The sequence below is a fragment of the Myotis nattereri genome, assembly GCF_964212035.1.
Source record: "Myotis nattereri genome assembly, chromosome: 21".
NCBI lineage: Eukaryota > Metazoa > Chordata > Mammalia > Chiroptera > Vespertilionidae > Myotis > Myotis nattereri.
Genome location: NC_138097.1, coordinates 13038734 through 13182912, shown reverse-complemented (window position 1 = coordinate 13182912; position 144179 = coordinate 13038734).

Below are 144179 nucleotides of genomic sequence, written 5' to 3'. Positions count from 1 at the left end.
GGGAGAGATGCTGGCAGACTCGTCTTGTTTCTGTCAGTTTAGCTTTTTAAGATGCCATGGAAATCGATCTTAGCCAAAACATCTTTCCACGGAGTCATGACAAGCACATTGCGACGCGGCGACTTCCCGCCCCATCTCCGCGTGGTGTTTTTCTAAGGGGCTCCCGACGCGCCAATCAGAACCATTGCACGTGCACCGTCTTGTCTCTCTCTAGGAACCAGTTTATCTCAGGATTAGGAGGGAGGAAAAGCTATTTTCCCAGACGCTGTCTGTCTGATGTCGTTACTCGAAGACCATCCAAGTCCACTGGTCCCACGGCTTCCCGGGCAGTTTCTCATCAGGGCGGGGGGGCCGTCCAGCTTGCTGGTCTACCTCCATCCTCCATCAGCCACTCGCTTCTCCCCGATGCCGCTCTGCGGGCGGCGGATTTCTGATTCCCGGGCACGGGGCAGCATATGTTCTGCAACTCCAGATCCTCCTGTCCGCTGTGGCCACCCCTGCCAGGAATGCGTGATGGGCCTGCTTCAAAGTTCGCCCTCAGTTCAGCCAACCTGGATGGAGAAGAACCCGTTTACAGCGCACGAAAGCGCAGCCCTACGCTGCTATCCACCCTTGGCCTGTTTGACCTCGAGGAAAAAGAAATAAAAGGTCACCATAGAATTTTTTTTACCCCCTGTAGATTGTGACTTGACGTAGATGACTGGAAAAGACAAAGAGACGAGAGAGAGAGAGAGAGAGAGAGAGAGAGAGAGAGAGAGAGAGAATATACATCTCTATTTGTACCATTTAGCTCCACAGAAGGCAATGCACAGACCAGACCACCTCTTGAGTCAGGAGAATACTCCCAGCAGCCAGGGTGTTATAAATTACAGCCTGTCAGTATTACAATGTATATTAATAGTCACACCTCTTTTTAATGAGTTTGGCATTGGCAGCGGAGAGGAAATACAAGTCATCATGGCTCTGCTCATGCAAACCCCGACAAAGGAATCCGCAATAAATCTTCCTCGAACAGCACTCACCATAAATATGTATCACATACGGCATCTGTTTTACATTCTGCATATAAATCAGCCTCACGCTGAATAGCAATGAATCAGCTCCTCAATGCCTGATTTGATAACAAATCGACTCGGATCTGAGGAGAGAGAATTTACAGCCCTCACTCTTCAGACAGAGAGTCAATACTTACGCTGAGCGCCAAGTTCACTTTCCCTCAACAAGACGATTGCCAGAATGAGCGTGGGGGGGGGATGCTCAGGGTGGGGGGACAGGGCGGGGCAGCTGGGGGGGGGATGCTGTCTCCCTGCGGGGGGGTAGCCATTTGTAGGATGCTCAGTTCTGGGTCTGAAGGCCTCTCTGTCATATTTCTCTGCAGGTGAGCCGCTTCCTCTTGGCTCTGTAGGGACCCTTTCTGCATGCACCAAGGACACCGCGACACCTTGGTCATGCAATGCAATGGTGGGAGGAGCCCAGTGCCCCCGCCCCCCCCCCACCCCCCCAGGCTGGGTAGGGCTTCCTCCAGCGTCCCCCTCACCTGTCCCAGCCCAGCCTGGGGGCCTCCCATGGCTGGGGGGGGGGGGCGGGGAGGAAAGAAGGCACTGACCCCTTTCTTGACAGACCGCTGATAATAACTTCCTGGAAAGACCTTTGGGTCCATGGCATGTATGGCGTCTTTCTAGTATCGGTGTGTTGATGGGATTGGGTCACAGGGTGGTGGGGGGTGGGGGTGGGGACTGGAATGGCTCTTTATTGTCTGGGCCCTGCCTGATAGGGACAGGTCCAGCCACACGGAAATGTGACATGTGGAAAGACCACACGGGCGGGGCAGGCAGGCCTGTGTCTTTGCCAAGATAAAGGTGGGTGTTCTGGCTGATGTGAGTCGCCAAAGCGGAGAGCAGGTACCAGAGGTGCTATTGGGTATGACCTGGGGAGGATGCGTGCTTTTTGCAAAGCCCTGAAGACCATGGTTTATTTGTTCCTTTTTTCTTTTCTTTTTTTCAAATATGTTTTTATTGATTGAAGAGAGAGAGGGAGGGAGAGAGAGAAACATTAATGATGAGAATCACTGATCAGCTGCTTCCCGCACGCCCTCAACTGGGGATCCGGCCTGCAACCTGGCCTTGTGCCCCGACCGGGAATGGAACCAGGACTTCCCAGTTCATGGGGTGATGCTCAACCACTGAGCCACACCAGCCAGGCGAGTCAGCTCGCTTTACGTGAACACCTGGTTCATAGAAATCAACCCTACACATTTGAATATGAGCTCGGATTGTCTGGAACTAGAGAGGCTTCCACTGTTCAGTGTGGTTTGGAAAGCGAGGAAGTGGCCGGGACCACATATTACCAGACGGCTCTGTGACAAATTGAATTTTCCGATGGTGGCTGTAACCATCTCTCATCCCGGACCACACATTGAGGAACTCTGCAAATTAACTCAAGGTATTTTATTGGGATCCAACTTTGATATGCTCATTTGTTTCAGATTGTAAATGCAATGCATGCTCATTACAGGACATTTGAAGAAAAATAAAAAAGGTTTTTTAAATGGACATAAGACCAAATAAGACCAAGTTAGCAGTCCTGTTGCATATTTCTGTTTCCAAATGTATTTAGCTTCAGAGTTCACATGCAAAATTGTAAGTGACCAATGATGCTAAGGCTATGTCTTCCCGTGAAATCATAATGCAAATTAAGGTAATTATTGCAAAAAATGTAGGCCCCAAACCTGCTTACCTAGACAATCCCTATAATGAAGGAAAGGTGTTTGGGTAATTGCCCCAGTTTACCCCTTCAGTTGTTTGAGGGAACGAGGGATCAGAAATTGAGCGGTGTAAGTTTCCTTTACTGGCTGTATACAATGCTTCCTCAGATGGTGTTTCCCAACGTATTTTTTTGCTCAGTGAAAAGCCATCACCAGCTCAAAGTAAAAGAATCTTCCTTTTGTCCGTGTGCCCAAATAACAGGTTAACAATCAATTCTATCCATTCGGTTTTCTAAAATAATTAAAAAGCAACCAATCCATTGAACAAATTGCAAAATCGCATCTCAAGGCATAGCACGTTCCCTGGAATATTTCTCAGGAATACAATGGAGTCTGCCCTGCATATTGTGCTGACCCCTCCCCGGTCAGACGTACAAGGTCACGGGCACGAGCCAGTCTTGGACACTTTCCGTTTGTCTCCATAGTCAGTGCGTATTGTTGGGTGGGAGGCAAGCGGTGGTGTGAGGAAGGGATAAAGAGAAGCTGCAGTCCGACAATTTAGAGGAGATGGCAAACACTTTTCCAAACTTAACGGAGATGCAGCCCTTTACAAGGTTTGGGGTGCTTCTAATTTTACCCTCTGCGACTTATATTAAAAGACGTTGAATACATTCTCCAGTAGAGCTCATTATTATTTTTTAAATATATTTGTATTGATTTCAGAGGGGAAGGGAGAGGGAGAGAGAGAGAGAGAGAGAAACATCAATGATGAGAGAGAATCTTTGATCGGCTGCCTTCTGCACACCCCACACTGGGGATACAGCCTGCAACCCAGGCATGTGCCTGACTAGGAATGGAACCGTGACCTCCTGGTTCATAGGTCAATGCTCAACCACTAAGCCATGTCGGTAGGTCAGGCTAGAATTTATTATTAAGAACCATGAGGGCCGTATCTGGTTTGGCTCAGTGGATAAAGCATCAGCCCGTGGACTGAAAGATCCTGGGTTCGATTCCGGTAAGGGGCACATGCCTGGGTTGCAGGCCAGTTGGGGGGCGTGTAGGAGGCAGCTGATCAATAATTCTCTGTCATCATTGATGTGTCTATCTCTCTCTCCCTCTCCTTTTCTCTCTGAAATCAATAAAAATGTATTTAAATAAAAAAGAACCACAAGGAAAATTTGTATAGTATGAAATATTAGAGGAGTCAGCAAAAATTTCCTTTGGCCTCTGGTTTAATGGAATGGAATCTTGAATGGAGTCTCGATTAGGAAAAGCAAAGTCGGGCCCCAGAATGGCTCAGGCAGGCTGGCCCTGGGCACACGCCCTGGAAAAGCCAGGAGGCATATGGGTGGACAGGAGGAATGCGCAGAAGTAGGTACGGGAATCGGGGACGTGTGAGGGAGGCGGGTGAGGCTGTTCCATCCCAGAGAGGAAGGATGGGCCTGTGGAGGAAGGTGGAGCAGGACCTGCATGTTTGTAGCTCCTTCTGGTTGACTCTCCACTTTGCGGAACCTACACGGCCAGTGTCTAATGGCTCGCTTTTTATGCGCTTGTTTCTTACATGCGAGAATGGGCTGCCACTCTGGGCGTCCTGTGATGCAACAAGGAAGACTATATTGTTAGCACGGGGAGCTCTACCTTGCAAAAGGATGCCTTCTATTAACCCTTTGAGTGCCAACCAACATCCTAGGAACCCTGCTAAAATCGCCAAGGCATTTTTGCTGATTTTACAGCCATTTAGGGAAAAAAATTATGAATCGCAAGTAAATGAAGGTACATATTCAAAAAGTTAAGGAAACCTTTACTACCTTGACATATTTAGCAATAGCGTCTTCACTGATAAAAGCAGACTTAGAACTGGATGCCATTTCGAAGCTTTGATAGCGCTCCAGGCACTTTTGGCGAAAGACAGGAGGAGCTCGATCGTGCTCCCCGGCACTCGAGGGGTTAACATAGAACTGGATAGTTTCTCCGAGTTTTTCTCTCTGGGATGCCAAGCAGTTTACTTTCTATCCGTCCTCTTTTGACGTGGGCTTGTTTGTGAAATCATGATTTCCTAATGAGCAGTTGTTTGTTGGGTAGAACACATACATTCAGGGACCTGGAAAACCCTCCAGCTTTGTTTCAAAGACGCATCCTGCCTGAAGTTGTAGCATTGGGTACTGGACAAAGCGCCACAAAGTCTAATAATCCAGACAAATACTTTTTTTAAAAAAAAAGCTTTGAGTGTTCAACTGAAGTTTCAGAAATAAATGTGGTCTGGCCCTAGCCGGTTTGGCTCAGTGGGTAGAGCGTTGGCCTGCAGACTGAAGGGTCCCAGGTTCGATTCTGGTCAAGGGCGTATACCTTGGTTGTGGACACATCCCCAGGAGGGGGTGTGTAGGAGGCAGCTGATTGATGTTTCTCTCTCATCGATGTTCCTAACTCTCTATTCCTCTCCCTTCCTCTCTGTAAACAAATCAATAAAATATATTTTTAAAAAAACAAACAGAAATAAATGTGGTCTGGCTCTGGCCAGTTTGGCTCAGTGGATAGATAGAGCGTCAGACGGTGGACTTAAGGTTCCTGGGTTCAATTCCAGTCAAGGGCATGTACCTGGGCTGCAGGCTCGATCCCCAGCCCTGGTCGGGGCCCATGCAGGAGACAGCCAATCGATGTGTCTCTCTCACATCGATGTTTCTCTCTCTCTCTGTCTCTCCCCATCTCTTCCACTTTCTCTAAAAATCAATGGAAAAATATCCTTGGGTGAGGATTAGCGACAACAACAGCAAAGACTCCTCTGGCTCTTCTCGGAGGGAGTGTGTGTCCTGGGGAGGTGAGCGTGGAATGCAAAGTAGTCAGTGTCCACTGGGAGTCCAGCTTCCCTCAGATCCTCTCCCTCTCACTCCTGTTGCTGTCACAGCGGTAACTGCGGGTGATCACAAAACAGCGGGGGGTGTACTTCCTGGTCTCAGCCAACTAATGAGCACCTAGGAGATACTTAGAGCTTCTGCCTGCTGACTCAGACCGCGGAATTCCCCTCTCCACATGGGTGGCTCCTCTTCTCCTTAAATCAACCCAAACCATTTCCCTAAGCGTTTCCATCCTTCAGTGAAACAAACCAATTATTAAACTTGGGATTGTACTCAGTAACTTAGGGTACCTGATAATTTTATTTTTACTTTTTTTTAAATATATTTTTATTGATTTCAGAGAGGAAGGGAGAGGGGAAGAGAGAAACATCAGTGATGAGAGAGAATCATGGATCGGCTGCCTCCTGCACGCCCCCTACTGGGGATCGAGCCTGCAACCCGGGCATGTGCCCTGACCAGGAATTGAATCTGGGACCCTTCTATCCATGCTCTATCCACTCCAGCGGTTGCCAACCGGTGGTCAGCAGACCACTGGTGGTCCGTGAGTTCCCAAAGGCTGGCAACCACTGTAACTAAGCCATACTGGCTAGGGCCATGGTCGGCAAACTGCGGCTCCTTGAGTGTGGCTCTTCCACAAAATACCACGTGCGGGCGCACACGTACAGTGCGATTGAAACTTCGTGGCCACACTCAAGGGGCCAAAGAGCCGCATGTGGCTCGCGAGCCGCAGCTTGCCGACCACGGGTCTAGGGCAATAATTTTATTATGTAGCTTTAGGACAGTGGTTCTCAACCTTCGCTGCACATTAGAATCACCTGGGAATCTTTTTAAAATCCTGATTTCTGGGCCCCATCCTCCGGAAATTCTGTCTTGGTTATGGGGCGGGGCCACAACATGAGTAACAAAGAAACAGAATTTCCCGAGGATGAGGCCCAGAAATCAGGATTTTAAAAAGATCCCGAGGTGATTCTCATGTGCAGCCAAGGTTGAGAGCCACCGCTTTAGGAGAAGTCACAACTCTGAAATGGCCTGACTTGTTTATGGAGCGAAGAGAAACACTCTCCCACAACCTTACCAAGGGTAATTGTTTAACTAGGTAGCATGGGAAGGGAAAGAAAAAAAAAAAATCTCACCAAGAATAGGTATCACATATGAAAATCAGTAAAAAAATAGGAAATCATCTCAGGAGAAGAAATCACGGTACTAATCATCATCACGGCAGGTCAGACGCCTAGAGCTGTCCATTCCCCTCCCTTTGCACCACCTTGCAGGATATCCCGCCTCGCTGCACAAACAAAACGTGGAAATGAATCAGTCGATAAAGGATTTTCTCCCATTAAAACGTGGCTGACTGTGTCCCTTGTCGGGGAAGTTCAGCAGTAAGATGGGTGGCTCATCATATGCAGGGAACTCAGTGGCTGCCCTCGCCCAACTAAAGGTGCAACTTTAGTTGGACAGTCCATGTTTCTAACTCTTCTATCCCTCTCCCTTCCTCTCTGTAAAAAAATCAATAAAATATATTTAAAATAAATAAATAGCCCTGACTGGTTTGGCTCAGTGGATAGAGCGTCGGCCTGCGGACTCAAGGCTCCCGGGTTCGATTCCGGCCAAGGGCATGTACCTTGGTTGCGGGCACATCCCCAGTCGGGGGCGTGCAGGAGGCAGCTGATCGATGTTTCTCTCTCATCGATGTTTCTAACTCTCTATCCCTCTCCCTTCCTCTCTGTAAAAAATCAATAAAATATATTTAAAAAATAAAATAAAATAAATAAAATAAAATGCACCATATCGGCCATCCGAGGCATCCTGCTCAGGCCCCCACCGTGGGTGCAACAGGCCACCCAAACGGCTGACCTCCTCCCTTGACCCTCGCAGAGCAGTCGGGAGCCTGATGACTCTGTTTTTTTCGGGTTTGGGAACCGCACTGGCCAGGGATCGGGTCCAATCCTGGGCGGTGCCAGAACGCTCCCCAGTTCTGCCCCGAATCTGGCTGAGACCACCAGGCGCGTCTCATGTGAGGGCGGCCCGTTCCCACCCTCCGACCCGAATCGTTCGAGGTGAACATTCTGGGGAACAAGAAAGCAGATCCCAGAGACTGCGAGACGGGGCCGTGCCCCGCTGGGCGAGGAGACCATACAGCCCTGCTCTCTCCCCTCGGAGCATTTGTAGTTTTAAACACCACAACCACCGCTCTCCTGCTGGGAAGGGGCGGGCGTGGAAAGAGCCAGAAGGTTCCCCATTCCATCCTCCAGGCCAGAGAGCCTCCCTCTTGGGAAAAAAAAAAAAAAAAAGCTCAAAAATAAATAAATAAAGGGGGGAGGGGGTGGTGGCGCGGGGAGGGAACTCCAAATGGAACTGCTCTTCAAACACACAAATGATGGTGTGTGAACAGTTGGACTTAAACAGCTGTCTCGTGGTTATGTGATCATAACAGATGCTGTGTGCACACGTCTCCGGCGAGCTTTGCTCTCCTTACTGCTGTTTGTGCAGCTCAGTGGGCTGGATTCAGCTCCGGGGATCCAGGTTTTTATGATCCGTCTGGGCGGCCCAGGGAGCTTCATCATCTCTTGAAGAGGAAAGGCACGAGGGAGAGATGGAGGGGAGGCGGAGGGCGGGCGCCCTCTCTCTCTCTCTCCCGTGGCTAAACCGGGATGATGTCCTATTGATGAAATTCCAACACACGGGGGTTTACGACCACGTTGCCATTACAGTGGTCCCCGGTTCTATTCTGGTTCTGTTTTTTTCTTTCCTTTTTTTTTTTTTTTTTTTTTTCGGTCGTGCAGGCTGCCGTGCCTCTAAAGCAGTGATGCAGCTGGAATAGAAAGGATAAGACATATAGAAAGGTTTTTTGATGACTTACAGATTGCAATGTAGTCGTGATCTCTATTTTGTCTTTCTTTTTTTAAAAGATATATTTTTATTGCCGAAACCGGTGTAGCTCAGTGGATAGAGCGTCGGCCTGCGGACTGAAGGGTCCCAGGTTCGATTCCGGTCAAGGGCATGTACCTTGGTTGCGGGCACATCCCCAGTAGGGGGTGTGTAGGAGGCAGCTGGTCGATGTTTCTCTCTCATTGATGTTTCTAACTATCTCTCTCCCTTCCTCTCTGTAAAAAATCAATAAAATATATTTTTTAAAAAATAAAATAAAATATATTTTTATTGATTTCAGAGAGGAAGGGAGAGGGAGACAGCGAGAGAAACATCAGTGATGAGAATCATCATTCAGCTGCCTCCTGAATGCCTCCTACTGGGGATTGAGCCCGCAACCCAGGCCTGTGCCCTTGACCGGAGTCGAACCTGGGACCCTTCAGTCCCGCAGGCCGACGCTCTATCCACTGAGCCACACCAGCTAGGGGTCTATTTTGTCTTTCTTCCTCCCTTGCCCGTCAGAGGTAAAATGTGCTGGCTGGCTGATCTTGATTTTTCCTAGAAATTTTATTTCCTCCTCGAAGTGGGAATCACCCTATCTGTCAGCTGAGTGATATGGGGAACTGTGTCTGTTTTCTTTGGAAGTCCAAATCTGGAAGCCATTTTGGCCTGAATTGTGTGACTTGTTCAAAACCAAAATATCCTCTTGGCTCAGATCCTTCACAGCATTGCCTCGATCCATAACACACTTGGCCTACCAACAGATTTCATGTCTCTGACTTACATTTTCCAAACTTCAAAAAAAAAAGGGGAGGGGGGATGTACATGGCAAAAAGAATGTAGAATGTTTCTGGCCCTGGCCAGTGTGGCTCAGTGGATAGAGCATTGGCCTGCAGACTGAAGGGTCCCAGGTTCACATGCCCAGGTTGTAGGTTCGATCCCCAGTAGGGGGCATGCAGGAGGCAGCTGAGCAATGATTCTCTCTCATCATTGATGTTTCTATCTCTCCCTCTCCCTTCCTCCCTGAAATCAATATAAATGTACTCTCTCTTCCCTCTCCCTTCCTCTCAGAAATCAACACACACACACATATATATATATATTTTTTAAAAAGCCTTCTTCTTTTAGACAGTATAGAGTTGGGCAAAAGTAGGCTTACAGTGTTCCTATGGAAACTAATACAAGAATAATACAAGAATAAACTGCTTTATATGCTCACAGCCATAAACCTACTTTTGCCCCTCTCTCCCTCTGCATGTAGGATGTCTGCTATCTTGGCAGTCTTCATCATGGCAAAGAAAAAAAGAAAGAAAAGAAAATTTAAGCTCAGCACAACCATGCCATGATCACGTAATCGTATAACACAGCCCCTCCAAAGTGAAAAAAGGGAGTCATAGCAGATGACTCAGCCGAAACTCCATGAAGAATCGCTGAGTCACGGTGCAGGGAACATCACCCTTTTTGGAAAAGCGAGTGAACACACACACAGGCGCCCGCTCTGTGCACCCCCAGGACCACAGGGGTCTGTCTGTGTGAGCACATGTGTGCTTGGAGACACAGGGGAGGATTATTCCGATTATAAATCCATACCCTTCCCCTGTGCAGAAGCAGATGTGAGCAGAGAGAGAAGAGAAAGCAGTGACTCGACACGCTGGAAAGGAAAGGAAAAACCAACGAGAACGGCCCCGCACCAGCCCTGTGTCTTGGCCTCGCTTTTGTCCTGTAGTGAGAGCGGAGGAGAGACGCCGCTCTCCTGGGACGCACTGATCCGTGCACCTGCTCCTTAGATATTTTTTCTCTCTGGTTCTGGCAGCCGAGCACACGCCACGCGTGGCCCTGGCAGGAGAATGTTCTGGGGCCTCCAAGTCACCGCGGCTGTCGTTTCCTCCTCTTCCTCGGCGCCTCCCGGAGCCGCTGTGAAGTGGGCACTTGGAGCCCCACTCAGGGGCCACTTGGGCGCCCGCTGAAAACCTGTCCTGAGCGCTTTCGCAGGGATCAGTTTCCGGATTCCCAGTTATTTTGTGCCAGTGACTCCACCGGGCAAAACGCGGATCTTATCCAAGGCCTGTGGCCTGGCGTGCGATACAGAAAATCTATGTAAAAACACACCCCTCCTCTGAAGGCTCTTCATGGAGGCGCTCACCTCCCACAAGAAAGTGCCTAAGGCCGCCCGGGCCGGTGTGGCTCAGTGGATAGAGCGTCAGCCTGCAGACAGAAGGGTCCCGGGTTCCATTCCGATCAAGGGCATGTACCTTGCTTGCAGGCTCCTCCCTATCCCAGGTCCTAGCCAGGGCATGTACAGGAGGCAACCCGTCGATGTGTTTCTCTCACATTGGTATTTCTCTCTGTCTTGCCCTCTCTCTTCTGCTCTCTCTAAAAAAATCAATGGAAAAATATCCTCGGGTGAGGATTAAAAAATAATACATAAATAAGTAAATAAATGCATCTAAGGCCGTTCCCCACAGCTCTCCCACCCTCCGTACTCAATACTTGGTGTCTCCTTATCTTTTTCTGAGAGCCTCCGAAAAAAATCTCTAGCCACATATCATGTTTCTAAGGAGCCCAAATGGGGATTCTCAGGGGAGGGGCGGGCTTGGGGAGTCAGGTGGGAGGCAGGGGAGGGCAACGAAAGGGCCTTTCAACTTGCACTCTGATGGCATCGCAGGGTGAGAGATGGATTTCTCCTTTCGTGGCTCATCGGCCAGTTTGTGGAAATTGTTCTCGATTTCACTAAAGCTGGTCTGTCAATGGGAGTGTTAATTTTCATCTTTTCCCATGACTTTTCATGGGCGTGACGACGACTGTGCAGATGACATTTTAAACCAAAGCCCTGCCAGGTCTGTGTGGCTCCAGTGGTTGAGCGTCCACCTATGGTCACAGTTCGATTCCCGGTCAGGGCACACGCCCAGGTTGCAGGCTTGATCCCCAGTAGGGGGCGTGCAGTAGCAGTTGATCAATGATTGTTTCAACCATCATTGATGTTTCTATCTCTGTCTCCCTCTCCCTTCCTCTCTTGACATCAATAAAAAATATATTAAAAAAATAAAGAGCCCTAGCTGGTTTGGCTCAGCGGATAGAGCTTCGGACTTCAGACCGAAGGGTCCTGGGTTCGATTCACGCCAAGGGCACGTACCTTGGTTTCAGGCTCCTCCCTGGCTGGGCCCTGGTGGGGGCACATGCGGTAGGCAACCAATCAATGTGTCTCTCTCACATCGATATTTCTCTCTGTCTCTCCCTCTCTCTTCCACTCTCCCTAAAAATCAATGAAAAAAAAAAATCCTCAGGTGAGGATTAACAACAACAACAATAATCATAATAAAGAAATAAAAGGGCTGACCTTTGAAAGCAGAAGGCACCTTTGTCATCCATTGCGATTTTGAAGGAAAAAGATGACCCAGGGCAGATGTAGATGAGTTCTTAATATTTAACATTAAGTGAAAGAGGAGAGATTCCCAACAGATGGCCTCTATTTTCCAGGTGACATTCGAAGCAAAGGCAGCGTAGAGTAAACTGGAAGTTTCAGGAGACTCGAGGCATGGACTTTGTAAATTTTCTCGAAGATCCAACTTAGTGGGGCAACTCAGTTGAGTTGCAGGGCAGGGGTAAGAGTCTATTGGAGGCTTGGCATTTTATTCTTAAAGCAAATCCAAGGTTAGCCAGGCTCGGACCACACAGGCCAAGTGCAGGGGCTGGCACAGGTATGGAGAAGGCAGATGGTTGCGTTAGTCCAAGGTTGGGGTTTGCAAGGTAAGTCCCAAGAGGCACTGGAGAGTGTGAACCTGCTACAGAAACGTGGAGGGAAGTAACTTTAATGGTCACCGTTATCATCATCAATGTGCTCCAATCACAGCAGTTCATTTAATGCCTCGTTTGCATAGGGCTCTTTTATGTACAAGGATTGATATGTGTGTAGATTGTCTTTGTTGTTTGTCGAAACTGTTTTAACTTTCATGGTTCATAGGATGTGATTCTGTACATATAACATTGTTCCTCATTTAAGTCCATTTCCCAAATTTGTATTATTCTTTTTTTCTCTGAAGAAAACTAGTCCTATTTTTTGCTTGTAGATCATTTCATCATCTCGAATGTCCCCAGCTTGGTGCGTGTGGGGTGGCCCTTAACAAACTGCGTGAGGGTTAATTCGTATTTCCTGTGGCTCCTCTGCTCTTGAGGGCATTTTCCCAGGAGGCTATATCCCAGGCCCATCTGCCTACATGGAAACAAATGCCATTATTGGTACCCAAATGCACTCAATACTGCACCATTCAATTTTATATTTACATGAAGAGCCAATTTTTGCAGTAAGCTTGGGCGAGAACCTAACAGTTCCTTTTAGCATTGGTCTGTGGGAAAAACTATCCAAGTTTCAAACTGTGATTTACACCCACATTGCCATATAGAGGCAGGAGGTAAACTGAAAGGATGAGGCATAATTCCTGGCCCTTGATTGTCTGATTCCTGGCCCTTCACTGTGTTATTCCAAAAGGGCTCTTCCATGGGATCATGGATATCTTTACATATATATATATATATATATATATATATATATATACACACACACTAGAGGCCCGGTGAAGAAAATTTGTGCACGGGGGAGGGGGTGTCCCTCAGCCTGGCCTGCACCGTTTCCAATCCAGGACCACTTGGGGGACCGGGCCTAAACCAGCAGTTGGACCTCCCCCTCGCAATCCGGGACCACTGGCTCCTAACCGCTCACCTGTCTGCTGGCCTGATCCCACTAACTTCTCTCCCTTGCTGTCCTGATTCCCCCTAACTGCTCCCTCCTGCCGGCCTGATTGCCCTAACCACCTCTGCCTTGGCCCTACCACCATGGCTTTGTCTGGAAGGTCATCCAGAAGATGTCTGATCTAATTTGCATATTGCCCTTTTATTAGTATAGATACATTGATTTCAGAGAGGAAAAGAGAGGGAAGAGAGATAGAAACATCAATGATGAGAGAGAATTATGGATTGGCTGCCCCCTGCATGCCCCACATTAGGGACCAAGCCTACAATCTGGGCATGTGCCCTGACCAGGAATATAACTGTGACCTCCTGGTTCATAGGTCAATGCTCAACCAGTGAGCCACTGTGATCAGGCACATCTTTACTTTTTAACTACCCCTGCGCCACCCCTCATTCATTCCTGGGAACTGCAAGAACGGCCAAGGTCTCTTCCTGGTTTGTTTGGTTATGGATTCTGTCAATGGGTTATGATTATGTTCCAAACTATTTCTGTAAGGACTTGGATTTCCAATGTTATTTTGATTTTGAATTTCCTGACTATGTGCTTAATTGATGGTCATTTGAAAACTTTCACAACGAAGTCTTGGTTTCAAGCTCAGCTGACTTGTCACCACACTGTCAGAGCAGAGGGTAGGACATGGTCCCGTGACCTAGCTCCAAAGCCTCCAGACAGAGGTGCAGCCACTTCAAGGTGGGGCCGACCCAAGCCACAGATTGCCCTTTTCTTAAGCCCATAAAAAAGTAAGTGAGTTCGGCCAGCATGGCTCAGTGATTGAGTCTCAACTTATGAGCCAGGAGGTCACGGTTCAATTCGCCAATTCCCTGTCATAGCACATGCCCCTGTTGCAGCTCAATTCCCACTGTGGGGTCTGCAGCAGGCAGCCAATCTATGGTTCTCTCTCATCATTGATGTTTCCCTCTTCCTTCCTCTCTGAAATCAATAAAATATATTTTACCATAAAAAGTAAAGGAAATACATATGTGTATATGTGTGTGTGTGTTTATGAAGACACGCACATAATGTGTATAAATATATTTCTATATGTATCTATACATATATATAAATTATACACACATTTAAAATGCCTCCTGATTTACCACTTGATTAAAATCCAGGGCCACTTCTATCTCCACATCTGCAGTTCTTGTCCCCAAAGCCAATGAGAAGTAGCAGCAATAATAACCATTTCTTTAAAGGAAATACAATGCCTTTTGCTATTCATTCGAAAATGCTTCATTAGGTGGCCATGAGGTACAGCTGCAAACTCATGAACGTCTTTTCCTACTGTATTTTCCAACAGATGGGTCCTCGCACGTTGGAGAGATGTCGCTGATTCCCGCCGGTGCCCCAGAGGATCAGGGGACTTGTGGTCCCTGCTACTTGGCTCCCAGACCAGGCTCCCTGGACCCCATGGCGTGTGGGAAGCGAAGGATTTCTCTATTTGCCTTTGTCTTTAAGAAAGTGAGTGATTGCCTTGCTCCTCACCTACTCCCTCCATGGAGAATTTACTGGCCCAAATTTTTAAAAAAAGCTCCTGCCACACTCCCATTTGCTGTAAGTGCAATTAGTTGCAGGTACCAAATTTGGAGCAAAGAGGCCTCTGGTGGCCTGTTGTGCCTGCAGTTATCCAACTGTGGCTCCAGTTTTTCAGTGCACAACTGATTGCACCCACGAAAAGAAAGGCGAGACTCTGGAAATGGGTCCCTTTAAGACAGTTGGGGGACTGCCTGCCTCCGGTCGGCAAATTGCAATCTTTTATGGAGGCACCGCCATCGCGCTGGCTCGTGTGCAAGCCTGGAATCCGGGTTAGGCATCTTGGGTGAGGGAGAGGCCCCTGGAGGGCAGGTGCGGAGCCCCCGCGCCCTCTGCTTGAGCCACCGCTGGCCGGTGCATTCGTATCCAGCATCCTTGACTCCACCTCCTGCTTAGTTCGCCAGTCACTCTCCGAAAGGGTTGGAAGAGAGACGCTCGCTCGGTCACACTGTCCATATAACACATTGAACCAACTCTAAATTTGCTTTAAAGAGACAGCTGCAAAGATTGACTTTCACAAAGTGATGCAGCCAAAGACATCCGTTTGCTCCTGACTATTATTAACTGTGTCACGGAGCCCGTAGGAAAGGGGTTTTGAAGGAAATTCCAGGGTGAATCCACTAATTCAATAACCCGATAACATAAATCCAAGTCACGGCTACGCACACGAGGCCCGAAAACACGCCCCCTACTTTTCACCCCTCCTCTCTTTCGCAAACAGACAGAGCGTGCGTGGGGAAGAGGCTCCTGATGAAATAATAAAACCCAATTCTCATCAAGAAGAAGAAAAAAAAAAAGGCATCATTCTAGGAAGGTGCTAATTTACTTTATATGACCTCCCATTGATTATTCCGGGGCTGCTACACAAATATCACAGGAGCTATTGATCGTCAAACCTACCCAGTAGGTCTCTAATAGCTTTTACTGGGCAAAAATAATGGTGCTGGAACTGTGGTCAAACACACATAAACCAAGGCGGAAGTATTCATATGTGGCGTTATCCCCCATCTGTCTGCAAGGTATGGAAAGGACCCCGCATGGGGAAGGCACTATGGCCAGCCCACGAAAGCTCAGTAATCCAAGCCAACAATGCCAGCCAGTTACGCTGAAAAAAAAAATTGATTACTGTAACTAAAAGCTACAGCGGGAAAGCGGGGCTGCCGCTGGCTTAATCCAAATGCAATGATCACGAGAGAAAGCCTCACGGAAGAGGGTTCCCGCTGCCCTGGCTGCGTGGCCGCACAAATTGGATTTCCCCGTGGTGCCGGCAGCCCAGGAACTTCTCCGAGTCCAGAGCATTCTCTCCAGCCCAGATGGAGATCAGTGATCAGCACCCGTGAAAGGGCAGGGTGTGTAATCACAGAACAGATCCTCTATCTCACCAGGAAAAGTGTACAACACCACCCAGCATGGCGGCAAGAAAAGCCCAGGAAAGAGAAACTCCGGTTCCGCTTTGGTGAGCAGGGAGAAATCTCTGCTCACACAGAACGTGTGGCCAGACTGCGGTGGGCGAGCCGTAGAGGCTCAGCTAGGCCCCGCGCAGGGAGCCCAAGCCAAACTGCCCCAAGTTCTGAGAACAATATTGTAGATTTCAAAAGTCCTCAGCTAACCCATTCCTTGCTCTCCATCTTCCCTGACCAAGCCAGTCTTTTATTTTATTTTATTTTATTTTATTTTATTTTATTTTATTTTATTTTATTTTAAAAATATATTTTTATTGATTTCAGAGAGGAAGGAAGAGGGGGAGAGAGATAGAAACATCAATGATGAGAGAGAATCATGGATCGGCTGCCTCCTGCACGCCCCACACTGGGGATCGAGCCTGCAACACAGGCATGTGCCCTGACCAGGATTCAAACCTCTTTGCTCCTAGGTCTATACTCCCTGTATAGACTGGGCAAATCAATAAAAATACATTTGAAAAAATAAAATAAAATAAGACTGGCTTGGTCAGGGAGGATGGAGCGCAAGGAATGGGCTTGCTGAGGACTTTTGAAATCTACAATGTTTTTCTCAGAACTTGGGGCAAGTTGCTCCTTCAGATGTGGCTCGGGCTCCCCTGTCTTTTAAATAACAATGAACACATCACCGCATCAATAGCAAGAGATAAAAACTGCTCGCAAGGTATTCAGAAGGGGTGGGTGATACATTTTTAGCACCTGGGTTAAATAGACCAGAATGCCAATAAGAGTGAGTTATGAATCCAAAAAGAGAGAGAGAGAAAGAGACTCTGATTACCCCATGTTGGCTGTGTGTGTGTGTGTGTGTTTGGGGGTTCGGGGTGAAGAGTGAGGGAGAGGTGACCATTGTATCCCAGGAAACACGTAACTGGCATGCGAGCTGGAGGGCTGTGCTGGCCAATGGCTGGAACAAGTCCTAATGTCCCTACCGCACCCAGACCCAAGAGAGAGAATGTTGCTTAGCCGCCAGGCCAGCCCTTTCTGTAAATCAACATGAACAAAGACAGAGCCGGGGGAGTCTCCTGTGAAGCCAGGCTTGAGAACCCCTATCTTAGGGGAGAGACCTCAGCCGTGGAGGTCTCTATCCGATAGGGACCTGCTGCTTCCCAAGGCCGCCCCTCCCCCTGTGGCCACAGGCTCACATGTTTGCTTCCCTTCCTTTCTGGCATTATCAGCGGCCGCTGTTAGAGGCAGGAAAGCTGGAGTCATGCTCTCCCCGCTTCGTGATTTATGATTCGGAAGCAAGACAGGGGTAGAAGGTTGGGCTTGATGCTGGTTGCTGGATTTTTTTTTTTTTATGAGAAATATGCTTTTCTAAGAAACCTTGAAGGCTTGAAGCCACCGGCAAGGCTGTCTGTTTTTTTGTGTGTGTTTGTCTGTCTGTCTGTTTGTTTGTTTGTTTCCCAAGGCCTTGCCTGGACAGACTGACATCTACTTAGACACATTCTTGGACCGTATAAATGGAAGGGAGGTGATTCTGCTTCCTAAAAATTACACGCAAAAGCTGGTGTTTGGGGGTGATGGGACCCAGTTATAAAATGCATACCTGTTAGCAGGACTTACAAAGTGGCCAGGGCAGCACACCACCTCCAGGCCAGGGGAGCTTGGCTCTCTGGGAAATGAAGGCTTCCCTGTGGTTTGAGATTCGGCTCTTTTTTTTTTTTTTTTTTTAATTGTTACAATGAGCGTTAAGGCCCTTGAGATCCAGGTTAGGTTTCTATTTGGGGCCGTTTTTTGGCATCCTATAGAGCAGCGGTTCTCAACCTGTGGGTTGCGGCCCCTTTGGGGGTCGAACGACCCTTTCACAGGGGTCACCTAAGACCAGGGGTCCTCAAACTATGGCCCGCGGGCCACATGCAAATACAAATATTGTATTTGTTCCCGTTTTGTTTTTTGACTTCAAAATAAGATATGTGCAGTGTGCATAGGAATTTGTTCATAGTTTCTTTTTAAACTATAGTCCGGCCCTCCAACGGTCTGAGGGACAGTGAACTGGCCCCCTGTTTACAAAGTTTGAGGATCCCTGCCTAAGACCATCGGAAAACACATATATAATTACATACTGTTTTTGTGATGAATCACTGTGCTTTCATTATGTTCAGTTTGTAACCATGAAAATACATCCTGCCTATCAGATATTTGCATGACGATTCATGACAGTAGCAACATGACAGTGATGAAGTAGCCACGAAAATAATGTTATGGTTGGGGGTCACCACAACGTGAGGAGCTGTATGAAAGGGTCGCGGCATTAGGAAGGTTGCGAACCGCTGCTCTAGAGACCAGCGATTAGCCTTGTCTTCATATTGTCCCCTTAGGTCGAGGGATGCTGCCAGAGTGCGAGCCTGGGCCAGGCCGAATTCTCCCGAGGTAGCCTGCAAACGCCACCCTGGCTGCTGGCTGCGCCCTGCCAGAGCCTTGGAGCCAGAGGCAAAGGAATTCCCGTCACTAACACGTGTCCTCCCTCCCGCTTCCCTGCCCCAGGTAAGCAGCGCCCTCATTCTTTCACTTTTTGGAGAGAAGACGCCACACACACACACACACACACACACACACACACACACGCACACTCACACACACACACACACACACACGCACACAGGCAGGCCAATCGGCAGCAGGCGTGTGCAATGTGGGGACAGTGCCCTCCCCTCCCAGGCTCCTGCGCCCCCCTGCCCACCAGCTGCAGGGGGGCTCAGCGCGCGCGCGCACTGCCCTGGGCACCCGGGGCACCCGCGTACCTGTCCGGCGCTGGCCTTGGGGAGCGCAGGGGTTTGCAAGGGCACAGGGCACCTCTGGCCAGGCGGGTGCGGCGAGGAGGGAGGAGGAGAGTGGAGGGAAGCCACGGGCTGCCCTGCAGGTGCGGCCCCACCTACCCCCGGGTTGGCGGTGGCGCTGGGCGCGGCGGGAGGCGGATGATGGATGCGCTGTCCGCGGGCTGTGGTCGGAGCAGCGGGAGCCCCGCGCATCTGAATGGGAGCGCGCTCCACCTCGCCCCGCACTGAGCGAGGCGCCCGCACAAAAGGACCGGCTTGGGGTGCTCAGGTTTTGAAGATGTGGTTTCTAGGATATCGCCTTGGGAGAAAGGAGTAGGCACCATGGGGAAGTGGAGGGCGAAGGGCCCCCGCATCGTCCAAGGGGCTGGTGTTTGGCGACTCATTTCAGCATCAGCACAGCCTTCCCGAGCCTTCCCGGCCCAAATCACAAACAGTTCATGTTAGTCACGGGTGTGAATATTGTCCATCAGACCCGAACAGGCAATGTTATCATTGAAAACAGGTGTTTTTTTTTTTTTAAAAAAAAAAAATGGGGTGAGGGTGGCAATACCCTGTATTTAGATGGTATGTGGGACATCAATACAAGAGGATTCATATGAAATGCTGTAAAAGTTTTGTTGTGTTTTTTTTCCAAGAGAATAACATAGAAAGATGTGTTCTAAATATCTGTTCTGCACATGTGAATGTGTAACCTTTCCATAAGGTATCTATCTACCTTTTCCGTGCTTGAAACACATGAGCCATCTGACGAAGCCAAAGTTTATTCTTGCAACAAGCCCGCAGCGCCTGCTTTTAGGCGATGGGCTTTAAAGAAGTGTCCTTTTTAGAACTCATGAGGCTGAGACGAGAGATGGAAGCAGACAGACAGATAAAAAAAGGAAAAATTATGCCGTGAGCCGCGATGGCCCGGGCTGGCTGAGGGCTAGTGTATCATCCGGGCTCCGCGTTGGCAACTGAAGGACATGGTTGCCTGCCTGTGCCGCTTCCTGCACAAGCCGCTGAGCTGAGCTCAGGGTCACGCATTTCCCGTCAGGGGATCCGTCCGTCCTGCCTGGACGCTGATTCATTGGCCTCTGCGAGCAAAATAGTTTGGAGAAAATAGCGGGGTGGTTTGCTTCATGTGGGAAAACTGCTGTTCTACCTGATTGTGCTGTAGAAGGGGGTGCCCTCCTGTCCTGGCCGCTACGGTCCCTCAGAAAACGAAAGTGGGTTTAAAATAGCAAGAGGTGAGGCTGAGGCATGTCACGAAGGTGTATTTTATGTCCTTGCGGGTGAACAGGGAGCAAGTGAGGGGAGAAAGGATGTGGCTGGATGCCTTTCCCTTTTAAACAGCGTCTTGTAGCAGCATAGCAGTAAGTGTAGGAAAATGTAAAAGTAAATGAGAGAAGCTTAATAATCCCAGCAGGGTAACAATGATTTAAGAAAATACACCCATCAATTAAATGCATGCATTTTTCGCTCTAGAATTGCTTTCATGCATGCTTAAATACTTATAAACGTACCTTTGAATCCCGTGGTGTGTTTTTTTTTTTCCATGTAGTATGTCAAAATAACTTTTTAATATCAGTAGAGGATAGCAATCCATAGGAATCCATTTTAATAAATGCGTAATTTTCATTGAGTGTATATATAATTTGCTTTAACATTTCCCCACTGGTTGGATACTTAATTTTAGTGAAGTAAATAATACAGGAAGAGACATCTTAAGGCAAAAGTCCCATGTATTAAATTATTGATTTAAAAAAATTTTTAATGGCATACACAGTTGTGCTTTATGAACATTTGATATTTTTATAATAGTTTCCAAGCTGCTTTACAAAGAAAATCCTAGCCTCCATCCTACCAATAAGAAAACATGGGATTGCATGTTTTACAGTATTCCGAGTGTTGTTGAGAATACCGACAGACAAAAAAAACCTATTTGGCAATGTAGCAGGTGGCAATTGTTTCTTTGATTTTCATTTCCTTTGATTTTTAAGGAAGTTGTCCCTTTTCTTTCTTTTTTAAACTTGGTTTACTTTCTCCTCTCTTGTCAGTTCCCCTTTTACTTAATTATTGAAGTAGTCTGGAGTCATCATAGCCGGATTTAGCAGTTTTTACAAATGCACCTCTCACCGAGTTAATTTTGCACAAGGCGGTCACTCTGGGTTAAGACACTTGTAGCAAGAAATTGCCGACAACCTCGGGCTATGTTGTAGTTTGTGCTGATCTATTGACCAGAGGTTTGTAGTTTTAGCTCCCCCTTCCTCTTGGTCCATGAAATAATATCATCGTGTGTGAAACACCCCGGAAACTTCAAGGACTTCCTAGCAAATCGTCTCTCTCTCTCTCTCTCTCTCTCTCTCTCTCTCTCTCTCTCTCTCTCTCTCTCATTAGGAGACTCTGAGTCGCTGATCCTTGCACCAGCTTCCTCTCTGGCCTGAAACGTGTGCTGTTCCCTTGGGCTGTGATGGGCTCCTTTCAAACTGCCTTGGTGCCTCCCGGCCCCTCCCGCAAAGCGCCTGGGTGCCCAGTAAATAAAGTAGCAGCCCGTGTCCCTTTTAGCCAAAGCCATATATCTGTGCAGACTTGCAATTTGCTCCGTTTAGATCCTCTGCCCTTGAACTCTGGTTATTAACGCAATGTTTCTCCAAATGATGCCATCTAGCTCTGCTCCCAGCACATTCACGGTGACACCGCGCACACATTCCCGGGGCCATGGCCGCGAGGCCAGGGAGAAAGGGCCGCCGAGCTGGGGGAGTCACGGTGCATTGCTCACGCGGAAGGGCTGTAAAACTCTGACTGTTAATATTCAAATTGCCACAGAGCCGGGGCCAGGCTCTGCTAATATCCTGAGGTCCGGTCGGAAGGCAATTCAGCAGAGTAGCTCGGATTAAAAAAAAAGAAACAGCCAGAAAGAGTGCTTCTCCCAAGAAATGAACCAAAAAAAAACCATCAAAGGGTTTGAGGCAGGTGTTGTCCTGATGATACATCTTTAAAAAAATGCTTGATAGTGAGTTGTTGTTGTTGTTGTTGTTGTTGTTGTTGTTTTGGGGGGAGGGGTTGTTCAGTGATTAAAATGCAGATTATGCCCTGACTGGTTTGGCTCAGTGGATAGAGCGTGGCCTGCGGACACAAGGGCCCCAGGTTCGATTCCGGTCAAGGGCATGTACCTTGGTTGTGGGCACATCCCCAGTAGGGGGTGTGCAGGAGGCAGCTGATCGATGTTTCTCTCTCATGGATGTTTCTAACTCTCTATCCCTCTCCCTTCCTCTCTGTAAAAAATCAATAACATATATATTTAAAAAAATGCAGATTATATGTAGGGGCGCTATACACCACATTTTTATGGGCAAACTGTCATGAAATGGACCCCTTTGGGGTTGCAAGTCGTTTGCATCACGTACAGAAGACAGTCGAGCATGGGCTGTGCTTAACACTGTTTTCATGTTAAACATAAGCATTTCCTAATTCATATTGGGTGGGGTTTTGGAGAGGGAGGGGGACTCATACTGAAGGGAATCACTGATTAACCAAATGAATCGAGATCGCAGAGGCTGTGGGAAATCTACTTTGCAGCGGAAATTGTCCTCCCATGTTCTCCAAAGAGGCACTTACAAAAAGGCACCTTTCTTTTGCAACGAGAAAGTCGTCCATATGGACTCACCTACCTGGTTACAGGCCCCATTCAGCCTACTGCAAAAGGTATTTCTTTCAAAATAGTGTTTCAACAAGTTTACCTTCTCCAAGCCCTTCATTTGAATAGATTTCAATCGATTCCTAGCAAAATGACTTGCCTGCGAAAGTAACTTTGGGGGCATTTTACCTTGAAGCAAATTGTTCACAGTAATGAGATTCAATGGGGACACCACCTCCCCCAAATCCTAGGCTATGTATAATGCAGCTCCTGCAATCAAAACAAAACAAAACAAAACATGGGTGAGAATGAGAAAATAATATGCCATGAAATATCGAATTTCATGCTGAAATATCAGCCACCGTGAAACCTCTGAGCACACATCTGTATCCTGAGTATTCTGAGTGTGTGTCTTTAAAAAGAATTACAGGGCCACCTTATTATTTTGTAATACATAGAACTCGATCTGAGTACATCTGCATGTCCAAACACACACACGTGACTATTGTCAATAGAAGATAAATAAGCCATAGTTTCCAAGATCGCCAAACACCCTTGTCAAATGTTAGCTGCTCTCCTTTTGTTATTATTCCAGAGGGAAATGGGTTCTAGGTGCCAAGTAAGATGTACTAAGGATACTCTGCTAAGCAAGGCATAGAGCTGTCCATTTTCTTTCTTTTTTCTCTAATCCACTGAACCTAAATTAAAGGAGGTTCTTCAACCTTAAAGAGACTAATGATCTTTTTAAAAAATATATTTATTGATTTCAGAGAGGAAAGGAGAGGGAGAGAGAGACAGAAACATCAATGATGAGAGAGAATCATGGATCCGCTGCCTCCTGCACGCCCCACACTGGGGATGGAGCCAGCCACCCGGGCAAGTGCCCCAACCAGGAATCGAACCATGACCTCCTGGTTCATAGGTCGCTGCTCAACCACTGAGCCACACTGGCTGGGCATGTTCTACTGATCCTAACTTGAGAACATGGTCTGCCTAAGAACGATCAAAATATCGATAAGTGAATTTTTAAAACTTTGCAAGAACTTGAGAATCTCATGAGCAGACTCATGAGACAGATGGCTGGGTTAGTCATTCGTCTCTGAATCCCCACCCAATTGGAGTAGCTGCTGAGGGTCCCCAATCTAGTTACTCAATTAAACACATCCATGAATGTAGTTGATGGTTTGTTTTGTAAATCCTTTGCTTGAAACATAATGCACATAGGGTGCTTTATAATATTAAGTGCTTTTGATTAAACTGGATCTTGTGTTATGATTTCCTTTCCCTAAAACCTGAAAATGTTTCTTTCTACATATTTCATTCAGACAATTACGATTCCATAGTGTTGTTGCATCTGAGTTTGAAGAATCTGGCTCGTATGCTCTGTTTATTTTTAAGGCTGTCTGATTGCTACAAGGCACGAAACCCAAGACTGTGTCCAGTGTGAGATGGGAATTTCATACAACTGCTAAGGGAAGCTCACTGTTTGATAAAGAGCATATGTTTTGTTCTTGATAGAATGAGAACAAAGCTTACTAAAAATCCTGAATACCTGGAAATGTGACGATTCTCCACAGACTAAACTTTAAGTTTTCTACCTGCTCTTCTGAATAAAATAGATTAATATGCAATGCAGAGAAGAAGTATAGTTATGCCAATCATTTACATAAAGGCTTAAATGCTAAACATTTAATTCCCAAATGCCAAGAAGTCTGCTATATCCCTGGTTCTGTCTTGCAGCCCATTCCCCTTTTTCGAACGGCAACTACAACTTCCAACATTTCTATTGTCTTCCTTCAGAATTCATTTCCCCACCTGTAAGTAACATGCTGGGTTGCCACTTCTGACAACATCTTTCTCCTCTCCTTCTCCTTCTTAGTATTAGCATTGTTTAGGTTTGGGGAATTCTCTACTAACTTTCCCCAAAAGGAGATAAGAGCTTGTCTCTCTTTATCATCCCTGACCCATGTCCTTATTTTCTTACCACAGATATATTGTAATTTTAAAATATTAATTTTCAGCTTGGCCTGTGTGGCTCAGTGGTTGAGCGTCAACCTATGAACCAGGAGGTCACGGTTGATTCCTAGTCAGGGCACTTGCCTGGGTTTCGGGCTCGATCCCCAGTAGGGGGCATGTAGGAGGCGGCCGATCAATGATTTTCTCTCATCATTGATGTCTCTCTCTCTCTCTCTCTCCCTCTCCTTTCCTCTCTGAAATCAATAAAAATATATTAAAAAGTTAAATCTCAGTGTGATTAGTCCCAACATTGATGGAGAATGACCCACTATGAAATATGAAGAATGTGATGCAGAACTCAGTTCTGTTTTGGCAACAAAGCCAAGAGACCACACAGCAAAGCAGATTAATTTCTATTATGAGATTATTGAAGGGTGCAAATAACAATTAAAAAAAATAGATTATAGGAGAGTTATATTCAACAGTGTAAGGTTTCATTAAATTATTCCAAGTTCTATTTACATATGCAAATTCTAATAAACTGAGTGCTGGGTCTCAACACTCTTTAAAAAAAAAAAACACACCTTAAAATAAAATCTACTCAGTATCGAAATGTGGAGGGAAGGATTCTTCTGAATATGTTACTCCTCACTGCACTTGAATAAATATTCTACCTCTATGAGGATTTATTGAATTCTCCTCAACAAGTTCTAATTAACAGGAAAACTGGTAGCTCTCAAAGAAATCTCCCTAATAGCATTGCTTTCAAGAACTCTAGACAGGGAAGTAAAAATCAGAGCGGAAAGAAAATAAGATTAAAAAATATGACCAACTTTAATACCATTCTCATAAGCTTCCCAAGTCCAGTAGGATGTATTTCAGGCCCGTGAAGGTCAATACCGAATGACAGATGGAAATACTGCACGTGACTGGCAAAAGTCATTTTTGGGCACGCCGTTTTCCAAGACGTAAATTAAATTAAAGCAGACCTCCCATCGGACACTTTTATTTCGACTGGATTGTGGCCTCGTTTCCCAAGAATATCACTTTTATCCCTGCTTGTCAAATAGATAGAACCATTACGAAGACGAGCTCGATCGCATGTGGAAAATGGTGATGATGAGCTGGCCCCATTCCTTGAAGAAATCATTTTTTTATTATTATTTTTTTATCATTGGCCATAAACTGCAAGGATTTTCCTGATAATTTGCAACTTCTTCCTGAGGTTGCGGTTGGTGGAGGGGGCCTGGCCCAGGGTTTGTGAACATATGACACAGCTGTGTGCAGATCCCACGGCGGCCGCATCCGCTATTCGCAGTAACTGCTTATTTCATGTGTGAAGTGGGCGTAAGAACTGGTATCGGTCACAGGTCAGCAAGGCATGGAGCAGGGTGCCCGGCTTGGGGGGAGCACACACCCAAGCTAGGAGTCATTCATTGTCACTATGGGTGACTTCATCATTGGCCTCACATCTGTATTGCTATTATTATTTTTTACTAGAGGTTTGGTGCACAAATTCGTGCACAGGTGGCGTCCAGTTGGCAGTTTGGCCCGGCCCCCCATCAGGGTAGGGGGGTGGTCAGGGGCGGGGCTGGCCATGGGGAGGGGCCGCAGGCGGTTGGCCGGCCCCACCCCTGGTAGAACTCCTGGTTGAAGTCCCTGTTGAACTCCCCATCGAGGGGACAATTTGCATATGAGCCTTTTATTATATCGGATTATACAGGGTGAGGCAGAAGTAGATCTACAGTTGTGAGTATGCAAAACAGTTTATTCTTGTGTGATTATTTATCAATTATTTGTATGGTTTTCCATGTGAGCCACTGTAAACCTCCCTTTTCCCCATCCTGTACTTTTTATTCACTTTTCCTCCAACGGGCATTAGAAATTTAGTGCTCTCGCTTTCCTATGCTGATGATACTAGAGATGATGATCCTGAAATGACATTTTTAAAAAATATGTTTTTATTAACTTGAGAGAGAGAGGAAGGGAGAGGGAGAGAGAGAGATGGAAACACTGATGAGAGAAGAACATCATCAATTGGCTGCCTCCTGCACGCCCCACACTGGGGGTCAAGCCCACAACCCAGGGATGTGCCCTGACCAGGAATTGAACCAGTGGTCTCTTGGTTCCTGGGTCAATACTCAACCATTGAGCCACACCAACCAGACAAATGACATATTTTTAAAACCATATCAGAGTTTTCATTATTATAAGTTTTTGACTTAATTGATTAAGGTCCCATTAATATTCTTGTCTTCTAAATTTTCTTGACTATCTTTGTATATGTTTTCTTTCTTGTCAAGTGCCGTTAAATATTGTACTGCAATCTGGGTTTGAATTATATTTAATCCCTAAGCATATTTAGGAAAATTTATATCTTTATACTAAGAATTTTTCTATCTGACTTCTCCATTTTTAAAAAATACATATACATTTTTTATCGATTTTAGAGAGGAAAGGAGAGGGAGAGAGAGACAGAAACATCTATGATGAGAGAAAATCATGGATCGGCTGCCCCCTGCATGCCCTCTACTGGGGATGGAGCCTGCAACCAGGCATGTGCCCTGACCAGGAATCGAACCGTGACCTCCTGGTTCATAGGTAGATGCTCAACCACTGAGCCATACCAGCCGGCTCCACTCTCCATGTAATTAAGTATTCTCTTATGTTTTCTGGGAAAAGTCTATCTTGTTTTGCTCACATAGGTTCCGCAGGACATTACATATGCTTTCTGTATGCTTGTCTGGACTGGAGTAGTTGGTTCCTTATAACCTGTTACTTGGAAACGCTTGAGGAACACTGGGACCCCATGTGCATGTAGGAGAGGTTCCTGCTTAGCCCCGCCCCAGAGGGAGTGAGCCACTGTACCGCTCCGAGCACCTTCCAGCCCTATATCTCCTACCACATCATCACAGCGTATTTGAAAGGCAGAAATCTGTGAAGCTCCTGGTCTCCTCCAGGCCCAGCCCTCTCCCGCGTTCCTTGAGTTTGTCAACTCCTGGCTCGTAAAGAATTGAGATCTTTGCAACTCACACTTATGTAATCCACAAACATGTGTCACGGGATCGCACAGTGACTCACAAAACACTCCCCGGTGCAGAGTTCATCTATTCTCTTTATTTTCCTGGTACGGTATTTGGTGTTTCTCACGGGCCCTGGCTCCCTCTCCCTCGCGGAGGGGAAAAGGGGACACCGAGAACAATCTGGTAATCTCAGCTGTAACCTTGGAACAGGTCCTACAGAGACAGTGTGACCTCATCTAGATGAAACCTCCAGTCCTTCGGAGACACCCCATCCGCCTTTCCCCTCTCGGAGTTGGGATCTGGACAGCTATTCTGTTTTCGAGGCTCAAGGGCAGCTGATGTCCCTGTGTCCTCAGGGTGTCCCTGGACTCCCCCACCGATTTACTGCTGTGGACTGCTCCCTGCGTAGGAAACACCAGTGGGAAGGCTGTGTCCCTTGGCCGTGCTTGCTGTCTGCTCTGACTTAAAGTCTGCTTCGCCGGCCGTGGTGGCTCAGTGGTTGTTTGTCGACCTATGAACCAGGAAGTCAGGGTTCAATTCCTCATCAGGGTACATTCTTAGTTGCAAGCTCAATCCCCAGTGTGGGGAGTGAAGGAGGCAGCCGATTAATGATTCTCTCTCATCATTGATGTTTCTATCTCTTTCCCTCTTCCTTCCTCTTTGAAATCAATTTAAAAAATATATTTTTTAAAAAAGTTGTTTCTTGCCCTAGCCCCGTGGTCAGCAAAGTGCGGCTCGTGAGCCACATGCGGCTCTTTGGCCCCTTGAGTGTGGCTCTTCCTAAGCCTTGGGAGTACCCTAATTAAGTTAATAACAATGTACCTACCTATATAGTTTACGTTTAAAAAATTTGGCTCTCAAAAGAAATTTCAATCGTTGTACTGTTGATATTTGGCTCTGCTGACTAATGAATTTGCCCACCATTCCTTAGCTGGTTTTGCTCAGTGGATAGAGCGTCAGCCTGCGGACTAAAGGGTCCTGGGTTCGATTCCGGTCAAGGGCATGTATCATGGTTGCAGGCTCCTCCCAGGCTCAGACCCTGGTTGAGGTGCGTGCAGGAGGCAACCAATGGTTGTGTTTCTCTCACATTGATGTTTCTCTCTATCTTTCCCTCTCTCTCACTCTCTCTAAAAAAAAAAATCAATGGAAAAATATTCTTGGGTGAGGACTTAAAAAAAAGTTTCACTAGCTAGGCATTTACTGGCGATGTTTGTTTTGAACTCACAGAAGAAATGGCGTTCAATTTCCTACACACGGCGTTAGGAGAAGATAGTGATCCTTCTTTGTGTAAACACCATTACACAAACCACTTAGCATCGTTACCCATGCTCTCTCGCTTTGCCGACGCATGGCCACCGTGCTAGTCATGTGATGACAAGATCACCACCACAGGGTAACTCAAGCATCTTGCCCCTCTGAGTGTGAAGGCTCTGAAGGGTGTGCTCATTTTCATCTTGACTCAGAGTCCCAAGAACTAGTCAGGGGTATGGGAAGTTGGTTCTCCTGGGAAAATGGTTTCTCAAATGTCATCCACACATGGAAGGGGACAGAAAATTCATCAAGACAGTGACATTTTTTAAGAGGGCTGCACAGGAAGTGGGGAATGAAAACGCAGTGATCCTATATAATAAAACCCTAATATGCAAATGGACCAGACAGCAGAACAAGCGGTTGCTATGATGCGCACGAACCACCAGGGGGCAGACGCTCAATGCAGGAACTGCCCCCGGTGGTCAGTACACTCCCGCAGGGGGAGCGCCGCTCAGCCAGAAGCTGGGCTCACGGCTGGCGAGCGCAGCGGCAGTGGTGGGCCTAAGCCAGCAGGTGGACATCCCCTGAGGGGTCCTGAACTGTGAGAGGGCACAGGCTGGGCTGAGAGACCCACCCCAGTGCACAAATGTCATGCACCAGGCTTCTGATGTTTTAATGAACATGTTGGGAAGCATGTTGGAGACTACAGAACTGCGGTCAAACATGCATCAAATATTCAATGACATAGGGACAAAATAATAAGCAGGAAGATAGCTAAGCAACAGTGCAATTCATATGCTCTGTTGTCTGCTGTGCAGAAGTCCTGTAGGCATACTGTTGGTGACTTGCAGGGCATAGGATCTGCAGCTCAGAAGGCAAAACAAAAGCTCACAGGTCTACCTTGGAGTGCAGACATTGAAGAGATGTGGAAATCGCAACCTATTCTCTTCTCTCTCAAGTTCATTTTCCTTCTCCCCATTTTCTCTATTTGGGGATACTCTCTATGACAGCAATTTGATTTTAGTCACAATAATGATATCTAGAGATTCGGGTGTTTTTTTAAATTTCGTTTGATCGTTGCACGTGACCATGTTTGAAGACCCTTTCGGCTTCTCCAGCTCAGCTGCTGCCAGGGCTCTGTCTCCCACGTGACTGCCCAGGAGTCTGAAGTAACAGCAAACTTGAACTCCGCGCCATAGTCCTCATTCCGTGCAAGTCAGGCTGCGCTCGATGCAGTTGACTTTCTCAGCGCAGGGCCAAGGCCGTTTGCTGGAGATGCCCTGAGTGGCAAAGTCTCTCCCTGACAGTTCTGCTGATGGCGTGCCCGTGGGTGACTTCCTTGCAGTGCGTTATGGAGTCTGCAAAGCCTGGCCTGAAACATGCAAGGCAGAGCCAGAATCCCAGCTCGCAGACATGGGGGCGGGGCGGAGACAGCGGAGGGCTTGGAAAGATGGATCCGGAACTGCACCCCGACTCTGCCCGCTGTGTGACCTTGAGCAAGTCACTCACGGCTTGGGCACCTCAGGTCCCTCGTGTGGGACATGGGAAGAATACCCTCCTATTGTCAGGCTTACACAGGGTAATACATGTCAATCTTATAGTTGGTGATTCCTTTTTTTTTTTTTTAATATGTTTTATTGTGTTTTTACAGAGGGGAAGGGAGAGGGGTAGAGAGTTAGAAACATCGGTGAGAGAGGAACATCGATCAGCTGCCTCCTGCACACCTCCTATTGGGGATGTGCCCGCAACCCAGGTACATGCCCTTGACCGGAATCGAACCTGGGACCCTTCAGTCCGCAGGCCGACTCTCTATCCACTGAGCCAAACCGGTTAGGGCTGGTGATTCCTTTTTAAAAAATATATATTTTTATTGATTTCAGAGAGGAAAGAAGAGGGAGAGAGAGAGATAGAAACATCAATGATGAGAGAGAATCATCGATCGGCTGCCTCCTGCACACCCCACACTGGGGATCGAGCCCACAACCCGGGCATGTGCCCTGACTGGGAATCACACCATGACCTCCTGGTTCATAGGTCAACCCTCATCCACTGAGCCACGCTGGCCAGGCTAGTTGGTGATTCTTATAATACCTAATAGCAACCCTGCATCTATTGATTGTATAAACTGGCAAATTCTTTTTTGAGCCTCAGTTTGAGGTTTATTTATTTAGCAAATAAAAATCCAAAGTGTCACATTAAACGTGAATTTCAGATAAATAACACATAATTTTGAGGGTGAAAAACGTGCCATGAAATATTTAGGACATAACTTATTACTAACAAAGTAGTCGTTGTTTATTGGAAATTGAAATTCAACCGGGCATCTTGGGTTTTATCTCGACACCCCTACCTCAACCCCCTTGTCTGATAAATGAGTATATTTATGTTTCCATTAACTTATATGAGAACTTATATTCGAGGGCGCTGGAGAGATGACGTAGAAAAGATACACGTGAAATGTTTGTCAGTTACAGTGTGAGATGCGGACGGGAGGGAACGCTATCATTATTGTAGTCATCACATAATGTAGTCATCACAAGTTCACAGCAGGTTGCAGGATGCGATGAGAGGAGATGCCGTACGTTACAGACCAGTTAACCTGGCCACCTCTTCTGAGAGGCCGAGAACCTCTGCATTTCGCACACAGACTGATCTTTCTCATGAATATGCGCGTGTGGCTTTCACTGATGAGTCCTTTTTGTGCTTGGAGAGGGGAGGGAAGGGGAGGAGTTTAAGAAGGGCCAGGAAGGGGACTGCCAACCTTTATACAGGGAGGGCTAGTTCCTTTTTAATTAAATTTCTAGACATGCAATTTGCCTTTTCCGATGTACAAGGTTTTTCTTTCTTTTCTTTCTTTTTTTCTTTTCTCTGGGCTCACGCGTGCCAAAGCCGCATTTTAAACATAAGTATGCCTTCAACGGAGAATTACAAGGCACAAGTCAAGACGCTGAGAAGTCTCCCGGAGATTTGAGCTCTCACAGGTCAAGGGCATTCAGGAAAACGAAAGCTCTCACTTTCATTTTCAAGGAAAAGAACAGAAGGCATTTTCCACCCCTTCTCCCGGGCCGGAACTTGATCCCGGAACAAAATGGGTTCCCTGCATAACGCAGCCAGTTTCTCACCATGTGATAAAAAAAGAGAGAATGTGATGTAGGAGCCTACAGTGCCCCCATTGACGTGCTTATTCTGACTCTTTAGCAAATGCATAACTTATTAAGTCAAAGACTTAGGGCAGATATTTGGTAGGATGTCATTAAAGGGAGTCTTAGTCACATGACCAAAATTGCATTTTAAATCAGTCTTGCTGCCCAGCTGGTGTGGCTCAGTGGTTGTGTGTCGACCTTTGAACCAGGAGGTCATGGCTTGACCGATGAGCCAGGAGGTCACGGTTTGATTCCCGGTCAGGGCACATGCCCGGGTTGCAGGCTCGATCCCCAGTGTGGGGCGTGCAGGAGGCAGCCGATCAGTGATTCTCTCTCATCATTGATGTTCCTATCTCCCTCTTCCTCTTCCTTCCTCTTTGAAATCAATAAAACTATGTATATTTTTTAAAAGCTGTTTCTTGCCTTAGCCAGTTTGGCTCAGTAGATAGAGCATCAGCCTGCAGACTCAAGGGTTCCAGGTTCGATTCCGGTCAAGGGCATGTCACATGGTTGCAGGCTCCTCCCCGGCCCTGGGCCCTGGTTAGGGCGCGTGCAGGAGGCAACCAATTAATGTGTTTCTCTCACATTGATGTTTCTCTCTGTCTTTCCCTCTCTCACCCACTCTCCCTAAAAATCAATAGAAAAATATCCTCTGGGGAGGTTAACACCAACAAGAAAACAAAGCTGTTTCTTTAAACCAGACTTGCTGGCTTCCTTTAGACAGAGCCTCCCAGATAGAAGATACATGGACTGAGAAACGGGAGCGACTCACTGGCCATTCCCTACTAGATAGAGAGAAATAAATCTCCAGAGACCCTTGGCCGTGGACTTGGGTGCAAAAGCCTTGGGTGAAGAGAAACGCACGCTGAGCCGCTGCTACGGTGCCAGCCAACACCAGCAAGTCCGCCCCCAGGTGAAATTGGCAGCGTTCCCACTGGGGAACCTGATTCTCAGCTGGGAGCTGGGCAGACAGGATAGAGCTCTCCGGGCGAGACCCTCAGGCAGCCGCGCTTCATGGTCACAGACTGAGGAGTGACCTGGTGATGGGGTCTGGGGCCACGGTGTGGAACCAGCCCATCGATGTCAGTTCCCTGAGCACCTGACGTGGCCACTCCGCAGTGGCCCTGGTGGGGTCAGCGTTTCAGACTCTCCTTTGCCATCAATGAAGACGATGGGAAGTGAGCTGTGAGGTTTCCAGGCTAATCTACACTAATAAAAGAGAAAGTTGCATATTGACCGTACCTTCACAACGCCCACCAGCCAATCAGGAGTGAGTATGCAAATTAACCCAACAAAGATGGCGGGTCTATTTGCATATGCAACTGCTGAGCGGCCGGGGGTGGGGTGTTCCACAATGCCCCCAGCACTCCAGGCCTCTGGGCAGCGTGGAAAGGCAGAAAGGCAGCTCTGGCTAGAGCGAAGGTGGTGCCGGCAGCCAGGAGAAGGAAAGCCCATTCTTGCATGAATCTTCGTACATCGGCCTCTAGTATTGGGATAATTGCGATTGATCTCATCTTAAGGATCCCGCTAATTGGCCTGAGCTGGTTTGGGAGTGAGAGATGTGTTTACCAGGCCTCCTGCCTCAAGTTAGATGCTTAAAGAGGAAGAAGAAAAGCGAGAGCTGGGGTTTCCGGCTGACCTGGGGACCCAGAATGACCAATCCCGATGACAAGAATAGCGAGAACACGCAATCACGGCTATTGCCACCGCGCCCCCTCCAGTGCCCGGGAAGATTAAGTTGCTATTTGCATCCCATTCACAGATATTCCCTTAATGATGCATTGACCCCCACAGACTCCGTTACAAACCTGAAGCGTGCGCGCTACCTGGGCCCAAGGCATGAGTCTTGCATTTAATCGGTTGCTGTAATAAACATATAAAATGTGTGTGTGTGAGTGTGTGTGTATGTGTGTGTGTGTGTGTGTTTTCGCGAGAGGACAGAGCAGTGGCTACATAAAAGGACATCAAATGACACATCCTCCATCTCCTAGCAAATAAAAAAGCCATCAGCTCATAACAAGTCGGTGATAAAAGGTGCTGAGGCCAGTAAGATTAAGACTTTGTAATAAGGTCCGGGCGCCAAAACTGACAGCCATTTTCTTTTATATTTATCATGTCCTCACACTGGGGTGAGAAGCCGTGCTCTGTCCCATTGCCGGCGAGAATTTATAGCAGCTCCATTATTAGGGGATGGCAGTGAAATGGGGTAGAGGTATGGTTTTCTGAGAACGTTCCGATAGCCTCCTACATTACCCACTTGACAGGTTTGTCAGCTCTTCGTAACAAGCCTTGTAAAGTACTTTAATATCATTAGCACTATTTTCTTAATGTGTCTGTGCTCCTCGCCGCCTGCAAATACCATATATCACCGGCCGGAGGGGAGGCGGGAACCGCTACCTCCCCTTTCTCTGGCTTCCTGCAATGCGATTTCACGGCAGCACGCCACATTGCTATTTTAATCAAAATAATGCAACCGTTTTCCCTTATTGATTATCAACTAAATATGTATAAATACGTCGTTAGGGGTGGGCAACCCTTTTAGAGGAGATTGCAAGAACATAACGAATGGCTTTCTGGGGCGCTCTAGCGGCTGCTTGCTACAGCGATGCTACTGTATGCCAAGGGGTTTTCCATTCTGCCCGCCTCGCCCAAAGACCTGCGGGTTCCCTGTGCGGGGGGAAAGGGGCACGGGCCAGAACTGAAACTCTGGGAGACTGTCCCGGACAGGCAAAGCCTAGGTCAAATGCCTTTGGCGTTTTCACTCATGCATAGCTCCCAGTTTGTAAATGGGCGTGAACGACTGTGTATTCTCTAGCACACGGTGCCTTCCAAGGGACCCTCATTTGATTTGAAATCCAGAAATTCTACCAAGCTCCTCTCCCCCTTGGGGTGATGAGAATAATGGCTCACGCGCGCCCATCTGCACTGCTAATGTAAACGCGGGCACCCAAGAGTGCGAGGGTTTCATAAGTGTTTTAAATTTCAAAAATAAACATGCATTGCTCTGTGAGTGTCATAAAATTATAAACTTGGCTTAGATCTCATGCTTAAAGAGGATGTACGTCTTAATAGGGGGTCATGTTTATGCTTCACGTTGTAAATACTCTCGTATATGACCTTGATCATAAAATTTTAATTATTGTCAACAATAGCATGAAATCTATACCAAAAATGAGAATGGACACACACACACACACACACACACACACACACACACACACATACAAATGCGTGCGCACGCACACACACCCTCTCGGCAGTTCTATGGCCGCCAATAAAATCTCAGTGAAATTCTTCTATGACTTAAAAGAAGGTTAAAGTTGAACACACAGTTCAGTTCTGTGCTGTGGGGCTCAGAACAAAATGTCAGCCTCATATAGGGCAGTATCAATAGCATGGCATTCCCTGAACACTTCCCCAAACGTGCATTTAACTATTTCCTGGACGTACACCCTAACACCTACCCCCACCATCTCGAATGAGAAATTAAGGGGTCTGTGGAGTGATGCTTCTTCTTTCATTCAGAACCATTGCACCTTGCTCACGACCTAGCACATAGGTCATTAATAAATATTGGTTGGCTCAGCCAGCGTGGCTCAGTGGTTGAGCATTGATCTATGAATGAGGAGGTCGCAGATGGATTCCCGGTCAGGGAGCATGCCTGGGTTGTGGGCTGGATCCCCAGTGTGGGCATGCAGGAGGCAGCTGATCCATGATTCTCATTCATCGTTGATGTTTCTCTCTCTCTCTCCCTCTCCCTTCCTCTCTGAAATCGATGAAAATATATTTTAAATAAATAGACATCGGTTGGAGCAGGACATAATTTAATCTGTAATTTACCCCAGCTTACCTTGGGATTTCTGTTCTATCTGCCCATGGCCATCCCAAAGGGTTACTTTGCAAGAACAAAGTATGCACCGTGTCTCTTGATCTGAGATGAATTCAGTGCCTGCTTTCCTTCCTTAACTTAGGTGTATGCTCCTGCATTTACAGAGAGACCGTATGCAGATGATCTCAAGGCAGTAAGAGCTAAATACAGACAGAGACATCACTCAAAAATGCAAAATGCTTGCTAACAAACTATTGAAATGTAGCCAAACTATCATTAACCATTCAAAAATATTATTTTGAGCCCTAGCCAGTTTGGCTCAGTGGGTAGAGTGTTGGTTTGTGGACCAAAGGGTCCTGGGTTCGATTCCGGTCAAGGGCACGTACCTCGGTTGCAGGCTCTCCACCACCCAGGCCCTGGTCAGGGCTCATGCAGGAGGCAACCAATCGATGTGTTTCTCTCACATAGATGTTTCTCTCTGCCTCTCCCTCTCTCTTCCACTCTCTCTAAAAATCAATGGAAATATATCCTCCAGTGAGGATTAACCAAAACAAAACCAAAATATTATTTTGAGAATAACCTAAGAAGAACTAGAACCATTGTTTCCGTCTCCACATATGGTCTTTCTGTTCCCTGTGAGTACAATTATTCCAAGAAACATTTCACAAAGTGGAGCTGTCAGCTTACATTTTGTCCACTAAATAGCCTTGCCTTTGATTCTTCAGAAATCCCTTCCTAAATTCTCAGTTCCATTTGCCTTTGCCTCGTTGCAGTGAGAAGAAGACAGTTCATATCCGCCTGAACAAGAAGGCAGGGGAGGGTCAAATCCACACTTTGTCAACTTTTATAGTCAATACAGTAATTGGTGCTGATGGATTAATTATATCGTAACTACAGCTGATTCTTCTCAGGATGGGAATGATTCCATCGTGTATTTTTCAGTGGGGTCTGGTCACCACATGAGGACCTAACCTAACCTTTGAAAAGTATTTTATGCCTCCTCGTCCGAGGGGAAAACCATTAATTTGATGTGCTGAGAAATCGTCCTATGAAAATGCTACCGTTCACACAGTCTAGTTACCATGAATACATTTTAAATATCTGTCGATGTGTGACTTGTCCCCATCAGTCACATGGCTGGTCATAAAATCATTTAGTCTACGTATTGCTAGAAATCATTAAGAATTAGACGTGTTTAAGTCTGTAAATTTCCCCAGCTTAAGACGTCTGATCCTATCTGAGGAAATATCCCTTGATTGAGTCTCTACGTGTAAAACACGAGAATAATTAGTTAAAATTGTTGACGGAGGATTTATGGACAGTCATTCGCGTGTCGGAACAGCTCTGTAGGGTTTCTGTCTGCTTGCATTGGCATCAGACACTACTACAAACTCAGAGCTGAAAGGAAAATTTGACGTCAGCTGGATGTTCTTATTCCTTAATTCCTAGAATAAGAACAAGTAGAATTTAACCATTTGAGCTCTCCCTTCCTTGACATGACTGTTGGGCTAGAGTTGTCCCGTTTCTCCTTGTCCATCCCCAAATGCAACATACAAGGAGAAGGGGGGGCTCCCTATTGTCTGTGTGTCTCATGGTATAATGTATCTCCTCACCACAAACTATTTTTTTAAAAAATATATGTTTTTATTGATTTTTAGAGAGAGAGGAAGGGAGAGGGATAGAGAAACAGAAACATCAATAAAAGAGAAACGCCCTAACCGGTTTGGCTCAGTGGATAGAGCATTGGCCTGCGGACTGAAGGGTCCCAGGTTCGATTCCGGTCAAGGGCATGTACCTTGCTTGCGGGCACATCCCCAGTAGGAGGTGTGCAGGAGGCAGCTGATCGATGTTTCTCTCTCATCGATGTTTCTGACTCTCTATCCCTCTCCCTTCCTCTCTGTAAAAAATCAATAAAATATATTTAAAAGAGAGAGAGAGAGAGAGAGAGAGAGAGAGAGAGAGAGAGAGAAACATCATCGATCATCTGCCTCCTGCATGCCCCCTTCTGGGGTTCAAGCCCGCAATCCGGGCATGTGCCCAGATCAGGAATCGAACCGTGACCTCCAGCTTCATAGGTTGATGCTCAACTACTGAGCCACACCAGCCTGGCTGATGATTATAATTTTAAGTCAGTTACTCAGATGTTGAAATTACCCAAATGTAGTCCATTCAAATGCCCGTTGTTTTATGCTCCTACCTCCTTTTAAAACAATTTTCAAAGACTAAACCAGACACGTATGGCACCATCATCCCACTTCCCCCAGATGTGTCCATGATGCGACTTTGCAGTCACCACTGTCGTATACTTTCAGGAGATTTAGATAAATCATGTTCTTGCATTTCAAAAGAGTAGATACTATTGGAATCTTTTTTTACCTTTGTCATCATTTCCAAAACGAAATAGAAGAAGGTGGCAGGCTCTCAGTAACGTGCACTGAAGCCCTCAACGAGAACCATGAAAGACACACAAAGGGTAGTATCTCACTTTGTCCCCTCCCAACAACCCTAGAAGGTTCGTACACCATCAGCTGTTCCCTTCTTACAGAGGACAAAACAGATCTACAGGGAATATCAGGACTTACCCAGATCAGTGGTTATGCTCAGGTATGACCCGGGATGGCTTGGCCTCCCTCCCACTCTGATAAATGGCCCTCCCTCATCTACAAATGGACAAAGAGGGCATGGCTGTAATCATGTGTATGTAAATTGTGGTGATACATATGCATACAGGAAAAAGGCTTTGCTCACAGTGCTTCCTGTAGCTCACGCACATTGGTACGTAGTTTTTGCAACTTCACGATGGATAACACTTACTGTAGGTGAATTGCGTCCACATCAGGCAAATAATATCTCCATCACTTTATTTTTTTTTAAAATATATTTTATTGATTTTTTACAGAGAGGAAGGGAGAGAGATAGAGAGTTAGAAACATCGATGAGAGAGAAACATCGATCAGCTGCTTCCTGCACACCCCCTACTGGGGATATGCCCGCAACCCAGGTACATGCCCTTGACCGGAATCGAACCTGGGACCCTTCCGTCCGCAGGCCAACGCTCTATCCACTGAGCCAAACCGGTTTCGGCTATCTCCATCACTTTAAGTTAAAGAAATAAAAGGGGCCCAGCCGGTGTGGCTCAGTGGTTGAGCGTCAACCTATGAACCAGGAGGTCACGGTTCGATTTCCAGTCAGGGCACATGCCCGGGTTGCAGGCTCAATCCCTAGTGGGGGGCGTGCAGGAGACAGCTGATCCATGATTCTCTCTCATCATGGATGTTTCTCTCTCTCTCTCTCTCTTCCTCTCCCTTCCTCCCTGAAATCAATAAAAACATATTTTTTTAAAAAAATCAAAGGGTGTTCAATAGGAACTGTAAAATGCTGCCTTCAGAGCAGTGTTTCCAGCTCCCACTCTTGGAGCGAGACTGACCTTCCCAGGAGATGACTGGCATGCGCTGATTTCCATTTTCCAGCGTCCATCATGGTCACGCCAGCCTGGTGATCCGTGCAGATAAACACCGCTATTGGATAGCGCACCATCTGAACGGCCATCCTCCCGGGCTGGGGCGGGAGCCGCCCCGTGGAACCGGAGCCCAGCGGTGCCGCTGTATTGACTTTTATGTCATGTTTGTTTCGGCTTACTAGTCAAAACAAGTTTCCCGGCCCAGAAGGTTCCCTGCACTGTATGAAAATGAAGCTGTCTTGTTTTCTGGTTCATAAATCATTGTCAAGCGGAGCTAGATAACAGGAACAAGTTCAGATTCCAGAATGATTATCCTGAGAGATGATGTATTAAATATACAGAGTACAGCCTGATTTCCATGAGGCGTGTTGACTTTGCAGAACGCAGGCTGCAGGGGGAGTTGTCCCGTGAGAGGAGGTGTGAGCAGCTTGCACAGCCTCACTGGGTGGGAGTAACGGGAGGGAGCATCTCCTGTTTTCCCTCCGTTATTTACCTGCTGTCATTCTCTCAGGCAAGTGCGCATCTTTCATCAACAATATAGGAGACCTGGCCGGTGTGGCTCAGTGGATAGAGCCTCAGCCTGCGGACCAAAGGGTCCCAGGTTGGATTCTGGTCAAGGGCACGTACCTTGGTTACAGACTCCGGTTCGATTAATTGCAATAATCATTTTTTTTTAAGTACCGATTGCTCTCACTTGACAAGATGGCAGGTCCATGAACGTGATGTGTATGTTTGTGCACCTGTGGTAGCCAGGGGCACACCACACAGTAGGTCTGCATTAAGTCTTAGGAGGCAGAGCATGAAGCAGAAGAGGCATGCACCCGAAGCCATTCCAAATTTCCAGTAAAACTTCTAACAGGACATTCAGGTGGAGGTTTAGGTGTTGTTAGATGTCAAGATTGTATTCTACTTCAATTGCGTTTTCTTGCTCAGAATGGAAGGCAACGTTCTCCAAAGAGCAAATCAACAGGAAATGTACATACGCAGCCATATAGTTCCTTTTCTTGCTAAAGAAACTTTCTCTGCCTCCAGGAAAAGTCTTTGATATTCTTTAGTAAGACACTGCTGGGAAGGTAACGTTTTACAGCTAAAACCATAAAGACCACAAGCCTCCGCTTTGGGATTCCGAAAGCCAGGGCCTCCGCGGGTTATAATCTCGCGTTACCTCAGGTTATAATCTCCAGTTACCTGGTTTATTTGACTGATGCATTATTTCTTTACATACCTCATCTTCTTACTCATTCATTTAGCAGGAAGGGAAAGTGAGGGATTGGAAAGTAGCTCCAAAACTTTGATAAATATTGCCTGACCAGTTTGGCTCAGTGGGTAGAGCGTCAGCCTGTGGATTCAAAGGTCCTGGGTTCGATTCCGGTCAAGGGCATGTACCTTAGTTACGGGCACATCCCCAGTGGGGAGTGTGCAGGAGGCAGCTGATCGATGTTTTTCTCTCATCGATGTTTCTAACTCTCTATCCCCCTCCCTCCCTCTCTGTAAAAAAATCAATAAAATATATTTTAAAAAAACCAAAAACTTTGATAAATGCATATGATAGTTGAGGTCTCCACCTCCATGTGTATTCTCCACCATATGATTGAAATCCTACATTTTCTGGACAATGGCCTCAACTCATCCTGTCACCATAGTTGCCAAAAACATTTTTAAAAAAATCCAACAACTTTGAGTTTGTCTTTTATAAATATTTGGACATGTGTGAATACACTCGTGCTGTAGATACTGCCGTTGTACACCACTGGCGTTTGGCTCTCTGGGAAGAGTGAGTTCCCACAGAACAATCAATAGACAAGCCCTGCATGGCTTGCTTTCCATTATGTGTACCTTAGAGGTCACTGAGTCAAGGACTATGGCAGGATTTCTGAAAGACGGGCGAGTTTTAGGAAAGATCATCAATAACATCTGTAGCCGAGCAAGCTAAAATAATTACAATCGAATTTCATGCTTCAGGACGTAAACTGATTTCCCGCAAGGGTCAGGCAGGAATTAGGCTGCCCTCACCGATGCACACCATGTCGGGAAAATGACCCACCGATTTTTGTTTGGTTTTGCCCTTTTTTTTCTGGAACGAATATGCTGATCAGTTGGATTAAGAATGTAGATCAGGCCCAGCTGGCAGTGGCTCAGTGGTTGAGCATCGATCTATGAACCAGGAGGTCACGGTTTGATTTCCGGTCAGGCCACATGCCCGGGTTGGGGGCTTGATCCCCAATAGGGGGCGTGCAGGAGGCAGCCGATCCATGATTCTTCTCATATCTCTTTCTCTCTCTCTCTCTCTCTCTCTCTCTCTCTCTCTCTCTCTCTCTCTCTCCCTTCCTCTCTGAAATCAATAAAAATATTTTTACAAAATGAAATATAAAATATAAAAAAGAATGCAGGTCAGGTGACATCATACCATGCTTGCTTTCTCCATGATACTCAGAAAGTTTTCTCTGGGACAAGACACAGGATGGAGCGCCAGTTGGGAAATGTTGCCTCAAAAAAATGTAAATGCCTCCTCTTGGATCTGTTTCTAAAACTGGAAGGTCGAAGAGGTAAAAAATGGATTGCGAGAAAGCCAAAATTATTGAATTTTGCATTTCCAACATGTAGTCTTTTTTTAATATATTTTATTGAGAGAAACATTGATCAGCTGCCTCCTGCACACCTCTTACTGGGGATGTACCCACAACCAAGGTACGTGCCCTTGACTGGAATCGAACCTGGGACCCTTCAGTCCGCAAGCCGATGCTCTATCCACTGAGCCAAACCAGTTAGGGCTGCAAACCTCACTGAGGCTTCCATTTCTCCGGGAGGCCCTCTAATCCCGCCTACTTCCAGTCTGAGGTTTTATTAATCTTGCCTCTTTCCCCAGCTAGCTTTTGCAACAGGCTCTCTTTCATTCAAAAATCTCAATCCAGTCCTGGCCGGTTTGGCTCAGTGGATAGAGCGTCGGCCTGCGGACCAAAGGGTCCCGGGTTCGATTCCAGTCAAGGACATGTACCTGGCTTGCAGGCTCCACCCCGCCCAGGGCCCTGGTAGGAGCACGTGTAGGAGACAACCAATCGATGTGTTTCTCTCGCATCTGTGTTTCTCTCTGTCTCTCCTTCTCCTTTCCACTCTCCCTAAAAATCAATGGAATAATATCTTCGGGCAAGGGCTAACAAAAAATTTAAAAAATATATCTCAACCCAAACATGCATTTGCTCTTCGGAGAACAGCTTCGGCACCATGAACCATAGATTTTTAATGTTGTCACCATTCTGGGGGTGGGGGTGGGGGGTGGGGTGCAGAGTAGGAGGGCAGAGGGGCAACTGGCTGTGCCCAGGGCTCCTTCCAGGACACGCTTAGCACAGAGGCTGCGGAGCTGATTACATTCTGTGTCTCTGAGCCAACTAGCCCGGCTTCCCGCGGACAGTGGGAGACATCTGGGCCTGATAACAATGGCAAATACTCCAGGAGCTTATGTTACCATGCGAAACAGCGTGTTTTACAGTCCTCGGAGCAGTCAGATAAATAAAGCAGCTCCAATGCTCTGAGCCTGTTGGGCGGGAAACTATATATTGTAACATTTCATTGAGAGCAGAAAAATGGCCCCGCCGATGGGACATTGGACGCTAAGACAATGTGAAGCTCCGCCCACAGGAAATGGGCACCAGAAGACGGGGCTGCCTCTGGGGAGGTGGCCGCGAGATGACAGTCACTGCCCATGGAGGGGGATGGCTTTCCAGACTTGGGTTTGATTTGAGAACAGAGCAGAGAACTTATAAAAGCGACTTCTGCACGTACCTCCCAAGGACACAGGGCAGGAGGGAAGAGGTGCCCATTTTAGGCTGCCCGTCCACATGCTGAAAGAATAACCTGAGCGGCCCCTCAACTTGTGGCTCCGTGGTGGAGCATCGACTTATGAACCAGGAGGTCACAGTTCAATTCCAGGTCAGGGCACATGCCCGGGGTTGTGGGCTCCATCCCCAGTCGGGGGCATGCAGGAGGCAGCCGAGCCATGATTCTCTCTCATCATGGATGTTTCTCTCTCTCATTCCCTCTCCCTCTCTGAAATCAATAAAAATGATACATATTTTAAAACAAAGATAACTTGAATTAATTCGGGAGATGTCTTTGGGGCAGGTTCAGTTGGGGCTACACAGCTGGGTGACTTTCCAAAATGATCACTGATGTTTTGGGGTGAAGTTGCACACAGGGAGCGGAAAAGGAAAGCCAGTGTCAAAGCCAGAGTTTTGTGTAAGACAATAGCATAGTCAGTCTCCACCTGGCCAGGAGCTCCCACGCCCTGGCACTTCTGCTAGCACAGTGGTTCTCAACCTGTGGGTCGCGACCCCTTTGGGGGTCAAACAACCCTTTCACAGGGGTCGCCTAAGACCATCGGAAAACACATAGAATTACATATTGTTTTTGTGATGAATCACTATGTTTTAATTATGTTCAATTTGTAACAATGAAAATACATCCTGCGTATCAGATATTGACATGACGATTCATAACAGTAGCAACATGACAGGTATGCAGTAGCCACGAAAATAATTTTATGGTTGGGGGTCACCACAACATGAGGAACTATATGAAAGGGTCGCGGCATTAGGAAGGTTGAGAACCACTGTGCTAGCACATGCAGTCGTCTGTCCTTCTCCAGCGGAGAATTGCGATGTCGCAAAATAGTGGGCATCGCCGACCGTAACCTGGCAAATTTCCCTGTGTTTTGAGTTTCTGTATTTTTTAAGTGTAGTTCTGACACACAAATATTCCTGACCTTCCATTCAGTGATTTTGGGGTACAAACACACGTGCCCACCATATTCACTTGATTCATCTCAAGCCCCTACTCTTCCACAGTATTTTTTTAAAATATGTTTTTATTGATATCAGAGAGGAAGGGAGAAGGAGAGAGAGAAACATCGATGATGAGAGAGATTCATGGACCAGCTGGCTGCCTCCTGCACGCCCCACACTGAGGATCGAGCCTGCAACCCAGGCATGTGCCCTGACCAGGAATGAAACCGTGACCTCCTGGTTCATGGGTCGATGCTCAACCACTGAGCCACACTAGCCAGGCCAGAGTATTTTTATTTAAATACTAGAGGCCCAGTGCACAAAATTTGTACACTCAGGGGATCCCTCAGCCCAGCCTGCACCCTCTTGCAGTCTGGGAGACCTCGGGTTCCCATGTCCGACTGCTGTGGAGGTGGGAGAAGCTCTCGCCACTGCGTCTGTGCTCATCAGCCGTGAGCCTGGCTTCTGGCTGAGCAGCGCTCCCCCTGTGGGAGCACACTGACCACCAGAGGCAGCTCCTACTTTGAGCATCTGCCCCCTGGTGGTCAGTGCACATCATAGTGACCAGTTGTTCCATTGTTTGGTCGATTTGCGTATTAGCCTTTTATTATATAGGATTGCCTATAACAACTTTGTTGCAGAGAATAAAAAATAACGCGACATCTTCCATGTGTAGAGCACGTTGGGTTTTACTCATTTGTGCATTATTTGATTCTCATGATACCATGAGAGAGATGTGAAGTCCCCCATTAGACAGATGTGTCCACATACATGAAGCAGAGGCTCACATACATGTAGCATGTTGTCCCACATTCCACAGCAGAGCCTAGCTCAAGCCCATAACTCCTGGCATCTAGAACGAAATAAAAGTGCCTTTCTTCATTAAACCACCTTTCCATTGCATAGTGATTTCAATTTTCAAAAGCACCTTCCATTCTTTCCTACATCATCTGCTCTAATCACTAAACTCAGTAGAGCCCACCCATTGTAAAATCACTCTCAACTCCCAGGCACAGGGGATAATTAAATTTATTACGGAAGATAAAGTAACCAATGCAATGTGAATGCGGATATGTAAAATATAGACTCTTATATACACGGAGAGTCACTATACCTACGGGCATGTGTTATTTTAATATATTTTTTATTCTTTTCAGAGAGAGGAAGGGAGAGGAAGAGGGAGATAGACACATCAATGATGAGAAAGAATCATTGATCAGCTGCCTCCTGCACACCCTCTACCAGGGATAGAGACCCCAACCTGGCATGTGCCCTGACCGGGAATTGAACCATGACCTCCTGCCTGGTTCATGGGACGATGCTCAACCACTGAGCCACACTGGCCAGGCGAACATGTCTAATTTTAATGATTATATGCCCTACCTCCCAATGTCTTTTCTTAGGGAAGAAAAAAAACCCAGATTTGTCTTAAATATAATTAATGGGTTTAGAGACCACACTTCAAGTTTTACTGAATCTTCGACTTGCTCAGTCTTAAGGCCGTCCCTTCTAAAGACAAACCCCCCTCTTTGGCCAGTTGTACGGAGGTTTTGTTTGTTTATTTGGGGGAGGGGGGGAGATCCGTTTCTCTGGAAAGCTGGCTCCTGTGTTCTCAGGGGTTATAAAAATGGGAATCATTTTTATTGGCAGTCCCCTGGACTAGTGCTGAGCCAAATGGAAACTTGAAGATAAGGATCCTCCGAGGTGAGAACATACAGCTGTTGGGAATGGCGAGGGAATGTGCCCAATAAAGGAAGTGACTATTTTTCCAGGCCCGGAGTGAGTTCCAGGGCGAGACGGGGGGTGTATATTTATGTAAGGCAGCGGCAGGGAGCCGAAGCGGGCCGTCTATTGCTGAAAGAGCATCGTTCACATTCAGGCCGAGACAAAAGGTGGAAATGAAGCAACATCCTGGAGCAGAGGGCCTCAGGATGGAATAATAACATCGCAGAGAGGGGGCCATGTGCGAGGCCGCAGGTCGGCCTCACAATGAGGAAATGATCAAGATGCCTTGTCAGGCCTTCAGAAACCGGCGACACACACACACACACACACACACACACACACACACACACACAGGCACAGGAGTAAGGCCTGGCCAGCGTCCTTGGGAGGGAAGGTCATTTATCTCTCGCAGGGAACGCGGACACAATTACTCGCAACCTTCATCAGTATCGTCAGCGCGATAGGTTTGCCAACAGTACTAGGAAAAACATATGTCAGTGCACACAGGACAGCGGGGACCCCATTGGGTGTCCCTTGTTATCAGGCGCTCCGGCCGCCCCCCATCGGCTTGGGGACTCACCCAGGACAGCTGGGGAAGGACAGCCTGGTGCCGGGCTGCGAGGCAGGCCAGGGCAGGGGGTGGGCTGGGCGGGGACATGGCCTTATCGGCCGTGTTTATTTATCGTGTCCTTTTGTTTAGGGGAAATTGCAAGCAGGAGGAAAGGGTCATGAAATTACACTCCTCTGATGACACATGGGGGGAGGGAAGGAGAGGCCATCCGTTTCAGGAAAGACGATCAAACGAGGAGGAAAAGGGAGTTTGTGAACATTGAAAAAATACCCAGGCTCGGCCGGGGGACTCTTTGCAGATGCTGTGCTTCTGCGGAGTGGAAATAGCTCAGGGTGCACGCAGATGCTCACTGAGACGTCAACATTTTAATGGTGGAGCGTGCTAAGCATCTCAGAAACTTGGGTCATTTTAGCCAAAACAAACAAAGAAACACACACACACAAAAAAACACAAGGTAAAGTATTTAAAATAAGCATCTTCAGTCACAAAAGAGAGCTTTAAATGAAAACGAAATTAGAAGGTTATTCAATATAGAATCACTCACACAGAGCTGGATGAAAATAGTGTAGCTTAGCTCATCTTTGAGGTGTGTTTATTTTTGCAACGGATGTGACAATAATGAAGAACTTCAGTAAAACCAAGAGGCTTCGTGCGAGACGGCTCCGTGGTGGGCCAGGGACGGGACCTGAGAATTTCCCTCGTGAGGACGAACTGCAGTGAGACGCCGAAATGATCGGATGCAAGGGGAACCTCACTGGAAACACAACGCCCATATTTGCAGCTTCCAGAATATTCTGGTGAAGTTTGATGAGAAGAGTGGGATCGCAGAATGAATGAATCGGCTCACTTTCTAGTCTCATTTACTTTTACCCGCTGCCTTTTTACAACTGAATATCAAGCTGTCATTTCAAAAAAAAAGAAAAAAAGAAAGAAAGATGGAGGGAAATGATTTAATTTCCTCCATGGATCCTTTTTCCGAGGTGTGACCCTCCCTGTGGCAGGCATGCCCCACCAGGTGGCACGTTTCAACCTGAGATGATCAGGACTCGGTTAGTTAGCAACCTTCTCCCTAAGAATAAAAATAATATATTAAAACACACACACACCACAAAAACAGCGGAGAACATACCTGAGTTACATTTCCCACATCACAGTGTCCAGCTCGCCCAGGTTATAACTTCGTGTGTGAGCTGGACGCGTGGACTGCACACTTTGACAATGTCTGTTCCCACACACAAAGGCTAAGGGCCCTCGGTGTGCAAGCAATCACGTGTGTGTGTGTGTGTGTGTGTGTGTGTCCTATGCACACGTGAACATGTGCAAGTTCATTCGTATTTCCAGAAATCCCTCCTTTTTTCTCTTTCAATTTCAACTGTGGGTGTAATGCTCTCTCTTAAAAGTTCCTTATCTTTTTTTTTTAAACTCATTTCCTGTTTTGTTTTTTTTTCCCTTACTCTCTCCTTTCCTCCACTTTCGATTATATTTCACATTTAGGGGCTTGTCTCCCTATAAAAACCAGGAGTTGGCAGATGGGGACATGTCATGGAGCATTCGCCAGCCGACTTCGTAGGCAGCGAGCTGAAGATTCCCAAGACCCACAGCTTAGCGCATCCCTGAAATCACCCCCTTCCCAAGCTGCTATCGCCCACAGGGGCCCTGCCAAGGGCTGGGGTCATGCGGACTCATGCCTGGCTTCTGCAGCCTCCGGATGGCCAGTGCCAAAGGCAGGGTCCCATCAGCCCACTGCCTGACCCTCTGTGGGAAAACCTCCTATTCCGACCACACACCCCGGCTCACGGCGTGCCTGCCTGGTACTGAAAATGCATGGGTGGAGGACATGCTGACATGGGTGCTCACGGAAACATATCCAAGAAGTACTTTAAGGGAAAAAAAAAAAGTCATTTCCACAGTGTGCGTGAGCTCCATTGAGAAAAATAATATCTTAAAAACATTGTTCCATCTCCATGCCTATATTTACAATATTCTTATAATCTCCTATCTGGATGAATTTCTTGAACTGAGAATTATTGATCACAGCCCGGCCGGCGTGGCTCAGGGTTTGAGCGTCCACCTATGAACCCAGAGGTCACGGTTCGATTCCTGGTCAAGGGCACATGCCCGGGTTGCAGACTCCATCCCCAGTAGGGGGCGTGCAGAAGGCAGTTGATTCGTGATTCTCTCTCATCATTGATGTTTCTCTCTCTCTCTCCCTCTCTGAAGTCAATAAAAATATATATATTTTTAAAGAATTATTGGTCACACCTGAAGCAGTTCATACAAAAAAAAAAAAAGCAGTGCTGGTCAGAAAATTCTTCCCTTCTGGTCTCTCCCCTAACTATTCGAGAAAGAAACCCTGGGCACAGCTGCCGGCGTCCATGTGTTGTGCTGCGGTGAGGAACCCTCCATTTAAACATGGTTTTTAACCTTTCCACCTCAGCCTCTTCCATTTTCTTTCCTTCCACTCCAGGCATTTAGGGAAATGAGGATGAGGTCCCACCATAAAAATGCGAGGGGATCCGTTAAACTTTCATCTCTAATTTATTCATGAAGGAGCAGGGGCCCGCCTGGCCAGGCTGTGCATCATGCTGTCAGGATGACTTTGTCTCTCGTGGAGCAGGAAGGAGGAAGGGCAGGAAATCAGGGCTCGGCGCGGCTGGTAATTGCCGTGAGGCTGAAATGCCGGCGTCTTCCTGCTTGGCTACGTGGACGTGCGCAAAAGTTTCAAAAGCCAGCGCCAGGCCTGAATTAGCACCTGTGCGTGTGTGAGTGTGTGAATGAAAATATGTATCCTAAATGTAAATATTCAGATATCAGGAATATGAAAATATGTATCCTAAATGTAAATATTCAGATATCAGGAATACAATCTGTAATCATAAAAGGGAAATATGCTAATTAGACCGGACGTCCTTCCAGACAAAGCCTGGGCCGGAGGGAAGCCTGGGTTCCTGGGTGCCTGCGGGCGGCTGGTGCCGGCAGCCCAGGGGAAGGAAGACCTACTCTTGCATGAATGTCATGCATCGGGCCTCTAGTATATATATAACAGATTTTAAAGACTGCGTGTTTAAGGCAAATATGTATTCCATAGATCCACACTTGTTTATTTATCATTATTGTCTCGATGCACCATCATTTCAGTGGACACAGAGGATTTACAGCAATGGAAAACAGCCCTAGCTCAGTGATGGCGAACCTTTTGAGCTCGGCGTGTCAGCATTTTGAAAAACCCTAACTTAATTCTGGTGCCGTGTCACATATAGAAATTTTTTGATCTTTGCAACCATAGTAAAACAAAGACTTATATTTTTGATATTGATTTTATATATTTAAATGCCATTTAACAAAGAAAAATCAACCAAAAAAATGAGTTCGCGTGTCACCTCTGACATGCGTGTCATAGGTTCGCCATCGCTGCTCTAGCTGGTTTGGCTCAGTGGATAGAGCGTTGATCTGCAGACTGAAGAGTCCCCGGTTCGATTCAGGCCTGGGTTGCAGGCTCCATCCCCAGTAGGGGGCGTGCAGGAGGCAGCCTGATCAGTGATTCTCTCTCAGCATTGATGTTTCTATCTCTCTCTCCCTCTCCCTTCCTCTCTGAAATCAATAAAAATATATTTAAAATTAAACACACACAAACAACGGGAAATATACCTGAGTTACATGTCCCACATCACACTCTGTCCAGCTCTCCCAGGTTGTAACTTCGTGTGTGAGCTGGACACTGTGGACTTTGCACGTTGACAGTGTCTGTTCCCACGCACAAAAGGCTAAGCTCCCCATGGCCCTGGGTGTGCAAGCAGTCACGTGTGTGCGTCTCCCATGCACCCGTGAACACGTGCAAGTTCATTCATCTTTTCAGAAATCCCTCCTTTTCTCTTTCAGTATCAACCCTGGGTGTAATGCTCTCTCTTAAAAGTTCCTTTTTTTCCCTTTTTAACTCATTTCCTGGTGTGTTTTTTCCCCCTTACTCTCTCCTTCCCTCCACTTTCGATTACATTTCACATTTAGGGGCTTGTGGGAAAAAGAGAAGCGAGTCCTATCGTGTGAAAGACCTTATTCCGGTTGATGAATAGGTTCCTCGTTTTTGCCGTTCCCACCCCAGCATTCAAAAATTATCATCTTTTATACATGCGGCCCCGGGAGGGGGGTGGGCCCGGGCACCCGTTCTTTTAAGGCGTCAGGAAATTACAAAACGTATACTTGCGAGGTAAGCAATTTTTGCCGCCCGCCTGCTCATCCATCTTTTTAATGAGCCTTGTTTATAACCCGACGCCACGCTTCTCGTCACCTCCCCTGTTTACGTCGTTGGCCCCTTTAATTAAGAAAGGAACCAGTTAAAAGAAAGTGAGAAGAAATATTAATATGATCTGATTAATTCAGCTCGCAGGAGGTGATGGGGGCCCAAGGTTATTATAACCTATAAAGGCGAGGCGAAGAAAGCTGTGTTCATTTGTAATTTTATTAGGCGAAGCAAATTAGCGAGGCTGCGGGGCTGTGACAAAAGACCCTGGTTCTCCCTCTTTCTTACCCCCTACTGCAGGGGCCAGGTGCCCAAAGTTGGGCCCCATATTAGGCAAATGAGGGCTGATCAATCTCCCCTCCACATCTAATGAGATCTCGCCTCCAGACCGGGGCCTGTGCTCATTTGGAAAGATTAGCTGGGATGTGTGTGTCCGGCTGCTTCAGGTCCAAGGAACTCAAAAGCGAAACCCGGGGTAGAGGGAACGAAACCCAGAAAAGGGTTCAAGACACATCGATGGGCCCTAACCGGTTTGGCTCAGTGGATAGAGCGTTGCCCTGTGGACTGATGGGTCCCAGGTTCGATTCCGGTCAAGGGCGTGTACCTTGGTTGCGGGCACATCCGCAGTAGGGAGTGTGCAGGAGACTGCTGATCGATGATTCTCTCTCATCGATGTTTCTAGCTCTCTATCCCTCTCCCTTCCTCTCTGTAAAAAAATCAATAAAATATGTTGGGGGGAAAAAAGACACATCGATGGGCAAACTGTTAGCAACAAACTATCCAGGGCCAGTTGGAAGGGGGCGAACTGAAAATTCCATTTGCAAAGAAATGTCAGCGCTAGCGGGTCCCTTCGGACGGACAAGAAGCAAGAAGTTCTACCTGGGTGGCCCTCCCCTCCCCTGGCATCTCCCCGCTCTGGCCTCCCCTGACATCAGAAACCACGCTTTTGCCCACTTTCACGCAGTCGAAGGAAACGGCAGGGTTTGTGTCCGACCATGTGGTGAGCCCCGGCAAGGTAAGAATGAAAGGAGGAGAAACAAGACATGGCAGGCAGTTTTTAATACAAAGATTTCAATTCCCATCAAGGAAGGGGTCCTTCATCCCAGCCTGGGCTGGGGGTGGTGAGAAAAGGCTTTCATTATTCCCAAATCCTGTCTAGACAAATTTGCTTGGCCTCCGCTGTACAAATTATAGTTTCCCGTGTCTTGCTTCATCTCATCAACGCGCTCCTAAACTCTCCTCTCAGACCTGCCACTAATCTGGTGCTTGTTCGGGCTCGACTCGGCGTCTTCCGCCAGCGACACGGATCCTCACCGGCTTGTGCCTGACTTTGCTATTATGAGAACTCCCGGGGACTCCCACGCCACTTTGGTCTAAAACTAGGATTTTATCCCGTCTATTTTCATACTGGAACTACACTGTGATAGTTCTCAGTGTGATGTATATCCTGAACAGAGAGCCCTCAAGGGCCCATCTGAGCTTTTAACCAAATCCAAGTTTGAAAAGTAGTCTTGCCCGGCTGGTGTGGCTCAGTGGTTGAGTGTCGACCCATGAATCAGGGAGGTCATGGTTTGATTCCCAGTCAGGGCACATGCCCGGGTTGCAGGCTCGATCCCCCCAGTCCCCAGTAGGGGGCATGCAGGAGGCAGCCGATCAATGATTCTCTCTCATCATTGATGTTTCTATCTCTCTCTCCCTCTCTCTTCCTCTCTGAAATCGATAAAATATATTTTTCAAAAATATATGACACTATATTAAGTAATGAGATGCTTTGAGAACCGTCATGAAATAGGAAAGGCCTTCCCCCTTGCACCATTTGTGCTCGGTGAAAAGATTAAACTTCGGACAAGTACGCAGATGGCGGGATACTGAAAGCAACCTACACCTCAAAGCTTTGTGACATTGACCCTTATTCTTAGATAAATGTGATCATTCATGCTCCTAGATATGAAACAATCCTTCCCACTGTTAGATGAAAAGCCTGGAGTGTATATATAGCTGAGCATATCAAAACCCTTTGGGATGGGCTGATGTGTATCTGTAAAAAGGAAAACACAATTAGATTAGGAATCCATTGTACAGACAGGATACAGGTCTAAATGGGTAGTTTGGGTATTTGCAAATGTTCTGCAGATATATTGGCTCCCCATGGAAGTACCCTGTCCCAGTGAATAGTGCTAAAATAAAACCGTATCCATTGCCTTCATATCTTAGCGCTTACAGACAAAGGGCTCAGGATGGGAGTCCACTAACCTTGACCTTCCGTAAGCAGACAGACACCGTGTGGCTCTCCATTGCTAGTTTATATTTGCAGTACTAAAAAGATTAATTGATTGTTCAATAAATTATCACTTTACAGATCGGGCTCGTCTCTTAAACAAATCGCCAATCACCTTGTTAACACGTAGGCATAAATTAACTGTTTTCAATAAGATGAACATTATCCCCCATGTAGGTGTGGCAATTAGATTATTGATTTTAGGTAAATGACTAGTTAATTATGCAATAGGCTTCATTTCTTCTGTTAATTAAGCGACTGCTCTTTTAAGTCAATAAACTATAGCCTCGGGAGAAATGAGAAGTTTCCCATTAGAAGGGTCCAACTACTTCCTCCCACACGGGGCAGCATATGACCCGTCTCCTTCTGTCAAAACGAAGAGTCACTCTCAAGAAGAAGAACTCTTGAGAGCGAATTGTATTTCCAGCTCGTTCATCGTTCATCTCTAGAATCCGAAAGGAAATCTAAATAGAAATACTTACTTGAAGGGAAACTACTTATTTCTCTTTGGTGGAACTCTGCCTAAAAGAAATCCAGCTCTCTCCGTCTCATTGGGTGTCACAGTGACCAGCTTTAACTTACCTTTCACTCATCTCCACCCAGCACCCAAGGGCTCCCACCCTGGTGTCACTCCATGTGGGTGATAGGCATGGACCTGATCCAGCCGGGAGGAAGGACTGGGAACAGAGCCTCAATGCAGCTCACAATGTCCTCACCCACTTGCCCTGCCCCTCTCCTTTAGTTTTGACCAAAGATGGATCCATAAATGTTGACTCTTGTCCTGCTCTCATTGAAAAGTTTCTTTATATTTGTTATATATTTTTATTGGGGGGGGGGGGTCTAGTTGCTTTGCCTGGACACCTGGAATATAAATGTGGCGATGCCCCTCACTCCTATTTCATAACTGGGAGAGGCTTCTGACTCATTGATTGATTCCAGACTTTTCTTTGTATATTATGGCTTCAGGGCCAAAGTCTGCAAATCTGATTGTGGTTTGCACATACAGAGGCACAATATCTGTATATATAAAAGCCTAAGCGACCAGCCGACCGGTAGCTATGACGTACACTGACCACTAGGGGGCAGACACTCAGTGCAGGAGCGGAAACCACAGATATGGAAGCCTGGAACAGACTGATGAATCTCAGAAGGAAGTGGGGAGAGGGAAGATGGGAAGAGATTAACCAAAGATCTTATATGCATACTAGAGGCCTGGTGCATGGATTTGTGCACCGGTGGTGAGCCTCGGCATGGCCTGTAGGGATCGGGCTGAAACTGGCTCTCTGACATCCCCCGAGGGGTCCCAGATTGCGAGAGGGTGCAGGCAAGGCCAAGGGACCCCACCACTGCACAAATCTGTGCACTGGGCCTCTAGTTAATTAAATAAATGAGTGGAAAGATGGGAGCCATGTAGTGTATTTGGAGAAATCCCTGGGACAATTCTATGCAGGGATGTCACTAGCTCCCCAATAATAACAAGTGGGTTATTTTTAATTTTAGGCATTGTCCTAAGGGTGGCCCACAAAGGTAACAACTACAGTGGTCATCATTATTTATTGAGTGCTTACTATGTTTCAGACATCATTCTCAGATAAACGGCTTGCATTATCTTATTTAGTCTTCACAATAACACTTTTCAACACATTTTATTAGCCTCGTTTTATAGGTGGGGAAACTGAGTCATAAGACCCAATGTCACAGAGAAGCTAAGCAGTAAAATTAGGATTCAACCCCAGGAAATATGACTATAAAAGCTGTGCTTTCAACTACTATCCAAGCACCAGAGTTCAGACAAAATGACCAGAGCAAAAGGACCAACTGGCTTAGCTGACCTGAAATCTCTTCGGTAAAAATAACAGCCAATATTTAATAAGAACGTATTTTATTCGCTCAGTTCCAAAGTGAATATGCAGCCTGCCATTTTATCAGTCACAGCTCAACCATTTAAGAATGGGTTAGTGGCCCTTAACCGGTTTGGCTCAGTGGATAGAGCGTCGGCCTGAGGACTGAAAGGTCCCAGGTTCGATTCCGGTCAAGGGCATGTACCTTGGTTGTGGGCACATCCCCAGTAGGGGGTGTGCAGGAGGCAGCTGATCAATGTTTCTCTCTCATTGATGTTTCTAACTCTCTAACCCTCTCCCTTTCTCTCTGTAAAAAAAAAAAAAAAAAAAAATCAATAAAAAATATATTTTTAAAAAATGGGTTGGTGTTCTATGCAGCAGAATAGATGCTGGATGTAAAAACACTTGTGAGCCCAGCCAGTGAGGCTCAGTGGTTGAATGTTGGCCCATGGACCAGAAGGTCAGGGTTCAATTCCCAGTCAGGAAACATGCCCGGGTTGTAGCTCAAACCCCAGTAGGGGGCGTGCAGGAGGCAGCCAATCAATGATTCTTTCTCATCATTGTTGTTTCTCTCTCTCTCTCTCTCTCTCTCTCTCTCTCTCTCTCTCTCTCTCTCTCTTCCTTCCTCTCTATGAAATCAATAAAAAAATCCTTAAAAAAAAGAATGCTTGTGAGTCCAACATCAGCATCCCTCTTCTTGCTAATGATTTTAGTACTAGACATGAATAATGCATAAAAAAAAAATCCCTTTCCCGGGACCGAATTACTTGCTCAGAGCACAGAAGTAGCTGCACACTCAGACACATTATGATTGTGTTTTTTTTTAATATTCCCTAATTAGTTTACAATAGTTGGATGTGGTCCCACTGACCACAGAAAGACTTTGGCTGCTTCTTTCAGAACCAGGATGTTCCCTTTTATGGTAAAAGTTATAATTAGCTGAAGAAACTGTACTCGTTCAAAAGCATCCCCGTCCATGAAACCCGGTAAAAGTTGAGCTGGGGTTTTGCAGGAAGCCTGTTACACATGATTTTTCGAAAGCTGTTTTCAATCATGCAAATGATTTTCTTCCTTTGCAATATGCTAATGCAATCTGATTTATTTCAGTTGTAAAAGTTAATTACAATGTGTTTGTGAGTCCCTAAAGATGATGTATTAAATGTTTATAACCAGGATTATTAAAATGTCCTGTCTCGATTACAGAGCTTCTCTTTCAAACACTAGAACTAATTGTAGCCTTAAATCACAGCAACCTCACCGTTAAAATTAACACCAGGGCAACATTGCATAATTTTAATTAATTTTAATTTGGCCAAAGCAAATTAATTTTTGTTTTCTGGAAGGACAAGCTCAACTCTTCTGTAGCCTCTCCCGCTGAACCTGGAGTTCATAAACTTCGTTTCTTTCCAGGGATTCCGTTCCTCTGAGGATTGCACCCTGGGATGGAATCCATGTTTATTTTTATTTTTGTTCCAATTTGCATAGTTGGTCCTTTTGGCCCCTCTTTGCCCTTCGGTGAGGAAGTGAAACCAAAGTGGAATGCGGGTCGTTCTAGAGTCAGGGAGACACATTTTTCACTGCGTTTCACAATCTTCTTATCTCAGGTCGTTGCAAATAGTGATGCTCAGAGGTCAAGAGACTTGTTCTCAGAGATTCCCATCTTTAGCACCCATTAAAAAGCTGCCTCCACGTCTTTCCAAGTTTGCAAAAGAATTTTTTTTGTTAATCCTCACTGGCGGATATCTCCCCCATTGATTTTTTAGTGAAAGAGGAAGAGAGAAGGGTGAGAGAGAGAGAGAGAGAGACATGGATGTGAGAGAGACACATCAATTGGTGACTTCTCTCATGCGCCCTGGCCAGGGCCAGGGATCTAACCTTGCAACCCAAGTACATGCCCTTGACCTGGAATTGAACCCACGACCCTTCAGCGCACAGGCTACAGTCTAACCACTGAACCACACCAGCCAGGGCATAATTTCACATGAATAAGCTAACACTCAATCTTCCGTTGTTCTATCAGGCCGTGCAGAACTTGAAGAATAGTAACAGACAGGCTAAAATGCATTTATTCCTAAAACTGACACGTCCTTCCCTGGAGAGTTTCATCTCCAGTTCCCATTTCTCTGGAGAGCATGTCTGTTCTCTTTATTCAAAGGAGAGTTGTTTAAAAATTAGGGAGAGCCCTAACCAGTTTGGCTCAGTGGATAGAGCATCAGCCTGCAGACTGAAGGGTCCCAGGTTCGATTCCGGTCAAGGGCATGTACCTTGGTCGTGGGCACATCCCCAGTAGGGGGTGTACAGGAGGCAGCTGATCGATGTTTCTCTCTTATCGATGTTTCTAACTCTCTATCCCTTCCTCTCTGTAAAAAAAATCAATAAAATATATATTTTTTTAAAAATAGGGAGAGCCTTGATAAAGAACCCTGAACATATATCGTAGAAGGTCAGCATGGCCCCCTGTAATCTAGAAAATCAGTGATACTATATAGAATTCCAGTGCCCTATCTTATTGATTACTAGAGGCCCGGTGCACGAATTCATGCATGGGTGGGATCCCTCGGCCTGGCCAGTGATCAGGGCCAAGTGGGGCTGGCCAGCCTGGGGGAAGGACTGTGGGAGATTGGCCAGCCATGGGAGGTTGGCTGTGGGAGCACACTGACCACCAGGGGGCAGACGTTCAACGCAGGAGCGTCATAGTGACAGGTGTTCAGTCATCCAACCGTTCAGCGCTTAGGCTTTTATATACATAGATAAGTTCTAGGTGTTTTGAAGAACTGGATAAGTCATTTTTTAATCTCAATTTACATGTAGATATTTGGCAGTGATATGAATATATATGTATATTTGCTGATCTTTTAAAACTTGACCTGCCTACTCATACTTCCAGGCATTCCTTATGCACTTGATAAACTAAAATCTTAGTCTTATTTTGTGTAGCAAAAGTAATCATCATAGCCAAAATAAGCCATAAGGTTAGTATTAAAATGTTAATTTATTCCATACAATTAAAGCTTAAACATATCAAATAATCCTTTGTCATAACCAACACAGCGTTTTTAAGAGTGAAAGAGGAACCTGTTAATAATTACATGAAAACAATAGGCATGAAGCTGGAATCCCCTGGGCAAACCAGAAAATTTGCTCACCCAGAACAGAAATGATGGAGGAGGCTAGAAACAAAATTAGAGCCATAATGTTCACACTCTCCCTGTTAAAATAAGCAAATAAACAAAAATAAGACAAATCTTAGAGCCTTAACCAAGTCCCTAGGAACCCTTGGCTTGTCATTGGGGAAGTTTCTCTTAGATGAGCGGCAATTCAGCCGGGGAGAATTGGTATGAGCAAGAGAAATAGAAGATGCTCAGGCTCATAATAAAAACTCAGAGGGAAGAAAAAAAAACCTTTATTATTTTTCCTGTTATTGACTCTGAACATTGTGTTCAGAAATTATTTGCATAATTTGAATTTTAAATTTTATGTTGAGGCTTGTTTTATAATGTACTGAATGAACAAATTTTGTCCAATTTTTTTCAAAATTTCGAGTAATTTAACTCAAACTCTTTATATTATTCCTGATCTTTTCTTGTTGTTGTTGCCTGCTTTTGTTGTCAGTTATTGAGAAAAAAATTATTAAACTCAGTTATTTTCAGTTGGCAGGCTGACGCTCTATTCACTGAGCCAAACCGGTTAGGACTAAACTCAGTTATTTTGATTCTGGATTTTACATGTGATTCTTATAGGTGTGCTTTTGATGACTATATCATTCTCTTTGACACTTTCCTAATTATGAATTGTCCTTCTTTATATCTATGCATACTTTTCTGTAAAACCTACTTTGTATACTATTAATATAGCATTATAGTTTTATTTTAGTGTTGGCATAGTGCATCTTTTTCCAAATCTTTGTTTTAGATTCTTTAGATGTCTCTTATTCTTTAGATGTCTCCTGTACACAGCACAAATACTGCTTTTGAGTTTTTTGGGGTGGTCCAACAATCTTTGTATTTTAGTTAAATAATTTGGTCAATTTATATTTAATGTAATTTCTGATACTCACTAATTCCATTGTCCTTTTCCTCTACTCCTGTGTCTCATTTTTTATTAATCATCTTTTGTCAATCCAGCTTTTCCCTCAATTAGTTTGAAAATTATAACTTTTATCATTTTTTTCATAGTTGCCATAAATATCACATTATGACTGCTTGATTTTTCAAAGTAAAATATTAATTCTGTTATGCTCTTACAGGGCAATGCAAGAAACTTAAAACATTTTATTTTTCCTACCTTTAAATCTGTATATGTATTTTTGTGTATTTGAATAGCTTATATTTTTAAACATAAGATATTGTTGCTTAATATATTATAACTAGAGGCCTGGTGCATGAAATTTGTGCACTCGGCGGGCGGGGCGGCGGGGGGTGTCCCTCAGCCCAGCCTGCACCCTCTTGCAGTCCGGGAGCCCGTGGGGGATGTCCGACTCTTGGCTTAGGCCTGCTTCCCGCAGGGAGTGGGCCTAACCTGGCAGTTGGACATCCTTAGCACTGCTACAGAGGTGGGACAGGATCCCGCCATTCTGTGTGCAACACAACGTCAATACTTGGAACATCGGGAATATTGTTTGTGTGCTGAGTTGTTTTTGCTGTCCTTTTTCTCATATTGTCTTGTTCCTTCATTTGCCTATTCACTTTTTATTGTGTACTAGCCATCTGAGAGAGTCCTGGGTTCTTTACCCGGATTTCGAAAGTGAGTCTCCTGACTCTTCACATGGCACTTCATTATTCCAGAATGGAACGTAACCCAAGCAGGAGTAACCATAATTTTTCCCAAGTGTTTTTTCCTCGGCATATTAGGGAAGACCTCTGATTTTCTGAATGGAGTAGTTTGTTAGAGTGGAATTTTGTGCCCAGGTCCTTGAAGCTAGCTGTCTTGTCACTACATCCAGAGATTCTGAGAAATAAGGCAAGAGTAATTAATCAAGGTCAAGAAATGAGGAGAGTGTAATTCAGTCCCGATCTTATCCTCTTAAATGGTAGCTTGAAAGCCATAGCTGTATGAACCATTCACATTCCCCATTTGCATGGCTCAATAAATTCCCTTTATTAGTTTAGATACTTTTAAATTGGATTTTTGTAACTTTTAATTAAAAAATTTTCTCACTAATTTGTTGAGTTAATTCAGGCACAGGAAGAGGTTTAATGGTTATAAAAAGATCTTGGAAGATTTGACTAAAAGCGGGGAGACAGAGAAAAGAGGTAGCAATAAATGGTAAAATTTGCCAGATTGGTGTGGCTCAGTGGTTGAGGGTCGACCTATGAACCAGGAGGTCACGGTTCAATTCCCGGTCAGGGCATATGACCAGGTTGAAAGCTCAATACCCAGTGTGGGGTTTGCAAGAGGCAGCCAATCCATGATTCTCTGTCATCATTGACTTTTCTAGCTCTCTCTTCCTCTCCCTTCCTCTCTGAAATCAATAAAAATATATTTTAAAATATAATTTTTAAAAATGGTAAAATTCTACACCCTTGGAATGGAAATGGAGGAAGAAATGGGGTATGGGTTGGAGACATATAGTACCAGTAAGAATAGAAAGATCACATGTTAGGTATGAAAAACTTTCTTATCGTGTTTTATCCACGACAGCATCTTCTATAAATTAAGGACAGCACATTCTTAGGACGTACTTGAACTTGCTTGAAATCAAACTGTGTACAAATGCTAGTATCTTAATTCAGAGTATTCAACCTCTGGATAGATTACTTGCCTTAGCAACTTTCGTTTTAGCTTTTCCACATCGCTTTATCTGGGTGATGAAATCATGTGAATTGCCCACCAAAGAAACTTTCAATTCCAATCCCAGTGGATGAAACAATTCCATTTATCTTCGTCTTTGTGGGCAACGACATAAATACAATTTGCATTGTTCTACGGAATCTATTTTGGTTAAAAAATGCAATCAGTTGCCTTCCTCTGTAGCTTAAGGTACGTGTGACCACGGAGACCTTTCCAGAAGAAGGTTGTAAAAGTACTTAGATAATAGAGAAGGGCTATTCTACCCAAGCACATGTGCCAGGACGAGATGGCAGACGTCTCACTGGAGCCTAATGTTTCTAGATAAACATTTCTGGTCATGGATGATTTTGAAAACACGTATCTGCTTTCCTGTGTTTCTTCTATTCACTCTTATTGTTGAACCCAGCTCTAAAATTGGAATTGGTGGCAGAGTTGTTCCTTGTTCTCCGTGGAGGGTTATCAAGGCCAAAATAGGCCTTTTTCCTCTTTCCAGAGTCTTAATTGTACAAGTAATCTCAACATTGACTTTGAATTGTGAGAAATCGAGGGGGCAGGGGGGAGCCCCAAGAAGAGCGAGTTGGGTTGTGAAACATGGAATTGTTATGTCATAACCGCAGCGTTTCTCATCGGAAAAAATCTCTTTCCCAGCTCTGGAGGGGAAAAAAAAACTAAAGCTCGCTTAGAAAAATCCGAAGGAATGAGACACTTCTCCCCTCATTCTGTCACATTTGTGCAGAATAGAAGCAGCAGAGAACTCCCATGTCCGGATGACTCACCCGATTGGAATTCACACATCGCATAGGACAGGGGGCTCCAAGCCGCAAAATGCCAGATGCAAAGGTTCCCGTCCTAGCACATTTCCTTAAAGACATCTTAGAGTCAGCCCCGTCCCCCTCACTCCTCCCAAACCCTGCTTTGTGTCTTGTCACCCACCCTGGAAGCACAGCAGTGGCCATCCTAGAGATAAACAGGGAGATACAGGGACAAAGCCGGGGAACTGGGTGGGAAAAGAGCAGGCAGAGCGAGCCCGTGTGAAGCCAGGAGTGGAAAACTTCAAGCGATGCACGCTGAGATGTGGGAAGATGCCTCACAGCTTGTTAACGTGAGTTAAGTTCAAACAGTGCTGTCAACAGCGATGCTGAGCGCGTCCCAGAGTCATACGGCGGCTTGTGCTGTGTCTCCCCAGCGGTGGGGCTGTCTAGGCCGGAGGGAAAATCGCAGCGTTACATCTGGTGAGCATCTAGCAGCTCCCCAGGAGGTCCCCAGAAAGGTACCCATTTAACTAGCAGGTGTCCCTGCATTCGCAGTCAGTCACTCTTAACTCTGAAGTGTTTTATGCCAACAGAACATGCATGTAGGTTCCATTACACATTACACGTCGTTGACGGCCTGGTAATTGTTCCATTTGGCACATGTTTTTCTTATTACACATGTGATTTAAAAAAAAAAAAATGCCCTAACCCAGTGCTCGGCAAACGGCAGCTCGCGAGCCACATGCGGCTCTTTGGCCCCTTGAGTGTGGCTCTTCCTAAGCCTTAGGAGTACCCTAATTAAGTGAATAACAATGTACCTACCTATATAGTTTAAGTTTAAAAAATTTGGCTCTCAAAAGGAATTTCAGTCGTCATACTGTTGATATTGGGCTCTGTTGACTAATGAGTTTGCCGACCACTGGCCTAACTGGTTTGGCTCGGTGGATAGAGCATCAGCCTGCAGACTGAAGGGTCCCAGGTTCGACTCCGGTCAAGGGCATGTACCTTGGTTGCGGGCACATCCCCAGTAGGGGGTGTGCAGGAGGCAGCTGAATTGATGTTTCTCTCTCATCGATGCTTCTAACTCTCTATCCCTCTCCCTTCCTCTCTGTAAAATATCAATAAAATACATATTTTTTAAAAAAGTAGAAAATGCAAATGCATATACATACATGGGGGGGGGGGGATGAAGGTTCCCCAATAGTATAATTCATTTTTTAAAGATCAATCTGTTTGTGATTTCTAAAAGTAAAATTGGGCCCCAGCCGGTTTGGCTCAATGGATAGAGTGTCTGCCTGTGGACTGAAGAGTCCCAGGTTTGATTCTGGTCAAGATCAAGTACTTTGGTTGTAGGCTCAATCCCCGGCCCTGGTCTGGGAGCCTAAGGGACGCAACCAATGGATGTGTCTCTCTCACATCAATGTTTCTCTCTCTGTGTCTCTCCCCCTCCCTTCGACACTCTCTAAAAATCAATGGGAAAATATCCTCGGGTGAGGATTAACAAAAATAAAAATAAAATTGGATGCATTATTGCAGTATCCAAGCTGAAATTATTTTAAAATAGCTTTGGGAGAGGGGTTGCCAAATAGAGTAATAATGTGAATTAACCTCTAAAAAGAGGGGAAAATAGAGGATGTATTTTCAAAAGAAGTTATCTATTAAATGGGGGGAAATTAGTGAAAAGATTACAGCACACTAGAAAGATGTTGGGCTCTCTGTAATTATGTTATTTAGCTTCTCATGAGAGTTTTAATAAAGCTAGTTTTCTTTTCTTTTATCTGAATTTATTTTTATCTGACATATTAAAACTTTTTAATTTGAGCTCTGAACTTAAAAGCCTCCAATTAGCCCGAGGTGCTTGAGCTCAGCGAATAGAATGCTGGCCCACAGACTGAAGGGTCTCAGGTTCCATTCCGGTCAAGGGCACATGCCTGGGTTGCAAGTTCCCTGGCCCTGGTCGGGGTGCGTGCAGGAGGCAGACAGTCGGTGTGTTTCTCTCACCTCAATGTTTCTCTCTGTCTCTCCCTCTCCCTTCCATTCTTTCTAAAATTCAATGGAAAAATATCCACGGGTGAGGATTAACAAAAAAATAATAATAATTAAATAAAATAAATGAGTAAGAATGTACTTTTTAAAAATATATATATTTTATTGATTTTTTTACAGAGAGGAAGGGAGAGGGATAGAGAGTTAGAAACATCGATGAGAGAGAAACATCAATCAGCTGCCTCCTGCACACTCCCCACCGGGGATGTGCCCGCAACCAAGGTACATGCCCTTGACCAGAATCGAACCTGGGACGCTTTGGTCCACAGGCCGATGCTCTATCCACTGAGCCACACCAGTCAGGGCTGTACTTTTTTTTTTTTTTAAGCCTCCACTTAGAGCCTACATTGTAGGTGGGAAAGAAGTTTGAAAGAACATGCATCATCAAATGCACGTCCTTGAACTTGACTGAGCTGGGGGACGCTTTGGTGAATGGGTAGGAGTTTAAGCTAGTGAAATAGAGAATAGTGTTTAAATCGAGGGGGGCCTTGTAAACTGGGCTGAAAGTTTGGGCATCACTTGAAGCTGATGAGGAGCATTAAAGGGGTTCAAGCAAAGGAGTGACATGAATGTGTTTGATTTTTAGAAGCTCACCCCAAGTGTCGAGTGAATAGTGTACTAGAAAGTGCACCCAGTCAAAGGAGATAAGCTGTAATGACCAGGTCCCCATTCCTCCAACATCTACAATACTCACATCAAAGCTGTGGATGGACCGCCCTACCCGGTTTGGCTCAGTGGATAGAGCGGCAGCCTGTGGACTGAAGGGTCCCGGGTTCGATTCCGGTCAAGGGCACATGTTCGGGTTGCAGGCTCGATCCTCAGTGGGCGGTGTGCAGGAGGCAGCCAATCAATCAATGATTCTTTCTCATCATTGATGTTTCTATCTCTCTCTCCCTTCCTCTCTCTCTCTCTATATATATGTATATTCTATGGATGGCCCTGCATTACCACAGTGGGGAGGAGATGAGGGAAGAGACAGGCAGGGGGCAGATTTGATCATGGAAGTAGCAGGACTTGGTAACTGTTGGGAGATGGAGAGGAAGGAGGGGGAAGGTGTCAGCCAACAACCAGATTCTGGCTTCTGATCTGGAAACAGTGATATAAATTTTCCGGAGAAAGCAGGCAAGGGGGGTGGGGGGCAGATTTTTGTGGTAAGAAGAAGAATTCAGCTTTGGATAAGATTTTGGGGCACCCATGGGACATCTGGGGACAGTAGTTGGTTTTAAATATAGAAATGAATTTCTGGACAGTTACTGAATAATAGCTGCAATTCGCTCAATGTGAGTTATGTTCTGGACATTTCTAAGTACTTTACATATTTTAAGCCTCAAAATAACCAAATTAAATTTATTTTAAGATGATTAAAAAGTCAAATAGCACGGTTAAGTGGCTTCACCATGGTTGCACGGGGAGAGGATAATAAATTAGACATTAGTAGAGGAAAAGAAAAATAAAAGGAAGAAAAACAAAAACCAAAGGAATATCAACGGATTTTTAAAAATGAGAATGAAGCCCAGCCAGTGTGGCTCAGTGGTTGAGCATCGACCTATAAACCAGGAGGTCGAGGTTCGATTCCCGGTCAGGGCACATGCCCGGGTTGCAGGCACCGTCCCCAATAGGGGGCGTGCAAGAGGCAGCGATCAATGATTCTCTCCCATCATTGATGTTTCAATCTCTCTCTCTCTCTCTCTCTCTCTCTCCCTCCTCTCTTCTCTGAAATCAATAAAGAAAATATAGTAAAATAAGGGATTAAGCCACTTCAAGTCTTTCTCAGCACAAACGAACTGGGAATCATTATTACTGAGTTGACCTGAATTACCAATACAGACGAATACATGTATTTACAAGTAACAGGATTACAAGTGCAATACAAATGCATACATATAAAATTGTGATTGCATGGAAACCATTATCATACCTTTGCATACGGGATGCTGTGTAATGAGTACATACGTATAGATCACACTAAGCAAGGCCTCCAGCTCTCCAGTGCAGCGGTTCTCAACCTTCTGGCCCTTTAAATACAGTTCCTCATGTTGTGACCCAACCATAACATTATTTCCGTGGCTACTTCATCACCGTCATGTTGCTACTGTGATGAATCGTCATGTAAATATCTGATATGCAGGATGGTCTTAGGCGACCCCTGTGAAAGGGCCGTTCGACCGCCCAAGGGGTCGCGACCCACAGGTTGAGAACCGCTGCTCTAGTGGGTACACAGAGAAGACCGGTTCCTTCGACTGCCTTCCCCTTTAAGGACACAACTGAAAACCCGAAGCAGATGTACCCCAAAGCTACATTTTTCTCTCCTAATCTCTCAGAGGAAAGGAAATTCCCTTTTTTTAAAAAATATTTATGCCTTTCCAAGTGCAAGTTGGCAAAATCATATTCTCAAGACATAAAAATCTGCATTTTTTGGGCACTTTAAAAGGCAAAAGATCCACCAGGGACTTCTCCCCTCTGGGGAGAGGAATGGGATGGGATCCGTCCTTATTTGTCAGAAACCACAGGGACAGGCCTGGGGCGCAGGAAACAGGCCCAGGGGAAGGCAGGATTGCTAGGGCAGTGACTTCTGGCCGCCTTTGAACTGGGGCATCCTAATGGCCATGGGTTGATTGACTTTTCGACATTCTCCTTTGAAGTTACCATAGCAGGGCCTGTCTATTGTTTTTAAGCAAGTGACTAGAAATTAGCAGTATTTTGTGAAAGTTCTTAACCATTAGTCAATGACCATTTCCCTCTCTTTCTTTTTTTTAATATATGTTTATTGATTTCAGAGAGGAAGGGAGAGGGAGAGAGAGAGAAACATCAATGATGAGAATCATGGATCCGCTGCCTCCTGCACGCCCCACACTGGAGATCGAGCCCCCCAACCGGGGCCTGGGAATCGAACTGTGACCTCCTGGTTCATAGGACGACACTCAACCACTGAGCCACACCGGCTGGGCCATTTCTAATTTTTTTTTTTTTAGCCATAACTGTGGATCTTCAGTTATAAGAAAATCAAATAAGGACAAAGCTGTTTTACCAAATACGTCTCCTGTTTGGGGCACACATATCTATTGTACAGCTTGCTCATCTCTTGATGGGAGATGTAGCATTTGAAGAGGGGAAGCGGGTACATGCCTGAACACACTCACTCGGTAGGTGGGCAGGGGACGAAAGCCAGGAGTGAGTCCTGTCTCCCCCTGGCCACGCCGTGACTGGCACAGGGAAGGCGCTCCATACGTGCTGATGAAACACGTGGCAAAATGCAGCAAAGTGGATCTGCATGGAGAGAGCAATAGTGCGCTCATCTTATGTCAGACTGTCATCTGTGGAATGTCAGTTTTTTCTTAGTCGCAAGGGGCAGGCTTAATTTTCACCTTGACTTGGAGAATGAGTTGCTTTCATGTAAGGAAAGACCCAGCACAGCTCCTGGCATGCAGGAGACAGGTCAGAAGAATGGTGATGACGATGGGGACAATGACAATGATGATGATGGACTTAACTACAGCCCTCGCTGGTTTGGCTCAGTGAGTAGAGCATTGGCCTGCAGGCTGAAGGGTCCCGGGTTCGATTCCCATCAACATGCCCAGGTTGCGGGCTCAATCCCCAGTAGGGGGTTGTGCAGAAGGTAGCCGATCCATGATTTTCTCTCCTCATTGATGTTTCTCTCTCTCTCTCCCTCTCCCTTCCTTTCTGAAATCAATTAAAATATATTTTTTAAAAATACGTGTTTACATAGAAGAGGCTTCCATAATTCCGATTTGGGATCACACTCAAATTTTGACAGCCTTTGCACAGCGAATTGATAAATTAAGACTGGGTGGCGGAGAAGGCAAGCTTCCCTGATTTCTTGTTGCATCGCTCCCATCACTAATTCTGTTCTCCACTTCCCATGCTCCATGTGCATTATGGCCCATGCTGCCTCGACCAGCTACCTCCCCAGCAGATGGAGAAACTCAGCTAATTGCGTCTACCAGCTCTCAAATCACTGGCACCAGCTGGGTTGCCCATAGCGGGACCGGCCTATTGTTGTTAAGCAAGTGAATAGAAGTTGGCCTCAGGGCTGGGAAGCTGGATGCTAAGGTAACCTGGGTCTCTTATGAGTTCACAAAGCCCTGGTTTCAGGTGTCACCTGGCTATTTAAAACATTTCTCTGAATAAAATGTCTACCGGCCCTCCACACATGCATGCCCCAATTTATTTTATGCATGTATATTTTTTTTAAAGAAAAGAGGGAAAGCAGATGGCTTGAATCATATTTTATAGCCCTTTTATTTGAATGTGGAAATCTACACATGTTCATACAGTAGTATCTCAACAACTGAAAAATGCACATTAAGCATGATTACATGGAAACTTACTCCGCTCAAATGAATCATTGTGTTTGAAGGCTGGCTGGAACTAGCCTAGGCTGTTATTCTGCTACCTAGCATCAAATACGCTCTAAAACTTACATTTTAGGGCTTTTCTAGTTGAAAAAAAAATGAGTGGTATTTTTTTTTCAGAAATTAAATAAATATTTTATTTCTTTTTGTGACAGTGAACTTAGATGCCATCTTTTCATAACTCCAGACCCGTGGTCGGCAAACTGCGGCTCTTTGGCCCCTAGAGTGTGGCTCTTCCTAAGCCTTAGGAGTACCCTAATTAAGTTAATAACAATGGACCTACCTATATAGTTTAAGTTTAAAAAATTTGGCTCTCAAAAGAAATTTCAGTCGTTGTACTGTTGATATTTGGCTCTGTTGACTAATGAGTTTGCTGACCACTGCTCCAGACGAAGTCTGTCACCCATACTATGAAAGCTGTCATTGTCCCTATACCAAAGGTGACTTTTAAGACCAAGAATAGAGTCCCAGAGCTCCACATGGGCCTGCCCACTTGCAGTATTAAGTGGAGGCTGATGGGTATCAATATTAATATGAACCCAGCTGGTGTGACTCGGTTGTTGAACGTCGATCTATGAACCAGGAGGTCAAGGTTCCATTGCTGGTCAGGGCACAGGCCTGGGTTTCGGGCTGATTCCCAGTAGAGGGCATGAAGGGGGCAGCTGATCCATGATTCTCTCTCATCATTGATGTTTCTCTCCTTCTCTCTTCCTCTCCCTCTCTCTCCCTGGACCCTGGGGGGAGAATTCAGAAGATGCTTGAACCCATCACTTCAATCCAGCAGAGCTATATCAGGGTTGACAACTGATTGTTTTTCTCTCTGGGAAAAAAAAAATGGTCCAATGCTTTTTCAAGTTCTCAGAGGAATCTGCATACCTCAGAATGTGTCGACCCCCTTAACTAAACGTCTTCACAATTTTTTCTCCCAGTAATTGCATTTGATGATTCCGTGAGCGCAAAGTAGTAAGAACCTCAGGAATGGCATTTAAAGGTTGCCACCATTAATTTCCCTATCAAATATTTTTAAGGTAAACTAATGATTGTTTTAGAACTTCTTAATCAATCTCTGCAGACCTGAAGAAACTATGGAAAGAGCATCATGGGAAGTGTGGTTCCGAAGAAAAGATGCAAAGTTATGTGTGTATGTGGGTTGCCTAGGAGAATCAATAGCTTTCATCATATTCTCAATCACCAAAAGGTCAAGAAGCACTGATTTAGTGATTGGAATTTGCCCCAAATATTTTTACTAAAAATGGGTGGTCAGGTAAATTAAGACAGATCATCTTGACTATGCGACTTGATTGGCTATTTTAACTGTGGGCAGTTATGCGTGCCTCAGGATGAGAGCCATTCATTGTAAAGGGAGATGATGAATGTGAGTGCTTAAGATGTGAATTTAAATACTTCCAGCTTCTTTCTTTCTTTTTAATCCCCCACTTCCCCTTCCTTCATTAGTCGAAGCTCTGGAGAGCAGGGCCATTGATTAAAATATTTTGAATATTTTGTATACAGTCTTTCTCCCAGAAACACTTATTCGTACACCTGAGGTTACTTTGTTTTTGTTGACAGCAATTTAGAATTATTAATCAACAGCCTTAAAATCTTCATACTCTTTGGCCAAATAATTCTATTCCTAGGGGTTTATCCTAAGGAAAAATCTAAAATATAAATAGCAGAAATATTATTAAAAATTTTTTCCTTGTAGCATAATTTATGAAATCAAATAACAAACACAAACTATAAGGTATTGATTAAATAAATTATGGTGGCCCGGCCAGTGTGGCTCCGTGGTTGAGCATCGGCCTATGAACCAGGAGGTCACGGTTCAATTCCCAGTCAGGGCACATGCACGGGAGTTGTCCCATCTGGGAAACAATGATAGAAAGTAAAAGCGATTCAGCAAAACAATAGGCTGCGCGTTCCAACTGTGTGAAGAGGCTGCAGGAAGCAAAACCATTCAGAATTAGTAATTCAACAAGTACACGAGGTTACATAAGTAGCAGCTACGAATCATGACTTGTGTAAGTTAAAGCACGCCCTTCACCGCTATCGGGAATGAACTTGAAAGCCTGGCTGGTGAGGCTCAGTGGTTGGGCATCGACCTATGAACCAAGAGGTCACCGGTTCGATTCCTGGTCAGGGCACATGCCTGGGTTTCAGGCTCAATGACCCCAGTAGGGTGGGGTGGGGGGTGAGCAAGAGGCAGCCATTGATGATGCTGTTTCTCATCCATATTTCTTTCTCTCTATCCTTCTTCCTTCCTCTCTCTCTAAAAATCAATTTAAAAGAAAAGAATGAACTTGAAAACTGGAAACAATCATATAAGAGCTACCTCAAGAAATACCTTTGGCCCAATGGACACATTTTTGTTGTTGTTTTTTGTCAACTCTCACCAGAGGATATTTTTCCATTAATGTCTAGAGCAGTGGTTCTTCATCTTCCTCATGCCGCGACCCTTTAATACAGTTCCTGATGTTGTGGTGACCCCCAATTTCATTGTTACAGATTGAACATAATGAAAGCATAGTGATTCATCACAAAAGCAATATATAATTATATATGTGTTTTCCGATGGTCTTAGGCGACCCCTGGGAAAGGGTCGTTCGACCCCCAAAGGCGTCGCGACCCACAGGTTGAGAACCGCTGATCTAGGATTTTATTCCTTTGCAGCGGGTACCTCAGATAATAGGACCTTCCCTTGTGTTGTCTCAGGAGCGTTTTCATTTCTCACAGGCTCCTCCCTGCCGTCCTGAGCATTTAGCCTCACACCAGCACCAGCCGGATGTCAGAGGACGCATGTCTTCCTACCGCGGAAGTTAACTATTTGAGATTAGTTAGTGCTGCGGCCAGGAGTGGACAGCTGGGAGGCATTCTGGTCAAGGAGAAAAATGACACATCTCTGAGCTGGAAGGACAGATGGGACAGTCCACCGATCGTTGTTCATAGCTCCTCTCTGGGAGGAAATAAAACAAATACCAGCCAATTGCTGCAACCAACTAACAGTGACGCCCATGGGCTGCTCCCCCAGGCGATAGTCAAGAGGAGAAAGTTAAGATATTGCAGGCGACATGCCATAACCTCTTAGGAAGTGGTGGGTGTCACAGCGACAAGTCCAACATCCTCTTCCCTGACCCCTCTGCTCTCTTGAAATGAGCAATGTTCACAGAGACTTCCCATTAAGATGCTCAAGTGGGATGTTCTAAAGCTGACGCTGGGAACTGCAGTGTTGGAGCATGGTCTGTAGGAGCCAACCAGAATGCATTAAGGAAGGTTCTGGAAGTCCCCACCAGAACCTTCTGGAAGTGTCGCTCTATCTCCTATATATATATATATATATATATATATATATATATATATATATATATATTTATTATTATTATTATTGCTTAAAGTATTACAAAGGATATTACATATGTGTCCTCCCCCCCCCTTACTCTATCTCTTTGAGGAAGCTCTAAGACCACAGTCTCTAAGATGTCTGCTAAGATTTTGGGGGTTCAGTCTGGAGGATAATTTGGTAATTTAGTGATATAATCTAATTAACTCATTCAGTCATGCAAAGGATATTTATTCAATGCCTACTAGGTGATAAACATTCTTTAAAATGTGTTTTTATTAATTTCAAAGAGGAAGAGGGAAAGAGAAAGAGAGAAAGAGAAAAACATTAATTATTAGATGCCCTAACCAGTTTGGCTCAGTGGATAGAGTGTCGGCCTGCGGACTGAAGGGTCCCAGGTTCAATTCCGGTCAAGGCCATGTACCTTGGTTGCAGGCACATCCCCAGTAGGGGGTGTGCAGGAGGCGGCTGAGCGATATTTCTAACTCTCTATCTCTCTCCCTTCCTCTCTGTAAAAAAATCAATAAAATATATTTTTTAAAAATCATTCGAGAGAATCATTCATCGGCTGCCTCCTGCACGCCCCCCACTGGGGATCGAGCCTGCCACCAGGGCATGTATCCTTGGCTGGAATCGAACACGGGACCCTTACAGTCTGCAGGCTGACCCTCTATCCACTGAGCCACACCAGCCAGGGCATCCGTGCACCTGTCTGGTTTGTAAGCACCACAGGCAGCCACAAGCCACTGCCTGGCTGCATGCTACCCTTTACCAGCCTCTTTCCAGGCTTCTGAGTAAAGGTTTCCCTTATTAATTTTACCAGCCGGCATTCACTTAGCATTTGCTTTGAGGCATAATTGACAGGCAGGGTGACACCCGCTTGAGAGGGAGCCATACATCAGAAATCATTTTCAAAATTGGCTGAGGGGCTGAAGTGTTGAATAGGCAAACACAGGTAAAAGGCTCTTTATTAGGGCTGACAGGGACAGCAAATGCCAGCGAAGTGTTTCCTAATGTACTGGGGGAGATTAATTTGGGGGGCCCTGAGCCAGTGGCATGTTGCATGCTCTCGAACAAGTGTACCCCAAGGGGCTCCATCGGAGGGGCGTCGCTGGCTGTCAATGCAGAAGGAGCCGGCTCCTCAAAGGCCGGGAGTTCCATTTCCCTGACTTCCCCCTGCTCCTGGCCAATCACTCTTCTGCCTTCGACTCTATTTGCATTTTTCGTCTTTCTTGGAAAGAGCCGTAAGTCGTGATGCAAAGAACTTGACATTGTAATGAAGCCAGACACGGTGTTCGCTAGGAAGACAGGCGTGCAGTACATGACAACTAAAGAAACTTTCGTGGAATACGGGGACCTGGGAAGTGGACTGAACGTGTGTGTAATATCCTCCTTTAAAATAATAATAGCCCTCGCCGGTTTGGTTCAGTGGATAGAGCGTTGGCCTGCGGACCAAAGGGTCCTGGGTTCGATTCCGGTCAAGGGCACATACCGTGATTGCAGGCTCCTCCCCAGCCTGGGCCCTGATTGGGGTGCACGTAGGAGGTGACCAGTCAATGTGTTTCTCTCACATCGATATTTCTCTCTGTCTTCCACTCTCTCTAAAAATCAATGGAAAAATATCCTCGGGAGAGGATTAAAAACAACAACAAAATAATAATAATAATACTTAAGTTCACATTTTTTGGGCGGTGAAGAATACTCCATTTTCCCTTCTATTTCATTTTCATGGAGATTCGGACATAGGCCTCTCCAACTCAGCTTTTTGGACTTCTATTAAAAGGCGAACATTTGGTCATTTTGGTAACTGTGTTCACAGATGCTTGTGCTATAAATTTTCTAAAACTGCAGTGTTCCCCCGGACCCCAATATATATTTAACGATGTTTTCTAAGATATAGCTGAAAGTAGCATGATGAAAAAATAGAAAATAGGGTAAAAATTATGCGCTGGGAAAAATTGTACATTAGTACATTCTGACAACTCTACACAGTAGCAAAATATGAATCGCAATCCTGGAAACTTGTTCTTTTAACAGTTCATAAAAGAGATCAGGCCAGAGACTTTAATATGTAGATGTCATTAAGAAGGCTCATTTTTAGATAATTAAGGAATGAAGATATTTACTAGCTAGCATCAGGAATATAAATAATAGTTTTGAGAGCTACCTCATTAGGCAAGCAAAAAATATCCAGGTAAGAAATGCTGATCCCAGCTAGCATGGCTCAGTGATTGAGTGTCGACCTATGAACCAGGAGGTCATGGCTCAATTCCCAGTCAGGGCACATGCCTGGGTTGCGGGCTTAATTCCCAGTGTGGGACGTGCAAGAGGCAGCTGATCAATGGTTCTCTCTCATCATTGATGTTTCTATCTCTCTCTCCCTCTCCCTTACTCTCTGAAATCAATAAAAATATATTTTAAAAAAGGAGAAATTGCAGAGTGGCTGCTAATGTCAGGCATCAATTCTATGCCAAACCCTGGACTAGGCATTACCTTGTATATTTGATCTTTAGAAATCCTGCAAGATAATCATTTGAATTAAACTCAGTGCGAGCAATAGTAACTCAAAATACTTATCCTATATAATAAAACTCTAATATGCAAATTGACCGAACTGTGGAATGACCGGTGGCTATGACACGCACTGACCACCAGGGGGCAGACGCTCAATGCAGGAGCCCAGAAGCCAGGCTCAGCCAGAAGCCAGGCTCATGACTGGTGAGCGCAGCAGCCTCTCCCACCTCCCCTGCAGGTGGGCGGTAAGGAGCAAGGGGTCCCGAACTGTGAGAGCCCTGGACTGCAAGAGGGATTTCTGACTACCAACATAGGCCCGACCCCTGGGGAATCGGGCCTAAGCCAGCAGATGGACATCCCCCAAGGGGTCCTGAACTTTGAGAGGGCGTAGGCTGGGCTGTGGGACCCCCCCCCCCAGTGCACGAATGTGATGCACTGGGCCTCTAGTTATTTAAATAAGACAGATTGTATATTTTTGAAGCAAAAATATGTTAAGGTGAGCAGCCCAGAACTGAGACTGGGACTGCTCCTCAAGGTCCCACCACATGGGACGAGCCTTTCAGCCCACCTCAGAGGTGAGGCTGTGGTCCTTCTCTCTCTTGTGGTCCAGGACCTCTAGCATCTTTCTAGACTGCACATCAAGACGAGGAAGAGACAGGGAAGGAAGGCAAGGACATGCGTAATCAGAAAGATTCTGGGAAGTAGTTATGTGACATTCACATCTCATTTGTCTGCCAGGGAGCATGGGAATTACAGCTTTTATTCTCAGTAGCCATGTGACCAGCTAACACCAGGGCCTGTCTTACTATACAAATAGGCAGGAATGAATATTGGGAGGCAAGTGATAGTCCCTGGCATAATATTATTTCTCCCGTTGTGCAGGTTAGAAAACAGAGTCTAAGAGAGGTAATATGGCTTTCCCTAGATTAAAAAAAAAATCTGGTAAGCAACTCCAAAGCCTGAATTCTTCTCATTTTGCTCTATGGCATGCAAAGAATAAGAACCACCCCCTGACAGTTTTTACACTGCCAGTTAAATTCAGTCCAATCCAACTAACTCCAAAAGCTCACATCTTGTGCTTATCATAAGTAAAAAAACAACAACAATTTTAGGTCAAGGGTACTGCTTTTCTGGCTAGAGAGGATTTATGGAACCTAAATACGGGATGAAAATATACCTATGTTGTATCATGTCAGTCTATCGATGACAGTGTTGATGAAAACATAGATACCGGCAAAATCAGAGGCTGATTCATGGGGAAGCTTAGGAACCTCAAGCTTCAGGACCTCTCCCTTCCTTCAGCCATCAAATGTGAGGGGACATTGTTGGGTTGCATCTGAGTTTGTAAAATTTGCAGAAGAGATTTTTCATGTAATGGGTTAAGATTTCTGTCTCTTTCCCCCTGTGACTTTGCCTTTTTCATATCTTCCTTCCTTTCTTCCTTTGTTTTCTATAACAGCGTTCTTTCCCATTCCATATTTCTACAATTCAAGGATGGTTTAAGATCCCCACCCCCCTGTGAAATTCTTTCCCAAGTATATACACACATGTCCACCTCCGACAACCATCTCCCTCTCGGACACAATCTTATTCACCAGCTCTATCCTACATTTTGTTTTTACATAGACTGCTTTGTGTAGTTACACTTACCTACACTAATAAAAGAGAAACATGCAAATTGGTGTCACTCCACTACACCCACCAGCCAATCAGGATGAGTATGCAAATTGACCCAACAAAGACAGCAGTTAATTTGCATATGCAGGCTTGGAGTGAAGACCGAAGACTGAAGATGACTGAAGACTAAAGAGGCTTGGCTTCTCGGCTGCGGCCGGACCGAAGCCCTGGGTCCCAGGTGCCGGAGGAAAACCGATGCCGGCAACCAGGGGGAGGAAGGCCTATTGCACGAATCTCTTTGTGCAACGGGCCTCTAGTATTTAATATCCATAGTACACGAACGTTAAGAGTTTCTGTCCAAACAGTGTTCTGTGTCCTTGAATGTTGGAACTATGTTTTTTGTTTGTTGGTTGGTTGTTATTGTGTGATTTTTTTTTTCTTTTTAATTCATGGCTGTTCGAGTGCTAGCAGAGTGACCATGAATGAATTGGTTTGACGATAACAGTGAACATAAGAATGACAACAATTCTCTTGTTGGAAATGGTAAGAAATAAGAGATAGGCTGTTGTCTTTTCCACATAATAAATCTTCTTTGGTACAATAAGAGACGTAACGAAGCACTCTCCAAATATACATATACTTACTGTGTATATTATGTTATGATACATTATTAGAACATAAACTTGAGTATCTATAAACACAGAGTCAGGGTGTCTGACTCTGCCGAACATAAATATACTCACATGTATTGATAACCTTCTGTGTCGCGACCATTTATTTTATTCTGTGTTGGGGACAAGTGTTTAATATAAGCTTTGGGCATTTACACACTATGATACGCAAAAACAGAGAATCATGAAACAACTGAATTCAATTCAGGGGATTTAATCACCACCATAAGACACACTAAGGACAGTTTCAGTGACGGAAACTTTTTTTCAAATAATACAAAATGCAATTCAATACGTCTTCCTCTGATAGCAAATCTCCACTTCTCAGATGCCCTCTTTAGTATCCATTATACTTGCACTGATGCTTCTTCCAGGTCAGAAGTGCTGTAAGAATGTTGTTTATGAGAATGGATGTTCATGAACATTGGCCACAAATCAGGACATCGTTTACATTTCTGAGACATAGCTTTGTATAGGCGTTAATTGAGAAGTAGAAAGTATAATTTGGGTGGAGGGATAGTATTTTCTAGATAAAAGTCATCTTCAAATGCTATGTAAAACTCATTCAGCACAACAGGGGCGGGGGGGGGGGTGGCGTGCAGAATTTAGAGAAAATGGCTTGAGTGGACCCATGGGCAAGGGTCATGGCCTAGGGTTTGTACCCTGGCAAAGGTTTGGACAGCCAGGGTTTATAGCACAGGCTTTGGGTAATCACCTACTATGCCAGGAATAAAGCTTTGAATGAAACCATCTTAAGGTTTATATATACTTGGGAGTAGCTGTATGGCTACTCTTACCTCCAAGATCCGCCAGCCCTCTCTGCTCATTTTCCTTGTACTTCACTGTTTTTCTGGATCTGTTTGGGCCCCTGTGGGGATGTATCATTCACCATTTTCCCTGCCCCACCTCTCCCTCTAGCTCTCTAAGGCCAAAAAGAACAGAAATGAGACTGATAAAGAAATTAAAGAAGCCTTTTGTTGTTGTTAAATCTTGGGTTTAAAGAGTTTGTTTCTTAAAAAAAAATGTCAAATAACTGCAATCAGGGTTTTGAAAACAAACCCAAGAAATTTCCTCAGTGCACTGACAATAAGTAAAATTAATATTTTTAATGTTCGCCTTCCCCATCATGTAGTGTGATATTACATAAGGGCCTGAGGAATATCTTACACATAACTGTGTCTCCAGCACCTCACAAAAGTCATGGTTAAATACTGGCTTAATTAATTGGTGGAGGGGGGATGGTGTGTGTATGGAGGGTGGCAATTTTTTAAAAAATTCAATGATAGCTCAGTTGGTATGGCAAAGTGATTGAGCATCGACCTCTGAACTGGGAGGTCACGGTTGCATTCCCAGTCAGGGCACATGCCTGCGTTGTGGGCTTGATCCCCAGTGTGGGGCGTGCAAGAGGCAGCCAATCAATTATTCTCTCTCATCATGGATGTTTTTCTCTCTCTCTCCCCTACTCCCTTCCTCTCTGAAATAAATAAAATATATTTTTTTAAAATTCAGTGATAAATTAAACAACTTGGACTTGAACTTCCTGCTAATCTAAATCCTAGAGCACAAATCATATTTTTAAATTCAAAGAGTTTCACATATATTTTTACAGCCCGTCACTCATCCTCTAGTAAACCCTTTTAGGTCTTGGTGGGAATCTCTCGCTAGTAGGACTTGACTTCTATGTGAATTATCTTGTGCTCCTAGACACACACCTGCAGACATTGTAGAGATGGAATCCTGACTGGCATTTTGGTACAACGTTATCTCTAGAAATTTACCGTTTAAAAGCTTTCTCCCCACGTATTCCCTCCTTATAGGGAATCCATCATCATCCCTAGAACCTCCCAGAGGAGTGGTCCAGCTCAACCAAGAAGCAGAAACCCTATTCGGGCTGGTTAAGTGCTAATAGAAATGTCCACAAACTAGAGGAGGCTTTAAAAAGCCAGGTAGAGCCCTGTTTGGCTCAGTGGATAGGGCATCAGCCTGGGGACTAAAGGGTCCCAGGTTCAATTCCAGTCAAGGGCATGTACCTTGGTTGCAGGCACATCCCCAGTAGGGGGTGTGCTGGAGGCAGCTGATTGGTGTTTCTCTCTCATCAATGTTTCTAACTCTCTATCCCACTCCCTTCCTCTCTGTAAAAATCAAATTATATTTTTTAAAAATAATAAATAAATAAAAAGTTAGGTAGAATTCTCTGCGATGTCACCCAGGACTGCTTTCTCTATCCTGATTGACAGAATCAGCTTCACCCATGACTTCAGAATGGCAGTCAACAAATCCAGGATCAACACGCTTCCTCTCCTACAATGCGAGAGAGAAACCTGGATTTGAGTCCATTAACAAACCAGAGAAAGGTTAGGAAGTGGAAACAGTGACCGTGGACAAATTGTTTGCTGTTTTGTTCTGTTTTGTTTTCTGTAAGGGAAGCAGAGAAAGGGAGTGGTAATTGGAGGGAGCTGTGGAATCCAGAGGAAATAAAGGAATGAGTTGTATATTATAATTATGATGATGATGAAGGTTTTTCCCAGAGAGTTGGGCCAAAGATAACTTGTTCGAGCATGTTTTCCAGTGTTGCTGCGCCATTTGTATTTTTTCCTGTGAACTACCTGTTCTCTGCCTGTCTTATTGGGTTATTTATCTTCACATAGTTGCAACACAATTTTTTTTCCTGTGCATATTGCAGATATTTTCCGCAAACTGTTACTTATTTTTAAATTGGTATTTTACTGTAGAAAACGCTGAAGGATGAAATCAAATGGCTATGCTCAGGGAGAATTCAAAGCTTGTCTAGAATCAATAACCTTTTTTTTCCTAAAACACCGGTACGAAAACTCAGGAGTACAACATGTACTAGAGGTACAAGAAGCTATTCTGCTGGTATCTATGTCTTGGGACACTAATTGAATAGCTACTATCTGTTAAAGGTACAGCTAGAGCTAGGCACCGTGTCTAAAAGCTGCAGACAGCCCCAGCCCGTGTGGCTCAGTGGATAGAGCATTGGCCTGTGGACTGAAGGGTCCTGGGTTTGCTTCTGGTCAAGGTCATGTACCTCGGTTGCAAGCTGGATCCCCTGCCCTGGTCGGGCGTGAGCAGGAGGCAACCCATGGATGTGCTCATTGAAGAATTTCATGGACCTCAGAGTCATCGCGGGGAGTGTGAATTCCCTGACACAGGGAAGCCGAGACTGGCAGGCTCTCTCCTGGGGCTCAGCCTTCTGTAACAGCAAGAACACTGCCTCCTGGAAGGTCGATGCCTGCCCCCTCTCTGTGCAGTCCTCCACCCCCATGCTGCCCTCCTCCATCTCTCCGCATCCCCAGCTGCCTTGCTACTGGACTCCAGCAACTTGTGTTTACTTCTCATTAGCAACCTCTCTCCCTGCCCTCCCCTTGTGTGTGTGTCTCTCTGTCTTTCTCAATGCTTCTCTCTCTTTGTCCCCAAACACCTCCCACCCTCAGTCCCTCTGTGAATCCTGACCTTGTCTGTTTATTTTTTAATTCGATTTAATTTTTTTATGGATTTCAGAGAGGAAGGGAGAGGGAGTGAGAGAGAGAAACATGGATCAGCCGCCTCCTGCACGCCCCCTAGTGGGGATCGAGCCTGCAACCCAGGCATGTGCCTCTACTGGGAATCAAACCCTGACCTCCTGGTTCCTAGGTCGGCGCTCAACCACTGAGCCACACCGGCCGGGCATCCTGACCTTTTCTGTACCATCATTTCAACACTCAGGTGGTCCCCAGGTCCTCTCCATCCTGCCCTGGTGCTCTGCCCATGCCTTCTTCTCATTCAATCTCCTGCTAATAGTCCGCCAGTGATGCTCTGTTAGATCCCATACCTTAGAAAAGGAATGGGAAAAAAAGGGTATGGATTTGTGTGTGTGTGTGTGTGTGTGTGTGTGTGTGTGTGTGTGTGTCCCAGCGCGTCATAATGACAGCAAGTTATTTCTGCTAATGAGCTCCCAGAAGAATGACAAGTGGTCCTCGTTCAAAGCCAGAGTCCATTCGGCCTTGAGAGGCGAGGTGTCCGGAGAAGGCTTTGTGGGGTGGCTCGGTGGGTCCCACACACTCAGGGCAGTTCCTCTTGCTTAGGGTTCACCCTCCACCGGGAGGGAGTGCAGGGCGCACAGACACTCGGGATAAGGCGATAAAGAGATTACAAGTAAAGCTCTCCCACATCTGTCAGGCCCAGCAAGCGAAACTCCAGCGCCGGCCACGAGAGCATTGCTCATCCACTCGGCGTGGGCTACTCGGGCCTGTAAAGATCCAGGCCAAGGATAAGTGAAGTCATTTGGGCAAAGTTGATTTTAGCAAGGAGGGCGCGCCAAGTTCAAAGAGGGGAGGTTCCAGGAGGGAGGGAGCCCGAGCTCCCCCGGTGCTGAGCTCGGGTTCTCTGCGTCTTCTTTCTCGGTGAGCATTTCCTGACAGCCCGGGAGGAGCCTCGGGGGAGCACCCCGTGATGCCATCGCCCCTGCTTCTAAATGACTTGCATGTGTCCCTCACAGCTCACAGTCCCGGCCCCTCCCCCATCCTGCACAGCCAGGCTGGGCCCACGGAGGACATGGCTACAAAGGGTCCTACTCACTCTGGCTGTTCAGGATGAGGCATTGCTCACGTCACATGACATGTTAGGTGCTCTGTTCTAATTGGTTCCAAAGATGTGAAGTTTCGTCTGGCCGATGTGGCTCAGTGGTTGAGCATCAGCCCATGAACCAGGAGGTCCCAGGTTCAATTCCCGGTCAGGGCACAGGTTGTCTCTCCATCCCCAGTAGGGGGCGTGCAGGAGGCAGCAGCCCATCCATAATTCTCTCTCATCGTTGATGTTTTTTTCTTTTTTTTTTTTAATATATTTTATTGATACTTTACAGAGAGGAAGGGAGAGAGATAGAGAGCCAGAAACATCGATGAGCGAGAAACATCGATCAGCTGCCTCCTGCACATCTCCCACTGGGGATGTGCCCGCAACCCAGGTACATGCCCCCGACTGGAATCGAACCTGGGACCTCTCAGTCCGCAAGCCGACACTCTATCCACTGAGCCACACCGGCCTCGGCATCGTTGATGTTTCTGTCTCTCTCCCTCTCCCTTCCTCTCTGTGAAATAAATTACATTTTTTTAAAGTGTCAAAACAATTTAAAAAAAAAGAAAATTTTGCTTTTTTGTTTCATTTTGTTTAGACAGGATCTCTCTTGTAATACGTGTCCGTTACCTCCATTCAGCCTATTTCCCATACCAGAGTCTAGCAGAGACATACATTCTTGGAATGGTTTGGATCGCCTGGTCTCCCTAAGAATAAGACAGGCCATTTTGAGGCTAAAACAGAAAAAAAAAAAGGTAAATCATTAGAAACACTTAAAAATTCTGTGTGTGCCACTCTTCCTTATTAAAAAGACCCACTGTGAATTGGAAAGTTCCAGAGACGTCGTGGTGCGGGAGAATGAATTATAATGACATCACTGGGTCGTGCACTAGGCCCACTGGCTACTTTCCAGAATGAAATTGACTAGGAGAGATCAGATGAGCCCATTCGTAGCCCCAGACATCTGGGAGGCAGCCAGGGAATGGAGGTTCAAGCCCCCTATTTGGGACGCACTTCCTCGTCTTCATCCTCTTCATCATCAACTCCAATGTGACTCCCCAGGCAGGGCGTCTGGCCTAGCAAGGCAGCGCGATTCGTATTCTGAAGAGACACCCAAAAAGTTCTTTGTGCTCCTTTCTCAGTAAGAGAGCTCATGAAAAATATTAACATGTCAACATCTGGCTGACACCTTTGGTACATTTTCATCATTTCGCTGATGGGGAGCATTTTGCCTTCAAATAAGCATAATTTGCCAGTCTTTCCCATCTCTTTTTTTTTTTTTTTGTCTCTCTCCCTGCGTAATAAATGGTGTCTGAGGCCCCAGAGAAACTCATTTCTGGTAACAGATCATTTGTAAATCTTTAAGGGCAGCTGGAGAGAAAAGGGGCATTTTTTTCTTCTCCTGTCTTAACTTTCCTGGTTGTCTCTCTAAATGCAAAATGACACCTCATTCAAAGCTTTCTGGTGTCATCTTAATCTCCCTTATTTCACACTTTCTACCTTTTTGATATAGCTGGAGACGGCACGGAGGCCTTTTTCCCTAATACTGTAATACCTATTATCTGAGGCATTTAGGGATATAGCTCTAGCCAGCTAAGAATAATGCAGATCAATTGGATGTCAGCAGCCACATAAAGTCAGATAGTATATATATTTTTTCAAGGTAGGAAAAAAAAGATGTCTACCCACCTGAGCTTAAAGCCAGCACATTTCACTGTGAATATATTTTATGCATGCATGTGCAAAGGTTTTCCCTTCCTTGTGGATCTGTAGGGAAGTCTCCCTTTTCCTGTGGAATATTATTACCTATTCTGAGGATGCGATGACTACAGATACTTACTAAGACAAGAATACTTGACCATAAAAAACCTTTTCTATTCCCACAATTATTTTTGCATTGACTAAGAGTGTCAAGGAAATCGGATTTTATTAGCCGGTGCCTAATTTTTGACTCCATTTCTTTCTTTCTTTCTTTCTTTCTTTCTTTCTTTCTTTCTTTCTTTCTTTCTTTTAAATCTGGCTTTTTTACCCCAATATGTTTTTAGTCTAAGAGAGTTGGCAATCGTACAAAAGAACAATTTGTTACGGACCCTTTACCGCGTGGAAGTTCTATAATCTGAGCATAACATCAAGTATCCAATCAAATAAAAATGTATGAGATCAGCAAAGGGACCACGCTCCAAGGTAAGGAGCGGGCCTGGGACCCAGGGAAAAAGACGTTTAAATCAAAAAATGTGACGGCTCAGCTATGAGCAGGGGAACAAAGGGTCAAGTGCAGCTCTGACCCCTCGTTCCCTTCTACCCACCCAGAGGTCAGATCTGTCAGCTTGGAGCCTGTTTCCAGGAAGGCACGAGAAGGCACGGAGGTGGCTTGTTAAGAGCAGCCGGGACCACCCTAAAGGACACTTGCTGGGAAGCAGGAGGAAGTGCCTGGACTCCTCAGGAAGTAGGGATGCAGCGGACGGGAGAAACGGCAATGATGTGGTACCCATTTGACCCCCGCAAGCAACATCCGCTGTGTTTGCCACCCGTGCTTTCGTTCATCCCCTTTACTCCCCAAAATATGAGAGGCGAGGACAATGCAAACATCACAAGTGGACATGGTGGCCAGAAGCATGACTTCCGGAAAGCGCTCAGAGCGAGAGAAGGAGGCTCCTTGGACCAGTGTCACTGCCCGGGTGGAGGATGCGTGGCAACGCCCTTTCAGTACTGGCATCTGGTTTAGGTTGTAAATGCATCGGCTCTTCGCCCCAGCTGATTCGGCTCAGTGGATAGAGCATGGGCGCGTGGACTGGAAGGTCCTGGGTTCAATTCTGGTCAAGGGCACGTACCTCGGTTGCAGGCTCTCCACCCGCCCGGCCCTGGGCCTCTAGTTTTTAAAGAATGAGAAAAGGCCGAAACCGGTTTGGCTCAGTGGATAGAGCGTCGGCCTACAGACTGAAAGGTCCCAGGTTCGATTCCGGTCAAGGGCATGTACCTGGGTTGCGGGCACATCCCCAGTGGGGAGTGTGCAGGAGGCAGCTGATCGATGTTTCTCTCTCATCGATGTTTCTAACTCTCTATCCCTTTCCCTTCCTCTCTAAAAAACCAATAAAATATATTTTTTTAAAAAAAAAAAAGAATGAGAAAAGATTTTGACTTAGCAAGACCAGGATAGGAAAATAAAGTAAAACAACGATATATATAAAAAAAAAAAACCTGTTTTGTTTCTCACCCAATTTGTTAAGGTACCTTAACAAACCAGTTATACTGCTAGGAGGTTAATTGTACTGTCTGCCAATTTGGCCACCATAATCCCCTTCTGACCTGTTTCATAATTTAATGTAAACACCAGAAAGATCTGAAGAGATTGCTGAGGGTTTATTTGTCATAGAACTAGCTGTGGATGGGTACAAGGCACGCCATGACTGCTTTGTCAAATGGAGTTACTGGAGCGGGGAAGGAAGTCCCCTGCTTCCACACAACCTTACTTAGTTAGGAGCGCTCACTGCCGTTTCTGGCAGCCACTTCCCATTGTCAGATTGCATTTAAGAGGGACGGCCGCAGTCACCATCTATAAATAAACACAAATCACTGGTTTGACCCTCCAAATAGACAAGAAATCATACCTTGCACTCTGAATTCTCCCAGATCAGGGAATGAAACGACACCTTGACAATATTATTGTATATTTGCTTGAAGGAAAGAGACCCATAGGATAGATACTTCAGGTCGGTTAGTAGAGTTTGCGGTGGTGATCAAACTCATTGGTCCATGCTCAAGAATCTACAGATTTGGTGGCATATAAACATAACCACTATGATGAGAGAACAGGGTTTGTCCATTTGCGATTCCATAAATAGTAGAGTTCAATAGTAGCAATGGGTCAATGACTTTTTAAAAAATATATTTTTTTATTGATTTCAAAGGGAGAGGGAGAGAGAGAAAAAATAAACATCAATGATGAGAGAGAATCATTGATTGGCTGCCTCCTGCACACTCCCTACTGGGGATCGAGCCTGCAACCTGGGCATGTGCCTTTGACTGGAATTAAACCTAGGACCCTTCAGTCCTCAAGCTGACGCTCTATCCACTGAGCCAAACCAGCTAGGGATCAACCACTTTTATTTAGCACTAGAGGCCTGATGCATGAAGATTCATGAAAGAATAGGCCTTCCTTCCCCTGGCTGCCAGCACCGCCTTCGCTCCAGCCTAGAGCCGCCTTTCTGCCTCCGCTCAGGCCTGGAACTGCCTTCCACCTCTTGCCTTGTCACGTCAATTTACATATTCCCTCCTTATTGGCTGTGGGTGCCTCCATTTTTATCTCGAAGTGATAGTTAATTTGCATATTACTCTTTTATTAGACAGGATATTTCCTACTGTATTCTGAGTTCACAGTCTGAGGCAGACTTCATCTCCACTTCTCTGCCAAACCTACTCCAGCTTCTACTTGACTTCGCCTGTGGACTCAGGCACCAGGCCAGCCTTGACTCTGTGCAGAGAGGCCTACCTGGTTCCCTTCCCTACTCTTTGGTTTGTATCAACTCAGTATTTCAAAAGATGATCATGATCATGCTGTACTGGGCCCGGTCTCTTTACCCCTTTGGGATATGTTCTTCTCACTCTTTGACCAGAATTCTTGACCCATTTTGTCCCAAACCATAGCCTCAAGGCTGGACCATAAAAAAATGTAGTGAAGCCGAAACCGGTTTGGCTCAGTGGATAGAGCGTCGGCCTGCAGACTGAAGGGTCCCGGGTTCGATTCCGGTCAAGGGCATGTACCTGGGTTGCGGGCACATCCCCAGTGGGAGATGTGCAGGAGGAAGCTGATCGATGTTTCTCTCTCATCGATGTTTCTAACTCTCTATCTCTCTCCCTTTCTCTCTGTAAAAAATCAATAAAATATATTTTAAAAAAATGTAGTGAAGTGCCTACAGTTTTTACTGGAAAGTGCAATTGGGCTAGTCATCCTCAACAAATCCTGTAGAATATGTGCCTAATATTTCAAATATCCTGAAATTAATTCACTTGTAGTCACCAAATCATACTTCAGTTGACTTCCATGACTACGATGCAAGTGTCAAGAAGCCAGCTTAGTTTTACATACATTATTGGTTTCAGAGAGGAAGGGGGAGGGAGAGAGAGATGGAAACATCGATGACGAGAGAGACGCATGCCCCTCACTGTGAACTGAGCCCACAACCCGGGCATGTGCCCTGACTGGGAATTGAACTGTGACCTCCTGGTTCATAGGTCAGCGCTCAACCCCTGAGCCACACTGGCGGGGCAGAAAGCCAACTTATTATCTTTTATCCTAGGAAACGATCATCTGAGAGGGCCCCAAAATAAGGAAAAGACACCATGTAGTGGTAACCAGAAGTGTTGTAAAGCTTGACCTGGAGTGGGAAGCCTAGAGGACTAGACTCAGGATTTAGACTTGGACCCATTAGGCTTCGAATCCTGGCTCTATTGCATTCCAGTGTGGACTTAGGATCAAAATCTCCGCCCCTAATTTGTCAAATGCGGACAATACTGTTTTCCTTGATCTGGTGAGTCAATAAATGGCATAAAAGCCCAGCCTCCATCTCAAATTGTTCTTGATTTAACTCTGGGGTCACCATTTCCCAGCCATGACCCATGGGCAAGCTGTGCATCTTTAAGTTCGCGATGCTGCGGTCTCATCGACTATAAAATGAGAATACTAACAGCAACTAAGCCACTGAATCGCTTTGTGGGTGAATTTAGTTAGCAGTGACAATGTGTGTCGAAAGTGCCTGGCTATGGTTGATGCTCGATGAACGCATGAGTGACATTGTAATATAGTATTATTCTATTACTACCTGTAATAATCAAGGCAAGGAGGTGCATATTAACCATATACATTGATGTTTGCCTTGGAGCCAATATAGCCCATTAGTGGACTGAAGGGGTCTGAAGCCCAAATATTGAGAGACAGAGTGTCCATGAAATGGCCACATAACCCCCCAGGCCTCCAAGCCAGTCTTCATCTCTGCTGGGAACCTAGCAAGTCATCATCACCTGGGGGTTCCTTGTCAGGCCCCTGCCTTTGCCTGGGGAGCTAGCTCTAAGTTCGGTGGAGAGAAGACATATTTCTATTTGTCTATTCTAGAAGAATCAATAGTGTTAGAACAAATCCATTTCTTTGATAGCAGTTTTCATGGGCAAAGGGGAAACTATTGCATGTCTATATCAATGCTTAATATGTGACAAGTTGTATAATGAAAAGATGTCTCTTTTCACCAATATGAGGTCCATAAATGAAAGGATCAAGAACCCCAGGATAAAGAGAGTGAATGTGGAATACATTGGTTTTCATTCTGAAAAAAAAAAAAAAAAAGTATTTCTATATAATAAAAACCTAATATGCTAAGTGTCCGGTCATCCGGTCATCCATTCAACCAATCAAAGCAAAATATGCTAATGATACACTAAGGCCACTCAACCGCTCCCTATGACATGCACTGACCACCAGGAGGCAGATGCTCTAACCAGTAAGTTAGCTTGCTACTGGGGTGCAGCCGATTGGGACTGAGCGAGATGGGCTAGACATGCCCTGGATCCCTCCCGTGGTCCCTCTCTGGCTGGCCAACCTCCTGTGTCCCTGTCCGGCCCCAATCATGCACCCGTGGGGTCCTTTGGCCTGGCCTGCACCCTCTCGCAATGTGGGCTGAGGGACACCACCCCCCAAGTGCACAAATTTCATGCACCGGGCCTCTAGTATATATATGAATATATATATATATATATATATATATATATATATATATATATATATATATACACACACACACACACACACACACATATGTGTGTGTGTGTATTTATATAAATTTTTTAAGTTGAAGGCACTGTGGGGAATACCAGGATAAAGCAGGCACTGGTTCCTCCAGTGTGTAATGAAAGTAAAGTAGGTACACAAATAACTCTAATGCAAAGCAGGAAGTAGTAAATGTCAAAGAAACCCACAGATGTGGTGCAATTACAGTGCGAAGGCGGTAGACAGGGTTTCCTGTAAAAGGGACCAGACAAGGCTCTGCCGAGGAAGTGGCATTTGAATAACGTTTAGCTTCTTAAGGACTCTGATGCCAACCACCGACCGTCTCCCCACCACCGCGGGACCAAGCGTTAACCCATGCCCAGGTCCACCCCCTGTGCTTCCCCTGCCTGGCGAGCATGTACTCATCTTATAAGACTCACCTCAAAGATTCTTCCTTATAAGTCAACCCTCCAAAAAGATGGGTCTCCTTTGCGAACCCCGTTCTGTACCACCTTCTGTCCCTTTGACATTTTGGCTCATTGCTCTGTGACTGTGCAACCTTCCTGCCTTTTTCATGGGACTGTGATCCCCATCAGGGGCTGGGAAAACCTCAGGACCCAGGGATTCCAAACCGTGTGGAATGAATGAATGAACCCTGCTGTTTTAAATGGAGGACACGGAGAAGTTCCCTTGCCTCTGTGATGGTGTCTGATTGCCTGCTGATCCAGGCTCTGATTTCATCGTCACGCTGCAAACATTCCCAGGTGGCATTATCATCTCCTTTGACTGCCGTGGAAATTGAGCTTCCGAGAAATTAAAAGACTCGTCCAGAGTCGCAGAGCTGTCCAACCGAGTAGCTGGGATTCAAACCCAGGTGGCTGCCTTCACTGTGTCATTTTCCCGAATGAGGAAATGCATTGGTATGTGAGGCAGATGCACCACCTCCCAATGTTACTGGGCATGGAAAGGCCAACAGCCACTTGGACAAAATGTAAAATGGGCGTGTCCCACCACCCCGGGGGGCCCCCAGGGAGTTGGATGCTTAAAAAAATCACTACCTGGAGAGTACACATCTATTCCCTGATAAAAGAAAAGCAGTGTTCTTTTTCTTTCTCCCTTTGTTCCTCTGTGTCATTGTCATTAATCTCTTCTTCATTATCTATCTATCTATGTATCTATCTATCATCTATCTGTCCATTCATCTATCTATCATCTATCTGTCCATTCATCTATCTATCTATCCATCCATCCATTCATCTATCATCTATCTATCTATCTATCTATCTATCTATCTATCTATTGGTCCATTCATCTATGTATCTATGTATCTATGTATCTATCTATCTATCTATCTATCTATCTATCTATCATCTATCTCTTTCTCTTCCTGATGTAGAAGATGATTAATTCCTTAAAGTGATGATGATGATGATGATGATGATGATGATGATGATTTGGGTAGGCTTCTACTAGGATGTTGGCTTATCCCCTCAGGAATCTACTCTGGGCTTCAATTTCTAGGATGGTATAAGATTGAAATTTAGAGTTCCATTTTCTCTATCATAGGAAATAAGACAAGCTGAATTTTTGTTTAAAACATAATACTTTTCAAGGAAAAAAATCAGAAATGAACAATAAAATTTCCATGAAAAATTGGACCTCATTTAAAATTTAAATCTAGAAAAACTAGAAATCCCTTAATGATAGAAGCGTAATAAATTATGATAATTTATGAATATGGAATAATCTCTGTACATTAAAAGTATATTCTCAAAGAATACACAGAGATGAAATAGGTTGTGATGTGTCATTAGTTCAGATATCAAATTATAAAAATAGTAAAGCAAAATTTTGATTTTATAAAACTATATATATATATATATATGTGTGTGTGTGTGTATATATATATATACAGTTGAATAAAAAGGGTAAAAGATTGAAAAACAGTATGCTAGAACATTAGGAGTAGCCAGGTCTGGTTGATTCTGTAGCTGGCGATTCTATCATTTCCTAATATTCTACTATTAACATGGAATACTTTTGCAATTAGAAAATTAATTCAGGCTTGACAAATACTTGTCAAAAGGTGAAAGCTCATCTTGGAACTCTTCCTAGAAACATTTTTTCCAGTTGTTGCTTCATTCCAACCACTGTTTCCAGGAAGGAGCCACTGTCATCCAACTCATTCACCCTCACCTCCTCACCTGGCCCCCATCTGTCTGCCTTACAAAAACATCCCTGATTCAGTTCAGGGCACTGAACAGATCATAAGCATCAAGATGAGGCAGCTGTGGGCTCAAGTCCATTTTCCTGTATTTCTTAGCTGTGCAATCTTTGGAAAACTTTTTTTTTTTAATCTTCATCTGAGGATATTTTTCCATTGATTTTTAGAGAGAGTGGAAGGGAGAGGGAAAGTCAGAGAGAAAAATCAATGTGAGAGAAACACATCGATTGGTTGCCTCCTGCACATGCTCCAACCAGGGCCCGGGTCAGGGAGGAGCCTGCAACCGAGGTATATGCCCTTGACAGGAATCAAACCCGGGACCCTTCAGTCTGAAGGCCGACCCTCTATCCACTGAGTTAAACCAGCTAGGGCTGGAAAACTCTCCCTTCTCAGAGCTTCAGCTTCCGAATCTGATGAGAACGGAATGAGACAACATATGGAGGGGAACCAAAACAGGCCCTGTGACACTGCATAAGTCATTAACCCAGGTCATCACTTTCTGTTACTTCTCTCTGCACCCATTCAAACTTCCTGATCCTTCAAGGTCTGACTCATGTGCTGGTTCCGCTACAAAGTCTTCCATGACCCTGGGGAGCCATGGTGGCTATCTCTAAGTATATTTTCTGTGCAATTTAGTTAGAACTTATATACTGCTTCGTGCATTGGGTGACTACAGGGCAGGACCCCAACCTGAACAGAAACAGTGCCCCTACTCATATCACTGATGACTATAATTTATTATAAGCTTTCAATTAGCTTATGATTGAGAGCTGAATCCTTCTGCGATGAGTTTTAGATGTGAAAGAGAACTTATGACGTACAGTGTTGAGTAGTAAAAAGTCAAGTCCGTAGTCTTATTTCCTCTCTGTTCACCTAGAACACGCTGAAAAGCTATCAGTGGCCTGTGGGTGGTACCTCTGGCTGGATCTGAGTTGTCAAGATTGAGTGTCACCATCCCTAGAGACAGGAGGGCTCAAAAAGGCCCAGAATGGTCCTGATTTTTGTCAGATGGTGGAAAAGTGCTAAGAACATAAATTGGTGGGTGCATTTGATAAGGTGAAGTGAGGTAGTTGGGTCCTACCGCGGTAATTTCTTCTCCCTCACAAGTCCATCAGTCAAGTAGATTACTTGGGAATTAGGTTTCTATGGGATAGAAACAGAAAAAAAAAAAAAAAAGAAAAGAAAGAAGAAGTAGAGCAGAAGCACTCAATAAAATCTCTCTCGGGAATATTTCTATTAGTATTATCAGTCTAAAGTTATTGACATGCCAAATTAATGATTAAGTCCCAAGCTTTTAGGCTAAAATATATCAAATGCCTGAAATGCCTTTATTTTACTTCTAAGAAGCTTCTAGTTTTTTTACTCTCACATCTTTGCTTATTTTCCAAGCAGTGAATAACCAATAAAGACATTTTGACGCTTGAGAATTGAAAAGCAGTCACTTAATAATGTATCTTTAAGAAAACAACACATTTTTATTGATTTCAGAGAGGAAGGGAGAGGGAGAGAGAGATAGAAGCATCAGTGATGAGAGAGACCCATTGATCGGATGCCTCCTGTACACCCCACACTGGGAATTGAGCCTAGGAATGTGCCCTGACCGGAAATAGAACCGTGACCTCCTGGTTTATAGGTTGATACTCAACCACTGAACCACTCTGGCCAGCTGAGTAATATGTCTTTAATATAACATTCGTTTCAGACATCCTTTCAAGATTTCCTTTTTTCTTTTTTAAATTCAGGAGAAAATAAACGACATTTACCTCTTCCAGAGGGAGTATATGGAATGTAATAGGAATAAATACGGAGGTAGAATTCAAGCATTGAGCTGTGGATTGACAACTGCTTTCTTCAAAAAGTTGAAACAAAAATGCGTTAACCAATACATGGACAAGTTCCATTTTCTGACACTGTCCCCGTGAAGGAAAGTTCCATTATTTTGGCCTCAGCCTAGTTTTTAGGAAACTTACACGTGAAGAGGAAGGCAAGCTTTTAAGAAACCTTTGGCCATAAATACAAACAAGATTCCCAGGCCAGAAATTAATTAACGCTTTGTTCCTCTTTTGAGTAGCAAGTGGGGAAGATTCCTGGACTCTCTCATTCAATTCTATTGACCTGTCAAAATTTCACAGAACTCAGTAACATCCATTATTTCTTTTTACATGGACTTATCGTCATCCCTTTTAGGAGATCTTATTTGTGTTATCTCATGTTCCTTCCTTCCTTTTCTTTGCTTGCATGTCATAAAATGCTGAATTTGGATAACTTTCAGGTAATTATTTTTATGAGCTCACTAGAGGTTATCTGTGATGCTATCAGAAACCCTTCCAGCAGTCAATAAATCATGCGGACTATTTTCGTGACTTCACACCCAGGATTGCTAAGAGGCATAGATCTGCCCATAGAGATATTTTTAAAAGTTGGGAGCAAAGGATATTTTTATAACATTGGCTCCCCTTTCCTAATCATAAAAGTGTTATACATATGGCAAAATATATGGAACCTAGAAAAAAGCATTAAAAATAATTAATCCAGCCCTAACCAGTTTGGCTCAGTGGATAGAGCATTGGCCTGCGGACCAAAGGGTCCCAGGTTCGATTCCGGTCAAGGGCATGTACCTTGGTTGCGGGCACATCCCCAGTAGGGGGTGTGCAGGAGGCAGCTGATTGATGTTTCTCTCTCATCGATGTTTCTAACTCTCTATCCCTCTCTCTTCCTCTCTGTAAAAAACCAATAAAATCTATTTTTTTAAATATAAAATAAAAATAATCCCTTCATCTCCATCAATATTTTTGATATTTCAATCTATATCTTTCTGTTTTATAAAAATACATGAATATGCGTACCTGTAGAGATTTGTTCTCTGATTTCTTTCCACTTATAGTTTCCTTTGTCTCCCAAGACTTCTCCATTTTAGTAATTATTTCTACAGTCAATATTTAATAATTATTTATATTGTTTTAAAACTCTATTTTAAACTGATATCAGATTTTCAGCTACTTGGGGTTTTTACCTTAAAAGAAACTATTTTTAATATTGAAAGGCTTGCTTTTATGCAGTTGAATTTGTTCTGGTAAGGCATAGTCTTCCTTCCCCCATGCCCGAGTCACACATAATTAAGATTCTCTTCTAAATTCAATGAGTTTAGAATGTTTAATGGGCCTTTTCTGAAATAACAAAAGATTCAAATGAAAGAAAAACACCTTTATTCACATAAAATAATAGTTAAATGCTAACCAGCTGTCCCTAAACTGAGAGGTGGCCAAGAAGGGCCTGTCATCCTGTAAGAGCTGGTGCCCAACTTGAACTAGAACTGCTGAACTCGTGCGCAGAGGTGGGCAAAACTACAGCCCCCGGGGCCACATCCAGCCCATTGGCTGCTTTTGCGTCACCTGTGAGCCAAGCATGATTTTTATATTTGTAAATGTTTGAACAAAAATCTAAGGAAGAGCATATTTTGTGAGACATGAAAAATATATGAGCCCAGCCCGTGTGCCTCAGTGGTTGAGCGTCAACCCATGAACCAGGAGGTCATGGTTCGATTCCCGGTCAGGGCACGTGCCCGAGTTGCAACCTTGATCCCCAGTGGAGGGCGTGTAGGAGGCAGCCCATCCATGATTCTCTCTCATCATTGATGTTTCTGTCTCTCTCCCTCTCCCTTCCTCTCTGAAATCAATAAAAACATATTTTTAAAAAGAGCTAAATAGATGATATTCATATCTCAGTGTCTTTAGTAAAGTTTGATTGGAATAGAGAAAACATTCATTTATTTACGTGTCCCAGTGGCCAGTTCACCCTACAACAACAGAGCTGAGTAGCTGCTGCAAAGAGGGCATGGCCCACCGAGCATAAGCTATTTATTTGCTGGTGTTCTGCAGAAACATTCTGCTGACTCCTGTTCTAGGTGATTAGGTTTTGAGTAGCATAGCATTAAAAAAAATAAAATCTAGCCCTAACCGGTTTGGCTCAGTGGATAGAGCGTCGGCCTGCAGACTGAAAGGTCCCAAGTTCGATTCTGGTCAAGGGCATGTACCTTGGTTGCGGGCACATCCCCAGTAGGAGATGTGCAGGAGGCAGCTGATCGATGTTTCTCTCTCATCGATGTTTCTAACTCTCTGTCCCTTTCCCTTCCTCTCTGTAAAAAATCAATAAAATATATTTAAAATAAAATAAAATAAAATAAATAAAATAAAATAAAATAAAATAAAATAAAATAATAAAATAAAATAAAATAAATAAAATAAAATAAAATCTAGCCCTAGCAGGTTTGGCTCAGTGGATAGAGGGGTCCCTGGTTTGATTCCGGTCAAGGGCATATACCTCAGTTGCAGGCTTGCCCCCGGCCCTGGTCAGGCACGTGCGTGGAGGCAACCAATCGATGTGTTTCTCTCCCATGTATGTTTCTCTCTCTTTCTTTCCCCCTCCCTCCCACCCTCTCTCTAAAAATCAATGGGAAAATTTCCCCAGATGAGGATGAACAGCAACAACAAAATCTCTGCTCCTTTTGCTTTTATCCCTCGATCCAAATCCGCTTCCTGTCTTTGGCAGGCTCATTTGCACCCCTCAGGGACACAAGGATGGCCAGCATTCGTGGTCTATCACAGCTGCCTTTGAACTTCAGGAAGACCGCCATCTTGTTTTTGTTCACTTCGCTAAAGCTTCGTGTCTGCAACATGAAACACTAGTAAGTTCTTTAAACTTCTTGTTATCTGGCGACAGGGCAAGACCTTCCCCCAATTTATTTAGTTCTGGAGGAGGGGGATGAGAGATTGGGCCCTAAGTGTTACTCAATGGCATGACATGGCTTTCCCTTGGAAGGCAGCCAGCACTGATGCTTATGAGGTGTTTGTCTGATGAACTGTACCCCGGTGACATGAAGCAGAGCCCGGAGGAGGTGGCAGCCCATCTTTCTAGCTCAGGTTGGATTTACAAATCAGAAGAATGCGGCAAAGCCCATGGAAGCCAGACCCACCCCTATGCCGGTCTGACACGGATAGAATGACCCCAGCTGGGGGGTACCCACTGGCGAGGCGGTGAGTGGGTTGTTGTGGAAGTCTATTATGGTGTTTTCATGAAAGCAAAATAGATCCTAGACAGCGGCTGACTGTGATGTTTGCTGTAGTAACTGGAAGTTTGGGAAATAATTATTAGCCAGCGTCTGCGGGTCACAGAGAGACTTTCTCATTGAAGAAAGCGTGGGATTGAAGGCATGAAAATGTCTTATGCGGTTTACATAAACAGAATAAAAATAATAAACGATTGGGGGAGCGAGGAGGGGGGAAGTATTGTGTCAAAGTGCCTCCAGGATAAAATTCCACCTTCAGAAAAATAAAATGAACTCAATATTAGACAATGAAATTCTCTCGTTAACAGGATTTTGTTATTTCGGAAATGTGGGTGTCCCATGAGTTACTTCCTGGTACCCCACTGCCCTCAACTTCAATGTTGCAGTCAGATTAGAAGTTCACATGATCTGTACAATGCTGTGAGGCTCTCAGAACTGATTCTAGGTCTAACCATTCAAACAAATTCCGCAAGCGTGTTTGACAGTGTTTATAAAAAAGTAAAATTCTGGTTATCTGAGGTCAGCATGAAATATAATGACTTTGCAAAGCAGCGATTGCCTTGTTTGCGTTAACGTAAGAGGAAGTTTGTTTTTTTTTTTTAATTAAAAAGTATTTTGGTCATTAGAGAAAATTTTGAAAATGCAGGATGTTCCAATGAAACAAAAACGACCTCAATAATCCCTCCACCCAAGACAACACTATTTAAAAACAGTTTCCTTTCATTCTTTTGCTGTGATTTTTTTTTTGACACAGTTGTAATCAGACTCAAACTTCAGTGCCTCTTGCTTAGTTACTTAAGTGTCTGACATAATTTCTAGATAAGACATTCACAATGATCTTGAAAATGCCTCAGGAAAATAAAGGAGGCAACCTGAGGCAATCTGTTAGAATATTTGGATATCAAGAATAAAACAAAATTCAAAAGCAAAACCACATTTTCTCCAGTCACATAATGAGCAAAGCTTTTGTAACTTAAAAAAAAACAACAACTTGTAGCTTCTCTTTTGGCCATGATCTTATGGTCTAGGTCAGTGGTCGGCAAACTGCGGCTCGCGAGCCACATGCGGCTCTTTAGCCCCTTGAGTGTGGCTCTTCCACAAAATGCCACGTGTGGGCGCGCACGTACAGTGCGATTGAAACTTTGTGGCCCATGCGCAGAAGTCGGTATTTTGTGGAAGAGCCACACTCAAGGGGCCAAAGAGGCGCATGTGGCTCGCGAGCCACAGTTTGCTGACCACTGGTGTAGGTGAAGACCAACATTTTCAAAAAAGGTGGGATGGGGCGGGAGAGAGAGTGGGAAAGGGGAAAAAAAGAAAGTCAAGAAAAAATAAAATGAGAAAGAAGAGCCAGAGAATTGCAAAGAAAATACCACATTCCTAAACACATTTGGCCTTGCTGAGCATTTATGTAAACATGTAGACAAGTCCCTTAGCTGAAATTTTTTAAAATATATTTTTATTGATTTCAGAGAGGGAGAGATTGAAACATCAATGATGAGAGAATCATCCATCCACTGCCTCTTCCATGCCACCTACTGAGGATCAAGCCCACAACATGGGCATGTGCCTTGCCCGGGAATTGAACCATGACCTCCTGGTTCACAGGTTGATGCTCAACCACTGATCCACACCAGCCTGGCTAAGCTGAATTTTCAAAGAAACCTACCTCTATGATACCTACTGCATTAATCCCATAGTAAACCCACTTCGAATTCAGTAAAGAAAAATAGACCCAGGACAGAATTCATTCTTTAAAATACTTGACGGTATTTTAAAACTTAATTTTGCATTTCACTTTTTCATTTCTTTTTTTAAAATATATTTTATTGATTTTTTTTACAGAAAGGAAGGGAGAGGAATCGAGAGCTAGAAACATTGATGAGAGAGAAACATCGATCAGCTGCCTCCTGCACACCCCCTACTGGGGATGTGCCCACAACCAAGGTACATGCCCTTGACCGGAATCGAACCTGGGACCTTTCAGTCCGCAGGCCGACGCTCTATCCACTGAGCCAAACCGGTTAGGGCTCATTTCTCATTTGAATATAGGCAAATTAGATGTGTAGATTGTGCCAGCACAAGAGTGGACGTAGTTGGTGTGAGCTGGGAGGGAGCCGTTGCCATATAATGGGTCACACAATGTGTCTGGGGCCGGTCCCTCTGCCCCAACACCAAAGTCATGGCTCTGATGGCCAAAGGGAGCATTTGAACCTAATGTTTGACCCTCTTGACTATGTGACCTGGCCCACAACCCTTTCCTCGAACTCTCCTTTCCTGAGAAATCTGTGAACTGCGGCTGTGTTCATCCCTGACACAGAGATCCCAAATGTCACTTGCCGTCTTCCTGGGAACCAGGCGAAAACGAAATCTGAGCTCTTTTTGGCCTGTCCCTACGCGGCAACATCATAACATCGAAGTGTAGATTTATAGCATGCTTTATGTATATTTTCTTAGTCCCAAGGCCCCCCCCTTTTCACAGATACATACACAAGATGTCATGTAGGAAATATAAATTGTTGATCGTACAGGCACTTTCTTCCTTTTTAAACCTTTCCAAAGGTCTTTTTGTTAAACACACCCAGATGCCGCTTGACAGATGAGGGGCTAATTGCTCTGTGAATTACCTCTATCGATTCCTGTTTCATGTTGAGCCAAACAAACAAAAGATATTAATGCTTTGAAAAAAATGAATGATGACCTTTCTCTGCAAACACAGCTTGCGGTCCCTGATTATTGGTGATTCCGGAGAGCAGCGGTCAATCGCAATAGCTGTAACGCTATGATCACTATAATAAGCTCGCCTGACCTTCTCTGCCATGTTAAGTGGTTTAAATTTATTTGCCCAACAACACAAGAGCTTTCACTTAAAGTCACAGAACATTCAATTCAATAGAAGATGGAGTGTCTTCCTCCTTCCTCGTCTTCCTTCCTTGTCCACTTTGTACACCTACATCCCCAATTTGCTGATAGAGTTACCTTTCCAGTATCATCACTATACCTGTATGTGGAGCATGTTTCTTAAGTTCTGTTTGAAATTGTGGGCCCCATTTGCTCTTTTGGCATGTTCTTTCTTTCTTTCTTTAAAAAAAAAAAATATATATATATACATATATATATATATATACACACACACACATATATATATATATACACACACACACATATATATGTATATATGTTTATATTAATTTTAGAGAGGAAGAGAGAGGGAGAGATAGATAGAAACATCAACAATGAGAGAGAATCATCGATCAGCTGCCCCCTGCACGTCCCACAGCAGGGATCAAGCCTACAACCCAGGCATGTGCCCTGACCAGGAATTGAACCATGACCTCCTGGTTCATAGGTCAAAGCTCAACCACTGAGCCATACCAGCTTGGCTTGGCTTGCTCCTTCTTGTTTTAAGACCCTGGAAACATTGTGTTTCTCTCTCTTTCTAAGTTGTGTCCATGGTTTAGGTTTAGCTAGATAATATGAGCAGGATACAAAGCCAAGAATTCAAAGGGGCCCGTCCAGGGTGGCTCAGTGGTTGAGCGTCGACCTATGAACCAGGAGATCACGGTTTGATTCCTGGTCAGGGCACATGCCCAGGTTGAGGGCTGGATCCCCAGGAGGGGGCGTGCAGGAGGCAGCTGATCAATGATTCTCTCATCATTGATGTTTCTAGCTCTCTCTCCCTTTTCCCTCCTCTCTGAAATCAATAATATATATATTTGAAAGAATGCAAGGAGATGTGGTGCCAAGCATGCTAGCCTGAGAACCAGGGGTCCTCTTTCAATTTTGCACTTAATTAACGAAACCTGTAACCAGTCAATGGGCAAGACTGGGCCCGATGACCTCAGAGAATCTTTCCGGCGGGAACATATTAATTTTCCAGGTCTTTCCACTCAAACGACTGTTTCCTATAAATGGCAGACTTCTCACGTGGCAGCTAAGAAAACATGGCTGTGGGGCCTTTAAGAACTTCCTGACTTTTTCTCAATGAGTCTTCATGAGAGTGAATCACAGTGGCCAGTGCCTTGAATGGTTAGGAAGTGTAGGCAGCCCCCCTTGGTTTAAGTGGAATTCTCTTGTAAAGGGCACCCCTGACACGTCCACCAGTTTCCTGGCCAGAGACAGGCCAAAAATACCAAGGAAGTAGTTCCCCCTAGAATAGTCCAGGCCCTGGGCTGTAAGATTAAAGCAGGAAGCGAAGAGAAAAACACCACCAATAATCAAAAGGCTTCCTGCCTTAGTCTGACATTCTCAAGACATTCGGTCTGAATTTAGACAGAGCTGGGCAATGGTAAGGTGACGTTCCTTCAACATGATCTGTAGCTTCTTCTCAAGACAGGGACCAATAATATGGCCAATAATTGAACCAGAGCTCACTTTCTGTTGAGAACCATGTGAAGTTTAAAAAAACATGAGACATGTTGCCTGCCTGTGTCAGGTTCCTTGCTCTGCCCTCAAAGCATCAGACTTGTTCTTAGCAATAGGATATTTGCATATTGTAGGAGTTTTCTCTGCCTAGAATGCCTTTCTATACTGCTTCCCTTTAAAATTCAACCTTAGCCCGGCCAGTATGGCCCAGTGGTTGAGCGTTGACCCATGAACCAGGAGGTCATGGTTGGATTCGCGGTCAGGGCACATGCCTGGGTTGCGGGCTCCATCCCCAGTGTGGGGCGTGCAGGAGGCAGCCGATCCATGATTCTCTGTCATCATTAATGTTTCTCTATCTCTCTCCCTCTCCCTTCCTCTCTTTGAAACCAATAAAAAATATTTTCAAAAAGTAATAATAAAATCCAACCTTGATGCCGTCCTAATCCCTACCGCCTCTTTAACGTTTTTCTGGGCTTTATCTCCCCTTGTCCAGAACGCCTTCGTAGCACCCTATTAAGGATTCCCAGTAGCACCGGTGCATACTTTTATTTCAGCACTTTTCACATCTATGTTATTTACCACCCAGTTTATCTCTTTCCCCGAGAACTTAGCACTTAGCATCTCAGACTACTGCTGCAGAACGTGGGGCTTATAAGGTGTCCAACATTTGGCTGAGGATGAATCTATAGAGGAAAGAACACCAAAGCTCATTGTATGAGTTCAGTAGCCAACAACCAGCCACTCTGAAGTGCAGCGGCTTTAGATCGCCGAGGTTCGTTACTGCTTGTGTATCACGGTCAGCGGGGGTTTTGCTGATCACAGCTGAGCAATGTGTGCCTCAAGGCCACAGCCGAAAAGCAGGCAGGAGAGCAGACATTCGCGCAGCCTCTTAAGGCACACAGTCCTTCCCACCTTATTCCATCGGCCGCAGCAAGCCATATGGGTAACCCTCAGTCAAAGACAAGTAAATAGACATTTCCCCTTTAGTCACGTGACAAAGCCACATACCAAAGGAGACATGAAAAATTGCCTCAGGAATGAATCCAAACCTACCCAGAAGGAAATATTGATAACCGTCTATAATAATAAAAGCGTAATATGCTAATTAGACCAGACGTCCTTCTAGACGTCCTTCTAGATGACTTTCCAGATGAAGCTATAGCGGGGCGGGGGCAGAGGCTGAGGCAAAGGCTCATGGTGGTAGTGGTGGGCGGGGGGCAAGCTCCTTGCATGATTTCATGCATCGGGCCTCTAGTGTTGAAATAAAAATAGAATATTGGTTACTAACCATTAGAGCCACTTGGCCAAAGTCCAGTATCATCTTCTTTATGTTCATATCAGCATAGCCAGCATCTTCATGGCCTTTGTAATCCATAAATAGTTACCAAATTCAATTGAATCATAGACGGTAACAAGAGAAATCAGAGTTGGAAGAACTGATACCTTCATTTTTTAAAAAATATATTTGTATTCATTTCAGAGAGGAAGGGAGAGGGAGAGGTAGAAATATCGATGATAAGAATCACTGATGGGCTGCCTCCTGCTGGCTCCATACTGGGGATGGAGCCCACAACCCGGGCATGTGCCCTGACCAGGAATCGAACCTTGACCTCCTGGTTCATAGGTCAACGCTCAATCACTGAGCCACGCTGGGCGACACCTAATTAAATTTTAGTGCTTTTTAAAAAAAATATGCATGGTGGGCTGATGAGTTATGAACACAAAATTAAAAGCTTTCAATGTTTGTCCTTTAGGGGAACTCTTTTACTTATGTTTGCATATTTCACGACAGAAGTCGGTTTCAACGTTTTCAAGGGCCGAATAGAAGCTCACCCCTGCCCCTCCCTGCCCCTTGCGGGCACTTGGAGAAATGTCACGTAGGCATTGCTGGGTTTCTCCCGCCGGCTCTGCTCAGCCACTGAGTTAGTGTGAAAGCTCCCGGGTCCTGACATGGGCTGGAGGGAGAGCAGAGTTGACTTACAAGCAGAAAAAGCCCTGGCAGGAATCAAGCCTGGATGCCTGGCCCTCTTCCTTGGAGGCCCCGTGGGGCCCACTCAACTGGGCCAACCCCACACCACGCACACTGGACTGGTGGTCCTCTTATCACAGAAAATTCCACCAGTGCGGCCAAAATACACAGAGGGAAGCACACAAGGAAAAATGCGACGGGAATAGGCAGGCCTGCTGTGGATTGGGTTTTATGAAAAGAAAAAAAAGGGAGGGGAATTTTTCTGAGCTCTTTTTTTTATAGTTCATAGGACAAGAAAAAAAAGGGACAAATAACTTATCCAATGTGAATAGTTTCACCATTTTTAAAAAAATATATTTTATTGATTTTTTTTACAGAGAGAAAGGGAGAGGGATAGAGAGTCAGAAACATGGATGAGAGAGAGAGAAACATCGATCAGCTGCCTCCGGCACACCCCCTACTGGGGATGTGCCCGCAACCAAGGTACATGCCCTTGACTGGAATCAAACCCGGGACCCTTCAGTCCGCAGGCCGACGCTCTATCCACTGAGCCAAACCAGTTAGAGCAGTTTTACCATTTTTAATGGCGAGTTAGGCACTACACTGGCAGCTTTACAAAGTCTGCCCTTTTTTTTCGCCTTATAATCAGATAATTTAAATTTGAGTATTTCATAAATAGAAATACACTTTAGCCCACATTTACAAAATATATATTTTTATTGATTTCAAAGAGAGGGAGAGAGAGAGAGAGAGAGAAACAACAATGATGAGAGAGAAACATCGATCATTAAGGCCACAACCAGGGCTTGGGCCCTGACCAGGAATTGAACCGTGACCTCCTGGTTCATAGGTTGACGCTCAACCACTGAGCCATGTCGGCTGGGCCCACATTTTGCCCACTATGGAGTTTATATTTACTAAAGATGTGAAATCCTAATATTCCCAAAACTTCTTTCTTGCTGGATTTCAGCTTGTAATAAAATTCAGAATCATAACCCTGACTTATAGTTAAGAGACATTAAGTTCCTTGAGGATTCAAGATTCTTGCTGTTGCTTTTTTTTTTTTTTTTGAGCCACCAACGTTTCAGAGTCTAGCCCAGTGATGGCGAACCTTTTGAGCTCGGCATGTCAGCATTTTGAAAAACCCTAACTTAACTCTGGTGCCGTGTCACTTATAGAAATTTTTTGATATTGGCAACCATAGTAAAACAAAGATTTATATTTTTGATATTTATTTTATATACTTAAATACCATTTAACAAAGAAAAATCGACCCAAAAAAATGAGTTCGCGTGTCACCTCTGACACGCGTGTCATAGGTTCGCCATCACTCGTCTAGTCCCTCAAGTTCTAGAAAATGTAAGTAAAACATAAGGATAAGAAGGTGCCTTCCTCTTTTTGTTCAGCTCGGTTTCTTGAATAAATAGTTCATGTTTCAGTATGTTGGAGCCTTCCTTCCAGGGGCCAGCTGCGGCGTTTTAATTTCTCCCGGTTTCTCTGTTTATAGTTCCTCTCCCTTTTCTGCTGAGATAACTTGTAAGTCATCAGCTGAACGACTGTGCAAATGTTTCCGAAAGCCTGTCCTGAAACTATTTGAGCAACTGAATCGAGGCTGAGTTCTCAGGGCCATCGGTGACATCTCCTCTAAGGTGAACCCGCACTTGAGAAATGCACAAATCCTCAATAAATGTCATGAAGTGGCCAACTTAGCTGCTGCCTGCCAAACCTGAGAGATTCGTGTGTTGCTAGGAGTTGGGAAGATCCAAAGCCCCCATTCATTCTCCCCTGGACTATCCTGGGCTCTCAGACTGGGTCCTGGGCGGGGAGGGAAGAGAGGGAGGGGGAGGGAACTCATTGGCAGAGACGGGAAGGCAAGCTGCTTTAACATATTCACAGGGGCCGCTTTCTGTAGGCAGGCTCCATCTAGCAGGAGACTCGGAAAAAAGGCAAATCCAGAAGTTATTTTGCCATAAAAGGGAATCAGCTCTTAAGGGCCACTTCCTGGAGGCCTCAGATGTGAGTTACCAGGCACTCCCCGGGGCCCAGCCCGCAGGCTCCTGCTCCCTCCCATATCCCTGTCCCCCTGCAAGAGTTTTTTCCCACTGGATAAATTAATTAAAAACATTCTCAGGATGGAAAACAAGACATTCACGGCCGGCACGTGAGCCCATTTTTAAGCATCATCCATGTATTGCCTAGTTACACAGTTTGCTAGTCTAACAGCTGTGGCGCTATCATATTTGGTATTTAATTACTTCTCGGAATCAATATATAAGGCGCGCAAGAGTTGTGGCTTTTGGTTTGTTCTATTGTCCTGCCTACCTCTGATTTGTTAACTGATCTGACTGGGAGCCCATTAAAAGGCATCAGCCCAGGAGCCCTGGCCGGTTTGGCTCAGTGGATAGAGCGTTGGCCTGCGGACTGAAAGGTCCCAGGTTCGATTCCGGTCAAGGGCATGGACCTGGGTTGTGGGCTCGATCCCCAGTGGGGGCTGTGCAGGAGGCAGCCGATCCATGATTCTCTCTCATCATGGATGTTTCTATCTCTCTCTCCCTCTTCCTTCCTCTCTGACATCAATAAAAATATATGTAAAAAATAATAAAAAATAAAATAAAAGGCACCAGTCCCATAGAAATCATTGGTTATCATCGCTGGAGAGGCTCCTGGGCCTTTAAGTCCTGTCTAGGTAAATTACCTTCCCAGCACAAGGTATTTCCTTTGAGGAGATTCCTTGGGAAAGGCCTCCAGGGAACGGACTAACTTTTTAATGGTTCACTCAGATTAAGAGGAAGGAAATGCGAACTCCTCCGGGGGAGCCACCACTCCAGGCCAGTCTGCATCCTGTAATTCTTCCCCTGTCCGTGAATCATCCTTTTAAGCCTCCCTTTCAAGGACATTTTGTCTTCCTCCGAGAGCAGGCCAGAGCAGAAGAGACAGGGTTTAAAATAGGACTCAATGGAGCCCCAGCCACAAAAGCAATTGCATGATTCTCTCTGTCTACACAGTCGGTCTCTCTGGGTCCCCTACCTGCCTGCTTCCTCTCCCCTTGCACACCTGGTGGGATTGCTGCTTTTACTGCCTTTGCTTTCAAAATTCTAGTGATTTCTAATAGGATCCAAATGGCTTTGAGCTGCAGTTCTCAGTCATGGTTCACAAGACAACCAGCCTCTGAGACTGATTTCACTCAAGCTGTAGGAATTTGGAGAACTGAGCTACCATAAGGTTTTTCCAAATCTTTCAGATAAAAAATCTTGCTTTTAAAGCCATGTCTCTGTTTAATAAGGTGATTGTTTATAGGCGATTGTTGACTATATTTGCACCTTTCCACAGAGGCATGGATGCTTCAGAAAATAGTGTTGGCAGTGGGTGAAGTTTAGCAGGCATTTCGGGATTTTCATATTGTAGTATCAGTTACGCAATGAATAAAGTATATTTTATTGAGCACCTCCTACATGGAGACTTCCATCTATATATATAAAAGCCTAATGTGCAAAGTGTCCCTTTGGGAGTTCGACCGACCGGGAGTTCTATCGCTCGCTATGACATGCGCTGACCACCGGGGATGGCGAGGAATGAAGGGAGGCCCAGGCCGGCAGCCGGCAGCCGCTAGGGACCCTGCCTGTGCATGACTTTTGTGCACTGGGCCTCTAGTTTTCTATAAGTGTGGAAAACTCCTGTACCATCAATAGTGGCAAATGTACCACACTAGCAGGCCTTTTTATAATGAGGGAAGAGAGGCCTATGTCAAGAATCACGAGTCAGAAAATCTCTGTGCCTTCTACTCAGTTTTGCTGCGAACCTAAAACCGCACTAGAAAAATAAAATCTTTAAAAAAAAATGCAAAAGTGAATTTAGATTACACTTAAATTAATACTCAGAGTTGGTTTGTATAGATTGACAACCCATTGTTTGTGATTCTTTAAGAGTCTCTAGAAAATTAATATGTTAACATTGGGGGGGGGGATTTATAGGTCAAACAATCTGAATTGACTTGAACTCATATGTAGCAAAATGTGACCCAAACTGTGTGGGATTAGGTAGTTCTTATTGATCCCACTGTGAGTGTTGTGTATTGTTGCAGGCATATGCTACCCAGACTACACTGTAATGGTAGATAATATATGCAATGTCTCTTTCCAAAATCCTCACACATCTTCCCCCAAGAGTTTAGGACAAGGGTTTCTGGACTAAATACATTGAAATATAGAAAGCAGAAAAAGAATGAAAAGAATAGCGAAGGATACAATTGAATTCCGTTTTATTTCTTCCCGGATTTGAGAGACCCTAGTCCTAGATGGCCATGTAGATCTCATTATTATAATGGACACTTTCTATGGAAAGTTACTGTCAGCAATAAAGTGTAAAAAACCTGGTAACATAATTGTGATTCCTACTCAGATATTTCTTAAGGTTTCAATATGAATGCCTGTAGACCACATTTTGGTTCTGTAAGTCTACTTACTCCAAGAGTATACCCAGAAACATTTTTTTTATTCCTTTAAACCACGGATGATCATGATTGTGTAATTCATTGCTTTAGAATAACAAGACAACAAATATATTTGAAAGCCAAGCGCGCATTCCATTATTAGCAAATGTAGGTCCAAGCAAATAGTCTGACTGATTATATCTCCTGGGTTTAAATTTTAAGCATTGCACTTATGCTCCAAAGCATTTACCTCAAGATGTTAAGATCCCATTAAAATAAAGAAGCAGGACATGTAATGGTCTCTGTTGAAGGTTTCCAAGCGATACTGCCAGCCAGCAGATGGAAGTCCAAGTAGCTTAATTACACTTTTAACTCTGAAATAATGTCCTAGATATAGCCATTTACTTCTTACTTCATATTCATTTCAGTTTTGGAAATATTTCCTTTTCTCTCCTCTCAGTTCCCCTGACCCATTCTTTCGTTTAATATCTCCTGTACTCTATTGGCCAGGCTGTTGGATTCTCCTATGTATTTAGCATGCACTCGGAATAATGCTTTGAGAATGAGGCAGATGCCTTAATTATCCAATGCTGATCCAATGCAAGCTGAAGGGCATTTTGCATTTTAAACTATACTAGAAAAGTACACAATATCTTTAAAGATATTAGATTTTATTTTTTTACCAGTTAATCTAGATTTTTTAAGAAACTCAATTTTATTTACATGATCATACTGAATATTTTTTTTAAATATATTTTTTATTGATTTCAGAGAGGAAGGAAGAGAGATAGACAGAAACATCAATGATGAGAGAAAGTCATTGATCGGCTGCCTCCTGAACGTTCCCCAATCAGGGGAATTGAGCCTGCAACCCGGGCATGTGCCCCGGGCCAGAATCGAACCTGGGAACCCTTTGTCCGCAGGCTGACACTCTATCCACTGAGCCAAACAGGCTAGGACCATACTGAATATTACTATAAAGTCTTTTTTCAATGTAAGAGTCATAGCAATATGGAGCAAAGATATTAAAATATGTAACGGCAGCCCAGCCAGTGTGGTGCAGTGGTTAGAGCGCCAGTCCGCTGGCTGGAGGGTCCTGGGTTCGATTGCGGTCAAGGACAGGGTTGCAGGCTGATCGGAAGTCAGGTTGCATGCAGGAGGCAACCACCCGATGTGTCTCTCTCACGTCGATGTTTCTTTCTGTTTCTCCTCCTCCCTTCCACTCTCTAAAAATTAATGTTGAAAAAAAATATATATCAGGTGAGGGTTAATCAAATAATATATCAGGTGTGGTGGTTGATTTTATTTCTACGGAGTTATTCGTTGGAGATGGGAAAACTGCAAAAAAGCCCTGTTCTGCAGTGCCCACTTCTGTGCTTCAAAACGTTCCCCATTTCAAAAGATCGACCGGGCTTTCAAACCACCGCAATCAATCAGTCCTGAGCGGCTGTGGGCGGGGCTAGGGCTGAGAGAACGCGTTCTCGCACCCAAGTTATCGCGAGAACCCCACGGGAGGCACTCTCTGCCCACGTTAGAACTCTATGGTCGCAGTTGCCCCGCCCCTTCACTTCCTGCGCATGCCTGGTCCGTCAGTTCCTCCCCTGGAGGCACCTGCCCGCGTCACGTGAGCGAGCGCCAGGCTGTTCCGAGGCGAGGCTGGTTCGAGGCTTTTCCGCGCGCTGATGTGAGTAACATTGCTTTCGTCCTAAAAGTTGGCTTATGAAACGTGTGAGGCGAAGGACGGGAAGCAGAAAGGAGGAGTTTGTGGATAAAAAAAGAAAGGAAGGAAAGGAAGGAAGGCCCGGGAAAGACGGCGTCGTCCGCAAGGGCCTCATTCAAGTGTTTCCCGAGGCGTGAGAATGGAAACAGTGGCCGAGGCCGATCCTAAACGTCCCCAGACTGCAGTCCGGTCGCATCATGAAACCTAGAGGACTTGAGAGACAATATTTAAGCATCCTGTATCTTTGTTTAGAGCTGATACCTCTTTAAAAAAAAACAACAACAACCCGTTCTATGCCACAGACGCATATGACAGAGATTAGACACATGTCTTCTGACGTATGCATGAAACAGGATTGGTTGCGGGACATGAACGCCGCCTTCCCCAGGTATCCCCCTGCCCCCTGACGGTGCTGAGTATTGGCTTTCTGACAGGGTCTGGAATGAAGCCATTTTTATTAATTTAGTTATTTTTTTTTTTTTTTTTTGCTGATAGAGAAGGCCGTCTATCACGTTAATGATGTATTGGTCCGCGGGCCCACCGAACAATAATTACAGAATGTCCCTAATAGTAAATCATTTGTCACCGTCGTCGCCGCCCAGGACAACCACCTTTTGGGGGACAGAAGGTCTGCTCTGAGCAGCGAGGCGCCTTCATGCCCATTGGCTCGAGGGCGCCACACCCGACGGCCCAGCTAAAAACCAGGCCCCCCCCAAATCCCACTTCCGGGGTGTGCTCTGGGGCCTGCGGGATTTAATGTTTTAAATGTGCTGGTTCCGCCCTGGCCGGTGTGGCTCAGTGGGTAGAGCGTCGGCCTGTGGACTGAAGGGTCCTGGGTTCGATTCTGGACAAGGGCACATGCCCGGGTTGTGGGGCTCCATTCCCAGTAGGGGGCGTGCAGGAGGCAGCCGGTCCATGATTCCCTCTCATCATGGATGTTTCTGGAATAAAAATAAATAAATGTTTTGGTCCCATCTTATGAGATGGAATAACTTTCTTATTAGATGGAACCAGGACATTCTGCTGAGGGGAGAACAGACGAGGTCTCACAAACAATCAAACAAACAAACAAACGGGAAAAACCTCCTTAGAAAAGGTGGTGGAACAAAATGACCAGAAAAAAAAGGAAAATATAATGTCCAAGGCTTACATGGAATTCTTGTACATTTTCAGTAAGAACTGGACAAGGAAAGGATGCAGTGCCCCCTCCTCCCCCCCAAAAAAAACAACAAAACCAAAAAAAAAAAAACACCCAAAAAACGGGGAGTAACAAAACGGCACCGATATCTAAATTAAGTGAAAGTCTCTGGTTAATACCATCAGGAACAGGCTCTCCTTTGTAAAGATTCACAGCTCGTTTCAGTTCTTGAGAAATATTTGCAGATCATAAAAGCAGACGTTATGCAGTGTTTTTAGGTACCAGAATTCTTGGTTTTTTTGTCATTATGTATTGTGTGTGTGTGTGAGTGTTTTTTTGCAATAGGCTTTATTTTTTAAAAATATATATATATATTTTAATGTATTTTATTGATTTTTTACAGAGAGGAAGAGAGAGAGATAGAGAGTCAGAAACATTGATGAGAGAGAAACATCGACCAGCCGCCTCCTGCACATCCCCCACCGGGGATGTGCCCGCAACCCAGGTACATGCCCTTGACCGGAATCGAACCTGGGGCCTTTCAGTCCGCACGCCAACGCTCTATCCACTGAGCCAAACCGGTTTCGGCTTAAAAATATATTTTTGTTGATTTCAGAGAGGAAGGGAGAGGGAGAGAGAGATAAAACATTAACGATGAGAGAATCATGGATCGGCTGCCTCCTGCACGCCCCCTACTGGGGATGGGCCCTGCAACCCAGGAGCATGTCCTTGACAGGAATCAAACTGTGACCTCCTGGTTCGTAAGTTGGGGACGCTCAACCATTTAGCCACACCAGCCGGCTAAGGTTTTCTTAAGCATCAACAATGAAAATTGCTCTAGAAGTTGATAGAGGAAAATGGTGAGGGGTGCAAAGCCCATGCTTTCTTTCCAGTTTTCTGTGGGTTTAAAAAAAAACAAACAAAACACACACACACACACACACACACACACACACACACACACACACAGCTCTTTTGCCCAAAAAGTGAACTTGTGAGCCTCAAATTGGCATTACGTGGAATAGTTTCTATGTGCCCTCACTCCTCAGATGTGTACCACTCCTTTAATATCTTGAATTCTGTTCACGGCACCTGCAGGCTCCCAGCAGGCACGCCGTGCTTGCATTTCTAGCATCAGATCCAAATTAAGGATTAAGCCCTAGCCGCTGTGGCTCAGTGGATAGAGCGTCGGCCTGCGGACCGAAGGGTCAGGGTTCGATTCTGGTCAAGGGCACGTACCTCGGTTGCGGGCTCCTTCCCGGCCCCGGCCCTGGTCGGGGCGCGTACAGGAGGCAACCAATCCATGTGTTTCTCTCACCCCGATATTTCTCCCTGTCTCCCCTTCTCTCTCTAAAAATCAATGGAAAAATATCTTCGGGTGAGGATTAAAAAAGGGGATTAGATAGTTTAATAAAATGCATATTCTTACAGATTTTTGTCAGCCACTGTTAACAAGGAGGAAGTCCTTGGCCACAGCTTGACCTCACGTATCAGAGGACACCTGAAGGCTGGATTCTGCCATGCCCTTGAACCCTTCTTCCCCCATGTTGGCCAGAGAGCCTGCATGTAGAACTTACAGTGACTTCTTGCGGGAACCCCGTTCAAACACGCTGGCATCCTTGACGTGGCCCTGCTATTCCAAAGGGGAGAAAGTCCCGTTTAAAAAAGAAAAAAAGAAAAGAAAAAAATCAAATAGCTTCCTCTTGCCCCAACCCCGCTGTCCCCTACCCCTGTGTTCTGTCCAGAAGAAAAATCCCTCAGCCGCAATGGTTGTTTTTATTAAATTCTCCTCAATAAAAAGCTCAGGCAGGATTTATTAGGTACTCAGGGCGGACGTTTAGTATTTCGCCAGTTATTAAGTGAAAATCAATAGAAAGCAAAGAAAATGGAAGTCACTGCACTGTTAGCGCACCGTTGTCGCCTAGATATTATGTCGGCCGTCTCGTAGATTCATGACAAACGAAAAAGGCCGGGAGAGAACTTTCTGCTTACACTGCACAAGCCAAAGTGGGGTTATTCATTAGAGCAGGCAGCCGGCCAGATAGATTTCCAGTTCGGTTTTACCATTTATCTTGAAAACGCCTGTATCGAGTGAGAAAGAACACTGATATTATGTGATATCAATGGCAGGTTTATGTATCTAAATCAGGATTTATTGTTATTTTGTTCCAAAGACCTTTTTTTCTCAAGAAATACCATTTCACTGGAAGAAAATAATAGCTAAAACCTTGTCAAAGATAACCTTTCAGGCTGTCCGTGCACCGCTGGCTGTAAAACAAATAGAACCCGATATATAAATAGTTTTAACCACATCCTTACAAGTCATTCCTTCTGAGTCTGTTTTCCCCATTTCAAGACGTTGGTGTGGTGTTTGGTTTTTTTGTTTTTAATGTTGCAAACGTGATTTTTGGCTATTTGATGTTTTCTTCGCCGGCAGTTTAACTCTAAATAATGTCAGTGATTGTTTTAATTGGGTTGAGAAGGGTTAGCTGTTGTTATGTCCTTCTGTGGAATGCTACCTTCTTCAGAAAGCATCTTTGGAAAAGCAATGCTGTTCTTTTCTGCTCCCACCTTCGAATGAACTCTGGGGTCAAAAGCACCTATCACCTTTTTAAAAACGACTTCAGGGTTTGCAAAGGCTGCGACTGCCGTGTTTTCTATTCACTTGAATCGACTTTCTCTACAGCTTCAGGTCTTTTGAATTCTTCTCATCGGCAGGGCAGATGACAGCAGACCCGATCAGATCAGATCTCAGTCCGTCCTGCTAAGTAGCTAAGATGGCCAGACGCCAGGGCGAACCAAGGCGCTGTCTTTATAAACAGCTCTTCAGAAAGACGACAGTCCATGTATTTATAAAAATGTCATTAGCGACGTTGTGATTGGGGGGAAAATACTACACCTGGGTTTTGATCGAAGGTGTTGCTGGTAGGAAATTGTGAAGATATTTTTAAGCCGCCTTATTTTTGCTCTTCTTTTTCTCTATGTTTGGAAAAACAGACTTTATATTTTCCTTTATGTGGGCCAGTATCTGCAAGTAGCCAGACACACATGTTACTTAAAGATTGGAATTTACTAAGTGACACTAATTTAGAAAAATCCTCTAAATGTCACCTGAAGCTTTTGCTCCCATTGAACAAAAATGCTTATATTGCAGAGAAAGAAAAAAAAAAAAGACTCAAAAAGGATTAGAAAACATTTGTTTCCTGATATTTCTTCATCGAATCAGGTAAACTGGGCAAATTGGAGAGCTCAGTTTTACTGGAAATCTGTTCAAGTATTTTCCTATTTAGACATGGGCACCAGTTTTTCTCTGAAATGTGTTGCTAATCCAAACTGCACTTGCCACATGATGCTGTCCTTAAATAAAAATGCGGAATTTTTTTCTACACTCCCTGTTTCTCTAGAAAAGTAGTTCTGAACTCCTCTTGCCCATATAAACTATTGTATGCATCTGTGGGTGTGCCTGCGCCTGCCGGTGGGGAGGCACCGAAGGACAGTGGTTGAGAAATGGGCTCTGAAACTGGACTGCGGGTTTCCGATCCGTTTCTGTTCTTCACTGGCTGCCTGGCGTGGGCTAGTTATTATAGCCCTGTGCCTACTTTCTCTTCTGTGTAATGAGGATAATAATCTTATGCATTTCTGACCAAGAATAAATGGGTCAATACATAAAGTTCATAGAATATGGCTTAACTTATATTAAATCACCAAAGTATTAGTCAGCTATTACCTTTGGGTAGGCAAGACTCAGAAGATAAAGTTTCCCATTTTGATACTTTATTTTTTCGAAAAAATTTTTATTGATTTCAGAGAGGAAGGGAAAGGGAGAAAGAGAAACATCAATGCTGAGAGAGAATCATTGATTGGCTGCCTCCTGCACGCCCCCTACTGGGGATCCAGCCCACAGCCCAGGCCTGTGCCCTGACTGGGAATGGAACCATGACCTCCTGGTTCATAGGTCGACTCCCAACCACTGAGTTATGCTGGCCAGGCTGATACTTTAATTTTTAAAAAATGGAATATAATCTCCTTGGGGTTTTAATTCTTCATTTTTATATCTACTCGTGTATTTAGACACTGAAGAAAGACAAAGTCTTAAGTTTTACTTAAATGTTTTTGAAAAATCCCTTCTTCATGGTATCAACATTCAGTCTGAAATAATAACAGCAATAGCAATAATAGTGCATGAGGATAACCACAGTATTGATTTATTCATAGCTATAGGATAGATACAGTAGTCATGAAGGAAGCTTAATGTTAGGGGCCCTATTTATAGACACCCTCTTCATTTGTTGACAACAATGTCTAGTTATTTCATTATCGACAATTAACAGCAGTAACACATGCAGCTCTGAGAAAGAAGCGATGCTGCTAGTTAATATGACCTGGGCAGTGAGAAGACTCAGACATTAAAGCCAAGGAAGATCAAAGTCAATGACTCATTCCTTGCCCGTCTGCCTCATGTCACTAGCCTTTCACAGTGTTAACCCACTCGCCTTTCATCTTGCTGCTTCTGTCTCAACTTCAGATCTTAATTCGAGAGCAGGTCTACTATTCCTCATTCACACTGGAGTTGAGACTGAAGGGAGAAATGAGAAAGCAGTTATTAAAAGGAAACCACACTGCATATATAGTCAGGCTGGTGGGAAAACTGGTATAATTTGAAGACACAGTAATGTTACGAAAGAGGAATTACTGTCTGCATTAATGCCTGGCACTCCACATTCTTCCAAAAAACTTGTGTCAGTGCTGACGACAGGAAGGTTCAGGGCATAGTGCTGGTGTCGGACTGCCTGGCCTTGCACCATTCTTCCGTGTAATATCCGCAAGACCCGAGCTAGTGATTTACCTCGCCATGCCCCGGGCCCTTTGTTGCAGTATTGAGATAAGAAATAGTGCCCGCTTATGTGCTGAGTAAAGATAAATAGCTCTTACGTATTAAGTGAGATCCTACGTATCATGTGCATAGAATGGCGCCCAGTGATCTCGCCGTGAATACTCTTCCTGTGACCTGCTCTCTGTGGGCACGGTATGATCACTGCTGCAGAGGAGCCCCTGGGCTCACGGAGCTCGGGTTGACCAGGAAAATCAGAGAAGCCCACAGGCAGCTTCCCTGTGGTGGGATATTGGAGAGACAATCGAACTCTTCTGTGAGGCTTGGGGGGAGGTACGAAGGACTTCCTTGAGCAAGCGAGAGCCAAGCTTAAAAGCTAACCAGGTCAGAAGGTGGTCATCTCTGCTCGCTGTAGCTCAGTCCAAGGGGACTCTCTACGGTGATGGAGTTGTCTGTGTGGGCACTGTCCAGTATGGTGATCACTCGGGCCATGCAGCAATGGAGTGCTTGAAACGTGGTGAGGGTACACGAGAAAGTACATTTTTGTGTTAATTTTAATTTTTTTAAAAATTTAAATTAAATAGCTACATGTGCCAAGTGGCTAGTAGATTAGCAAGCATAGCTCTAGGTAGAGAGAAAAGCATGTGGAGATCTGGAGGCGAGGCAGTTCTTGTCCGTTGAAGATCTGGTTGTTTGAAGAGCTGGTTCGTGAAGGACGAGACTTTGGGAAATTAGCAGAGGCAATGCGTGGCTCAGTGAAAAGTTCGGGCTTTTCACCGAGGGCTGTGGAAAGCCATTGAATGAAAGATGGAGAGTGCTCTGACCAGATTTGCATTTTGGTAAAATCTGATAGTTACAATAATAGCTAGAATGATCAATACTTTATTATTTACAAAGATTTCTAATCGATCTCACTTAATCTTCTAATCAGCTATATGAGATATGTGTACATCTCCTTGTATATATCTCTGCTCACTTTGTCTTCAACTCAGCAACCTATGTTCACCCTCACAGAAGACAGATCTCATGGAAGGAAAACACATAACATTCGTGCACACATTCATGCATGAGAACGTTGTTTGATAGAGCAGTTTGGAAAACAGCAGCAGGTTAGTTCCAACGGAATGTCTAAGAATCTTTTTCTAAATGTGGGGGGATCTTTTGCCTTTGGAGGTCCAAATCCATCTGGTAGGGTCCTGTGAGCGCCCATATCCTGGCACATAGGTGATCCTCTCCTGTCATTGGTGGTGATGGTTCTGAACTTCTCTGCGCTCAGAGGGATGTGAGGAGGGATGAGCCTGCCTGGCTCTGCTTCACAGCACCCCCCCCCCCGCAACCCCCCTTTTACTCACACATCCTTATCCATCCTCTGCTCCCAGATGAGTGGAAGAGAGAACGGGCCAGACAGGGATGTGCAATATGCTGACAGTCGGTGGGTGCTGCCCTGACTCCGTGTCAGATGTGAGGAGATAAAAGATGACATCCTTCTAAGGGGAGATGAGAAAGGGGCACAGCCACTCCACGCAGGGACCTGCCTTTCTTCCCACCACACACACACACACACACACTCTCACACACACACACTCTCACACACTCACTCTCATATATACACGTTCACTCAGCACTTCTCTCAATAAGAACATTTCAAAAAACACTAACATCTCATTTTATTAGATCATGTCAGTTTTTTCTCTTTTTTAAGGAGGATTATTAATAAAATTATACTTCCTTAAAAGAAGACAGGGAATGTAAATGCTGCACTAATTTAATTACACACTGGCTCTGTAAGACACTAATGTAAATATTCTGGTGAGTAGGGCTAAGACACTTGAAGTAATTACTTAAGGACTCCCTTTCAAAGAATCTCTCCCTGTTTTATTAAATGCCTTTTAACATTAGCACTTTCTTCCTGACAAATTAAATGAAATTTCATTACTCTCCCTGGCTTAATGGCATGAGACTCCCGCCGAGGTGTGAGTTAACCCTCCCCGGACAGCTGACAAGGGCTTCTGCATTCAGTCACAATGCCACTGTCCTAACACAAGAGAGAGGAGGCCTCGAAGAATCCTTTCTGTTTTTCCCCTGAGCGTCCTTTATTTCTTTGATGTTTTTTTCAGTTGTGATCCTTACAAAAATCTAAGAAACCAATAGCATTTTTTTCAGCATTCTCAAGTTCACAGCAAAAACATTTTTTAAAAAGCTCTCTCTCTATATATATCTATACATATATCTAATTGATTGAGAGCTTAATAATAGCTACATCCATAGCAAACAGTTACAGAGTACTTGCTAAGTAACTGAAATTAAAGCACAGAGTGGTTAAGCAATTTTCCCAGCGTCACAAAGCTTATAAGCAGCAAAGATGGGCTCCGACTCAGTTGGCCAGCTGTTACACACACTTCCATTCATACAGTTATGGAGTCTTCAGCGCTGAATAGACACAGAAATATCCCATGTCTGTTTCTGCACTTGCGCAAACTGAGACTCAGAGATGTCCTGTAACAAGCCAGGCTCATGCAGCTCATCTCTGTCCAGCATCTCCTCCCAGCCATGTCCTTGAGACAATTACGTTTTAAAATTACTTTTCCAAAAGGTAGTCCCTGAAAACTTTGATTTTCAGACCTGTTTTATTAAACCCATTAAGGGGAAAAATAATCTAGTAATTTAATTTTTAAAGGGAAAAATGAAACAAAGATTACTTATCAGATTGCATTTGTTTGGAATATTTTAGGAATAAGGTTGTAAATTTATAAGAACATTACAGAATAACTACCCAGGGATTATGGAGCTGAGTCCTTGTTCTACAGGTCTCAGTATGAACTAAGAATAAATAGGCATTCATTTTTGTTAAAATAGTCAAGAAAGCCTTTACGAAACAGACCCTGCCGAGGTGATTCTGTTTTGAGAGAGATCTTGTTGACACTGTTCCATTGAGATAAGTCTGAGATGAGCTTGAACTAATGAAATGGCTTAGAACTGGGCTCCCTAACAGGTATCCCTGGCACTTTTTTATTTTTATGTTTTCAGATGGAATGTACATATTTTCCTGCTCTTAAAGAAAATATTGTAAAAAGTAAAATAAGAAAAAAAAAGAGAAAACATTGTACTGTAATCTTGTTGAAGACTACTTGTTTTTCCTTGTTTAGACCTAACTTTTCTCCTTACTCTTAGTTTGGGTTTAATTGTATCCTGTCTTCCTTAGAGTCCGTGCTTCCTGGGGTCTGGACGAAAGAACATTCTATCTGGTCAACTTGGGATTTTAAATTAAGAGACAGGGCCAACTTTTAGTGAGACTGTATTACGGTTTTGTTTCCTTTCTCCTTGTTGGACCCAGCGGCACTGCTCTTTGGCTTGAAACTGTTTTCTCCAAGCTCCGTCCTTTTCCTGTTCGTGTCACCAGTAGCTTGAACTTCCCAATGTCATGTTCCATCTCACCAAGAGGGTGTCCTTTCTAAGACCGTAGGCCACGCGGAAGAAAAATAATCAGCCCAAGGTTCAGAAGACGAATGTTGTGAGGGGGGTTTCCCCTTCCTCTTGGTTGTTCTTAAACATGTAGTTTTAGGGATCAGCATGTCAGTGTTTGGAGAGAGGCAGAGCCTGGATTTATTTTGGTGCGGCTATCAGATTTTGAGGAGCGGGATCATTCATTTTCCTCTTGTGAGGTCCAGGTAAAAGTTCATTCCCTCCATGGCCGGGTGCTTCTGACAAACAAAAATCAAGGACCCAAAATAAGTATTTTATCTCAAAAATGTGAACTATCCCAAAACAAACAAGAAAAGGCCCAGCTGCCAAATTCCACAAGTGAAGAGAGTGGGGAGGCTGAGATAGCTCGGGCTCTGGCTGGGGAGGGATGGGTGAAGTCTGGCCAGCTGCCCTACGGCCTTTAGGGACACTCAATCCAATTGCCGTGTCTTAGAGGATGTGAATTTCAAGGTTACACCTGGGTGTTCAAGGGCAGGGCCAAGTGTAATCGGCACTTAGATCGTAGATTAATCTTATTTGCCATCTATTAGGTTTGATTCCTGTTCTCTCTCTCCCTCCCTAAAGCCAGGATTATTGTGATAGTTTAAGATAATGGATTCTAACAGGAAGAAAGGTCGCTCAGGCCTGGAGATTTGGAACCTTAAGATAATATGATTAATCTAAAAGCTTCTTTCTCGAAGGGGAGGGCCGCACTTTTCATATGTCTAATTGAGAGAGGAGAGCTGAAAGAGCGAGAAAGAGCGGCAGAAGAGGGAGTGCAGAGGACCGAGTCCTTGTCAACAACCGCAATTAATTATCATTGTCAGGATGATCTTTCATTAGTTTCCACACTAATAAGAGAGATTTGCCTCGTGCCTGAAGCTGATAAAACCTTCTTGGCAATGTTGATAAGACTGTGTCAGTATGAAGAGCTACTCGTGGACATCTTCATTTTATTTTGTTCTTCTCATTTTCCCGAAACCAAATGACTCAGTGGATGTCACAAAAAGTAGCCATGTATACCGAGGTTAGTGGGACCATGATACGGAGGAAAACCCCTTAACACAACGGTGGGCATACTGTAAACAATAAGGAAATGTTACCTTGTTATAAATGCTACAGACACAGGAGTACATGCCATATATTTTAAGCTCCGCAGTGTTTAATCCTGTCCCTTCCAGGTAGTTCAGGATAACAAACCAACAGGGAGACGTCCATAGGAAAAAAAAAATTAAGAGTGCTATTTATTTCATGATTATAATGAATCAAGACTCTAGGCTTTTAGAAAAGAAACCATTAGTCTTGGTCCACCCACTATAAAATTGAAACAATGTGGGTCCCATCCTTCTAGGACAGAAACTGTTTTGCTTTACTCTTCATTTAGTATAACTGCTAAATAGTGTCCATCATTATGGCTCAGCGTTAATTTTGGGTTATTTAAAATGTATAGAAACATTTACATATATACACACATATATAAACTTACATATGTGTATATATGTGTGTGTGTATATATATATTTTGCTTGATATGCTCATATAAAAGTTTGGTTGATACATATATATCATAAAACCATTTCCATTCAATTCAATTTACTCTGCTTTTATCAGTTCTTTTAACTAAATAATAATGTGCTGTTGTTTAAGGGAAACAACAGAGGAGACGGAGAACCCTATAGTGGGGCTGGCTCCCTCCAAAGGCTCCCATCAGTAGGTAGCCACAGGGAGAGTAACAAGATTTAATTTGTAATTTCACAAATAGGTTCTTCCTTTTAGCAAATGGAGCTAGCTCCCTTGGTTCATTCATAAGGGGAGGGAAAGCAGGCAATGTAGTGTTTCCTTAACCAAGATCGCAGATCGACTAGGAGAGGAGAGCATTCCTGGGCCCTGCAGACATGATGCAAGGAAGGCAGGCAGGGTGGCCGTGCAATTAGAACCTGAGATACGGCTGCCCCGTACAATCGGTGAGATGGTAACATATGCCCATCATCAGCATTAACAGAGCCCTCTTAGTCTGCAGTACGAACCATGTAGCCTGGTGGGAACACCAGCTGCCGCAGGAGGGGAAATGCTGTGTTCAAATCAAACTAGCAGACAGCCTCTTCCGGCTGGAGGACAGAGAAGCTGGGACACAGCGATGCTGAACATGTGGGAAAATAAAACACGTCCCTTTGGGTGCAACTTCCTCTCCCTGAAGTTTGGCAACTGCTAACTAAATAATGCTATCATTCATCGACTCCCCAACTTGAAAATGTAGTAGCCACTAGGTCACTGTAGCTCGGGAGAAAACAGTATCTGTCATTTCTAGAACAACAAAACAAAAGCCTCTCTCTTGTTCTCCAGCATACAATTTTAATTTAAAGAAGTCTTCTTTCAAATATGTGTAGGATGGAGCGTTTAGAAACATAAAAAGGCAAAACGTGTGCATTCAAATGCTAACTCCGAGACATGCGTGCATTCCTAACTTGTCCTATCAGTTCTTAAATCAGTTCTGTTTAATCTCCCTGTTTAATAATTAGGAGAAACAAATAATGCAGTGGTTCTCAACCTTCCTAATGCCGCGACCCTTTAATACAGTTCCTCATGTTGTGGTGACCCCCAACCATAACATTATTTTCATAACTGTAATTTTGCTACTGTTATGAATCGTCATGTAAATATCTGATATGCAGGATGTATTTTCCTTGTTACAAATTGAACATAATTAAAGCACAGTGATGAATCACAAAAACAATATGTAATTATAGATGTGTTTTCCGATGGTTTTAGGCGACCCCTGTGAAAGGGTCGTTCAGCCCCCAAAGGGGTCGCGACCCACAGGTTGAGAACCGCTGAAATAATGTGTGCCCGATCCGATCCCTCTTTCCAGAACACCCACCACAAAACACTCCAAAGCACACGTGAACAACCGCTTTGCCCACGCAGTGACGCTGAGCTGGAATTCCAGGGGAACCGTGGACCCCGTCTGTGACACCTCCTCCCGCCCTCCCTCAGTCCCCCTTCCTGCTCTCCCCATCCTCGGAAAGAGGTGTTGGCATTCGGCAACCCCCATACATCAGAGCTTCCCTAATATACGATGTGTTTATTCTTCCTGGGCCACAGGCCATATCACTCTCAAATGACTGACAACAACTCTAAAATGAAGTGGGCAGAAGTGGGCTCTGATAGTTCTGGGAAGCCCCTCTAGTCAAACATAAAGCAAATTAATGTGAGCCCCCCTCACCTCCAGTCTGGAAATGTCATAAAGTAATAAGCAGGGGGACCCTCACAGTGTGGAGGGCTGCATTTCAATAGATTTCCATATTAAAGGCACAGGGCACATTTCACAGGCTCTCGCATCAAACCGAGAAGTTTCTAAATTAAAAGTTCTGCGTTTTAAAAATTAGTTCTTATTGTAGGCTGACTGCACCAGTGAGTAATGACACAAATGCAATTTATACATCGGTCTTATTCACTATAATTTATTTTAAAGAATGAAATAAAGCAAAGATGTAGGGAATGATTTGTGTGGCTCTGAGATCCCAGGATTTATAATGTATCAGAATCTGTGTCTGTCTTAAGAAAGTGGTATAGAAAACAGACTAAAGAGAATCTAGAGAGGTACAGTTTGAATTGATAATAAATTTTTATATAATTCTGATTTTACCTCACTCCACCTCAGTCCTGGGGAAAGTGCTCAAAAAAAAAAATCAGACTTACTGATCAATACTCTTTAGAAGGCTTCCAAAACAAATTCATAATTCCTGTCAAACTTTGAGTGTCTTCTATCCTGAAACATAAGGTCTGAAAATGTATCACAAATCCATCTAGATGGCTGCAGAATGAATCAGACTTCTGACCCCCGATTCCAGCTTGCCTTGGTCATCCCCTTTGTTCTCCAGGTCTGTTTCATAGGACTTTGTCATATGCCAGTCAGCCAATTAACCAAGTCCGTCACCAGTGTGCAGAGTGAACACAGGACACACACATCTATCCCTCTCCCCTTACACACACACACACACACACACACACACACACACACACACACGAAGCAATGAAACAAAAACTCCCTGAACTCTGTGCTTAGAAGTGGTGATACACATGAGCACAGGACAATTTTTTTTTTCGGTTTTGTGTTTTAGTTGCTGCTAGGATTTTCTGGGAAAATTATCTATCTCAAATGTTTCAAGTCCGTTTACAAATAAAGTGCAGTGTAAGCTTTCTTCTCAGTAAAAATAGGGCAGTTTATCTCTTATTGAAGAAACTGGATAGAGTTTTCAAACTCCGATTTTTTTAAGAGAAAAACTAGGGAACATATATTCTTTAAAACAATATTTTAAAGTTTAATAATATCTACAGAAGGTTTTGTTACTTGGGACTTGTTTTCCCTTCTCTTTCTTTATCTCTGCTTTTTTATTTCTGGTTCACTCAGATCTATAGCCACAGTGCCAAGCAAATGGAAGTAAAATGCAGTTTATAAGAAATCCTTTCAAAAGCCAAGCAGTTGCATCAAAATATGAAAAACAGAATAAAACCACACTTGCTTAGAATATATTTTATAAAAGGGTTATTCACATTTTCTTATTTTTTCTTCTCTTTTAGATTATGAGCCATACAGGTAAACTTAGAAGCTTATGTGATTATTGTTTGTGAAATTTAAAGCAAACCTTTCTTCTGACCCTAGAAACTACTAGGTTTTTTTTCTATTATTTGTGTGTTCAGCGTGTAGGTGTGTTTGGTCAAGCAATCATTTTTGATTCACGGAACCCAAGTATGTTCATTCTTGTATATAAAGATAATTCAATATCCTGCTAATTACAGAGCCGAGAGAGAGAGAGAGAGAGAGAGAGAGAGAGAGAGAGAGAGAGAGAGAGAGGGAGGGAGAGGAGAGAGGACATATTTTAAATAGCATATTTTAAAAACACAGGTTCTAATTTCCTTTCTTGAAAATAAAATAGAAGTTGAAAATAGTTTACTTCCATATGCCATAAATAAACTCTGTTGTTGTTACTTGAGTTACAATTTTTGTGTTTTCATTAATTTTACTAATTCTGTTTATTTCAGAGAGCGTTTCTGCTCTTATATTTAATAAGAACTTTTTTTTATGAAAAAGAGCTTGCATTTAATAGCTTAATAAAGACTTGGCCTAGCAGAGGGAACATGTGTTCAGTGTTTTTAAAGAAAAAAATCGTCTTGTTTGTAAATAATCTTTAAAATTTAGAATACTTTGCAGGCTAAACGAAACAAAATCTTTTCAATATACCACATTGTTTAATGCAGAATTACTGAAGCTGCTCTACAACAGTATTTTATGATATGTACAGTCATTCTAAGATTTGTTATATACATGTTCCAAAATGGTCTAATTAGGTGAACTCCTAGATTTGATATTTGAAAAGAAATTGGTAAAACTTTTCCTATTAGAAGAAGGAAAAGCCCGGAGCTGGACCGGGAGAACCTTAAAAGTCAAAAGCTATTTCTACCTTCAAACCCCACAAGGGAGAAATGATCAGAATCCAAGATGACCTTTTGTAAAGGTGAAAAAAAAATACCACATATGCTATAGAACATCTTATGGTTTAATGCATTTTCAACTGAAGTATATCCAAAAACATAATTAGAAAGAGTAGATGAGTTGATGAGCATTATGTGGGGACCGCCATGAGTTTTGTTGTTGGTTTTTTTTTTGGGGGGGAGGTACATCTATCATTATTTCTGTAGACATGCCAGTAGAAGATTAGCTTTTAATAAAGAGATACAGCATTTTAAATGTAGATATTTTTAAATCAGTCATTCTTTGCAAGTGAAGCGTTATTACTTCTGAGTTCCTGACAGGCACTTGGAGAAAGGTCACATAATAAACTGTGCTTATTTCTCATCGCGGAAAAACAATAACTCATCTCCACATCCATTATTTACCAAATTGTCTTCATTTTTCTTCACCTGCCGGGGTTCAGCAGTGAAGAGAAATAATATTATAAAAGTAGCCTAGATATTTCCACAATTACCCAGAATTGGACAGTATGCTTTCTTCTGGAGTTGATGAGAATAAAGGAATTAGGAAGAATTGGCCATCAAAGTCGTTGACTAGAAACATATTAAAGGCTCTTTTTCACAGAAAGATACATCTGGAACCACAAACACATGTATTGGAAAACACATTTAAATGGAAAGTGATGAAAAAATTTCATTGTACTATTTTCTTTCAAAGAGATTATATCTTTATAATTTAACATTTTCAGGTTCAGCATTACCCTAGCCCCCAAGTCCTCTCCCATTCTCCTTTTTTGCCTTTGCGGAACCCTTTCTTTTACTTACATTTCTTGTCCCCAGATTTTCATTTTTTTCTTAAATATATTTGTATTGATTTCAGAGAGGAAGGGAGAGGGAGAGAGAGAAACATCACTGATGAGAGAGAATCATTGATTGGCTGCCCCCTGCACGGCCCACTCTGGGGATCGTGCTCACAACCCTGGCATGTGTCCTGACTGGGAATTGAACTGTGACCTCCTCGTTCATAGGTTGACACTGAGCCACATGGACGAGGCAAGAAATACTTTTTCCGTCAGTGCTTTCTCTGTTGGCCTATTCTTGGTAAGCAGGGACATCACAGAACATTCCAGACTAGCAGCCAGGACATCTAGCCCTGGCCCATCAGCTTCCTGTCTGAAAGTCATTTAGTGTCTTAATTCTTCAGGCTGAAGCACAGGCCGCCGCTTAGCAATTCTCTACTTAAGTCTGAAGGTTGTTGTGAAGATAAAATAGGATAATGTGCACGCCGGTGCTCTGAAAGTTGAACACACTATAAATGGAAGATGTTATTGTAAAAGGGGGTTTAAAACTATAGCATAAAAAGACTTGTTATAAAAATAAAAGTGACTCTACTCACTTATTTTTTATGAGCTACTTTTCTCTCTTTGGAAAAATATAATTTACTAATTCAAGGGAGAGCTATTAATTTCTCAGTCCTTCACAGCCATTAAAGCAGGATGATGACTTCAATTTAGTTTACAAACGGAGTGGGCATACTGCAGGGGAATGCTACTCTCAGGTTACATATAAATGGAATTAAATTGAATTAATGAAAAGAGAGGAAAAGCATGGTAGATAAACAATCAACTCAGCCCCTATGAGGCTCAATCAATGTTTGAAATAAGACATTAGTTAAAATATATTAACTTTCACACATCTCCTTCCATGTCATTTGGAAATGATTTCTAAAATCCCAAATATTTATAAAAGTAATATCTGCATAGCACCTATAACACTATTATGATTAAAGTTACCACCAGGTTTTTCATGCAATGGGGTGCACTGAGCCCGCCATGTACCCACAATAATATATTGACGGGGGACTTGACAGTTTTGTCCAGTGTTTAAAGAATCCATAGCACAAAACATCCAAAGTCAGAAAGTCACCTTGATAAATGGTGGGCAATATCAGGGGAATGTGTTCAGGGGAACACATGCTTTTAATTGATGAGGGATGTTTTCTCTGCTTTGGTTTTAGACTATTATATCAAACTGCTTTGATTTTTTTAACTCCCAAAATGTGACAGAGCGAAAGAAAACTGGTTCTCTCCAAAGGACAGTGTATCCGGGGGTGTCACCTTCCTCATGGCGACTGAGTTAAAGAAGAGCAAGAACTCGGAGGGACCTTGTGAAAATTTGTCCTCCCTGTGACTCAGTTTCCTTATTGGCAATATGCGGACGTTGACAATTCTCAAGCTCTCTGTATGCTTGAAAGTTAGTTGTCGTAAAGCAGTTTACACACTACTTCAGAATTAAGCTCTAAAAATGGAGCTTTTACTTCTATGCCGTGATACTGTATAAATATACGTTTCTGGATATACTTTAGTTAAAAATGTATAAAAGAATAAGCTCTTCTGTAACTTACGTTTTTCCCCTCCTTTATGAAGGGGCTTCTTGGATTCTGATAATTTTTCTCCTTGTGGGGTTTGAAGGTAGAAAGAGCTTTTGACTTTCAAGGTTCTTTAGTGCCCAGCTCCAGGCTTTTCTTTCTATTAATAGGCAAATATTAGCAGTCTCTTTTCAAATATCAATTGTAGAATATGGCTATAAGGATGTTACTTACCTCTTCAAACCTGTGGGTACAGTGATACCCTCCACAGTGGGCTGCTATGAGGGATGAGGGAAACAGGATATTACAGGAAATGTGCTTTTGAGCGCATCCTCTAAATCTCAGCTCAGAGAAGGCGTTGCTCTGGAGAGTTAAGATGCTTTTGCCCTGTGGCCTGATGACTTACTTTACTCTGAGAATAAAACTTGGGGATTCGAGAGGAGAGGAGGGATGGCTTATTTGTGCCTTCCACCAAGACACTGAGCTGTCAGATGTCTCAAGCTAGTCTTTGCCAGGAGTGAGTGTACGATCAATTTTTACTTGAATATTCTGACAGGGCCTCCATAAACATTAGACAGTCTTCCAGATCACGGCATGTGTCCTTCAGTTGTGCTAGTCTGCTCTTTGCTCATGGGTCAAATATCAAATCTATTTTAGTAGTATCAATAAAAATACTTTTATGATCAGAATGTCCATTTCTAAAATCTTGAATTGCTTTTTCTGATTGGATCACATAGCTTCTTCCATCTCTCTCAGGATTTCACGTGTGCTTGCTTTAATATGTCGCTCTGTTTGCTCTCTTAAGTCTCTTGTTGCCCAAAGCACACTTGGCCAGGTAGGTGTCACTTTTGCCTTACGCATGTGTGAATGTTTCTTGGACTCGTGCACACGTGTATGTATCTAACTACAGAGGCCTTCCTCCAAGGATAGACACACAGTATGAGTTCCTCGGGGAGGAAGGAACACTCGGTTGTCAGGGTATGGGGACATCTTCAGCCTTGGTGTCCCCATACTGTTTCGTCACGTCTTCAGAAAGGTTGAGAATTGGAGTTCCTTGAATCAATGTGGTACCCAAAATGTCACTCCTTGGACCCCAGGAGATAAAGCCCCTTCTCCAATCTAATCTCACATGCCCTTCACCTGCTATTTCTTCTTAATTTCTGATGCATTATGAGTTTCTCTTCTTTTTTCAAGTGGAGGTATATTTTTAAATATTTCTTTTCTGCAGTTACTAGGAATTTGGAGCAGGGAAGGATGGGGATATTGGCTCACATGTTAAATAAGTCTGCCACCTTGTTCAAATCTTTCATCAGTCTGTGGGGTTTAGAATCGAATTCAAATACATAATTAAATGGCTCCCTAAAATGATATTTCTGATGAGAGGCGATCTGCTTCTAAACATGGCCAGATTTTACTTACAGAATAATATAAAGGATTTACTCTATTAATTCATGAAGCTGAAAATGAACAAACCTAACATTTAAATTATGATTTTCCGTAGCTGAGCTGTCTCTTTCATAGCTCATTGAGTATTTTGTAGAGTATGACTGCCTGCCAGAAAACCCTCATTCAGTGATTTTTATAGGAATCTCTCCATTTAGAAAAAGAATCCGCAACTGCTTTTGTATTCACATCTTCTGACAATTAAGTTTTATTTTCCTATCATCTAGATTCTTTTTCTCTTTTACAGTACTTCTCATAACAGAAATGCTTATTGTAATTTAATGGGGGTTTTACATTTGTAAACTGTAAAATGCTCTTAAGAGATGACACACCATTTTAGCTTCATGGCCTGAAATGGAAAAATTTGGTAAAGTTGTTGTTTGAGCAGTTGTAAAGTTTAAGAAAAGGTAGACAAATTCGTTAATTGCACAGATAATATGGGAATACTTAAGACACTAGCGATTTTCAAGCATTTCCCATAGCATCTGGGGCATCCCTCTACACACTCAGTTGAAAACAAGAGGCAGTAAGTAGTGTGACTTCCTATTCAATGTCCTATGTGTAGGTAACTTGGATTCATTCATTTTTTCCCTAATCTTTCTCTACTAAGATCATTTTAAAAAATATATATTTGTATTGATTTCAGAGAGGAAGGGGGAGGGAGAGAGATAGAAACATCTATGAGACAGAATCATTGGTAAGCTGCCTCCTGCACACCTCCTACTGGGGATCGAGCCCACAACCCAAGCATGTGTCCTGACTGGGAATCGAACCGGGCATGTGACCTCCTGATTCATAGGTCGACACTCAACCACTGAACCACACGGGCCAGGCAAGATCATTTTAGGACACAAAAATTCGCATGCACGATCAGGGAAATGATGTCAATCACTTTAAAGCTTTTTTCCTTTTTTGCCTCCTGGTACAAAGAATCAGAATCCTGAATGAAGATTATTCCTAAGACGGATGTCATGTTAGACAGGAAGGGATGCTTTCAATAGGAAAAATGGTCTCTAAAGCTGAGACAAAGCACTTGCTTTCCAGCATAGGTGACCCCATGAGCCTTTTATAAATGACTAGAGAAACTCAGTTTCTTCTTCTGGAAAATGGAATTGGCAATATTAAATATTTGGTGAAGGGCTATTTGGATGTGGAACTGCATAAATTATATCCGTGATATTAGTATCTGATAATTGCATTTCCAATAGGAATTACAATTAGGACCCTTGCAGTATGACATACTTTTGATCATTTTAATTTCCTTTGTGATTGCAAAGAATGATAATTCTTTGGGGGACTTGACTCCAATTTTCACATTACAAAAGAGAAGGACGGATAATGGAATAATGCGGAGACGAAGGAAGTCTTGATGTGCAAAAATCTCTTATTTCTTCCCTTCCCTTTTTCTGCAGTGGGGATGCCACCTGTGTTCTGCTCATTATAAAACTTTTAGCAAGAGGCTAATGAAATGCAAAGCTTTCTGTAAGACCAGCACTAGCCTTCCTATCAAATCATCTGAAATATTTATTTGCCCTCTTGAATAATTGATAGGGGCATCAGCTCTCCCGGTCAATTGATTTATTAAGGGACTGTTTGGAATTAAACAGCTTAAAGATATTAGATTTAGCAGTGATCTTGCTTGTTAGCATATTCATTTACCTACGGGAGCCCCCATTAGATATTGTTAATACATGACGTTTCCAGTCACGGCCTGGATCTCCTCAAATTGCATTAACGCCAGGCTGTTTAGCCACAGAATAACAGGTTTGATTGAGTGCTTGGGTTTGGTGTAATTAGATTTTCCTAGAAAAGGGGGGACTGCTTTAATGCCATGTGCATTAAAGTAGATATGTCATCAGCATTACTGTAATTGGCGAACAGGAGCGCTGGAGACCTGGCTGCGCCTGTGGTGGTGGTTATGGCTCGGCCGTCCATTCTCCTAGATGGCACATAACAGCCCTGCTTACTTACATATGCATGACCCTAAAAAAAAAAAAAAAAAAAAAAAAAAAAAAAAGAGGAACTGACCTCTTTCATAAGCATCTTTTTCAAAAAAGGCGGAAAATTCTCTCTGAGTAATGGGATCAATTTTTCGTTTTTTAAAGCTGCCAATTATTTCTCCTACTGGAAAGGTCATGTGGCTGGCTGATCAATGATGAAAGTACTGCGTGAGTCTGTGTGGGTATTTTCATGTATTTGATTTGCGTTTCACTCTAAGACTCGGCTTCTCTTTCCAACTGCTCCTCTGATTAAGGGCCACAGCCACACCAGAGGAGTTTATTTCTCACCAGTGCGTTCTCCATGGAATTATATCTTCTTATTAACAGAGGCGCACACAGGAAATAAAATCATTTCTGATCACTTGCCCCTAATGGAGCCGATTCGTTTTGTGTACAAACAGCGCAAACTTTGCCCATTAAGGGAGAGTGAGCCTGTAGGATCATCTGCATAGTGTGGGATAATTTAGGAGTGTTGAATGAGATTAGGACTTGATAAGTTGGGAAGTAAGCCATTTTATTCCCATTTTCATTTCTATTGACCTTCTCTCTTCTCCAAGTTTAAGGAACCCTTAGATTACACCCTAATTGTCCAAAACTTAAACTGGGGTATTCTGTGTGTCTCTTCTTTCTTCTTTCTCTAAGTCATAACTTAAAATTTATAAATACATCCCGGCCTTATTCTGCGTTTCATACACACACACACACACACACATACATACACACACACACATATATGTATGTGTATATATAGTATACATATATGTATGTAAATATATATACATGTATATGTGTATATATATCACTATTTTATTTTATGTTACATATGTTAATGAATAACAATCATGCATGTGACTGATTTACAAGGCATGGGCAAAGGCTGCCTCATTGCTTGCTGTCACTTCTGTATTTGGTTAACAGGTTCACTCAGCTGATAGGAGCGTCCGCACCCGAATCACTGTAGTGTCCCCTGCTCGCCACTGCGACATGCCATCCGCTTAGTGACTGTGGCTGCCATCAGGTGGTTTTGGAAGATGGCTCCTAAGTGCAAAGGCAGAACTCAGATGAAGTCAATTTGGGGGGAATGAGAGGCCGATATGAAGTGACCACCCCCTGGGCTGCATTGTACGGTTAACTTTTAGGGTAAAGGGTAGCTTAGAAAAGGGATCATGGCAGTTGGCTCTTTAGATTTCCTCTTATTTGAGTGCGGGAGGGGTATTCAGAAGGCTTAGTAGAAAAGACCGCATGTCCCTTCCGTTCTGTATAGCACCTTCGACTCTCAACATCAGAAGTTGCTGATGGGGTTAAAGAGCAGTGGTGACTCGATGTCTGTATGGAAGGGAGTTAGAGGACAGATCTTCGGATGGGGACTTGAGGAAACTGGGTTACAATAGCAAGCATCTCGCTTTTGCTTGGACTGGGGACCTATCCAGGTGGCAGAGTTGAAGGACTACCTGCTTCAAGTCATAGGTACAAGGAATCGGCTTTATGTATTAATAAAAAGGTTTTTATCATAAAAACCAAACAGAATTCCGGTCACTTTGGCTATAGTGTCATAAAAAAGATTAAAAATCAGATGATATATAATTTATACCTGTAAATAGCCCTATGGATGGATAGGAGTGCATGCTTGTCCATGTGGAATTTATTCTTCTGACTTACTCGATGCAGTGACAAGATTCTCCTAAATAGTACACACCCAGGTCTTACACTGCTGCTGACCTGTCCCTCCCAGCTGAGAAATTGCCACTCCAGTCTCCATATTACTGAGCCAGACACATAAGGAATTGAACAAACTTCTGCTTGCATTCATTGCTCGATGAATGTTTTTTTTAGGCAGGTGGTTCTCATCACAAGTCAAAAAAAAAAAAGTGAGGGAAATGAATATGCTGAAATATTCATTTTATTTTTGAGGAAAAGAGGGCATCTCACCTTTAAGAAACATACGTCCTTCTCTCTCCCTAACTTCCCATCCTACTTCCTCTAGATCTCAGCTTTGACTTACTGAGGTTTTTTTCCTCTGGTTCCTGTGTGTGTGTGTGTGGAGAAGCCATGTGTCTGAGGTGGTGACAACAGTCAGCGGAGCCCGAGCCTTAATCACTGTTTACTGATTTAGTCCATTTTACTAGCAGGCAGCCCTTTTCCAGAGAGCTGTTTGCCTGGCGGGGTGCACAGCCTGCTTTCAGGGCAAAAGTGCGTGTCTCGATGCAGCGTGGTCCCAGGCCTGGCACGCGAGCCACCGCTGGCAGGGCCACCACACGGAACAGTGGGCCGGCCTGCCAGCCCGTGGGGTGTGAATGAGAGCTGGATCAGAGCAGGAGGCAGGCCTCCAAGGACCCGAGGGACGGGGCAGCGAGACAATACCCGCAGCCGGCAGAGCCCCCACATTTCACACCGCGCCCCGCGCATGCGGGGAAGAGAATTGAAAAGGACAGACTGCAGATGGCACCTTGCCCTCTGCTAGGCTTTTGTGTTGTGATTTGTTTCCGCTGCGCTGGGGTTGCGTGGCTGCTGCTGGTGGCGGTGCCTTCCCTCTGCATTTTCTCACAATCCCGTATGTGTGACACTTGAAATAACAGCTCAGGTATGAGAAAGAAAGAGGGCCAGGTAGGAGATGCTGGTAGTTCTCAAACAGTGTTTCATCACGTTCAACATTTCCCTCCCCTGTTCCCTGTTGCTTTGGTCACGTCCTTAACTTCTCCATCTACTGGCAAATCCAGATCATTGTGGGGATGGGTGGGCTGACCTGTGAGATTAGGGCTGCAGGTAGAAAGGGAAGTGGATGGGACGAGCGTAGGATACACACTGATGGTATTTATGTGGGTAGACCTGTAAACATGAAAGGTGTCCCTGGGCTTTCCCAGGTAACAGTGCCCAGTACCAAGCATGTCAAACTCCAAGGCTAACACGGGCCAAATAAACGAGGCATGTTTGCCCAGTACCAATCAAATTGGCCCTCTGAGACTGGACAGATTTGAACATGACATTCACACATGACATTCACACGTTATGTTCCAATCTGTCCAGCGTCAGAGGACCAATCAGTTGTCAAATGGAGGAGTGGTCACTGGTCTCAGGCCTGGGAAAATTCAGGGCATGGATGGGGCCCAGGGCTTTGTGCAAATGGAGGAATGCCAACCCCCTGAGATTCACGTCCCAGAAATCCCCCCAGGGAAGATGTCCCCTCCCTCTCGGGTTCCTTACTCCTCTGCTGAGTCCACATGCTTTGTGGGTGGTTTCCAGTGTGTGCTCCCTGCTTGGATTAGCTGAAGGAACTGTTTCTCCAGCCCCAGTAAAATGTCCAGGCTGAGGTTGAAAAGCCCTCCATGGGTATGAGCATCAGTGACTGCTGGAACACCCATTCATTCTCTCGTCATTCAGGTGACCCACAAGCACTGGCCTCTCCATCGCACCCTCTCCCAGCCATCGTCCTCCTCCCCAGCAGGACCGGGGGGATGCGCAGTGTGCGGGCCCATTCCTCCCTGGCCGCTGGGAATTCTCTCTCCAGGCTCCTGGCCTCCCCCGATTCACAGCCCCAAAGAGGTTTGGGAATGATGGCATGTTATGGAGCATCTTAAAAACATTCACTGCAAATTGCTCTTGCTCGCTTAACACACTCCATGTAATGCTCACAGCCTCAGCTTAAGGGAGCCCACTGCTTTTACTTCATTAGCATTTATCATGGCCGGTGCTATGAAGTGCCTCTTCCCAACTTCAACCAAAGGTCTCTGGCTTCTATATTATCACCATTATCACTATCAATAATCATATAACTAAAATATTTCTAGTAGCCTTATGGATAGACATCAAGATGTTATTTCTAAGGACCGAGCCTTGGAAACAGAGAAATGTGTGACAAGGTAAGATCTCCAGCCTTGCTGAACCCAGACTCGGCACTGCCCTGGCCCCGGTCAAAGCGCTGATGGCGAAGGTGTCAACACTGCGTGCAGCTGAGCATCCCCCAGGTGTACATGGGCCGACACCAGAGCCCGCTTCTGCTCTCTGTGGCTGCGACCCCGACATGAAGTGACAGGGACAGCACATGAAAGGCTTGACCCACCAGGGAGGTGGTTGCAGATGGTAACTGCTTTGCTCGAAAATTCCAAGCAATAGCTGATTTACGACAAACTGGAAACATCCCTCAAAAACATTCACCTTCACTAGAGAAAGCATGACCGCGCCCGGCAGCACGCTGGGTTTTGTTGGAGTGAATTATCACCACGATACATATCCCTGTCTTCACCAATATCCACAAGATTGTGTCAGGCTTCAAGTTTGTAATTTCTCCTTTCCTACCCTAATATTTGAGGCGAAGGGGAGAGGCAGAGAGGGAGATGGAGAGAGAGAGAAAAAAAAGAGAGAGGAGGAAAAAATGAAGTGAGAAAAAGAAAGGGAGAGAGAGAGATCACCTTTAAGTCTTTTCTTTTCCCTTGCTTTCAAATGACACAATAGAATTTTTTTTCCTAAAGTTGTATTAGGGATTCACTTAAGCAGAAATGAACTGTAATATGCAAATAGTTCTAATTGGACTGCTAATAGAGCGTGTCTCTGTTGTTTTTTTGTAGGGAGTTTTATGCCTATGTAATCAGTGCAGACAGCCGTTAAGTAAATGAAGAGGCAACTAACAATGTCAGAAAAGAGACCGGGCGGTTCCGGCTGACACTACCCTAATCTTCCAGGACCCATTAAATGGCAGTTTCAACGCATTACCTACCATAACATCCTTGAATATCACTGATTTTATTTGCAGTATCAAACATTCCATTTCATGCCCCATTAACAGTGGGAGCCTGAGCTTTTTGACGCAGCTAAACATTTTACTAACTACCTGGACTAAGTAACCAATTAACTTTTGGAGACAATACGGCCAATTAAGCGCGAAAAGGTAAGACTGTCATCCCCCACGAAAATTGAATTTCCTTTTCCTGATGGCGCTTATTGTCACCGCTCAATTGTTAATGGGGATTCGGTCCCTATTAAAGTATGAAGGCAGAGCGGAATGGAAAAGTCCAGAGGACTCGGTTCCTCAGAGTAGGTCACCCAGTGTCCCAATTGGCCCCTAATTCAGTTAACTTTTCTTCATGCCAGATTACTTATCGGATGCGCCCGGAGCCAGGCTCCAATAGGACATTCTGCAATAGCAGCGCAATCTGGTAGCTCCGGAGGAATCCACAGGCCCTGGGCTGTGGTTTGGGACCTTAGATGGGAGGTTTAGGGGGGAAAAAACAAACTGCTTTTTGACAGCAGAAATATCAGTGTCAGAGAAGGTATTGTCCTGATTATGGCAGTAGCCGGACACTTCAGAGATAAAAATAAACCCTCCTACAGTGAGGTGCGCTCCAAATTAACCCTCTGTGGTTGGCGAGTCATTTTCTAAATGGCAGACAGGGTCACGGGTGGCCATTCTGCCTGGTGGATTTCACCCCAGTTGCCCAGAATGGCGCTCGAGTAATGAACGCGGTGATCGCATTTTGAAAGCTGGAGGCAAGTTTCATGGTGTTAGCAGGAGTCTTTCATCTTTGGAGGTGCAGGAGGAAATTTGTCCTGGGGGGCATCTTTCATGGGGCCTGTGTGAATGAAAACAGGAGGCTTATATGAGTCATAGCCCAAATGTTGGGCTCAGATTCATAAACCTGTATTTTTTTTTTCCAAAAAGAACCAGGTCACATCAGCATTGTGAAAATGTGGCTGTTCTAAAAAGTGAAAAATGAAGGATTTTCAGAAGTGGGGAAAGAATAGGATTCCAATGATGATTAGAATCTGACTGCATTATAACATTTTTAAGGCTTGTTTATTCATTGTTGTCAAACCATTCCTAGTATAACTAGTGGCCCAGTGCATGGATTCATGCACATTGAAAGGAAATTAATTAGCAGAAATATTTTAATATCACTGTTCACCCTTTCTCTATAATAGAAATGTCAACCAAATTCACGATCAACAATGACAGATCGAAACACACATGTTTAATTGGCACCAATGAGAGCTTTATATATATCATGCATGCACGAGTTAATGTTTATTTTTAAATTGCCAGTGTGCGTCATATGTACCAGTCCGTCAGATGGTCGGACAGACAGATGGTCAGTAACTTAGCCTTTTATTTATATATATACACATATATATACATATATATACACACACACACATATAATATATATATATATATATACACACACACATACACACACAATTTTGTGACATTCGTTAAAAGCTTGTTCACATACACTTACAATCTGACTTTAGCCTGCAAATTCATACATAGAGCAATGATCAAAATTGTGCTCAGAATTAATAATTTCCCCTTTTTTCCCCCAGTGGCAAAGGTGCTCAGTCCTCATAAAATAGCTGTTGAGGGAAAATCCATAGGTTCTATTTGTTATATTAGTATTCTGGGTTCATAAATTTTTAAGTATATTTTTATTGATTTCAGAGTGGAAGAGAGAGGGAGAGAGAGAAACATCAGTGATGAGAGAGAATCATTGATCAGCTGCCTCTTACACGCCCTACACTGGGGATCAAGCCTGCAACCTGGGCATTTGCCCTTGACTGGAATTGAATTGTGACCTCCTGGTAGACACTCAGCCACTGAGAAACACTGGCTGGGCCATAATATTTTTTAGGTTGTTTCTGCCAGATTCTGTGGTGATAGGAAGCAGAAAGCATAACGGATCAGTGTTATATACTTTCAAGTTTAAGGTCCTTTAGTAGAATATCATAGGAATTATTACTCCAAAGAAGATTTGAATTCAGAATGAGTCTCTTATATGAATGAATCAATTAATAACTGATCAAAATTTCCTTTTGAACTTTTCCTTGGATTCTTGTAGCTCTTCTCAAGAGAAACAGATTATTATTATTTTTTTTTACGAAGCAATGGCTATGAGCTATTTATTTTAGCCGTTTTCCCATGGCCGTGGATGATTTAGAAATGATTACAATAGTTTGAACTTCCTGTTATTTAAGATAGAGGAGTAAAACCAGATCTCAAATGCTTCCCACTCCCACCCTCCCAGCATCGCTGTATGAGAATAATGAAAACAAACAGGCAATGACAACATTAAGTCGACACCACTCAAACGACGGGAAGGGCTGGCGGCCAGAGCTTCCCACCACCCACAGCGCTCAGGAAAGGTGGCCCGAGACACCGTGGGAAAGTTTCCCAAGCTGCTTTGCGGCCCCCAGCCACGAGGCCTGTGCAGCTCTACGCAGAGAGCCCTTTCCGAGACTCGGACACTGTTCTTCCCAGATCTGTCCACTGTTTAAGGGGGAAGCCACAGTCTTTTACCTCCTGGACTCCCGAGGAGTCATAAATGCAGAGGAAAGTGAATACTCCACGCTGTCGCTTAGGCAAGGCAGTCTCCAGGGCCCCGCACTTGTATCTTCCCCTGGAGTAAGGTACGCCACTGAGAGGCCAACTTTGACTTTGGACGTAACAAGGCAGATAGATACCAGGTGTAGCGCCCAAGGCTGCACAGAGACCCCTTCCCCGTCCTCAGGCTGCAGAAAACACCGCCTCCCACTGTATGTCGTAGGGGAGGACACGTGCCTGTATTGCATGAACTAGACACATGCTGGGAGGAATCATAAGGAATTACCCACACTAGCTGCCATTAGGGCTTGAGGGATTTGTGAGAGAGACTGTCTCTTTTTAAAAATATATATTTTTGTTGATTTCAGAGAGGAAGAGAAGGGGAGAGAGAGAAACATCAATGATGAGAGAGAATCATTGATCGGCTGCCTCCTGCACGCCTCACACTGGGGATGGAGCCCGCAACCCTGGATATGCCCTGACCAGGAATCGAACCCTAACCTCCTGGTTCATAGGTTGAAGCTCAACCACTGAGCCACAGCAGTTGGGCAGACTTTCACTTTTTACTTTGGTTGTGTTGAGTTTTTAAATTATTTATATGTACTGTTTTGTACTACAAGTGAATAGCAACATTGTTAATGAGTGTAATAAGCTGTGGGGACATTTGGCTTATTTGACTGTTTTCTCTCTTGCGTTTCTTAATAGAAACAATCAAAATTGCTTTTTAAAAGCAATAGCTTTTTTTCTTGCTACCTATGTGGTTATATACTCACTGTCGAAAAGGTTGAAAGCACAGCCTGTTCCGACGGTCACACCCAAGATCGTTTGTCCCCGAGTCTGTTCTTTGACGGCCCTTGGTGCCCAGCACTGTGTTAACACAGCCTGGCTCTCCCCCCCAGAAACCTACATGCTAGTGAGGGGTACTGATTCTACTAAATTGTACAACGATAATAACAGGGTGTGATTAATGATCCTTTAAGGACACTTGAGAGATTGCTGTGACAAGATATAAATGAGAAGCCTAATCGTGTTTAGACTGAATTAATATTTAACTTTTTGAAATAGTTTTTTATTAATAAACTGCTCATTTGCAAGATGTGGAAAAATGCACCTGGGTCAAAAACTGTCCAGTTTTCAATAGTTTGTATCTTGCTTTGCAGTGAGCATTTTAAAAAGGAATGTAGGGGCCCAGCTGGCGTGGCTCAGTGGTTGGGCATCGACCTGGGAACCAGGAGGTCACGGTTCGATTCCCGGTCAGGGCACTTTGCCTGGGTTGCGGGCTCGATTCCCAGTGTGGGGCATGAAGGAGGCAGCCAATCAGTGATTCTCTCTCTTCGGTGATGTTTCTATCTCTCCCTCTCCCTTCCTCTCTGAAATCAATAAAAATTTTAAAAAATATTTAAAGGAGTGTAGGAAAAGGGTGAGTATTCAGAGGAGGCTCAGTACTAATACAACTTTACTATTAATACCATTTTTAAAACATAATAGGAACATTCTGTTATAGCAGCAAATCATCTTTGAAAGCATAATACACACAATTCATTGATGTTGTGTAACTTATTTGAACAGCTCACAGTTGCTAAACAGTTATTTTGAACTTGATATTTTCATAGACACGCGACTTTCCTTAGCTGTGGCTTACACCCAATCTTCACTTTACAGAAACCTTCCTCGCAGAGTGCCTTCTCAGTGTGGCTGGGCCGCTTCTGGGAGGGGAACATGAGACGGAGGTGGCCATCTGGTAGAACTGGAAGAGTCCGCACTGGCAGGCCCCAGGGTGTGGCCCACACGCTCAGCCCGACCTCCCAAACAGGCCTGGTCCACCGTGGTACTCAGATTCTTGTATATGCACTGCAGGTGGAGCAGCCTGCATTACAAAATGAATGTGAGGAAGTGCCCTTAACGTTGAATCCTTTAAGACCTTCGTTTTGTTTTGTCGAGGAAGTTTGAACTGGCAACAGTATGACATTAGGAGAAGAGAGGAGTCTGAAAGAAGTGATTACAGGTACACGGTGGTACAGGCTTGAAGTGGTGTGAACACAGCAGGCACGGAGAGGCAGAGAAGGGTGTGAAGGAACACCAGGTGGCCTCCGCCATTGGCTGCATAGGTCTGAGAGGGTGGGACTCAAGAGAAAAGTTCAAAGGGGACCCCTGGGTTTCAGGCCTGATAACTTCCTAACACCATCTGGACAGAGATGGATAAATGGAAAAGGGGAGTTGAGAAGTTGCTGAGTTACCATTTGACATAAGTGGCAATTGAGTCCCTGAGATGTTTAAGCCCCAAAGTAAAAAAAATATGTGCATTTTGATGGAAGCCTCTAGAGAGCTCAGGGGCTGCAGTCTTAGGTGCCTAGCAGAAGGCTTCTCGTCTCCACCGTGAGCGAAGTGACCAGGCTTAAAGCAAGCCCATCAGTGTGGATAGAAAGGAGTTGACATGCAGGAGTTGTGGCATATGAGCCCTGGGCCAGCCGAGGTCTTTACATCAAGAGTGGACTACAAGATAACTCAGGGTTCTGAAGATAGCACAAGATTGGAGGACCATCGGCAAGATGGGAAGAAGGAAGGAGAGATGTAGACATTTTTTGTCTCGGGATTGAATTCATTCAAAGTCACTTCGATTGTAATAATGAGGTTCATTTAAGACCCAACACTTGCTGAAATAATATGGTTAAAGCCATGGAACATTAAGATTGTACTTGCCATAACACAACCCGTTTGGGCTATTATTAATCTAATCTCATAAGTGCACATAATACTCAAGCAAGCAAACCAAAGCTTTGAATTTGGTTTACACTAATAGGAAGTCTATCTCGCGGGCTTTTCACTGGGATTCGCAGTACCATTAAGCAATTACTAGTGGCTAGAACACTAGCCCACATGTCGCTATTTCTGGTTAGGGGATTTTCTTGCCCGCCTGACTAAATCTTCCAATTAAATGCAATGGTACTACATTCATTTCAGTTCTTCATTTACAATGCACAGTAGAAGGTATTGTGCCTTTAGGTAAATAGTTTTAGGAGCTGTTAAACCACACACATAGCATTGCTGAGTTTCAACATTCCATAGATATCATTGTGTAACAAGTACCAGGTAAGACCTGGAGACAGAAGTCTTTTTTATTGACATAATAGCATCATCTTTATCAACGAAGTTATTCCATTCGGGAACACCTTCCAACTCTTTCTTTGTGGTCAACTCTGTTAATTTCATCAACAGAATTATATTTAAATTTGTTCCATTTAATATTCTCCTTAAATTTGAAACCCAACACAGGACGAAGGTTCACAGCTAAAAATCCTTCTACAGTGTTCATTATAAATAACTAAATAAGGTCTTAGCAAAACCATAAAGATGGTGATGATGATGATGATGATGATGATAATTTATATTATGTTTATGGGGAGGGTGAAAATAGAAAAAACACTAAGGATTTTTTCAAAACCTGATAGATTCAAGCCTAAAAATTCATATTTTTTTATTATTTTTAGTGTGGATCTCCCTCCACCCCATAAAATCATGATGATATATGTAAGATCATTATGTAACTTTTTCTCAAATCTCAGAAAACCAGCCCTGAGAGATTATCTCTGAAACGGGGTAATAGTTAAGCATGTAGACTATAAAAATCCTGGTATCTGAATTCATGATGTAATTCTAGCATCAACTATCTTTGTAACCCTGGGAAATTTACTCATCCTGCCAATGCCTCTGATTTATCTATAAAAAGAGAACAGTAAGAGTACTTACCACACAGAGTTATTGTGAGAATTAAATGAGATCCTAAATTAAAGGTCTTACATTAGTTTAATCATTTATAAGCAGCTACATTTTTTGGACTCTAGGGACTATACTAATGGACCAAGATAATGAATATATAAATATTCAAGGGGATTTAAATAAAATCATAGATAAAGGTGGCTCCCACTGGTTTACTAGAACAGAATCAAGGATATATAGAATGTGTTTCTAGATTTTAATAATATAATCATGCAAGTTACTAGAATCTCAAAGAAAACCCTTCATGATGCTATAGTCCTAGATGAACAATGCATTTACAGACCCACCGATCCTGTCCAGAAAGACCTGTCTTAGATATTCATAGAAAGATTTATATACCAAAGTGGGGATTGGATGAATGTATAATTTATGTGTGAAAAATACCTTCTTGCCACCCCACCTTTCATAGTCAGAATGTTAGGTGTCTTTAAAACTCTCTTCTTATTTTAAATGGATGGAAATATTTTTCTCAGACTTTTAACTTGACAATATAAGGATGCTAGGAGTGTCTGGCTAAAATTTCTTGATAATGTGACACTCCGCTCATCCAAAATCTCTCTTGTTCTGCATCTGACACCTCTAGAATTCTGTGTTAGGCTATCATTTTCTTTATCAGATCATATCTAAGAGTCTCTCTTTTAGCTCGAAGAAAGTGGATGAAGGGAGAGAGGGAGAGAGAGAGAGATTCAACCAAAATTATTTCCTGAGCTTCCAAATGGTCTTTGTTGCAGTTAACTATTCTGTTCAAATACATCAAGTTCATACAGTTAATCACAGTTAACTCGTACTGTTCCTAGGGCAACTTTAGTATTTAGTATTTAGCAGTATAGACAGTTTAAATTTTCCGAGGCTTTCTCTCTGTTCCACAACGTTTTTTTCTTTTATTTAATCTTTGACTTTAAAAGAAGCACCAGAGGATTATTTGAGTTTCACTTTTCAAAGTCAAGAGTGATGTTCAGTGATAAAAGTTTGGGGAGTTTAATAAGATAAGAGGAACACTTTTTCTCATTATAAAACTTTAAAACTGTTGCTTCCTATTTCTTTTCCAAACTGAAAGCCTTGTTGTCTCCCTCGGAGCCTGGCCAGCCCGGGAAGCTGCAAGGCCCAGACCCTGGCGAACAGAAGCATTAGGCACTGACCCCGTGGCTTCCTAATAGATCTGCAAAGTGCTTTGTTCCTGGAAGTCATCTGGCGAGGAGTTCAGTGTTACTGTATATCTTGTTAGAGCAGCAGAAGTGCCACAAAATGAACTAAAATCTCCCTGCAGAGTTGGCGCATCCTACGCCGAGAACATTCTGCACCTTCAACAAATTAGTGGTAGGATGCTGGGTAGTCACGGGTTAGTCTGTCCAGGGGTTAAATGAGAAATATGGGACTGCTGTTAAGTGTCTTTGAGAGTGACAAAGCTCTGGGCATGAGGGGGTGGGAGAGGAAGGCTTTCCTCTCAGCTCCTCCCGGCCCTTTCCAGTTGTATCACAGCCAGAAGGGATAATGTGAAGGGGCTCAGATACTGACTTCTCTGTAGCCTCAGCCTCAGGCAGGACCACTGACCCGCTCCACCTTGGCCTTGCCCTTCTGTAACTATGAAGACCCTTCTATATTATGGCGTTGACTGTGATGGCCAAATAGCTGAGAAGAAAGACAGCTCGTTGTTGTAACTATTCAGTCTCTTGTCTGTCTGTCATCTGCTTATCTGTCTGTCTGTCTGTCTGTCTAATCCAGGGGTCCTCAGACTTTTTAAACAGGGGGCCAGTTCACTGTCCCTCAGACCGTTGGAGGGCTGGACTATAGTTTAAAAAGAAACTATGAACAAATTCCTATGCACACTGCACATATCTTATTTTGAAGTAAAAAGACAAAACTTCAAAAAAAAAAGGCTCTCCTAACTTCAAAAAAAAAGGCCCTACTAACTGCAAAATAAAAAAATAATAGACCTCCTAACTTCAAAAAAATATATAAATAAATCCTAACTTGTTCTTACCTCGGTCCTCAGGCAGCAGCAGGCTCTGCACAGGCAAGCTCGTGACTCGTTCGATCACACCCGAGACAGAGAGAAGGAGGGGAGTTGGAGAGTGCGGCGCACATTCCACACATGCGCACTGCCCGGGATGAGTCGGCTGCCAACCAACAGGCAGTAGCGGCAAAAACACCCGGTGGGCTGAATAAATGTTTTCGGCGGGCCGCATGTGGCCCGCGGGCCGTAGTTTGAGGACCCCTGGTCTAATCTGTTATCAAAAGTAACACATTTCCACCCTGCTGGTATAGCTCAGTGGTTGAGCACTGACTTACGAACCAGGAAGTCATGGTTGCCCATCAGCACATGCCTAGGTTGTAGGCTCCATCTCCAATAGGGGACATGCAGGAGGCAGCTGATCAATAATTCTCTATCATCATTGATGTTTCTCTCTCTCCCTCTCCCTTCCTCTCTGAAATCAATGAAAATATTTAAAGAAAAAACTCGTTTTCAAGTGCAGCCCAACAGATAAACCCCTAAAAAAAGCCTTTATGTTGCTCTAGGACTTAACATATCTTTATCCCTGCCCCTATTCTGTACGACTGGAGGCCAGTTTGAGGTCACAGAACCTGCTGGGACACGTCTTAAATAAGGAACACGATTATAAACGGAGTACAAGATCATAGTCTTCCTTCTGTTCTTGACTTCAATTTGTGTAGTGCTGGCTTCAAATAGAAATTCAACAGATAGCAATTGATTATTTGGTGGTTGCTTTTCTTATTTTAACTGACGTTCCTCAATACTTTATAATTATTCCTCATTTTTAATCACCACATTTCAGAAAGTTGCAAGAACCTCTCTATTGGTAGTGAACTCTATTCGATTCTACATGATTGACTATTTATTTATTTATTTATTTATTTATTTATTTTTAAGTCATCGGATTTGTGTTTGAAGTCATTCTAGGGATAATGCTTTTGTTTAGCCTATTGACAAAATTCTAATACTGCCTGCCCTATGCAGAGGAGGGAAGAGAAAAACACATAAGGAACTTGCCACTTCATGAAATAATTCCATTCTGTAGCCTAAAATCGTTCCTAACCTCGGCGACACTTAATTAATTGAAAAGACTCCAGCGGTGGGATTCTGTGGTGGAAAGGTTCCTACTAGTGACATGTGATTCAACCTGAAATTCAGTTAAAACTGCAGGAATCCTCAAACATACATAAATGAATGAAAAATGAAGACTCTGTTGGGTTTAATCAATCATTTGCCTCTTTTTTTTCCTTCTCGCCTATATTTTGTTTTTCCTTTGGAATGTAACAGATTTATTGATGGAGTGTTCCATGTACAGTCAGAATACATTTCGTTAGTAGACATTGAAAAAGCACCAAATTTTCTTGTCTTTGTGATAAGATAATATTGTTAAAAATACAAAAGCGCATATGCATTTCATTTCATCAAAATAATATCAGTTGAATCAATACCAAGCTAGTCTGATAAATACAAGGGAACGAACCCACAACCTTGGTGTTTCGGATGACACTCAAACCAACTGAGCTACATGACCAGGGCCTCCAACAGTTCTGGTTCAAATCAATTAGGTCAGCTGTTTTTTCACAAAACTTTGCATATATATTTTTTTCAGATGCTTAAAATCAACGGAAAAGTATGCTGGATCCTGGAATTGTATACCTGGGGATGGGGTGGGTGGGGGAGAAGTCCCTGCCTTCAAGGAACTTAAAGTAAAAGATGTAGTGAAGTCAGACAGTGGACTGTTTCAGCATAGGGTGCTAAGTTCTGTGTGTGAGGTATGCGTGGCCTGCTGTCATACCACAGAAATGAGACAAATAAGACATTGGCAGTGGAAGCACAAATAAAATCTCTGACTTGGTCATTCTACTTGATCAGTGAAAGCAGTCATAGCAAGTACATAAAGATGGCCATTGCATGTTGGACATGAAGGCAGATAAGATTCTTCAAGCATTCAGATGGCACAGTTTGTAAGCTGATAAACAGGATACGCAACTGTGTTCTCTTCTGATAGTTAGTGTTTTGTTGAGTCTAGCAGGTAAGTTGGGGGTCATAGAATTCCACACTCTGAAACCCTAAAAGAGTGGTATAGTTCTGAAATTAACTAAAGAGAAAAGGAGAGCCAAAACCGGTTTGACTCAGTGGATAGAGCGTCGGCCTGCGGACTGAGGGGTCCCAGGTTCGATTCCGGTCAAGGGCATGTACCTGGGTTGCGGGCACATCCCCAGTCGGAGATGTGCTGGAGGCAGCTGATCGATGTTTCTCTCTCATCGATGTTTCTAGCTCTCTATCTCTCTCCCTTCCTCTCTGTAAAAAATCAATAAAATATATTTAAAAAAAAAGAGAGAAAAGGAGAAAACACAGTGGGGAAATAGTGAAAAAAGTTAAAATTACATCTTGAATTTAATAAGAAAATTGACCGTAACATCTCTCTCTCAGACTTTTTGGTTTGATTTTCACTGTGTTCGCAAAGGATTATACAAAATGGGCAAGACTTTATAACCCCCCCCTTTTTTTTTACATGAAATAGAGAACTTGGGAGATTGTCAAGGCCGCAACTTGATACATGACTATCCAACAAGTTTCCAATTTAGATCTTCCTGCCAGAAACTTGATATTTGTCTGTTACAGCTGCAGGTGTGATTGTAGAGATTTGCTTGGACAGTCAGCGGGGGAACTCCAAGCTGTAGAGTGGCCGTGCTTTCATGAACAACCCACATTTCAGGCACAGAAGAAAAGGTAAGTGAGACTTCGATAAACATGTATCACAGCTGACTGAATTGATATAATTAGGGTGCTCTTGATTTGAGACATAGATTCAGTTGCCTAGAAAGCTGATATGAATATAAGTATTGAATGTCTTAATGGGTTTTAAATCTAAGTACTCATCTCTGTCTGTGTATGTCAGTGAAAAATCCAGCTGTGTTCCATGACAGATGTAGTTGTGGGAAGTGGACAGAACAGAATCGGAAGCCAGTGGTAGCACCTGCTTTTTGGCAACGTTTGCCTGGACAAATGGGAGTCCAGGAAAGGTGCTCAGAGGGAAGGGAATTGTGGGAGGGAACAGGCCATGCACAGTGTTTCCCAAAGAGCTCAGAATGCTCTTGTCTTTCAGTTCAGATGATAGTCACAGGTTATACAAAATGAGGTGATGGGCAGATAATAAAGGGATCGTCAATATATTTTCACCATTCTGATACCAGGGTCATTTTGAATGGTTTCAGTATTTTTTTTAATTATAAAAGTAATATGACAGCATTACAGAAACTTGGAGAAACCAAGAAAAAATGTTGTACCATTAACCCAACAACACAATTACTATTCATTTGTGCTTATTATCTGAAGTATTTTATCATATGTATTTTACAATTGTAATCATGGTGTATCTACAACTTCACATGGGATTGTCTACCTTGAATTATAGGGTAAGTACTTTTCAGAATGCTGACTCATTTTGTAATTACATATTTAAATGTTGCTTCATGTTCACTTTATTCATCCCATTTTGTTGGTTTAAAACTATAGGCTTCAGTTTTGTTTTTTCTC